The following is a 144,179-nucleotide window of genomic DNA, read 5'->3' as shown; positions in this document are numbered from 1 at the left end:
TACAAGTGATTTTCACATATGGCAGCTTTATAAACATCTGCTTATAAGACAACATGTGAAGTACAAACTGTGAGTCATATTTTAGTTCCCCCAATTTGTAAACTACTTAGTAAACATCCAGTTAGTGTGTTTTTGTTCCTGTGTACGCCTTGGCACACAAAAGCTTGCAAACAGTTTGTTCATTCTTGGCATATGTTTTATTTTTCAACACGTTCTTCTTGCCAAACAATTTGTAGATTTTGTTGCCAGCGCACCTGCAAATTGGGTACTCAGTGGCCTCTTTGGAACACTTCCTCATGTTGCTTTAAAAAGTGACATTAAAGAAGTTGTTGTCAAACCCCTGTTTAATCAGACCCATACTGCTGACTAGCATTCAAATTAATGACTCTCCGGTGCATTTCTAGCAGTGATTTATTTGCCTCAAAGCTGAAATTCCACCCTTCGTGTGACGTTACCTTAATTGTGTCCACTTCTTACATACCACTTAGTCAGTGTTTGTGCAATGTGGGTTTCGGAGTGCATTAATTTTTGTCATGCTGAATAGGGGGAAATTGTTTCCCATAAAACAGACAGCGGGCAGCATAACCTCCCTCAAACATTTCTCTCCATTGTAGTGGTACGAATGACACATACTTTGTTTTGTATTTCTCCATCACTGTTTCCTATTATGAGCCAAAGGATGCACAGTTGACTGTACTCTTTCAAGAGTTGGATCCTCTGGGTACCTATCAAAGACCCATGGGAACCTTACCGACTCCTTCAGGCTTAATTATCCTCACCATCAATATTACAACAATGTGTTGTTTTTTCAAACTCAGTACAATGATCAATAGTTCAGGCGAAAACAAATGATGCTTTCAAAAGCTTTGGGATGTTTTCTGAGTTCTTACCACAGAGGCCAACTGTGGTTATAATAGTTCATTAAGACTAAACTAAAACTAAAACTTATGCAGGCCGTCGGTCCAACACTGAGATGAAAATGTCAAAACAAAAAGGGAAGAAAAGTACAAGTCAGTTTTTGTTAAGTACGAAAAAAAAATCTTCTTTTTGCATGAAAATGTGAATAATTTAGTATTTTCTGAAACTGGTTGAAAGTCAGCTAAACAAAATATGATAAAGAAAATACTCAGCATTTTACTGTGGATGCATCCTAGTTTATTGTTATTTTTTATTAGTCAGGGACTATGTACAAAAACACTGAACTGAAAAAATGCCAGATTTATCTCCTAGATACAGTTTTTGTAGTTATGCATTTTTACACCACCACTGTGGTAGTAAATTGAATCATCAGTATGTGATTGAAGTGTAGACCTTCAGCTTTAATTAAAGGGATATACTTTGCACCCTTAAAAATAATGGACTTTTTTATACAGGTTCCCATTTTCAAGGGTTCAAAATGGCACTCAGTGTCTTCTTCTGCTGCTATAGCCCATGCTTAATGGTTCAATGTGTTGTACATTTAAAGATGCTCTTCTGCTTTCTGCTTGGTTATAATGAACAGTTCTTTAAGTTACTCTTGAGTTCCTATTAGCTCAATGCTTGGTTCATATCTTTAAATCTCTGGCAACAAGAGGACAATTTCACTCCCCCTCTTTTGTATACTTTTTTTCTCAGTAAACCTTAGATATGATGTGCAAAAATCCCAGTAAATTAAGTTTCTTACATACTCAGACCAGCCCAACTGGCACTAACAATCATACCCCATTTAAAGTCACTCAAATTTCAGCAGATCGTTTTCATCGTGTCTACATCACCAAAATTCATCGAGTTGTTTCCATGTGATTGGCTGATAAGTGTTATTGAGGAGTTGAACAGGAGTGCCTAACAAAAAGGCAAGTGAGTGTACGTTGGAACAATAATGTAAGGTTTCCATTAAACCCTGAGCTAGACCTGGACTTGCCTCATTGCAGACCATTTTGGAAACACTGTTTGAAGGACTGATTCAGTGGATTCAGAGAGCTCCTGTTTGATCATCTGCAAGCAAAGTTGATCCCAGTGAAGCCGGCCTCCTGCTGCCATGTCAAACTCAGGTAAAGTGGGCTTAGAGATCTTTGTGCCTGAAACTGTGCTGGCTTGCTAGCATTAGCAGCTTTCTACTAAGCCTACTGAATGTGTGTAACCACTGAAAGTTTTTGTTACTTCTATTTTGATATTTGAACATTTTATTTTGCTCCATTTAACCTCATATTAACAATAACCTACAATAGCAGAAAGAAGAGGGAAAAAAACAAAGAACACAAAAACATGTCGCAGTATGTGTAAAGACTAAAAAACGATGGCATTGTTCGTTCAAAGAGGAAATGTAACAGAACAATTAACAGCTTCATTTAGTCAGTAAATTAATTGTGAAATTAGTCCATTATGAAATCAAGCATGTTCTTTATCAGTTAAAGTGCTGTCAAGCAGCAAGCAGTTATACTGCACCTGCTGGTTGCGGCCATTCACCTTTTCTAATCTCATCACCTTACTAAGTGGTTACAGATTGTAGTTGAAATAAATTACACGGTTAATGATACGACCTAAGTCTGGGATTTAATATCATTAGAATTATTTCATTACCCACACTAGACAATTAAACCTTGAACCTGACACCTGTATACCGGTTTAATAAGTTCTTGCATTCCTTGCTATGTCATATCTCGTAAATACATGTAGCGTGCCGCTGTTTCATGTGTCATGTCAATATTTTGTATTCATATTTTTGTCTTTACACGGTTACAATTTAGGCAACAAAGCCAACTTAGCTTTAAGAACCTAAGTTGTTAAAATTTTAGCCCACAATCTGGGCTAAAATTTAAAACAAGAACCAGCATGCTGAAAAATTATGGCAAGGTTAGCCAGTGCACAACCAGTTCAATACCACCAATGGGTTCAAACTTTCTTTATGAACTGGATACCTATCTGCATTATTCTAACATGAGTGAAATTGGACATTGGCACTCTCATAAAATCTTTAAATTTACTCAAGTACTGTAGATCATAGTTACAAACAGACAATTCCTATATCATTGCCTTCTGTCAGACCTCTCAATGAAGCCATAATGACTTTATTGCCATACATCCAGTTAAAGCCCCTGTTACCATTAAGGCCTGAAGACCCTGCTGGCAGTCACTGTTGGGAAAGTTACTTTGAAAAAGTAATTAATTATAGTTACTAGTTACTTCTTCAAAATAAATAACTGAGTTAGTAACTTAGTTACAAGATTCTAAAAGTAATTAATTACTTGAAAACTAACTATTGCGTTACTTTGAAAAAAAAGTTTAACATTTTTTCCGGGGTATAACTGGCCATTTTTAGCTACTTTTGATTTGACCTTACTTTTACTTTTAAAAACTATTTACTTTGCTTGTTTGGTATCATCCTTTTCAGCACAACCTCACGTGTCTGAATTTACATTTATGTTTTCATGTTGGCATACTCTATTAACACAATTGATCTAAAATCAGACAAAAAAAAACATAAAATCCGAGTAGAAAAAGTTATATTTTTACTGTAACAACCACAAACATCTTTAATGAATCATATTTCATAACTTTAAATGCAAATATAAATTGTCAGTTTTAAAATCATATGAACAAGTTTTGCAAACAACAAAGTTATTTGCAGCCATTTACCCTTTTACCCCCTTTTTAATAACCATTTCAAACTATTTACACAACAATCAGCTGTTCTGCATTCAATAAGATGCCACACAAATTATTTGTGCCACCCCAAAAATTTCTGTCCACTATAAAGGAGAACATCACAGCCTGATACCTGCAGGTCTGACAGCAGCAGGTGTATCACTCCTCCTGTTTTCTACCCGGAGACAGCAGTCACCTCATTGTTCTGACACACAACACAACACTATCTACAACACTACACACTAACTACACAAGACAACACATTAACTACACAATCCAAACATGCTGAACGTCACAAATCTCTCACATCTCAAAACTCACTCTCTCTCTCTTTTTCTGCTGTCTTTCTTTCTCTCTCTCTCTCGCAATCACTCCTAAAACGTCCCCCTCTTCCTAAACAGCCAAATGTCATGTTGCCATATCACTTTTGATTGGTCGACATGGTGCATTTTTCCACCAACACGAAAGAGCTGTTGTTTGTTGGTGTTTGTTTTAAAGCTCTAGCAAGCACTCTCATAAGCAGAAAGTGCTTGCTAGCGCTGTCCTTAGACAGTAAACATGACGAAACTATTCAGGAAAAAACGCGTATATACTGTTTATCATGACTGGTTTTACATGACCTGTCAACACAATTTAGAAATTGGTATATATATATATATATATATATATATATATATATATATATATACACATATCACCTTGTTGCTTTGTCATCTTGAAGTGGTCATGTGATTGGCTTACCACGATCGTGGCTCAAGAGTTGGCAGTTCATCTTGTAATCGGAAGGTTGCCGGTTCGAAACCCAGCTCCGGCAGTCTTGGTCGTTGTATCCTTGGGCATGACACCTCACCCGTTGCTTACTGGTGGTGGTCAGAGGGCTCGGTGGCGCCAGTGTCCGGCAGCCTCACCTTTGCCAGGGCAGCTGTGGCTACAATGTAGCTTGCCATCACCGGTGTGTGAATGGGTGAATGACTGAATGTACTGTAAAGCGCTTTGGGGTCCATAGGGACTAGTAAAGCGCTATGCAAATACAGGCTATTTACCATTTTTACCATTTTGACCATTTTACCACGTCTACTTTATTCTTCCTCGGTCAAACAGCAGCACTCATGCGATTGTTTTGCCCCCTAGCTCCAGGTGTTGTACCAAAAAGTGATCGTCGGGCAGAAAGCGATTGCCGTCCACGGGAGTGGGCGCAGCTGCTTAAAGCTGTAGCGCCCAGATTACTTACGTAGTTCCGTGCAACTGATGCGGCAAGGTGCGGTAAGCTGAAGACAGCTTAAACCGTCTGTTTGTTGAAAAATAGTAACGCAACCGCACCGCATTTTCTTGTTAGTAACGGTAACGGCATTGTAACGATAGAAGTAGTAATTAGATTACTCATTACTGAAAAAAGTAACGCCGTTAGTAACGCTGTTACTTGTAATGCCATTATTCCCATCAGTGGTCACTGTGAAATTTGTAGCTAAATCCCCAGTCATGCCTAGACACCAGTCGGTGACCGATTCCAAAGACAGAGGCTTTGAAAGTTTTGTAGAAGTTGGTAAAACAACTATGACACATTCTGGTACAGTTGATGTTATATTTAAGATGCCATTGATATCAAAATTCTCCCCTCTGAGGGTCCATGGCCTGAAAAAGCTTGAGAATTCACACAGTTAGTTCGCTGATAAGGATGCCAAGAAGCATTTGTCAGGTAGATCACCTGTCGGTAAGAAATCAGAGAATTTCAATGTACTTATCCTTAGAATTTTAATCAGAATAGAGTTTTTGTCCAACCCAGTGAAAAATGATTTTGACAAATAAAAACCATCATTGAATTCAATTTACACAAGTCAGTTTTTAGTCAAGTCTGTGCTGGATGATTTGAATGCAAAATCTGTGACACAGAGGGAAGGATCAATGTGGTTATTTGGCAGAAAACAAATGGCCTGTGTCAGTATGTTCCCGCATTCAAGTGAGAGGCTTAGTTTCAGCCAAATCTATAGGTCTGCCAAATTAACACAAACCTATTGTTGTTTGCAATCATTATGATAAAAAGCAGAGTGTTCAGTGCGCTCATCCCTTAAATGTATCTAATTTTTACCTCTCACTGGCCTATTTGAGTTTCATTGTTCATCTGGCACTGCCCTCAGATTTGCTTTGCTGCAATGCTTTGATATTTACTGTGACGTCTATGCTAATACCTTTCTCCCTTGTTGGTATTTGTGTTTCGTTTTGGTGATTTCCTAGCCAGCCAATTTAAATGTCTAGTATATAGCATATACAACTTTTGTATAGCATACACATTTTTAGGCACTTTTTAGGACTAATTGATGAACTACAAGCAACAGAGCAAGTTAAATGATTTTGGTGATATGATATGAACAGTTCAGTCACAGAAAATTTGAGACCACCACCTATAGAATGTATTAGGACTACAGACTGACTTGCGTAGCTTCTGAGATTTCCATCCACTCTTTCTATCTTCTGATAATACCGCTGCTACATTCACAACAGGCCACATCAACAGTCATAGGGAAATATCCAGGTGCTCCCAAACTGCAGCCAACCAGAGTTCTGCTCAATGTATTATACATTTTCTGTGTGTGTGTGTTTTTAATGCCGATCTTTTCTGTGTCTTTGTGCAAATAAATAAATATATAAAGAAGTGGTTTAGCAACAACAACAGCTGACGCTGCACAGACAGCAGCTGCATGCCTGTTCTGCAAATTGGGTTGTGAGTTGCCGGGTTGTGGTGACAGAAAGGTTCCCATTATGTGCATTGTGTGTGTTTGTTTCATAGACGGTCTGGCGATTTCGGCGACATTCAATCAACTCACAAAATTTATGGATGCTTGCATCACGGGAGTTTATCTGGAAGTTGGGGCACACTGTGGAGATATGGAAGAAACCCAGGGGAAAAAATTAAATTTTGCCAGGTGTGCTGTTAAGAAAAAGATGAAATATTGCAATCATTTACCAACAACCTCACCTGGACGCCCATCTGATCGCAGGCTGACAAGCGAGCTGGAAACATTGTGTGTAAAAGGACTAAAGGACAGGGCCTTCACATTTGACATTTGTAGCAGGTTTCCGTGCAGATAAATACTCATATTCCATCATTTGGCCCCCTCTCTCTCGCTCTCTCTCTTTCTCGGACTGTCACATGGCTCTATCCCCCGGGGGAGACATCCACTGCCTTGAAGTCCGCTGCACCACCAATCGCAGTCTTCCAAGGCTCAGAGAATAGAACGACTGCACCCTGCTGTATCTAAATATCACTGCCACTGCTTGAGTGTGTGTATGTGTCTTAGTCACACAGATCTTGCCTTAGCATAGTGGAGCCAGCAAATGATTAATTCTTTCTCCCTGATTTTTGGCCGGTTCTCCTTATTACCATCACTAACGACATCACAGATAACGCAAACTAACGCTTCTGCTTCGCCAGCAGCCAAGATATATTTACACCAAGCTTGGTATCGAGATGCACGAGCACATATCACATGAAGCCACAATAAGGCTCGCTGACATCATCTCCAATGATCGGATCAAAACCCCAGAGAGTTGTGATACACAGACGGAGAAGGAGTGTGATGGAATAAAGGGAATCAAAAGGAGGAAGTGGAAAGGAAAGATGCAAAGCAAAATGAAACCGAATGGAAAAAGCAGAGGAGGGAAGCAGAGAGTGGAACAGAGGGAGAGGCTGAGAGTGGGGGGGGGGGGAGAGAAGCAGTCTGACTAAGCAAGACGAGCATGTTATGAAACAGCAACGGGCTGCGTAGCGACTGGCTTCTCAGATTGATTTATAAATGTGAGCTGACAGCTGAAGACGAGTGAAAACAAACTTTCTGGTTTTGCTGCCAACAGTCGTTGGAAGCTCGCAGGCATATTATTCACTGTCATGTGATGCAACTTGTAACAGTTATTCTGGCTCACACTCGATTTGTCTGAATAAAATGTTGGAAAAAAATGTAGAAAGAAAAGCGTTTGTATACATTTACATGCTCTATGTAGACATACCCACTGTTGGGTATCACAATCATGGTACAGGAAGATGGGACCATAGTGCGATGCTGTATTGTGGGTTCAGCCTTGATTTCAGAGCCCTGCTAAATGAATACATAAACATAATAAAAGAGACATTTATATTTTTTTTCAAATAACTACATGAAAATAATGTTTTCCTCCCCTTACCACCAACCTGAGCCTGTTCTGGCTGAGGTTTCTTCCTGTAAAAAGGTAGGTTTTCCTTCCCACTGTTGCCAAGAGCTGTTAATCTGATTGTTGTAATTTGGTGCAGTACTAAAGCTCTGAATAATCCATTAATATTTATGAATGTACAGCATTTATTCCATCCATTAATATTATGACATAGCTTTACTACCTTACAAACACTGAGTCGCTAAAACAAACATTCAAACGCAGTCAGTCAAGGGTCTGATGACTCTTTGTTTCTGCTTGCTGGCATGACTGCCATGTCACAGTAGACTGTGTAATTCTATGTATGCTTCCTTTTTTAATTTTAAAGGCTACCAAAGTTTTCCTTCATAATTGCTGCTAAAACTCATAAAATAATTACACTTTAAATGTGTGGGTGGCAGAGCCGAGTTTCTTAAATGGGGTGTCACAGTGGGGACCAAGAACAAGACCAGGGGCGTCGAGAAAAAGAATACAGTGTAGTAAACTGTAGAACAGGCTGGATTGTCAGGCTGTAGAACTGTTCCCAAATACAGATGGTATTTCATGAGAAGCAGTGTTGCATAAAGTTGCATAATCACTGTTTTGTGTTGAATAACTGGTTCACAAAATGGTAAAACAAGTATTTAAACTTTTTACTTACATTAAAGCCATAATGTTGTTTGTTGATCAGTGTTTCCCAGCCACTGTGCTGTGGCACATAGGTATGCCATGAGAAATGATTAGTACTCTAAGCGATCGACGTGAGTAACCGGCAGAACGATTACATTGTCTTCCACTAGAGGGCAGTACAACTACCTGCTCTACTTAAATGGGTTGCCAACAATGTTCCCTCTAATTTTTCATTTGTCTGAGCAAACACACAAACTCCTTGAGCGGCCCCTTGGACCACTGTGAGCAACAACAGACGTGTGCACTGTGGTCACGCCAGCATCGAATCCATCCAAGTTACATGGTTTATTAAATTAATCAAATTACAGCATTTACATTTGTGTTAGACTCCTTTTAATTGTGCTTTAGCCCACTTACAATGAAAATTTAAAAAAATCTTGTACATGACCTGTGTAGTATGTTCACACTATTGGAAGTAAAAATAACTTGAACTCCAATTTATAAACACAACTCTCTTTTTTTAAAATATAAAGCTCTGACTTGTATTATGAGTATGAGTCTGTGATCTGGGAGAGAGTCCTGTAACTCTGTCTGCAAAATACAGTATATAATGACCAATGTTGGGCAATTAATTATATAGTTACTTCTTCAAAAAAGTAACTGAGTTTTGCAAACAACAACCTTTTTTGCAGCTGTTCACCTAAAAATGCAGCCAAGGCGTTTTTTTAAATAAACACTTCAAACTATTTACAGAACAATCAGCTGTTCTGCATCAAATTTGATGCCACACAAATTATTTGTGCCACTCCAAAAAATAATTTCTGTCCACTATGAGATAAAGGAGAACAACAGCCTGATACCTGCAGGCCTGACAACAGGAGATGTATCACTCCTGTAACACCTGTAACATTCAGCAGTCGCCTCATTGTTCTGACACACACAACAAAACTATTGACTACACTACACACTAACTACATAAGATTTGTGCTAAACGTCGAAAATCTCTCGCTTCTCAAACCAACGCCGTCACTCCTAAAACTTCCCCCCTTCCTAAACAACTAAATGCCATGTTGCCATATCATTTTTTGATTGGTCGACATGGTGCATTTTTCAACCAATAGGAAAGGGTGGGGTTTTTTGGTTTTGTTTTTGCTCACAGGCGGAGTGTTTTCCTTATAAAACGCCGTTTTTTACCGTTTCTTCCCGCAGTAATTCAGGAAGAAAACCAATCATTGCATATATTTTTATCATAACTCTGGTTTTACGTGGCCTATCAACAACAATTTAAAAACTGGTATAAAGTTCACACTTTTTCCGTCAATCGTTCCGTCCGTCCTGCTCACATCTCCAATGGTTGTACACGTTTTCATTAACGTGGCTTCACTCCACATCAGCCACGCCGCTTTGCTAGCTAAAACACCGGTGTTAGCACATAAGGACGTTGTCATAGCCTGTCAACGACGTTGATTAGCTGCGTATATACGAATGTGAATCGCATTATTGGCTGGACTATGGGATAAGGTGGCATCGTTCTAATCCCATACGGAAGCAGCCAGTCACTTACTGACTAACACTGCAAAACAGAATTGTTAAAGTATTCATTTTAATTTCAATTCAGGTTAGATTTTTTTTTGTGTGCGCAACACAGATTTTTTGTGCGCAGAGACCGTGCCAGCAGTGCGCAATTGCGCACGCGCGCAGCTTAGAGAGAACATTGGTTGCCAACTGCCAGTAAAAGAGAAGAAGTTGAAGAAGAAATTACATAATAGTCATGCTGTGAGAAATAGATAAATATTTGAAAAGAAAAAGTAACCAGTCTGAACTGGGTCCTGGAGAAAATTCCGACCTAGATGAAGGCCCTAGCATAAGTAGTGGTCAGAAGAAAGCAAAAAAGGTATACTGGGGACACACTGAGCCAATTCCACTGTGCCTGGGGCGCGGGGAAAAAATGATCAATATGCTTTTTGTGACATTTTTGTTTGGTGGTGTGCCGTGTGATTTTTCTAATGTGAAATATGTGCAGTGGCTCCAAAAGGTTGGGAAACACTGCATTAGATTACTGGAAAATAATACTGTTGTTGAGATTTGTCAGAGATTTACAGTTAACAAACAGTCAGGTGAATAAACAACACTGAGACACTTGTTACTGATAACGTGCGGCACGGGTGAATCTCAGACAGAGAGACACACCGAACTGCAGTATTCGTTTATTTTTATAGGTTACATCGTCAATATGCAAATATAATCACATTTCCTGTTACGCAGGTCCTGATGCTGTCTGTGTGTAAGCTGTGTATGTGTGTGTGTCACAAAGTGTGTGTGCTACAAGTCAATTTCTAAGAATAAGATAATGCAAGTCAACTTCTGCGGATGTGTATTTCTGTGCTGATCTCTTGCGGTAAATGTCACAGTGTCACAGGGTCAGCTTCCTGTTTCTACAGAAAGCTGTGTCTGGTGAAATATGTGAACATAAGCATAACATAACATTTGAAGCATAATCAAATAAAACAGTAAAAAATCCTTAACAAGATTAAATTGCTGTATTAGACGAAAGCTACCCAACAGTTGGTTAGATCCATCCATCCATCCATTCGCTTCCGCTTATCCTTTTCAGGGTCGCGGGGGGCACTGGAGCCTATCCCAGCTGTCATAGGGCGAGAGGCAGGGTACACCCTGGACAGGTCGCCAGTCTGTCGCAGGGCTAACACACAGAGACAGACAACCATTCGCACTCACATTCACACCTAGTGACAATTTGGATTATCCAATTAACCTATCCCCATAAGCTGCATGTCTTTGGACGGTGGGAGGAAGCCGGAGTACCCGGAGGGAACCCACGCAAACACGGGGAGAACATGCAAACTCCACACAGAAAGACCCCGGCCTGGTGTTGGAATTGAACTCAGGACCTTCTTGCTGTGCGGCAACAGTGCTAACCACTGTGCCACCATGCTGCCTCAGTTGGTTAGATTTATAGTTTAAAATCTAAAAAAATAATGAGGAATTATTGCTTTGAAATAAATTGTATACAGTACAAAGTACACTCTTAAATATACTGGAATAAAAGTAGCATCCATGCAGTCACCAATTCTTGTTGGTCAAGTAAGATTAATAGTATTGTGATATAGCAAAATGTTATAAATAGGTTGTTTGGGATGTCCAAGCTTTAGTCACCTTGGTCAACCCTCTATGACTGAAGTGGGTTTCATAAGTCACTCATTAAGTTGAACTGTGGGAAATGTCCACTTTAAGAAAGTCATTCAAAGCTATTTCAAATAGCGATGGGATTTACGGAACCGGCTCTTTCGGCTAGGCACACTAAAAGAGCCGGCTCTTCAGGTTGTTTTGTTGCTTTAATTAATTTATTATTAACAACAATATAAAATTATAAACAAAAGGAATTACTAATGTAAAAAAAAGTGGTTTTATTTATATATGTTTATATATAAATATATACGGTGGCCCCTAGAGACAAAGCACGTACAAACTCCAAAGCACATTCCTAGAGTTAACTGAACTTCCAAAACAGCTACCTAGATCACTTAAATTACACAGTTGAAAGTATATGTGTATTGTTTGTGTATTTATACACAAGCACTCATATATATTCCAATAATTAAAAAAATTCATTTACCTGTTACTACCACACACCAAATCTGGTTGTTGGTACTTCCTGGCTTGTGTAGCCGCTAGGTAATCAGAATCAGAATCAGAATACTTTATTGATCCCTGGGGGAAATTATTTTTTGTTACAGTGCTCCATTTTAAACCAACATTAAGACAAGACAGACAATACACTAACTAAGAATAGTACAATATATACATATATATACATACATACATACATAAGTCACTCATAAATAAATAGTTGGAAAAGAAACATGTGTAGTTGTAGCAGTAACCAGTGTGTTAAGTGGATGCGTTGTACAGGGAGATGGCCACAGGCAGGAATGATTTCCTGTGTCGTTCAGTGGTGCTTTTCGGTAATCTCAGTCTCTCACTGAACGAGCTCCTGTGACTGACCAGCATGTCATGGAGTGGGTGGGAGGTGTTATCCAACATTGTCTTTATCTTGGACAGCATCCGCCTCTCCGACACCACCTTGAGGGAGTCCAGCTCCATCCCCACAACATTGCTGGCCTTACGCATTAGTTTATTAAGTCTGTTGGCATCTGCGACCCTCAGCCTGCTCCCCCAGCATGCAACAGCATAGAGGATCGCACTGGCCACAACAGACTCATAGAAAATCCTCAGCATTTTCTGGCAGATGTTGAAGGACCTCAGTCGCCTCAAAAAATAGAGACGACTCTGGCCCTTCCTGTAAAGTGCTGTGGTGTTTTTAGCCCAGTCCAGTTTATTGTCAATGTGTACTCCAAGGTATTTATAGTCCTCCACAATGTCAACACTGACCCCCTGAATTGAAACAGGGGTCAAGTGTTTCCTGGTCTTCCTGAAGTCCACGATCAGTTCCTTGGTCTTTGCCACGTTGAGCTGCAGATGATTCTGCTCACACCACGTGACAAAGGAGTCGACCACAGCCCGGTACTCTGTCTCATCATCCCTGCTGATGCATCCAACCACCGCAGAGTCATCAGAAAACTTCTGAAGATGGCAGGTCTCTGTGCAGTGGCTGAAGTCTGTGGTGTAGAGGGTGAAGAGGAAGGGGGAGAGGACAGTCCCCTGTGGTGCCAAAAAACTCAAAAACTCAAAAACTCAGGTAACAAAAGCTCAACACTGCCCCTAGCATCCTGGAGCACTTCTGTTGTGTTTTTTTTTTTTTTTTACGTGTTTTGGAGTTTGTACGTGCTTTGTCTGTAGGGGCCACCGTAAATATACTTTTATTTATTCACACCAAATAAAATGTAATAAATAAATCATATAATACAAAAACCAACTATTTACATTTCAACTTTATCTATTTAAATTTTCAGCTTTTTCCTTTTAAACCAATTTAAAGTGAAACAACACAAAACACTGCAAACCACAACACAATTAAATATAAATATGAAAAAATATGAAAACAAAAAGAAGATGCACATTCTCTGTCATAGGCCTGCATGAATAAATCCTTTATCATCTGCAACTGAAAATAGTTGTGGATGATTACTATACCTTTCTAATCTGACGTTGTCGTCACTGGCTCTCTTTCTCTCTCTTTCCCTCCCGCTCTGTTCCTGTGCTACTGCGACTGCAACTACCGCCCCTCCCCCCTCTTCCCAGCGCAAAGCACAAGGCTCGCGTGCTGAGTGAAGGGGAAAAAAAGGGGGGAGAGAGGGTGAGAGAAAGAAAGAAAAAAGGCGTCGCTCACTTCAAAGGGTCGGCTCTAAGAGCCGTTTCGTTTGCGACCAACACATCACTAATTTCAAATTTACCGTCAACTGTCAACATTCAGTTGTTTTGTACAGTTGTAGTGCAAATTTCACAAGAATTTATCCCAAATTTCTATTTTCTGAATTTTGGTCTCATCATTGAGTGCATAACTATATGTCATTAATTATTCGCAACATCTGCTTGCAGCGCACCAGGAAAAAACTTTTCCATCTCAACCAAGTTAAAAACAAAACAAAACCAAAAAAACACTATTCAGTATTCCACCCCATTTCAGTGTGGCTTTTACATGAATATCGTATTCACTGTGTTTCTTCTACTTCTAGACTTAATGTATTTTATGGAAAAAGCCCTTTTTATTGTGGTTCAAAGGTGCTTCATAAATAAACTCGCCTTGTCTTTTCTTTTCTTTTATAGCATTTCCACTTAAACTTTTTAAAAATGCACATAATAATGGGATGAAAATAACGTGAACCTTAGCACTAGTTTTAATACATACACAAACATACTTCAAATTTTGACGTCTGATCTAAAAACAAATCCAGTCGGAAAGAACAACAACAATTTGTTGCGATTTCATTAACAATTTCCTCCCCTAGTAAAGATGTAGATAACCATATGTGTTTGGTAAATAATGCTAATAACCCCAACATGAGCAGAAGGATCTTATTCAAAGCCTTATACATCCAAATGAGTTAAAAACATGAATCTAAAGTCTATAATTTTCATATATAGCTTCTATTAATTTTTAGCTTAGGAACCAAAAGTGTTATCAGTTTAAATATTATTTGATGTGATACAACCAACAAGCAAAGCCCTGTCAACATTTCGCTCACTGCAGCCAAGACATGTAACCTAAGTTTGCATGTGCTGCCAAAGAAATGTCAACTGCCTTTCCTCACCCCTCCAGCCTAAACACACTCACACACACACACACTTTCTCTCCCTGTCTCTTGCGCTACCTCGTGCTCTTCCCCCGGTTCCCCCGGGAGACTGATGCAGTGGCTGATTGTGTGGGAAGTTCCTCTGTCATCGTTAGCGAGGTTGGAAGCACTTGTCAGGAGCCGCATTAGGAGTTTCCTATGAACTCCTCTTTGCCTCTGTCAGTCATGGAGGAATTTACGGAGGGGTCAGCAGTGCACTCATCGTATCAAAGGAGTACGTCAATGAAGGTCAAAGACAGCCAAGAGGGGTCATTCTGCAGCACATGTTTGCTTGAAGCATTCTGTAACACGTTTTAAAGGAATTTCCCTTGTCAAGTACAGTGTGACGTGCAGCACAGGCAACAAATCAGCTGCCTATCTGGTACTTAGCCATTAGAGGTAAGAATTTAATGGGGGGGAAAAAATAAAAAGTAACGGCTTTGTATCAGCAAGGAATGCAAATGCTACCTCCTCACATGCCATATTGCTTTACCCACCAAAACACCTTTTTATTGGCATTTAACTTGCTGAGTGCTTATTTCAGTGCTGCTGCCATGTCAGCTTTTAATCCCAACCAGAATCTTTTGTAATACTTTAAAAGCAAGCAATGAGTAACTCTCTAAAGATGCCCTTGAGCAAGGGAACGTGCTTTAAGCTGTACAAGAGGACTGTAGCTGTGCTGTGCAGCTGTAGGGCATGAAATGCAAATTAGCATTATGCTGAACCAGCAGCAAAATGGACCTAGACAGTGCAACAGAACCATTGGAGGAAACCTTCAAGACAGTGAAAATGAGGAAAATGTGTCCTATCTGTACCTTCAATTTCAAAATTCAACACCCGTGATTGAATCTGAACAATTCTCAAATGCAAGAAGAAATAAAAACACAAGTGTGCACGAACTAACTCGAACTTTCAGCCAATTAATTTGCCCCCCTGCAAGCCATGCATCACTTGGCAACTGAAGATTAAAGAGCAATACATGGATAAATAAAAAAAAGTAGCAAGGGTAAGCATATACCTTGATATAAGGTGTTATGGTGGGAAAGGCAGTCACACTGTATATGTCACATTTCTATATTGAGATGAATCTGCACTGTACGAAAATATCTGAGAAATCCGCAGAAACTATAAAAGGTATCTATAAAATATATCTCATATTGCCTGCAGTTACCATCAGCTGCTGAGGAGGTGAGAAGCTGTGGATAGCTTTATGTCCTCTTAAAATTGTTTGATATATATTATTATGAGCCTATCTGTTATTATTATAGCATAATACAGCTTTGAGAAATACATCAATCTGAGCTTTAACCTGTGCGTTTATGAGTGCATAGCTAGTGATAACTTAAAATAAAATGCAGAAAACATTTTGACTGGATTTTATAGCCTAACTTGATTAGCTGTTTCTAGGTCCAAATTCGTCTATGGTTGCCAAAAGCAAACAATAAATATATAGGGTAAATAAATAAATTTTAAAAAAATAGGATTTTGGATAAAAATAAAGATGAAAATTGAATTACACTATAGTCCTGAGGGCTACTTGACACCTAAAGCTGTGCCAGCCCGGGGCCAGCTACAGATGCACTGTCAGCTTAACAAACGCAGCAGCACAGGAAACAGATAAAACGTTTTGGGGTGCGGTTTAGATTGTTCCCACTGAAAGTAGCACAGATTGGATAAAAGTAGCGACTCCGATACCTTACATTTTGTTTTGGACTTTTTGAAACCAAAAAATTTGAATTTCACCAAAAACTGAAGCTCAAATTTCTCGATGGGTGGCACACAGCAAGTGATATCATTAGTCAGTTTATGCTGTTGGTCCCTTTTTAATGGAACAAAAATGATCAAGGGGTCATTTCACTGATTCCACTTAGTGAAGGTGTAGCTTAGCAGCTGCCTGCATCAGCACACCTGTTAATCAACATGGCTATGCTCCTAACTCCAGCATCAAGATGGATGATTTACTAAAAAATTGGTAGGAAGAATACAGCATGCTGTTTTTATGCTTTGGGCATTTTAGCATGAGACTCACTTAAGTTGCCATTACTAGCGCTTCAGTTTTTGTTACTTTGTGGCTTTATTTTTTTTAGCCCCAGGTTGCTGCTTTGATAAATACACAATAAAGAGCTCTCTGTGAGGTGCAGCACCTGCCAGCGCCCTGTGGGCAGAGTCAAGAATCATCATATGACATAAAGGAAAAATAAAAAAATGACAAAAGTCTAGCCAAGAAATTGTCTGAGATGACCTCTTTTAGTTCTTTCAAAGAGTCATGATGTCTATACTGAAATCTTAGTTGGCCCGGATGGAATTCATTTCTTACCTGTCACAGTGTCTGGAACACAGTGAGGCAGAAATCTGTAGTGCAGGCCATCCTTTGCTTTCTTTCTTTTGTAAGAGTTTAGCTTAGGTGTGCTGCACATGTAAAGCACAAATTAAGAAGGAAAGAATGTATATAGGAGAATGACAACTGACTGAGATTTAAGGGACACAGTGCTGCAGCATGCTGAAAGGACAAGGACCTCAGCCAACTCAGCAGAGGCTTGGATCCTGAAAAAGGTTCAATATGTCATCACTTAACAAGCAGATAATGTCAATACAAGACCAACGCCAGGGCGAACATTTGGACTGAACTAGAAAGTTTCTCAAGTTTTTCATTTACAGACTGCATTTTCTTTCCTTCTTCTGCAACGAGTCAGTGACAGATAACTGGATAATTAGCATGACCAGGTATTTGATTTTCTATTGAACTCCTGTGTCAGTTGTTTAAATGTGAATGTTTGTTACATTTGCGTAAAACATTTGGACTCAAAGAGAATCATCACATCACTGCATAAAGAGCTTTTAGAATCCTGCTGTTTTCTACATGCTTAAATACTAAAAATTCAGGTATATACATAATGTGAAGGATTTATCTCCTAAATCCAGGTGTCTTCCCAACCAGTTACTTACTTCATGTGCAAATTGCTTTACATTGCTAGAGCATTCATGTTTAGCAACTTTTGTATTTTTTTCACCTTCTATCCTCCCCTCTGACAAGAATAAATATTAATAGTAACAACAATAGTTACTAATAATAATAATACTAATAATTTCTGACTTTCCAGAGTATTGTCATTCAAGTGAAAAAGCTTTTGGTTTTATCCCAAAATTTTTTCAATTTTTCACCTCAAATTTCTACATATACTACCCCGTAATAACAAAGTGAAAAAGTTTGCTAGAAGTTTTTGCAGATTTATTAAAAATAAAAGAACAAAAATATGACATGTTCATAACTATTGACATTGATGACACTCAAAACAGAGCTGAGGTGCATCTTATTTCCACTGATCATCTGTCAGATGGAGTCTACCTGTGGTAAATTCAATTGATTGGACATGATTTTGGAAGGCACTAATCTGTAGATGGTGCATGTTAGAGCGAAAACCAAGCCATGAAATCTGAGGAATTATCTGCAGACCTCTGAGACAGGATTGTATGGAGGCACAGATCTCGGGAAGGGTACAGGTTTCTGCAGTATTGACAATCCCAGTGAGAACAATGGCCTCCATCATCTATAAGTGGAAGAAGTTTGGAACCATCATTACTCTTCCTAGAGCCTGCCACCTGGACAATCTGAGTAATCAGTGTAGAAGGGCCTCAGTCAGGGAGGTGACCAAGAGCCCGGTGGTCACTCTGACAGAGCTCCAGTGTTGCTCTGTTCATAGAGGAGGACCAGAGAGAAGCCACTTCTTATTAAAAGGCACGTGACAGCCCACCTGAAGTTTGAGACCATGAGAAACAAAATTCGCTGATCTGTTGAAAGAAGGTTTGTATGCTTTGGCCTAAATGCCAAATATCACGTCTGGAGGAGACAAGGCATGACTTATCATTGGGCTGATACCATCCCAACAGTGAAGCATGGTCGTGGTAGCATCATGCTGTTGGGATCTTGTTTTGGCAGCAGAAACTGGAAGACTATTCAGGGTTGTGTAAACGAAGAATAAAGCAATGCACCAAGACATTCTTGGTGATGGTGACCTGCTCCAGAGTGCTCTAGACCTCGGACTGGGACGAAGGTTCATCATTGAACAGGACAATGACCCTAAAGACACAGCCAAGATAACACAGAGTGGATTCATGACCACTCTGTGTGAATCTCGTTGAGAGGCCTAGCCAATCTGCAGACTTGAACCCAATTAACCATCTCTGGAGAAATCTGAAAATGGCTGTACACTGATGTTTTGGACACCAGTTGTGTCCTAATGCTCTGTTAATAGCTTTCATTTGTAAGGGTTTCAAAACCTGAGCTAAATCATTGTCTTTGGGTGTACTCATAACTTATAACTATACTACTTTAATCAGCAGTTTACTTTGCCTGGTGCTTACTACCAATAACCAAAAAAAGAAATAAACTAATCAATAACAACCAATAATTGCAAGCCTTAAAAAAATAATACCTGACCCTTGTTTTTGACATGTATACCACACATACCTATATTTAGTTACTATTAGTGTAATTGCAGTTTGCACATGTTGTGTATGTGAATATATTATATGTGAACTCCTAATATATTTTTGGAGAGTATAGCCTTAGATAGTTAGAGGGCCTCTGAATGGGGGAAGTGAGTGTTTTAAAGCCAAAGCTTGTTATGCCAAGGAGATTAATGCCCTGCTATTGTCTCCGACTCTCATCAGAACACTTTTATCTGCAGAAAATGACAGAGCTTGCACTTTTCATTATGTACGTTAGCTAGCAAGCTGCGCTCCAAACCCCTCTCAGCCCCCCCGCTTTCCAATTCAAAAAAAAAAAAGGGATTGCTTATGGGGGTGAATGTGTGTGTGTGCATGTGTAAGATGGGGGTATTTGTGTGTCTGAGGCAAGGAAAGGAGGAAGAAGCATAGCTTGCATGCACATTTGGAATAAAGTTTGTGTGTGTTCCCGTGTGTGTGTGTATGTGTATCCAGGACTCATTTGTATGCCCTACTTGTCATTCTTGACTTCAGAATAAAATTTGACACAATAATTGATGTTTTATGTCTTGCAAACACGGATATGGAGAATATGGATTACTCTGGAGAGGACATTGATTGTTTAAAGTGTCTCTGAAAAATAGGATGACAACTGCAGAACCAGAGTGTGCACATGTGTCTTTGTTCTTTCCTGCAAAGTCCCTTAAGCCAAGTGGCTATTAGTGTGTTTGTGTGCACTTGTGTTAAAAGTACTGAACTATAACACTCCAGGCGTTGTTCATCCAATCAAAGCATGAAAGTGCTGCAATAAAGCTTATACACATCCAACTTTTAAACAGAGTGGGAGCTTTTGCTTACAATTAAGGTTAGACTATTAGTATTCTCTCCCATCCAAGAACATTATTCACTTAAAAGAACAGATGAGAAATAATGTACGTGTGTAGACCCTCTTTTTGGTTTGTAGCTAAAATCCGGGACTACTACCAGCAACTACCAGCTGCCTTATTTTATTTTATTCTATATAATTTAATTTTATATATTTGGGGGTTGTAATTTATTGGTAAATATTACAAAAAATAATCCAAGCTGATGATTGAATTTAGCAAAACAAACCATGGGGCAAAACAGAAAATGATGAGTCATTTTCATAAGGATTTACTCTTAAACAGAAGTAGAATGTGAAATTTCAGCTCCTTCTGTCAAAGCCCTTTTGTAAATTATGCTTTTAACAGGTGCTATGCTGATGCAGCACAGGAAAAGCTGGCCACAGACGCAAACTGAGAAACAGCCCATCAATGAAGCAATCAAGAAAAAATGGACTTTTTGATTTTTCCCATCTTTGTTATCTTAACGTCACTGTCTGCAAAGTTTTTGCAAAGCTATGTCAGAGAAATCTATTTTCCTGCATATACTGCTAATTAAAAAACAGACTATTTCTCCCTAAATCCTCAGCTACGAGGGGAGCCCCGCTCAGCGCAGCCACAAATAAATGGGGGTCATTTGCCCCAAAATGGTGCTGGTGACTTTTCTACCTTTAACCTGTAACAATAACGCTGTTTGATTGCAACTGATCTGCAGTTTCTTGTTAAACGTTAATGTTTATATCATAAATGTAATCACTTACAAACATGCTGTGACTGTTAATCTAGTTGCACCATTACTAAATTACAATAATTTAAAGAATTTACATCTTCAATATAAAAATTGAAAGAAAATAAAAATAAGTAAAGATAGATACATGATATGTGTTTTTTGCTTTTTATGCTAAAAGTTTTACAAATTTAGAAAATGAAATTTAAAAAAAATACATGGAAATGAGTTTTTACAGCTTTTCATGAATATTTAGACCAGTGGTTCCTAAATTGTCTTCCAGGAAGCAAATACCTGTGTCTCCAGGGACTGTGATATCCACATATTATTCCACTATATATTCCCCTGCAGTCAGTATCTGTATTTGTATCTACTAATTTGCAAATATGCACTTCTATACTAGAAAACTGAAAAAAAAAAAGTTTTTTGCTAAGGTGAAATTCAGGAAGTTTGTACAGATGGTGCAAAACATGACCCATCAAAGGCTTGTATTAACAGAGAGGAGGATAACAGTATGTCAGGGAGAAAACAGACAATATTCTTAAGTCAGCAAACAAAATCTGTGCCCCCCACTACTTAGAAAAAAGAAGTAAAATACCAGGTAAAACAGACCTCAGCTCAAGTGCATCACTTGTTGGGAGAAGCTACTGTGGGCCAGGCTATTTATGAGGAACTAAGAACCAAACTCTTCTCCAAAGAAAATTTGACCTGGGTTAAATTTATGTTGTTTTGGCACTTGTTGAAAAAGAAGATAATCTACCTTCAGATAATCAAAAGCCCCTTTTTTCCTGCTAATGCAACCAAAACAAGAACTGACACTGGTACGTAAGCTAGCATAAATGCTATTCAAGCAGATATGAATACAGGCACTCCTTGAAAGTTTGGCTAGGCCATTGGTGTACCTTGGGGGAAAAGTACTGTTTGTATATATCACCAAAAGACACATAATGAAACACTTTCCCCAAAATATGTGTGCAAGCAGATAAAACAAGAAAATAATCTTTTTTTTATTATGAAATGAAATGAAATGCCATTTATTTTACAACCCAGTAATTAATAACAAAGATGAGCCAACTCCTATTAAGAAGCAAATAAACGTCTGGGTTTTCAAGGTCAAAATAACAAATAAAACCCCACACTCTCTGGAAAATTAATAGTTGTAATTATCTATGTAACCAGAAGAAGAATGAGCCAAGAAACCCCTACAAAGCTTCCTAATCTAATAAAACTTCTCATACAAACACTTCTGATAACTAAGACAAGAGCACATTATCAAAAACTCTAATTCTAGGTTGGAAAAAAAAAGCAGTCTTCTGCAACTAGACAACAGGTTATGTATACACCTGGTTGAATTAGATGATTCACCAATAAACTGATAAGAGTGAGCAATTGTTAACTTAACCAGAAAATCCGTGACACAGTATGTCATCTGGCTCATAATCCAACTGTAATGTGTGAAGTATGGAAAAAAGTTATGTGTTCTTTTCATTCAATGGCTGTATTGAAGCAATGATAATTAAAATTCATTCAGAAGTCAATGAGGCTTTTGGCCAGTACTCAAGCAGGCAAGGTGATATTTGTGAAATATGACAAATGTTATCAGGTCATGCTCCAAAAAGGGGCCATAATGTGGCCCACAGTGTTTTTGAGGCAGCACAATGCGGAGTTAATAACCAACGGATGTAGTTACTATGGCTACACTGACAAATGCTGATATTCTCCGTGTCTTTCCTAGCCTTTAAAACTCAGTATTAAAATTATTTTGAGGACATTGTAGTACAGGAACAGAAAACGGCAATGAACCCATCAAGAAAATAAAAATGTCCCTACCTTTTCGAAAACAGTAGTTACTGTGTCAGACCAGGCAATTCCTACTTTATGTTTTCCAAATGTCATTGAAACATTGTGGCATTTTTGAAAGATTCTGACATTCCCCAAAAACTGCAAAATAAAGTATTTTTATAGACCATTACATTTTTTTTCTTTGATCAAAGCAGCTATTTTCATACTCTGGGATATGATGTGAATTTATATAAACGATCACTTCTGAAAGGTAAAATAAATGATAAGCCAAACTCCTTGTTGCACACTTGAAAGACTTTTTTCTTTGTACATGGATGCTGCAGAGTGTTTTGTCACTGATAATAAGGCAATAAAAAAATCTGTGTGTGCATCACTGTTAGTTGGAAGTGAGATCAAGAAGCCACATGGGGACATGAACAAAGGAAGTGCTCAGTAGTAGTCAGTCCCAACATTCATTTGATCAAAGGTTTGAGATTTAATAACAGGAAACGTACATGCTATCATGACAGTGAAGCTGCCAATCAATCTCTTTGACAGTGATCATCACTCTTCAGTTTAGGATGGTCCACTTTCCTCAGATGTGCTTTTTTTTTTTTTACTACAAGAACACAGGATCTTTGCCGTGGAGCAGTATACCTGCATTGGAATGCATTGCATTCCCATAGAGGCTGGCATTTCAGTTAATCCTGCGCCAACGCCTGGCCACTAATAGATACATTTAAGTAATTATTTAGAGATGGAGAGAAATGGAGACACTGCAGAAGAAGAGGGAGAAAGGCGGTGGGCAGGCGAGAAAGATCAGGCAGGCGTGCATCCGTCGGTTATTAGGTGTTGTTCACAAATCCTAAAGGAATGCAACAGACAGCTATCATGGAAGCAAAAAGGGAAATGGGCAAGACAGAGTGACATTATGCGGAAACTTATTGACCATCTACTGTGTGAAAAATGCAATGTGTCACTGAGAGCACAGGGAGAGTGCAACTGTGCATATCACCCACATTAGGAGTGTCAACAGTGACACACAAACAGCACCAACAGCGCCATTAGGACCATTTTGAATATCAGCAACCATAACAGGTACGGAGCCCCAGACTTGATTAGATTTTGCACTGACAGTGCATATGTCTTCCTCCAGCCTGCCAGTGACTTCGGAGAGTGAAGAAATTGAATTGGGGAGGGGAGAGAGGCGCAGTAAATTCTGTTGTTATCGACAGTGGGAGGGTCTGGATGGGAGACAAAAGATGACAGTTTCACAGTAAAACTGCTACAGTGTGATAAACATATTTAAGACCCCCATTAGTTAGATCACACTAAAATAAAATTAAATAATTCAATCTGCTTAAATATCCATTGTTGTTAATATTTAATTGATAGTTAATCTGAGTTACTTTGCAAAGTTTAAGTACCAGTGGCTACTAAGTAGTTAAATTTGGGTTTTAAACAATCTGACTAACATTACTTGAATGGCTGTCTGTTGAGAGACTGAAATAGGCAGCTTTCTATTTCCCATCACTTCATATAAATTGGCAGCACCTTTACAAAATATTTGGTCACAACTATTAAGTCAACAAATCATAAAAAGAAAGTACACCTTTAAATTCCAAAGTTTTCAGAGCCTGATAAAGGTTATCTGCTCTTAAAATTGGGAAAACACAACTGGAGAAAAACTCCAAAACACGATGTGCTATATTGCAATTGATTATCTTTTAAGAAGGCAAATAGAACCCAGGTGCTGATAATCAAATGCACTTGATTAATTGATTATCTGGATGTCTGCGCCTATATAAAAGCATGTATGTGTTAACATAATGCCAAGGAGGAAAGTCATCAGTAGTGATCTTAGAGAAACAATTTTTGCTTCCCATTAATCTGGGAGGGTTAAACCCAAGAGGTCCATCACACACCCTCCAGCCCTCAGTTAGCATCTTCAGTATTAAGGGACATGGATTTACAATTAGAAAACAGTACACCGCCTACCAGCTATCATGCACAGTGGTGATGATTTGGGTTTGTTTAGCAGGTACAAGACCTGGCAACTTGGCGTCACTGAGTCAAGCATGAGCTCATCTCTGTGTACCAAAGTCTTCTAGAGTCAAATGTGAGGCCATCTGTCCAACAGCTACAGCTCAGCTGAAACTGGGACAATGATACCTAGGTGCATTAGCAAATCTACCATAGAATGGCTGGAAAAAAAAGATAAAGGTGCTCCAATGGACCAGTCAAAGTTCAGAGCTCAACCAAGGCTGAACTGAAAAATTGTTATAAAGAAGAGCAGGCCAAGGTTCTTCCACAATGGTGTGAGAGAGGGATAAAGAACCCATTGCTTTAAATTATAATAATAATAATAGATTGGACTTATATAGCGCTTTTCAAGGAACCCAAAGCGCTTTAAAATGCCACTATTCATTCACTCTCACATTCACACACTGGTGGAGGCAAGCTACAGCTGCCCTGGGGCAGACTGACAGAAGCGAGGCTGCCATATCGCGCCATCGGCCCCTCTGGCCAACACCAGTAGGCGGGAGGGTAAAGTGTCTTGCCCAAGGACACAACGACCAGGACAGAGAGCCCAGGGATCGAACCGGCGACCTTCCGGTTACAGATACGCTTCCCAACCCCCTGAGCCACGGTCGCCCAGTCATTGCTGCTGAATGAGGTTCTAGAGATTATTAAATCATTATTTAAGATAAGAACTTAACTCTTCTGAATTATAGATGAGCTTTTATTCAGTAAATACCAGAAAATTGATTTTGTTCATCCGGACGTAGCGTTTTCAGTGGGAGAAACATTTCATGACTTCCACTCCCACACCGAGCTCCAAGTGAAGACAATCTCAAGACTGACGAAGTTTTCTTTCACTTTAACCCGTCCTAGCCATATCATTTAATGTCTAATTAATGGCCTTCATTTAAGCAAACTGACATAAGCCATCTACCATCCCACCTCTCTCCTGATATGGATTATTGTGGGTTTTTGCTGTTCCTCACATTGGAAACTAAAGCTAAAGCTCCTGTACTGAAACATAAGAATCTTTTACAATTTACTTGTTTATCACAAATAGTTTCCTAGTATTTTGTTACAAAGAAAAATGATGCTGCTTTAACATTCAGTCATTGCATGTAGGTGGGATTCTGTTCCAGCAGCTAGTAGGTCTGCTGTATTCCCTTACAGACTGATGCTTGAATAAAACACCCCAGTGCTTACCTCCAAACACGCAGTTTACTATCCAGTCATGCTGCTAATCTGTGAATAAGTGCAGAGGGAAGATGAATACAGCAGTCAATGTATCACAGTAGGCAAATGAATCCTTCTTAGCTTATTGCACAACTGAACTGGGACATACAATGTCAGCCCGTCATTTAATTCCAATTTACCATGGCTTGTCGTGGGTTATATAATAATTAATCATCTGTCCCAATTAGTCCAAAATAAACTGCTGAGTAGAGATAATAAATAGATGCATGGTATTGTGCTCACTTTACGTTTCAGTGCGTCCTACTTAGCAGCAAACACAACGAGGAATTTTCAGATTTACTTTTATTTACACATTGAGCCGTCAGGATTGGATGCGGCCCACTGACACGGCACGACGCAGCGCTGTAATCCAGGCACAGAGAAAGTGCTGAGGTTGATCAGCCTGATGGACACCGTGGGGCCTTTAATGCAGTAATGACAGGCTAATCATGAGGACGGGGAGTGATTCAAGCGGGCTGCTTGGAGTCGTCTGGATGGAACAGATTTCTAAAGTGACCAGGTTGACTTGCTGCGCCGGACCACTGCTGGTGGTCCATATGGCAGCCTGTCATTTCCTCTGTGTGTCCGGCTGGCACACGCAGAGCCATGTATACGTTTACAACCCTCCAAAAGGGAGGGATGAGATTCCTTTCCCTTCCTGCGCCGGTCAGGCTCAGGTTTAGTCTGCAATGTGATATGCAAGAAAAGGAAAAATGACAATACGAGGAAGCTAATGTGTGGCAGCGTAAAAATGAAGAAGATGCCACACTGGCTTACACTGCCAGCTGCCAGCTTGTAGGCACTATTAATAATGCTGATGAAGAAAAAGCTTCTTTCTTTTTTTTTTAAATTTAAATGGCATTGCTGTTGTAATCATCTACAGCTTCAAATTTGAATCTTTACCCTCCTTTATGTTCTTGACTGTTCATTGGATTTTTTTTTTTATTGTAATCATTAGTTTGAGTATTTCTTCGTCTTCCTCTTCTTCTTCTTCTTCTTCATGCATCTCACTGCTATTTTTATGAATTTATTCTTGGTCCCTGTTCGAGCTTCTTTCCTCTTTTGTTTTGATAAACAGTTCCACATTGTTGTTAACTTTTTCCCAGCATCTGGATTGCAGGAGAACTAAAAGACAGTCCAAAGAGTGTGATAATAAAGTACAGGTAAACTCAGTCTTTGTCAGGTTGCTGCTATTTCAGTGCTTCCCTGTTTCCAGGTTTACCTACTTTCTTGTTTCTCTGTCAGACTTCCTGAGCTCCCTGCCTGTACATATGTATATTGCCACATGCGGGTGTGCCTTTACCAACTTGACCACTAAGTGTGACATTAAAAATAAACTGCCAAATAAGTAATTTCTGACTGATTTTGTCAGTTTCCAAGCCAGTGATTGAGTTGAACATGAAAAAAAGATGCCTGTCATTTTGGATAGGAAGGCAATAACGGATTCAGTGTGTCCTCATGCTTCTTTCCCTCTGTGTCAATCACAAAAAACCACAGACAAGGTCACATCTCATGTCCCCTAAACCCTGCTTCTTTCAAATAAAATGCGATTCACAGCTTTAGCCCCTCGCTCCCACAGTATTTCAAAGCCGCCAAGGCAACTATATCTCTCCCTTGTCGCTGAATATGGCTACCTTCAGTTAAAATGATGAAGGGGAAATAGTAATTGGAGGCATACGTTTTTCCTTTGATGGTATTTTACTGATGCTTTATGTGACAAAATGTACCTAGGGGGATAAAATGCTATTCAAATGCAAACTAAGTTCTAAAACCTCTCATTTGAGCAGCATATGTGAAAATTATTCACAATAGTGAATATGGTGGGAGGATGGGAAAAGGCGAGAAAAGAGAAAAAAAGATTTCTGGTCTAATTAGAATTTCGGTTTAGTCCAATATTTTGTGAATATTAATTCCAAATATTAATTTATCTCATATTCCAGAGTGTGATTACAAAAAACAACAACAGTTCCACCACCTGTTCTCAGATTTTCATCTTCTCATTTTTCTGTTATTTCTGTACAGCCTGTTTTTTTGTTGGTTTTTTTTTTACCAGGATGCACAGCTTCAGTTTCACAGCTGCATTATTTGTTCTTTGATTCTGAACTTTGCATCCTCGCTGTAGCTTCACCAAGGTGACAAGCTCTTTGATTATGTTAACTTTTGCTGTCATCTATTGTTTAATGTCTGATACAGATTCTTTTAGTGGAGCACAGAAAATAAATGGTATGTTCTTAACTCGTTGTACAAGCTTAACCTTTTAATGCTCTAAAACATAAAGAACACATTAGTGAAAAAAAATAGTTCCAAGCTAAAATACCGGTCTTATTGTGAAACTGTAACCCTTGTGTAACACAGTAAGGGGAATTGTTGAAAAGAATATATGAAGAAAGAACCAGACAATTTTAGTGAAATAAACCATAAGGTTGACAAGCACAGGTTAAAGACACTTTACAATGGTAGAAGGGTTACTAAACTTACAAAAATTAAAAGAAAAATAAAATACATAAACTACTAAAGCAATGACTTGGCCAAGTGTTACTTTTGGTTTTCAATGTTGGGTTTCAATGCTCGGGTGCACCTTAGTAACCTGACTCCTTAACTCTTATAGAAACAAATTACACAAATCCAATGTACATTCAAATGAAAATCTCACACTCTTTTCACATGTGGAGAATGTTCTACACAACAGCTCATTATTTAAAGTCCCAAATAAAAAATGTCCAAGGGGTAAAGTCCAAAAAATTCCCAGGGTGTGAAAGAAAATAGGGATGAGAGAATGTCAGTCAGTGGTCTCATGTATAACCAGCTGTGTGTGAAAGTGTGAGTGATACAGTCCTACCACACCGCAAGGTGCAGCAGATCATCAAGTGGAAAAGAAGCGAATCTACCCATATGGAAAAGAAATAGTAAAAACTTATATGATTTACTCATGAAAGTGGCCACTTTCTCATTACTTTCATATATTGTTCTAGTGAGTATCCAAAACATACAAGTTTCATTATATAATTTTTTCAAGGGATCTTATATCTGTTTTCACTCTTGTATGCTTTTCATACAAGTTTCACACAAGACAGATACAAACTTTATAAGAGTTATATATATCTTTTCCATATGGGTCAGTCTCTCTAAGTCCAGGTGGGAAGGCTCGCCATCTATTTCACCGGAGGAATCCACCTCAGGAACAATTCAGCATACAAAAAAAAAAACCCCTGACCTGTCAACAGACAGGGTCAGAAGAGCAATTCAAATATTAATTATGCTGTTCTAGCTATAATTCACAACTTAGGATTTTGTTGAAATCACATTCAACATAAATTTGCAATTAAAATACTCAAATTTGCAAAAATAAAACATCTCTCTTACACAAACTATGCATTAAACCAAGTAAAGTCAGTGCATATACGACAGTTATTACTGAAACAATTAAGATAAATTCAGTTTCTCAACAATAAAATGCAAAACAGACTTAACTGAGACATACAATATGTGCTCACCGATCTCAGTGCATCACGGCCGAAGACAATGGTATGGTGTCTCTCGGTCAGAAAATGCGGGGCTCTAAATAACATAACAGGACATGTTGTTTTTCTCTTTAATAACTGTAATACAACATGGAGGAAAATAAACATAAGTTGCGCTTCAAGTGTTACCTAACTTCTGGAAGCGGATTGAGATGAACTTTCAGGCAGTTGATAACAACTAGAGCTAATGAAGGCTAACAGTTTAGCTCCACGCTGTCGGTCCCAGAATCGCCCGCCTAGACACCAATTACAGGCGCTCAATCCCACTTGCAGAGCGCCTGTCCATCTGCCTGAGGTTAGTAAAAGTATTTAATACGGTAGTCCTTTATTGATACCTGTGGTAATATATGCTAAACCATCCATTTATACACTGGTGCCCATGGATGTGCTATGCTAACAATGAATGCTCTCGGTGTTTACTGATAGCAAACTGTGGTACGGAGACGACTGTTTATAATATTTCTAGTGATACTCAGAAGGTCTCATCAAGTCCCGATTTAATTCGATTTATGCTGTGTGAATGTGTGTGTGAATGGGTGGATGACTGGATATGTAAAGCGCTTTGGGGTCCTTAGGGACTAGTAAAGCGCTATATAAATACAGGCCATTTACTATTTTATGCTGTTATCAGTGTTTGCAATGATAGCATGGCTGTGGTGTCATATCAATGTATGCGCTCGGTGTTTGCTGATATCAAACTGTAGCATTAGGACCACTGAGTTAACCTTTGTAGTGATACTCACTCCTTTTTATTTAGACCTGGTTTAATTCTGGGATAGTTGAATATTTGTATATAATCACCGCAGACTGTTTTAGATTATATCTAATATATATCATGTAATTATCCTTATAATTACAAAATGTTTTATGTAAGATTTATGTTTTGTAATTTGTAATTTTGTAATTTCAATAATGTATTTTGTAACTGCAGTACACATAATACTCATTTTAAACTATTTTGTCCAGGTTCCTTGCCACTGGGGACTCCTTCAGGACCATCGCGTTCAGTTTTCGAGTTGGTGTGTCCACGGTGAGCCACATCATCCCCCAGGTAGCGACGGCCATCTGGGACTGTCTAGTGGACGATTTCATGGTTGTGCCTTCAACTGAAGTCTGGCGGTCCATCACAGAGGGATTCCAGGAGCGCAGGAACTTCCCTCTGTGCTGTGGAGTTCTGGATGGGGAGCACGCCCAAAGGAACCCCATATATCATATAGGAGACACACACATTGATATACACTAAATATTTATTCCATTTCTTTTTTTGTGGTGCCCAAATTTATGCACCTGCTTGATTTTATTTAAACAATTATTGCACACTTTCTGTAAATCCAGTGAACTTTTGCATCCCACTGTATTAGTATATTTTGTTATTAGTATAATATGAAATAAATTCTACATGTGTCAAGTCGTGTGCTAACATTTGCTGTGTAGTAGAACCGAGACATTAGTCATTATAAAAATTTATTTGAAATAATATTAAAATTCTCACACAGAAATACATTAAACATAAATATATAAAATATAAGTATTTAAAGAGAGACAGGAATAAAAAGGACCCAGCTGCTCTCCAGAGCAGGAACAAGGCTGAGGAGGAAATGCTACATTGGAGACTGGTGTGGCCTCTTCAGGACTCCAGGATGGCCAGCTCCACCGCCGATGGACCGTCCTGGGACCCGTCCCTCATCTGCCTCGGAGCCGTCCTCCTCTGTGGGCCTGTAAAACAGCACAAAACACAAAGAAATGAGAAGGCTGCTACTAGATTTTAATTTCAACATTGAAAAAAAAAAAAACAATAACAGGATATAATCAGATTGGTTGTAGACATTTAGTAAAGGTGATTTACAAGGGAATCCCACCAAGTAAAAAGCTATCAGTGCTTGCTGTACATCTGATGCTACAATTACATACCTGTGGTGCAGCAGCAGGAGCTCAGGGACTGGGGAGCCAGGAGAAGCAACAGGGGATGCTCTGCTGCAGAATCAGTTGGTTCTATCAATACAGTATTAAATGTTAACAGGTTGAATATAATAATCATAAAGTAGACAGTGGTCCCTCATTTATTGCAGCAGGGGTTCTCAGAATAACTAGCCCTTCGCCACACACTTTATACACTTTTTTCCCCACACACATGAACATTGGTCACAGTTCTCACAATTGATTCTCACAGTGCAAACCTTTGTAGATTGCAAAACGTAAAAGTATTATTATGCCGCGTTTTGTCTTCATCTGCCTGCCACTTTCGTGCGCCTTTTTCCCTCGTGGTGCAGGTGTCTATTTCCAAATGAGGGTCGTAGTTATGGGTGTTTTTGTGCTGTTTTTTCTATTGGACGTGATGGTTATCAAAACCAAACGTGATTAATTTGGCACGTGCAGGCGACACGACACGGAGCAGATTTCTCAATCAGGCTGCAGAATGCAATCAGCGAAAAAGCGAAGCAGTGACGGATGAGCGGGACCACTGTGTGCTGTTTATTAATAAACAATAAAATATATTCCTAAATGACAACATGCATAAAAGCAGAACGGTATTTGTACATCAGTGGGAAAATAGCAGTGGCTTGCTAGCTTTTGTGCGGCTTCCCCGGGTCAGTGAAAACTTTAGAGAAAAGAGAAATGAATGAACTTACCAGGTTGCCCGATCTCGTCACATATCTTCCTCCAAGCTCGGTCCTTTATATTCCTGTCTCGGTACAGAAAGCAGCTGGTGTTGTACAGCTCCGGGTTGTTTGCTACAGCATTGATTAGCCTTCCCTCCATTGAAGTATGAAGGGCTTTGGCTGGATCTGCCCCTTTGACCTAGGTCACAGCCACGTCACCAGGCTCCTGATTGGTTGTCGTGGCGCGATTTGACGCTGGAGTTCCGATTTTTCCAACTCGAGCGGTAGACGCGAAACGCTCGTATGCACAAAATGCAACAGAAAAACTCACGCGCGTGGTTTTATTCGCGAGTCAAACGTGCCAGACGCGCTACACTGATGCGCGTTTCACGTGTTTTGGCGACGCAAATCTGCTTCCGAATTTTCACGGGCTTTTCCATTGACTTTACATGTAAACCTGACGCTCTATTCGTGTCCATTGTGTTCGGTGTGAACACACCGTTAGAGTCGGATCTTTGACGTGAACGACGCGAGCCGGCACCTTATCGCCAGCCGGTGGTTTTTTTTTTTTTTTTCTTTCTCTCACCCTCTCTCTCTCTCACACTTTTTTTCTGCTCCCCACTCTTCCCAGCGCTGGGAAGAGAGGGGGGAGGGGCGGTAGTTACACTCGCAGTAGCACAGGAACAGAGAGGGAGGGAAAGAGAGAGAAAGAGAGCCAGGGACGACAACATCACATTAGAAAGGTATAGTAATCATCCACAACTATTTTCAGTTGCAGATAATAAAGGATACAGAAAGTTTATTCATGCAGGCCTATATGACAGAGAATATGCATGTTCTTTTTGTTTTCATATTTTCATTTATATTTAATTGTGTTGTGGTTTGCAGTGTTTTGTGTTGTTTCACTTTAAATTAGTTTAAAAGGAAAAGCTGAAAATTTAAATAGATAAAAGTTGAAATGTGAATAGTTGGTTTTTGTATTATATGATTTATTTATTACATTTTATGTGGAGTGAATAAATAAAAATATATTTACGGTGGCCCCTAGAGACAAAGCACGTACAAACTTCAAAACATGTCCGAACTCTGAAGCACGTACAAACTCCACAACACATGAAAAACTCCAAAACACGTACAAACGCTAAAGCACGTACAAACTCCAAAACACGTACAAAAGACAACAGAAGTGCTCCAGGATGCTAGGCGCAGTGTAGTGGCTACACAAGCCAGCAAGTACCAACGACCGGATTTGGTGTGTGGTAGTAACAGGTAAATGAACATTTTTTTGAATTGTTTGAATATATATGAGTGCTTGTGTATAAATATACAAACAAAACACATATGCTTTCAATGTGTAATTTAAGTGATCTAGGTAGCTGTTTTGGAAGTTCAGTTAATGCTAGAAATGTGTTTTGGAGTTTGTACGTGCTTTGTCTCTAGGGACCACCGTATATATTTATATATAAACATATATAAATAAAACCACTTTTTTTTTTACATTAGTAATTCTTTTGTGCATAATTTTATATTGTTGTTAATAATAAATTAACTAAAGCAACAAAACAACCTAAAGAGCCGGTTCGGAGCCGAAAGAGCTGTCTCTTTTTATTGACCCGAGCCGAAAGAGCCGGTTCTCTAAAAAGAGCCAGAAATCCCATCACTATTCCACACATAGCAGCTAACACAGCGAACGTGGGTGGGAAATACAGCGGCAGCCTGCTCTCCCATTGGTCTAAGCATACTGGGACCTGTGCATTTCGATTGATTGGGCAGGCTGTCCATCTCTCCTCATATCAGTCCTTAAAGTGGTACCCTCATTGTATGTGGGTTACACTTGTGCAGCAGAAAGTGGATCTGTCACAAATGGACACAGGACCTCAGGGTTGGTCCTACACTGTGTTGTAAGCAAGGTTGTTCTAGAACATTCCAGCACATCCCATTCAGTCAGACATCTTCCTGTTAATAGGGAGTTTTTCCTTCCCACTGTCTCCAAGTAAGGTTTTCTCTCCAATATTGTAAAGTCTTTACCTTAAAAGAGACTTGAGGCAACTATTGTGATTGGGGCTTATATAAATAAAACTGAATTGAATCAAAATATTCTGCTAAGAGAGAGAATGATTTTATTGTTGTGGTTGACTGAATAAAATATTTCACTTTCCAGTAAAGGACAATATTTCTTGCTCTGCTAATAGATCAGTGTATACTGCAGAGTTTGAAAGGATGGAAAAGGACACTGTTAAAATGTACCCTGATGATAGGACAATCACTTTTTGCAATTTTCAGTATCCCTTTAACATGGCAATCCTTATTCTTTACAACATGCTTTCAGGGTGGCAAGAGATATTTTAACACCATGAGGATAGTTGACGGCATTATGCAGAGTTCTGCCCGTCTGTGTTATGCCGAGTTCACCGTGCTTGCCAAAGAGCCTTGTTATACAATCAACAATACGGTTTTCTTTGTAATGTTCAACAGTGGTAATGTTTTGGCTGTCTGTAGATTCCTAACATCTTTTTAAAGAATATTGTATTACGATAGAAACAGGAAATTACAAAATAACCCCCCCACCAAAAAAAAGGTGAAAAAAATAAATAATATACCAACGCCCTTCCTGTAAAGCGAGAACTTTTGTTTTGAACCTCAGGGCCATTGTACTCCATTGTAATCCCCATCGTCTAATATGCGGCCACCTTAATTGTCCTCACTTTTGATCGACCCACAGCTTATTTATTCCATTTTGTGAAGGAAACCAGTAGCATGCAGAGCAGTAATGACAATAATTGAAAATAGGGAAACTGATTGAATAGACAAGTTTTACACGAGCATATATTTCATGGCTTCCCGGATGAGTAGCTTGAGAAGAGCCATTGAACCCTGAAATGGGATTTCTCCACAGAACATTTGAGATACTCGTTCGACAATGTTCACATGCTGGAGTTACATCCATTGCTAAATGGAGAAATGCATTCAAATCAAATGCAAATCGCACTGAGGCAACCACTTCAGGAGTGTGTGTAACTGCACCGTGAATGCATATTTCTGGTGCTGTTGTGTAGCGGGGAAATTCATCACGTTCTTTCCCTTTTTTTGTACAATATAAACTGTATATTGGTGTCTGTGTAACATACTCCGTGAAATATTTGCTTTGCAATCTATAAAGTAGCAAATGCAGCACTTTTTATTTTTCGCCTTGGTGAAGTACTCCGATGTGGTGTTTGCCTTGGCTCGCTGCTGAACAGTTGTATCAACCGGCTCAATCAAAGAGAGCTTGCGCGAAACAAGTGTATCTAATCCACAAAGCAAATTGGTTCCACTTGAAGATGTATAGGCCCGGCAAGTCATTAATTGTTATCCCAAAGTAAGGCACAACTCACTCCCACCACCACTGGATAGCTCCACCGGGAGAGAGCTGGCCAAATTAAGATTCAGGATCTGAGCAAGTGCCCTTCGCAAGTGGAAAAAGGAATCTATCCAGTCTTTTCCTAGGTGACGCTGGATTTGGTGTGACCATGGGGACCTCCATATAAGGAAAAGCATTCAGGGCAACACTTGTGAGATTGAGCGAGGAAGAGGCTGAGGGAGAGGAGAGGAACAAGGGAGGGACAAATCCTAGAAGGGCAAAGGGGCATTTTTGAAGCAGAAGAGGGCCCGCGGGAAGGAGTGAGAAGTTCCAGGAAAAAAATAACTTTTGTTTAGTTTTGTAGCCGAGAGAATTTACACATTTACACGAATTTCCCCGGACGGATTGAAAGGACCATTTTTTGCAGAGGAAAGAAGTGGTGGGGTGGGGGGTAATGCATGCAAGCATTTATTCCTCAGTAGAGCAAAGGATGCTTCTTAAGCCTGTCTTTGTTTTTGAAAGGTTCCTGTCAAAGGGATTTTTTTTTTTTTTTTAAAAAGCTCCTATTATACCTGTACCTAAATAACATATCCAGAAGGTCTTTGTCCCTGAGCTTTCTCTTTTTTTTTTAAAGAAAAAGGTATGCCTCCCAGTTTGGAATATAAGATGCAAAGAACATAAAGGTTGTGCTGCAGCTCTTTTGTAATTTATAATACGGGCCTGAATCCAATCTGTCGCATTTATCTGCGCACTATTTTTATCACCTTTTGATCAGAGCAGCTCGGGCTTTTAAAGACGAGCAGGCGCATAAAGATTTTCGGCGAGAGAATGACACGTCTGTATCGGCAGTTGCGGATGAAAGCGATTTTTGAATATTCAGGCAAACATCTAAATGAAAGAAAGAGTGTTCAAGCAGGTTCGTTAGTGATGAAACCTGTTTGATGTTTTTGACAAGAATAGGCACGGTGCCCTGCCCAGGGCTGCCCTAACACAGCAGGCGGTAACGGGGGGGAGGGGACTACAGATGGGAGGCAAAAAGAAATAAGATGGCAGCGAGGCTTGTTTTTGTGTGCATGGCTTTGGAGTTATTCATAGAGGTTTAATGTAGTGTGATCTGACAGCAGACTCCATTACGGTGGAGTTCAGCAAAAGTAAGTAAGCCACCCTTAGTGTCATCCAGGAATGTAATTACAAAAAAAAACCAACCTATCAAGACCTGAAATATGAGCTCATGGCAAACTTCCTGAACACTCAGGTGTCAATAATTTCTCATGAAAACCATAAAAATGTCAAAAAAAAAAAAAAAAAAGTATGACAGACCTCAGTGTCACTTTCACAGCACAAGTCTAAGCTGGATTACTTAAATGTTGACTTGTGTCATTTGAAAAAAAAAAGAAAGAAAAAGGAAAGAAAAGAAAAAAGCAGTTGCGTAACACAAACAAATCAGCTGTGTGCGAGGTTGTGCGGTGCATCGTGTGGCGGCACCCCTGCACGCACCTGTGGCTTATTTGTGTCTGGGATGCAGCTCAAAAATTTGCCAGTTAATCAGACAGAAGTAATTAGGAATTGTTTGCACAGGCGGAGGACAATTGTTTGCCAGATGGAGAGCTCATACCTCCCAAAGTGTTACCTGCTCGGCATCACCGGCGCACATTTAGAAATTCCATCACAAATTAAATCTCAGTTTAGCTCGTGATATCTCATTCCTTCGACTCATCTTATCTCCTGTTCCTACTTAAGAAGTTGCCTCAGAGCGGAGATAAGGGAGCAGGGAGAGAGGAACGCTGCGATCCTGCTCTTGACAGATTAATTCATTGGGGTGGGGGGTGGGGGAGTTGTGTTCCTGCTAACGTGGCAGCTATAGGCATGTGATAATGTATGTGATAGCGTGGAAGGGAAAGATGGAAATGTGCCACAGCCCACATGTGTGCTTGTTGGATGAGTTGTGTTGAGCAAAAACAAAAACACACTAAAAGCCAAAAGACCAAGTTGACTGTTGTCATGATCGTGAGAAAAAAATGCAAATACCTGTAAAAGAGAGAAAATACAGTGTTCAGGAAAAATATTGCAATATATGTAGGCCACAGAGTTTGGTATATTAAAATCTGATGACCTCTGATTGCAGCTCAGCTGAATGTTTCTCATTTTAAACTGCTTGGGCCTAACAAAACAGCTCCCTTGCGGTTTATAATGGAGACGGAATTTATTAGTAAAATAATTTTCATTAGCACCGTATCTCAAACTGCTACTAAAACAGACAATAAAACACCAAAGACTAATACAGCCCGAAACTGCTGAACATAAGTAGTGTTTTCAGAAATGCAAATCAGTTTACTTGTTATGTTAAGTCGTACTCAGTGAAACCATCTGCCTAATGTTATAGAATTTACCCTCATTCTGTGAAATACATGACCCCTTAGGACTTGGACCGCTGCAGGGATTCTGTAGTGGACTGTGACATTGGATCCATTGGATCCTGTGGGTTGCAGGATAGGACCCTCATGGATCGTGCTTGTTCCACCCCATTACAACAAGCAGATGCTCGATTGCTATCGGAGCCAGGCTAACGACTACAACTCTTTCCTCTTTTCCTAAGAAACATTCCTAAACAGTCTTTTGGGTATATCACCTAGATGAGGCCGCAGTGATTGTTCAGTGTTTGTGGTGTCTTTTGGAATATTTTTAATGGAATTACAGAAGTCTTAAGCCACCTCTTGTCACTTTGCTTTCAAGGAGTCAGACTGTCAGTAGTAGCAGTAGCTGTCCAGGCTTTCTGAAGGTCTTATAAAGTTTTTCGTTGGACATTGTCAGCTTTTTTTGTGGAGTCACTTAACACTCCCCTTCGGCTTATTCAATGCACAACAGAAAACTCAACTAAGAACCAATTTGTAAATTGAAATTCTTGTATTTAAAAGTTGCTTGTGACAAAGATAACACAGTTTTTAAAAAATTGCATTTTTGGACCAAAAAGGTGATTACCAAAGAGCTGTTAGTTGTAAACTTCAGCCAATGGTGATCACCAAGACAGCTCAGGCTGTATTGATAAATGAAGGTGGCCATGTCAAATGTTGACTTTCAAACTTGTCAGAATTGCACAGACTTGCACAGTTTTTGCCTTATATGCTGTATTTTAATGTATGCTGAATTGCTATCATTTTACTAATGTTACTAGTTAATTAATTATGACCCCAATGATGTCATCAGTTGGGTTTAGAGATGCAAATGTCTCGAGTGATGTTTCCATTTCTCTGTAAATATAAAGGGAAACAGTAGGATTGTGTAACAAACTTATGGTTTTTATCATTCAGGATGTTACAAACATATAAAGCTGTGTTATATAAATTGTCCCCACTGTAGACGGGGGGCTGTAAAGTGGCTTCAAAAATTACAGCAACCCTGGGCAACCTGAAGCATCTTAAATAGCATATCCTATATGACATAGTGAATTGGATCTGTAAGGCATTAGCTAAGGCATCACCTTATATTATATTGAGATAAGCTGCTCTGACAGGACTGTAGCTGAACTTGACTTTGTGGCATGCCTGAACTAACGCTGTGCTTGATTTTTGTAGGGTACGCCAATGTCAATTTTATTTATAAAGCCAAAACCCACAAAGTCGCCTCAAAGGACTTTACAGTCTGTCTAAGGCTCCCTTTATCATTACTTTGATTCATGACTTTATTTAATGTAAAATATAATGCATCGTGACAGTTTTATTCTTGATTTATTACCTATATTGGAGAGTTAACTTCTGTGAAAAGAGCACCTTCATATCACAAAGTATATAAAAAAAACCACTAACTCACTGCCTGTGTGTTGAAGCCTCTTTCCATTTCGCTCTCTCTCTGCCCTCCATCCAGATATTATTGAGCTTTTTGTAATTCCTGTTTCTATGGCAACGTGAGCCAAGTCATCCTGTGGACAGTGGGGGGATGGACTAAGAGAATCAGCAGGTAAGTGTCTGAGTGTACCAGCAGTTATAAGAGTTCCTTTTTTGCCTTAAAAAGTTCTCCACTTGTCTTTCCTTCCTTACCTTTTTATTATATTTTTAACCCTGAAAAATTACAACTCATGTTCATGTTTTGTAAGTCGCTGATTATGGATCTAGACACTAAATGCTGTAGGCTAACAGAAATTCAACGTAACTTTGCTTTTTTGTAAGCATTTGATGACGCTTTCTCAATTACCAACTGGTTCCCTTATGTGCTTGTGGCAGTCCAAATATGACCCAAAAACCATCTGAAAGGCACTGATTTGGTTCTAAAAAGTGGGTCATACAGAAGAAAGAAACAACCCCCAATTTCAGATGAAATCCATGAGGCATTTCTGGCTTGGCTTAAAAGGTTAGCCATAGTTTTCCTGGATATAAAGAAAGTGAAAGTGTATTGCAAACAATGAAATATTAACAAAGGGGTTTTACAATCTTGCATTCAAGTCTAAGAAAGATACAAATATGAGTGTGAATATGAGAGCAGCTCAAGCTTGTTTTGCATAGTTTTACCTTCTCTCTGTCCTCAAATGATATGACACACTTACACATGTCTCCACAAGCTCAATTGTCCCCAGGCCATCAGCATCTCACACTGCTAGCTCCTTATTTCTAAAGGGAATAATTCATAATGAAGTTTCATTCTCCTGTGTAGAAGGGAAATATATAAGCGCATGATGTTGCATGTAACATCATGCGCTTATATATTTCCCTTCTACACATGACCCAAGATGCAGACAAAATAAGTGAATTGCAATTAAATATCATTTTAATGCTGTAAGTCTGAAATTTAATACAGATAACTTTCTTACAGTTTTGTGTAGTTATGTTACACTTTTAAAATAGTACTATGTTCAGGTTTAAGTAAAAACTGTGTATTAAATCCTTAAAAACTGAATTGTCAGTGAATCTTTTGTCCCCCTTTGACAGTTGTGACTGCATTTGCCTGAGCCTGGAGAGCCTCAAGAGCACTTCAGCAACACTAATGCAGGGTAATAACAGATCAGGGCTTAATGGCTACAGAGTGTCTTTAAATGGGAAAAAAAGACTGACTTTAATATTTTGTTGCATGTGGTGTGGTTGTGCAAAGAAAGTTCAAGTCAAGCCAGTTTATAGTTTGTCAAGATCAGTACAGTAAAAAAGTGAGTTGAAACAGGGACAGTAATAGATAGATAATAGAACCAAAAGGTAGGCAATAAAATATAAACAAATATAGCTAAAAGCAATAGTCTTTGAATGATATAAAGTTGGATAAAACATACAAGAAAATCTTAAACATCAGTGGAAACATCTTCCAGGGGAAAAAATGTACAACGCTGAAAAATATATGTTAGGTTGGTCAATCAGGAACACTATGGTCAAATGGAGTTTGACATTTGATGGAATGGATTTGTTCCAGGACCTCCCGGACCTTCCATGTTCATACATGGAAAGCTAGAGCAAAACCCAAGCACAGTAGTGACAACATACAGGGAGTGCAGAATTATTAGGCAAATGAGTATTTTGTCCACATCATCCTCTTCATGCATGTTGTCTTACTCCAAGCTGTATAGGCTCGAAAGCCTACTACCAATTAAGCATATTAGGTGATGTGCAACTCTGTAATGAGAAGGGGTGTGGTCTAATGACATCAACACCCTATATCAAGTGTGCATAATTATTAGGCAACGTCCTTTCCTTTGGCAAAATGGGTCAAAAGAAGGACTTGACAGGCTCAAAAAAGTCAAAAATAGTGAGATATCTTGCAGAGGCATGCAGCAGTCTCAAAATTGCAAAGCTTCTGAAGCGTGATCATCAAACAATCAAGTGTTTCATTCAAAATAGTCAACAGGGTTGCAAGAAGTGTGTGGAAAAACCAAGGCGCAAAATAACTGCCCATGAACTGCAGCTGTGCAGCTGCCAAGATACCACTTGCCACCAGTTTGGCCATATTTCAGAGCTGCAACATCACTGGAGTGCCCAAAAGCACAAGGTGTGCAATACTCAGAGACATGGCCAAGGTAAGAAAGGCTGAAAGACGACCACCACTGAACAAGACACACAAGCTGAAACGTCAAGACTGGGCCAAGAAATATCTCAAGACTGGTTTTTCTAAGGTTTTATGGACTGATGAAATGAGAGTGAGTCTTGATGGGCCAGATGGATGGGCCCGTGGCTGGATTGGTAAAGGGCAGAGAGCTCCAGTCCGACTCAGACGCCAGCAAGGTGGAGGTGGAGTACTGGTTTGGGCTGGTATCATCAAAGATGAGCTTGTGGGGCCTTTTCGGGTTGAGGATGGAGTCAAGCTCAACTCCCAGTCCTACTGCCAGTTTCTGGAAGACACCTTCTTCAAGCAGTGGTACAGGAAGAAGTCTGCATCCTTCAAGAAAAACATGATTTTCATGCAGGACAATGCTCCATCACACGCGTCCAAGTACTCCACAGCGTGGCTGGCAAGAAAGGGTATAAAAGAAGAAAAACTAATGACATGGCCACCTTGTTCACCTGATCTGAACCCCATTGAGAACCTGTGGTCCATCATCAAATGTGAGATTTACAAGGAGGGAAAACAGTACACCTCTCTGAACAGTGTCTGGGAGGCTGTGGTTGCTGCTGCACGCAATGTTGATGGTGAACAGATCAAAACACTGACAGAATCCATGGATGGCAGGCTTTTGAGTGTCCTTGCAAAGAAAGGTGGCTATATTGGTCGCTGATTTGTTTTTGTTTGTTTTTGAATGTCAGAAATGTATATTTGTGAATGTGGAGATGTTATATTGGTGTCACTGGTACAAAAAAATAATTGAAATGGGTATATATTTGTTTTTTGTTAAGTTGCCTAATAATTATGCACAGTAATAGTCACCTGCACACACAGATATCCCCCTAAAATAGCTAAAACTAAAAACAAACTAAAAACTACTTCCAAAAACATTCAGCTTTGATATTAATGAGTTTTTTGGGTTCATTGAGAACATGGTTGTTGTTCAATAATAAAATTATTCCTCAGAAATACAACTTGCCTAATAATTCTGCACTCCCTGTACTGATCAAAGGAGGTGCTGGAGCAGGGAGGTGGGTTGCGAAGCAGCTTGCAGATGCACAGCAATTTTAGTTAATCTGATTTATACCCCCACTAAAGCAGATCTAATTGGCTATAGGAGTTGGTCAATTAGATCTGTAGAAAGGTATGCGCTAATGTGGGCTGGTGCTGAGATGGGTTGATCTGGGGAGACTGATCCTTTGCATTTTTTCTAGAACTGAATTGAATATACCAGGGTTGACAAGCCTGCCAGATGTCAGACAGAACCTTTGCTTGTACAAGCTGTTACAAGGGCTTCCACATGGGGAGCGATTCACTCGTTATGCATCACAGATCTTCCCGGCTTAAGTTGCCTAGGTTGCTCTATGACAGATGACTGGGTAATAAATACAATCAGTGGTTTCCTCTTCTGCCTTCTAAGGTAGCTCCTCAAATTGCTGAACCTGTAACATTTCCACCCGTATAATTGAATTAATGCTCACAACAAACTCACTTGGGTGTCCACTTTTCACCACATCCGGTCACAGAACTCTCTCAGTCTACAGTCATCTCAAACCTGTTATGCATGAAAGTAATATTGGCAAGAATGTATCCCAACAACCTATCTTCTTTCCTCTGGCAGTCATCTGGAGATTACCACTCTTGCTCCTAAAAACCTTACCAGTTTTATTCCCAACTACTGAAAACCGTTCCTGTTATAATAACAGTAAATTCATCATTGGTCCCTTGTCCTGCATTTGACTCCCATGCTATTTTAAATGCTTTAAATGCTATTGACTCTCTGTGCTCACTACATGAACTGGGAAATGCTTTTTATATGGACACAAATTAAGTATACCCAACTGTGTTGGGTGGGGGTGTCAACAAAAGCCATCAACTATAGTGCTCAAATACTATGGTTCATCATGGCAACAGGTCAGTAAAGAGCAGGGCTTCAGTTTGACTTGTGCTTCTAAATGTTTTGATCAACAGAATTTAAAGACCACAATTAAACATTTAAAAACAACGTGTGCCCTCTAAAGCATTTTCTAAATTCATTATCTTACAAAGAATTGTATTTGTTGTGCAGTTTATTGTACCTACAGACCCTCCAGTAAGTCAGCTCTCCAATTCTGTTGAGTGAAACTCTATATGCATGTTACACTGTTGCTTATTAGCAACTATCTTTGTCTGAATGATGCACCAGTACAGTTTATGGATGCAGAAAACTGATTTTCCAGAGCACATTCAAAGTTGCGAGTATTTTTTTTTTTTTTGCTCGAAGAATTTCTCCATTTGACACGCCATTGCTTCGCAAATGGGGAACGCTGTTGTGCGAGTGGTCCCTGCAATGTGCTCTGCTATTTATTTGCCCTAATGTAGAGCAAGTGGTCATTTGGGATTTGTGTATGCACATTTCCATAGCGTAGTGCTGCCCGTGACTCTCACCGCTGCGTCACTAAGGTCATATTACACTGAAGGCAGATCTTTAGATAACGTCCAAATTGGAAGCAGTCGCAGCCTCGCGAGCCAGTGGGAAAGACGACATTGCTTTAATAGTGACACTAATGAACACAAACGATGCATACGACTAAGACCTTTCCTATGTGTCTCCTTGGTGCCCGTACTGTGGACACCAAAGGGCAAACCTAACAGAGGACAAGAAAGAGAAAAAGAAATAAGTGTTCCTCATTTATTATAATATAAGTGCTGGCCTTCAAACCCCCCTTTTGCCCTCTTTACTCTCTACATATCTGTATTAATGAGAAATGTAGAGAGTGCAATTATCAATTAATATTGTATGTGAGGAGTTTGGATAGAGGCTTGTAAAACGCAATGTTTGATTCCTCTTGCAAATGACTTTCATATAATTCTGCACTTTATGCAATTCCTCTATTTTGGTTGCTTAACAACAACCCCCCCCCCCCCCCCCCCCCAAAAAAAAAAGAAAATGTGGGCAGGGGGGCATCATTAATGCTGTTTGAATTTTTTATGATGTGGTGGCAATGTTTTTGTCTCAGATGAAACACAGCAGGGTTAAGTCAGGCTTAAAAGCCTAAAAAGTTAATCCAGCTTCTTGCCGATTGTAGCAGCCTCTAATTCCCTAAGTAGTTTAAAATCTACCAGCTGGCCATGACCAACGCTTCACACCCCAAAATGCCTAGACACCATAAAAAGAGCCTCCTCTTATTTAACCACAGAGATTAATCACTTTGTTTCCTCACAAGCGTGTCTTTTGCACAACTGTAAAAAAAAAAAAAATCAATGAAATTGTAACAGAGAGTCAAATTACGGAAGAGAGGTTATTCTTGACATAGTATGAGTTGACTGCGTTTTACCCTAAATCCCAGCATGATGTGTGTTTATCCTCTTATCCTCTTTATTCTTGCACCCCCACACCCACCATCTCCCTGCTCCTCCTTTAATATTGCCCTATCATTATCCTTCCCTATCATCCATTCTTATTCACCCGTCCCTATTCATTCACTACTACTTGTCTTTTTTGTCTTTACATCTAGTGCCCTAACCCTTCCCATTTTCACCCACAATCTTTTTATCCCCTCCAATCTCTCCATATATTCAAGATTTGTTTATTTTTTTTCTTGCCCTCCATTTCTGTAATCTGTAATACACCTTTCAGTGCTGTCTTTGCACTGCACATCCCCGAGATTGTTAGCAGAGCAGTAGGTGTAGGTGACCTTACTCCCTGTGGGTGTTGTGTTATTGCCAATAGGCTCCCACTTGCAGCTCACTATGCAGTGGTGTAAAATGTAAGACAGAATCTGATTTTGACTAAGATAATCAAAGTATCTCTCAAAATCACAGTCAACCATCTAGCAGGACAAAGAGCCCAATGTCACACTGTCATCATCCCGCTGAATAGCCATTTATAGTTGTAATCACTCCCATAGATATCACCAGTAGGAGCCATCCATACGTAATCTCAGGGCAGAAGGTGCATTACCATGCATTTTAATCAGTGTAATCAGTAGGAGACCTGGTTATGGAGACTATTAAGCTCAACCAAGTCATTCTGGTGTCCCACCCCCATGACCATAACTAGCTATTAGGTCACCGATGCCCAGGCTGCTGAAATTTCTTTTCTTTTCCAAACAAATTAAGTGCAAGTTGGCTAAACCTTAAAAGTGACAATATAAATGGCTTTTACTTTGAAAATACACTGAAGGAATTATATAGAGCTAAGGCCTGCCTTACAATGCCACTAACTGGTAAGTAAGGAAGGTTTAGGCTGACCTATGAGGAATGATAATTGGTTGGTTGAATTAGTCCCATCCATCCATCCATCCATCCATCTTCATCCGCTTTGTCCGAGGCCGGGTCGCGGGGGCAGCAGCCTAAGCAAAGAGGCCCAGACCTCCCTCTCCCCAGCCACCTCCTCCAGCTTATCCGGGGGAATACCAAGGCGTTCCCAGGCCAGCCGAGAGATATAATCTCTCCAGCGTGTCCTGGGTCTGCCCCGGGGCCTCCTCCCGGTGGGACATGCCTGGAACACCTCACCCAGGAGGCGCCCAGGGGGCATCCTTGTCAGATGCCCGAACCACCTCAGCTGGCTCCTTTCGATGTGGAGCAGCAGCTGCTCTACTCTGAGCCCCTCCCGGATGGCCGAACTTCTATCTCTAAGGGAGAGGCCAGCCACCCTTCGGAGGAAGCTCATTTCTGCCGCTTGTATCCGCGATCTCGTTCTTTCGGTCACATTGAATTAGTCCCTCTGAGGGTAAATCAGAGGGACAGTGGGGACAGAACTGTACAGTAAGGACCTTCTTCTCATGCTAGTTTTATTTCAAGTAAAGGCATATTTCTGTATATTGTTATTTGATTTCATTATTGTGTACATAAAAAGGGTCACCATTATTCAACAGTTTGCTTCTGACACCAGTAAATGCATCACTTCCTGTGAGTCAGAGGTTACTCATCCAGAAAGTGTTATAAGAGTTGCAGTGAAATGTTCACAACTTGAAGCAGAAAAGCTCTACCAAGGTCAAATATTGATTATTCAGAATATCTTGACCTTAAAATACAAAAAAAAAAATGTTTTGTGGACCCTTTTACCATATCTTGCAGCCTTCAGAGTTAACGCAGATGGAAACAAAAGCACTCATATATGTAAAGCATCTTAGTTTGTGTAAAATATGCTAGTTTAAAATTCACAGAAAGCTGTTGCTGTTTTTCTAATGTTGCAGTTTTACTATACAACTACCTACATGCACAGTTTTTGAAAATCTGATGAATTACTTGATTATTCAGATACTAGAGGTAGCAATAACTATTATTATTAATTATAAAAATAATGATAATATTCTTTAGATGATATTAGTGACATAACTAATCATGCTTAAAGTAGAACTAAGATTTGGTATTATTTTTTTATTATTGTTGTTGTTGTATTTGCTTCTTGCAGTAAATTATTTTTAGAGTCCACGAACGAACAGTTGCCCACATATGGGCATGTAAATATGTCAATAGGATGCCTGCTAAACAACAGTTACACTAATTAATTGGGGTTGAAAATCATAAGCGAGGTAAAGGAACAAAAGCAGGAAATGAAAAAAAAAACAACGCAAAATAAACCAAAGTAAAACCAAAGAGAAACAAAAAGATAAATAATTAACTAGCAGCATGTATTTCCCGTGCCTCTGTGGGTTCTTTCTAGGTGCTCCAGCTTCCTCCCACAGTCCAAACCATGAACTATGAACCATGAACCATACTTGCATAATATTCACTTACTGTGATATAAGAGTTATTTTTTGGACTTAAGCCTCATCTTCTTTTTTCACTAATCTGCCTCCATCTCACCCTGTCTTTAGCATCCTCCTCTGTATGTCCTTCACTACATCCAAGAACCTTCCCTGTGGTCTTCCTCTTTTCCTCCTGTCTGGCAGCTCCATACTCAACATCCTTTGTCCAGTGCACCCACAATCCAATCTCTGCACATGTCCAGACCATCTCAACCTTGCCCCTCTAACATTATCTTGAAAAAGCTCAACCTGAGCTGTCCCTCTGATGTACTTATTTCAAATCCTGTCCATCCTGGTCACTCTTAATAAAAACCTTGCCACCTTCAACTCTCCCACACCCAGCTCCGCCTTCCATCTCTTTTATTAGTCCCACCATCTCCAAACCACACATCATAGCAGGCCTCACTACTATCTTGTGAACCATCACTTTCACTCTTACTTCTGAGCGAAATCACCCATGCACACTAAGCCATCTCCTTAGTGTGCAGCTTCACATACAACTCACTATTATTGTAGGGTCTTGAGTAAAACTAAATTGAACTGAATCTTTGACTGTCATTTTCTTTGATGATCTCTTCATTTAAATATTTTCTCTTTGCCCTTTTTTCTCTGACCAGAGATTGCACCTTCTTGGACGTTTCCTTTAGCACTATATTTCCCCCAGTCATCTTGTAACTCTTCACCGCTTCAACTCTGTGCAACATTCTTACATCTTCTTTTTTTTTTTTTTTTTCATTCTTACATCTTCAACTTTCACCATTTAATCCTTTGCTCTACCTTCACTTGCTTCCTTTTCTTGGTGTCCAAAGTCATCCTAGAGAATACCATCTGATGCTGCCTAGCTACATTATCCCCTGACACCACCTTGCCTTGTTTCCTACCTCATTCAGAGATCATCATCTGTATAAAATGTAGTCCACCTACCTCCAATCTGTTACCCTATATTTTCCCTGTTCTTAAAGTAATGTGTTCACCACAGCCATTCCCATCCTCTTCGCAAAATCCACCACTATATGTCCTTGTATTTGTTTTCTTACCATCATACCTATCAAACACCTCCTCATCACATCTGTTGCCTTCACTTAGGTATCTGTTAAAGTCTGCTTCAATCACCAGTCTCTCACCCCTCCCGGGGACTCTCTAAAATTTGATCCAACTTCCCCCAGAATCCTTCTTTCTCCTCTAACATATCCAAACTCTGGGGCATTCATAGTAAAAACATTCAACATCACCCCTTAGCGTCTCTGCATCAGACCCATGATCCTGTCTTACACTGCACAGCAAATTCAAAAGTGTTAAATTTTTTGGTGTTAATAGTCTCCTTGCAAAAGTAGAGTTAATTTTACTCTAAGCAGAGTCACATTCTTTTAATGTAACTCTGAGGTGTAAAATGATAGTAGTTAAAATCGAGTGTTAAAAATGAGTGTTTCTCTGTCAAATCTGGAGGTGTTACAATGGAAACATTAACTCTTGACCTCTTAACTCTGAACTCCTAGACGGGCTATGACACCAATAGAGTGAATTCACAGACTCCGCCCCCAGCACGGCTCCAATCGAAGCTGAAGTGAAGCCGTTTCAGAACATTTTGCTCTACATATTTGAGTTGTTTGCCATGCTTGGTAAGTCATTTTTTCAAAGATTGTTTCAATTATTATTATGAGCTTTTACTTCTGTGGCTCTTTGGAGTTGAGACAAAGCTGTGTGAAAGGCATTAGCCATGTTGCTCGGTGATAGCATAATATTCTGTTTTAGCTAGCTGAAAGGTATTGTTTGCGGGCAAATACCACAGCCTTAAAAAAAAGCTTGCATGTGAATTTTCAGTCAAACCTTTGGTCAAATACACCTAAAACAATGTCTAGAATGTGAAATGTTGGTATAATGGTGCTACTTGAAGCCTGAAAACGATCGCCCATAAAAAAAAAACAAAAAACGAGCAAACAGCAGTAGCAGACGTCCTGACTGGCATAGATCCCTCCAGAGTTTTGTGCACACGGTTTAGGTAAAAATGAAAAAGGTTGAGGTTTTACATTTAGTTCAGTATTACCTGTTGCCTGTGTCTTTGTCTTTTGGGAAAATACTTTACACAAGTAATGGCTCAAAGAGGATTCCTTTTTTTTTTTTTTTTTTTACTGTGCTGCAACAATTGTTTACTGGATTATTTGTGCCATTAATTAGTATCAACTAATTTTTATTCAATCTCCGCACAGGATATGCTTGTGAAGATGGAATATGGGGGAGAGCAGAAGTGCGTTGAAGTTCCACAAAGGGATGAATGAAGGACATGCATATTGTATTGAAGAAATAAGTTATGAGAATGCTGTTATTTGCATTTACCATGTCAGACCTTTGGATAAACAAAATTCTAATGAAAGTGAGAACATGTACACTGTTACATCTTTCAGAAAATGTTTTGAAATTGTGGTGCACAGTTCAGAATAAATGTTTTTCAAAAACCATTGCATCTTTTTAGTAAATGTTTATTTCCAAAAGAAATTTCTAGAAGTTCAGAACAGTAAAATTAACGCTTTTTAGAATGAATTAGAAGATAACTCTTACGTAGTTAAACTAAAATACTCTTTGAGAGTTAATATATAAACTCTTAACACCAAGTGTTAAATTATCAACTCCAGACAGATTTGGTGTTTAACACTAAATCAGAGTTAACGTACCAACTCTCCAAAAAGAGTTAAATTAACACTCTCTGGTGTGGACCCATATAGACACTTTAATAGTGTTGAAATCAAATCCGACAGTGTTAATTTGGACATGCTGGATTTGCTGTGTGCCTTCACACTATTCATGTACTCTTCCTTCAAGATTATCCCTAATCAGTTTGACTTCCTACACAGCAAATCCAGCATGTCCAAATTAACACTGTCGGATTTGATTTCAACACTATTAAAGTGTCTATATGGGTCCACACCAGAGAGTGTTAATTTAACTCTTTTTGGAGAGTTGGTACGTTAACTCTGATTTAGTGTTAAACACCAAATCTGTCTGGAGTTGATAATTTAACATTTGGTGTTAAGAGTTTATATATTAACTCTCAAAGAGTATTTTAGTTTAACTACGTAAGAGTTATCTTCTAATTCATTCTAAAAAGCGGGAATTTTACTGTTCTGAACTTCTAGACATTTCTTTTGGAAATAAACATTTACTAAAAAGATGCAATGGTTTTTGAAAAACATTTATTCTGAACTGTGCACCACAATTTCAAAACATTTTCTGAAAGATGTAACAGTGTACATGTTCTCACTTTCATTAGAATTTTGTTTATCCAAAGGTCTGACATGGTAAATGCAAATAACAGCATTCTCATAACTTATTTCTTCAATACAATATGCATGTCCTTCATTCATCCCTTTGTGGAACTTCAACGCACTTCTGCTCTCCCCCATATTCCATCTTCACAAGCATATCCTGTGCGGAGATTGAATAAAAATTAGTTGATACTAATTAATGGCACAAATAATCCAGTAAACAATTGTTGCAGCACAGTAAAAAAAAAAAAAAAAAAAGGAATCCTCTTTGAGCCATTACTTGTGTAAAGTATTTTCCCAAAAGACAAAGACACAGGCAACAGGTAATACTGAACTAAATGTAAAACCTCAACCTTTTTCATTTTTACCTAAACCGTGTGCACAAAACTCTGGAGGGATCTATGCCAGTCAGGACGTCTGCTACTGCTGTTTGCTCGTTTTTTGTTTTTTTTTATGGGCGATCGTTTTCAGGCTTCAAGTAGCACCATTATACCAACATTTCACATTCTAGACATTGTTTTAGGTGTATTTGACCAAAGGTTTGACTGAAAATTCACATGCAAGCTTTTTTTTAAGGCTGTGGTATTTGCCCGCAAACAATACCTTTCAGCTAGCTAAAACAGAATATTATGCTATCACCGAGCAACATGGCTAATGCCTTTCACACAGCTTTGTCTCAACTCCAAAGAGCCACAGAAGTAAAAGCTCATAATAATAATTGAAACAATCTTTGAAAAAATGACTTACCAAGCATGGCAAACAACTCAAATATGTAGAGCAAAATGTTCTGAAACGGCTTCACTTCAGCTTCGATTGGAGCCGTGCTGGGGGCGGAGTCTGTGAATTCACTCTATTGGTGTCATAGCCCGTCTAGGAGTTCAGAGTTAAGAGGTCAAGAGTTAATGTTTCCATTGTAACACCTCCAGATTTGACATAGAAACACTCATTTTTAACACTCGATTTTAACTACTATCATTTTACACCTCAGAGTTACATTAAAAGAATGTGACTCTGCTTAGAGTAAAATTAACTCTACTTTTGCAAGGAGACTATTAACACCAAAACATTTAACACTTTTGAATTTGCTGTGTATCAGCACTGTGGTGCAAGAGTTTGAATTCACCTTCACTGCTGCTCTTGCTTGGCCTGCTGCACACAATATCTACCTTTCTTCTCTCCATCAAATCGGACATCTTTTGATTAGTCATAGTGTCTACATTTAAAGTGCCTATTTTATTTAACAAACCTTTGCCTTTCTTCTTCCATTGTCTTCAGAGTAGCACACTTTTCACAGGCACCCTGTTGCCCAACAGCAGTGAAGGCGATCGTTGTTAACCCACGGGATGGCTCATGTAACCCCATAGCTTGGTTACTTGAGTCTCTTAATAAATACATTATTAAACTGAAAATCCTTTTCAAATCCATCCCTATAGTTATTGCAAACCATTCTTTACCATGCAACAACACTAAGATGACACTGTTGGGGCATTAAACTGAGTTGAACTTAAAACTGATTGTTTTTTATTTTTATTCTTGGTGGAAAAGAGACAAATGCAACATTTTATAGTTAGAAAATAATACTGTAGTTTTAAAACTTGTAAAATTGAATTTTTAAATGTTTCTAAAATACATAAAAAACAGAGAAATTAAGTGTACAAACCAATATATCAGCTGAAGATTCATTTTAAAAATAATGGCAATAATTTCACTCAAAATCAAATCCAACTGGGCTATTCAGTTAATCTACACACATTAGGATAGGGTAATGTAGAAACACTGTAGTGACCAGAGACTATTGAATGTCAGTGAAATTCAGCAACTTGAAGGCGAGGGACTTCCTTGGGTCGGCCACTAATTTGACTTCTACCTCTGGCTCAGTCCATCCTTTCTTGAATCAGTGGTTTCCTTTCTGTGACTGATGCTTTCAGATTATGTTGCTTGTGCATTGATACATGCCCACCCACGATGCAACCCAAACTCCTGATCCCCCCGCTTCACTCTATCTTCTAATGTGCAATAAGCAAAGGATCTGTTCCCTTTTTTTACACAAATCATCCTGTGTTCGGTGTGCCGCCATTGTACCCGAAATAGTTGTTGTTGTTCTCCTCAGCATCCGATTGTCAGGGCTTTGAATCATATCTCAGTTCCTCCAAAAACAGAAGGCACAGCAGTGTCTTAAAGCACCCGCACCCCTCCACCCCCACCCACAATTCAAACATCAAGCAGGCAGCAGTGTCCTACTTTTTTTTTCAAAAAGGGAAAACTTGGAAAAGCGACATGAAAATCCAAACAGCTTCCCAAGAGAAAGAACAAGAAGGATAAGAAGAAGGAGTCAGATCCCATACACAGATACACACAGATGTGCACATGCATGTGCAAACACAGCAGTCCCCCCCTTCAGGAGAGTTGCTTTTATTATTATTATTATTAAATCCCACAGTCCTTATGATTCACAGTGTGTGAGAGCAGGGGTTGGTGGCAGGCCTACGATTTTATGCACATAGAGAAATGAAAAAAACAAACAAACAAACAAAATGAAACAAATGTAAGTGCACAAACTAGAAAGCAACCCTCAGAGACAATCAACATCTCTGGTAATTCTGATATTGCTGCTGATTTGGCTCTTATAATAAACAATACACCAGATGTGCAGAATGTCCCAATTCTGCAGTTTGTAAATGTTGAGTTCTTGAAACGATAGTAAGTATAAATTCAAGCTTGTACTTTTATTAAATGGTTTTTTTATTAATCTTGAATAAATGTAAGATTATAAAATAAGTATTTTACAATTACATATTGCGATACATATTGCACTATGTGACTACAATATATACTGTAGTCACATTGACACTTATACTGTATTACAGGCAATGGATCCAACCTCCACTGAAGTGTCATGTAGTGCCGAAAAAATATCCCCTTAAGGCTGGCCAAAAAAGCCACTACTAAACACAGGTACAGTAACTCCCAGCCTGGTATTAAAAAACAACCAAAAAGGATTGTTCTCTAAACAAAAATCGATAGTTACACCTTACCAAAAAATAAAAAATAAAATAAAACAGTTAAGTACTCATTTTTTTAATATAAATCATTCATTTGGATAATGCTGAGGTGGACTGAGTAGTGATAGTAGTGATTAGCAGTTATGCACATGTTCCAATCCTGGTGTTTGTGAGTATAACATGCTAATCAAACTTCTGTCAGTCCAAATAATGATAACGTCTGGGCCTAAATCATAACAGGGTGCAGCCCAAAATGCTGACACTGTCAGGGTCCTGGGTCTGAGCAACCCAGGATCCCTGAGCAGTTATGAATTATATTATTATTATTATATGTATTTTGGTGTTGCTGCTGCTCTTCTCCATGCTTGTAGATGTGAGTGTGTGTGTGTGTGTGTGTCTGCGGGTATGCTTGGAGGATGGAGCTCAGCCACCTGCAGGCCTGAGGGGTGTGGCCCTGCGGAAGGACTGGCCACACCCGAAGTCACACACCTGCTGCTGATCAGGCCTCGTCGGGGGAGCTACTTAGGAGAGAGTTGGAGCTCCCACCGACGCGGGATCATTTCCTTGAGACTCCACGTTAGTCGTCCCATTGAATTGAGTTAATGTGTGTAAGTGTATGCCCGCGGTTATTTGTGTCCTGACGGCTGCGTCTATTGTTTCCCGCAGGAGGAGCGTGGAAGGCACGAAGAGCAGCGAGCACCGGGCGGTGCTGACACGGGAGCGGAGAGCACAGAGACACGAACTATTCACGCAGAGACACGACACGGGAGTCTGGGAGAACACGGGGATTTATTGTTGTTTTTGTTCCACTCTGTAAATAAGCACACTGTTTATACATAGAGCACCGCGCCTGGGTCCTCCTTTCCCCACATCCCCACGGTCTGCCAGCCAGACCGTGACAGAATGATCCCGCCACTTATGGACCCAGTGGTCTCCGAGGAGAGGCTCAGGAGGGAAATTATGGACAAAGTGTACCGCATGTGTGAATTATGGTGGGAGAAGCCTGCGGAAGGTTTGCGTCATGCCGTGGAGAGGCGGCTGCAGGAGATGCTTTTTAAATTCCCCTGGCTGGTGGACTCCCTTAATGCGGTGGTCCTGGACTTCCTACTTTCCACCCTCCACCTCCACTCTCCTCCTCAGGCTGCCCACCAGCTCGGACAGCTGGTGGATTCACTGCCTGAGACGCCGGCCCCGACGCCGACACGGAAACGACGTTCGCGCCGCCAGCGTTCCTCACCGCAGCTAAATCCACAGACATCTCAACAGCCGGCTGTGGTGAGTCATATGGACAATTCATCGTCACTCACCTCAACTGTTTACTCTGGGGCTATGTTTATACGGTCAGCTGCCCAGCCGGTAGCCAAAGCGCAGCCCGCGGCCCAGCTGGTCGCTGTACCTCAGCCTATCGCCCGGCTAGTGATCCAGCCGTCACCTGCTGAATCATGCCCCGCGACATCTACCTCACCGCTTACCGTTTCATCCTGTTCACCATCCACATCACACGCTCAGCCATCTTCTCCACCAGCAGCAGCCTCCATTCCACTGCCCACTCCAGCGGCCTTGTCCGGAGAGAGCGACCTCACCCGCGTCCAACGCCTGATGGACTGGGTAACTCACACCACCAACACAAGGGCAAGAGTGGTGGGGTTAAACGCCATCGAGGCAATCCTGGAGGGAAACCCCTACCTCGGCCAGCTCAAGGGAGTTTCCGCCTGCCTTTGCACCCTGCGTAAAGCCCGGGGGGTAGTGCAAGCTCGGGAAACCTCAGACTTCGTCCAGCTGCAGCAGGAGCTCAGCATGCCCGAGCAGGAGCTCAGCGAGCAGGAGGAGCCCGCACCGTCAGCTGAGGCGCTCAGCGAGCCGGAGGAGCTCAGCATGCCCGAGCAGGAGCTCAGCGAGCCGGAGGAGCCCGCACCGCCAGCTGAGGAGCTCAGCGAGCCGGAGGAGCTCGGCATGCCCGAGCAGGAGCTCAGTGAGCCGGAGGAGCCCGCATCGCCAGCTGTGGAGCTCAGCATGCCCGAGCAGGAGCTCGGCGAGCCGGAGGAGCCCGCTCTGCCAGCTGAGGAGCTCAGCGAGCCGGAGGAGGAGCTCTCGCTGCCGGCCGAGGAGGAGCTCTCGCTGCCAGCCGAGGAGGTCAGCGGACCGGAGGGACCTCCACGTCTAGCGCGGCCTCCTCGCCGTCCACGTCCGGTGCGTCCACGTCAGCGATCGGCGCGTCATGGACCTGTTGCCACGCCTCGCTGTTGCTCACCGGAGCAGCGACGTTGCCATCGGACCCGTGGCAGGCCGCCGGAGGGGCAGCGCCGCCGCCACCGGACCCGTGGCAGGCCACCGGAACCGTTCCACCGCCACCGGACCCGTGGCAGGCCGCCGGAGGAGCAGCGCCGCCGCCACCGGACCCGTGGCAGGCCACCAGAACCGTTCCGCCGCCACCGGACCCGTGACAGGCCACCAGAACCGTTCTGCCGCCACCGGACCCGTGGCAGGCCACCGGAACCGTTCCACCGCCACCGGACCCGTGGCAGGCCGCCGGAGGAGCAGCGCCGCCGCCACCGGACCCGTGGCAGGCCACCAGAACCGTTCCGCCGCCACCGGACCCGTGGCAGGCCACCAGAACCGTTCTGCCGCCACCGGACCCGTGGCTGGCCGTCCGCCGGAGCTGCTACGTCGCCGCCGTTGGGCTCGAGGTAGGCCCCCTGAACTAACTATCTAACAGACTCCAATTCGTGCATGTAAATGGAGAGTCCTCTTCACACACTGAGGTTAATTATGGAGTTCCACAGGGTTCAGTGCTAGGACCAATTCTGTTTACATTATACATGCTTCCCTTAGGCAGTATCATTAGAAGACATAGCATACATTTTCACTGCTATGCAGATGACACCCAGCTCTATCTGTCCATGAAGCCAGATAACACACACCAATTAGTTAAACTGCAGGAATGTCTTAAAGACATAAATACCTGGATGGCCGCTAACTTTCTGCTTCTTAATTCAGATAAAACTGAGGTTATTGTACTCGGCCCTGAAAATCTTAGAAATATGGTATCTAATCAGATTCTTACTCTGGATGGCATTACCTTGGCCTCCAGTAACGCTGTGAGGAACCTTGGAGTCATTTTTGACCAGGACATGTCCTTCAACGCACATATTAAACAAATATGTAAGACTGCTTTCTTCCATTTGCGCAACATCTCTAAAATTAGAAATATCCTGTCTCAGAGTGACGCTGAAAAACTAGTTCATGCATTTATTACTTCCAGGCTGGACTACTGTAATTCATTATTATCAGGATGTCCAAAAAACTCACTGAAAAGCCTTCAGCTAATCCAAAATGCTGCAGCAAGAGTCCTGACAGGGACTAGAAAGAGAGAGCATATTTCTCCTGTTTTGGCTTCCCTTCATTGGCTTCCTGTTAAATCCAGAATTGAATTCAAAATCCTGCTCCTCACATACAAGGTCTTAAATAATCAGGCCCCATCTTATCTTAATGACCTTGTAGTACCATATCACCCTATTAGAGCGCTCCGCTCTCGCTCTGCAGGCCTACTTGTTGTTCCTAGAGTATTTAAAAGTAGAATGGGAGGGAGAGCCTTCAGTTTTCAGGCCCCTCTTCTGTGGAACCAGCTTCCAGTTTGGATTCGGGAGACAGACACTATCTCTACTTTTAAGATTAGGCTTAAAACTTTCCTTTTTTCTAAAGCATATAGTTAGGGCTGGACCAGGTGACCCTGAATCCTCCCTTTGTTATGCTGCAATAGATGTAGGCTGCCGGGGGATTCCCATGATGCATTGAGTTTTTCCTTTCCAGTCACCTTTCTCACTCACTATGTATTAATAGACCTCTCTGCATTGAATCATATCTGTTATTAACCTCTGTCTCTCTTCCACAGCATGTCTTTATCCTGTCTTCCTTCTCTCACCCCAACCGGTCGCAGCAGATGGCCGCCCCTCCCTGAGCCTGGTTCTGCCGGAGGTTTCTTCCTGTTAAAAGGGAGTTTTTCCTTCCCACTGTCGCCAAAGTGCTTGCTCATAGGGGGTCATATGATTGTTGGGTTTTTCTCTGTATCTATGAAGCGCCTTGAGGCGACTTTTGTTGTGATTTGGCGCTATATAAATAAAATTGAATTGAATTGAATTGAACTCTCTTGTTGTGTTGATGGGCCGCCTGTGACTGTTTGTGGCGTCTTTTCATTTTCTTTTTGCACCGCTGCGGGATGCGCGGTCTGACTCTGAGACTGTGGACTGGGTCGGTTTGTTGTTTTGTTGTTTTTGCTTGTTTTGGTTCTGGCCCTCCGTCCTGGTTCCCCCAGCCGCCCGCCCTGGGTTGGTTGTGCTGTTTTTTGTTTTGGTTTTGGGGTCGTCGGGAGCCGACCCTTAGAGGGGGGGTACTGTCAGGGTCCTGGGTCTGAGCAACCCAGGATCCCTGAGCAGTTATGAATTATATTATTATTATTATATGTATTTTGGTGTTGCTGCTGCTCTTCTCCATGCTTGTAGATGTGAGTGTGTGTGTGTGTGTGTCTGCGGGTATGCTTGGAGGATGGAGCTCAGCCACCTGCAGGCCTGAGGGGTGTGGCCCTGCGGAAGGACTGGCCACACCCGAAGTCACACACCTGCTGCTGATCAGGCCTCGTCGGGGGAGCTACTTAGGAGAGAGTTGGAGCTCCCACCGACGCGGGATCATTTCCTTGAGACTCCACGTTAGTCGTCCCATTGAATTGAGTTAATGTGTGTAAGTGTATGCCCGCGGTTATTTGTGTCCTGACGGCTGCGTCTATTGTTTCCCGCAGGAGGAGCGTGGAAGGCACGAAGAGCAGCGAGCACCGGGGGGTGCTGACACGGGAGCAGAGAGCACAGAGACACGAACTATTCACGCAGAGACACGACACGGGAGTCTAGGAGAACACGGGGATTTATTGTTGTTTTTGTTCCACTCTGTAAATAAACACACTGTTTATACATAGAGCACCGCGCCTGGGTCCTCCTTTCCCCACATCCCCACGGTCTGCCAGCCAGACCGTGACAGACACTGAGGCTTCATATTGTGCAGTCCAGTAATTCTTGGATAATGTCCTAGTTGAAACTAATATACAGTACACTGTAAAATACGTAAGACCATTATTCAATCCCAGCTCTGTGTTCTACAAAATACATTTCATATTTTTTGTAGGTTTTTTTTTTTATTATTATCTGGTCTGATTCTATAGTGGCAATACTCTTTCAAAGCCGTTTGTACACTTGTTGTACATTGTTTACTTAGACTATATTGCAAGCTATACATAATATAGTATATAACTACAGTATTTAAAGGCAGTAACATTGAATGTCAAATAAAAGTTGCACATCTTACTTAAAGCCTAGTGAGTCATACTATGCTCCTGTGGTGTTGCTTCACTTGAGCTGGCTTGTGGGAGTTGAACCTGTTATCCTGTGGAGCACCCAACCACTTGCTCACTGTTTATGCATTTTCTGTGTGTTTCTGTTGGTTCTGGTTAATACACCAGCCCTATTTTTTTTTCATGTTTATCGTCAATCCTTCCTCCTGGCAACCAGATCTTCATTCTTGCTATTGTGCAGCCAATAAAAAGGTCGGTGGCTTTCTCCTAAAAATGTCATGGTTACACTGCAAACACGGTCTGGTTTGGAGTCTGTATTTGTAATGATTGATCAAGATGTTCTACTCTCATAAGAAGGCTATATATGCATGTGACATGTCTAACCTTCATCTGACTTACAATTGTACTGTGCAAAGACTACTGACTGAACTAATGTAAGAAACTGTAAAGTAATTAAACTTTTTTTCTTCTCACATCACATCACATTACTGCATTTTAAAATGTTGTTACTCACAGTTAGCTTGCATATTGTGTGTGTGTGTGTGTGTGTGTGTGTGTGTGTGTGTGTGTGTGTGTGTGTGTTTTAAAAGCTATACATTTCTTTCATACAAATTGCAGTCAGTATCCCACAATTCACACTGGAACCTAAATACCTACCTATCATCATTTCATTTACTCTGAATAAATTGCATTCATTGTTCAAACTTCTTATAGAACAAAATCAAGGACTCTTACACTCATAAATTCATGGAAAGCCTTATGAAGTATCAGAAATGCTCTCGAATTAAGCCTGAGGTGGAAGTCGTCAAGCAAATATGTGAATTTCTGCATTTTAAAATTGTTCTCCCAAATCTTCGCCATCGTGGGATAGAAAACATTAGTTTTAAGTAAGTAATTTAATTTTGTTTTGTTTACTTTCTCCAGAAAATCTGGTGATAGGGTTGAGATGAGGGTGAGGTTTAGATCTCAGAGGGTAAGCGGTATCTCATGCATGATTTAATGCACAGGCATTACATTAAGTATTGCAGTGACTAAAGCACTTCAGTCATCATGACTCATACGTCGGCAGATCATGGCACAGAGCAGAGATGTCAGTGAATGTGTATTCTGTTGATTTCCAAGTGTTACCATCGTGATCAGATAAGATTTGAGGACTTCATGTGAGGAAGCACCAGGTTAGGTAGACCTGTGACCTGGTTCGACTTCAATACCAATAAATGATTGAAGGTAGTAAAAAATTAAATGTTATGAGCGTCGAAAGAGTCGGCAATATTAAACAAACATAATTTACAAGCTATGCATTTCTTACTAAAAGGTCTTGCTTATCTAAACTAAATACGGAATTTCTCAACATTCTTCAGAGGCATTTCTTTTTGTACTTTGTTTTTGTTAATTTATATAAATAATATGTTCTGCAACGTCATAGACGTTTCTGCACATAAATAAAGATAACAAGAAGTACTCAGAGAGTGCAAATCTCAACCGAGGCAAATCACTGTCTGTGCAGGATTTACTTTTAAGGTAACAGTATTGTATTTTGCTGATATTCATTTTGTTTTCTTTGTTCTTTGTAAGCTTTATTTAATAATTTTGTACTGCAGAAAAAAACAGCACATTTTGGGGTCAACTTAAAAGTAAGGCGCGTTATATTATAAGGTAAAGACTAGAGCAGGGCGATATGACCAAAAATATTTATCACGATATACATTTGAACATTTGCGATAACAATATAACTGACGATATAATTGACACTAGACAAAATGCTTTACAACTCCACAACTTTATTAGTGCAAAAAACCCCATTAATGTATTTTAACTTAAACAAGCATCTGTTTTTATGTGCATTAAAGTTATATAAAAATGTAACAGTGCAAATTCCTTGCTGACAGTTTAACCAAAAGGCATTTCCAGTGGAAATTGGCCGACATATCCTCAGCATAACCATGTATAATAGCCACAAAACTTAAAAAGAGGTTATACATACACAATACGGTAATATTATGTTGAAGCACGGTAGCCGTAATGCTCCGACAATCCATCAAGCGGTGCGGGTTCGTAGCTTAGCAAAGTCGTACTAAAACATTTGACAGATTTTCGAGCGCCGTGTACCACATAAAATTGTTTCGAGGTCAGTAAACACAACCAGAATTCATACATAAGGCACACGGGATTATAAGGGGCACTGTCGATTTTCAGAAAAATCAAAGGATTGATTTTAAGTGTGCCGTATTTTCCAAACAATACGGTAATAACGACGGCCCGCTAGCATGCTCTACCAAAAATAGTGCTTTGTTGTGTATCTGACGTACGAAAGCTAAACCAGTGCCACACCACTGAAGTTGCAGCATTTTTACAAACCAATTCTGGTTCATCCGTTTCATTTAACGATTCGCTTTCGCTCTTCTCATTCTGCGTCACCGCCATGTGCGCATGTAAACATAGGCACTGCGCATGCGCGTTTTACCCATATTCTATCACGATATTTCATTTTCCTATCGTTGCCCAAAATTACAACAGTATTACCGTGAACGGTATGATATAGCCCAGCCCTAGTAAAGACCCTACAATAAAACAAAGAAAACAGAGAAAGTTCATCAATCCACTTTATTCTGCTTATCCAGGCCCAGGTCACGGCCGCAGCAGCCTGAACAGCAGACCTCCCTCTCCTGAACCACCTCCTCTAGCTTGTCCAGGGGAATGCCACAGCATTCCCAGATCAGCCAAGAGATATCATCTCTCTAGAATGTTCTGGGATTGCCCAGGGGCCTCCTCCTGGTAGAACATGCCAGGAACACTTCACCCAGGAGGCACCCAGCACGTGTCCTTGTCTGATGCCCAAATCACCTTAACTGACTCATTTTGATGTGGAGGAGTAGCTACTCTACTCAGGACCTCTCCTAAATGGCCAAGTGCCTCACCCTATCTTTAAGGTAGAGGCCACAGACCTTTGGGAGTTGATTGTATCCACAATCTCATTCTTTTGGTCACTACCCAGACCTCATGATTTAGGTGAGGGTAAGGACGTAGGTCGACCGGTAAATCAAGAGCTTCGCTTTTGCACTCAGCTCTTTTCATCACAACGGACCGGTACAGTGTCCGCATCACTTCAGCTGAAGAACCAATCTGTGTGCTGATCTCCCGCTCCCCTTTCCCCTCGCTTAAACTTTGCCGACAGTTCGGAAGACAAAACTCCCTTTTAACAGGAAGAAACCTCTGGCAGAACCAGACTCAGGGAGGGGCAGCAATCTGCTACGATCGGTTGCAGTTATGGGAGAAAGACAAGATGATCAGAGGTCAAATCCAATAACAGGTCTAATGTGACACGATAGTTGGATGTAAACTATATTATTATATGTAGCAAACCTATATATCATTCCCTTTATGCCTATATATCATCAATGGCTATGGTAGTAATAACTCTATAGACCATTATTATAACTGTGACCTTCAGATCAATCGACTTAAAAAAGAAGTCAAACCTTAAATGTAACATTTTTTTTTACATTTTTACACAGGACTTTCTCTATGCTGACAAGACAACACACTTGTATACTAAAGTTTCTAAGTTGCTCATTCATTTGTCCATGAACAAAATGAATTGTGTTTACGCTAAACTGTGACCACCACACTAGAGCCAATTACAGCATATGATTTGGCTAAGCTTGGTGTATCTTTGTCTGTCTTTGAAAATGACCAAGAGACTGTACCCAATACATATTTTCATCTATTAAAATCACAACGAGAGAACCAAAAGTTACTACTGGCAGGTTGTGTGATTAAAACCTGAAAAACTGGAATGATGGAAATATCTGTAAGATGTCACACAAAGTACAGCTTTAGGGTTCAGGATCCCAGTCAGTAGGGTGTTTGGTGTTAGTTTGAAGTTTTCATGTTGGTTTTTAAGTGCAATAAGAAAAGATAAATAGAAAGTTAGTCCTTTGATGCTTTTTCTTTGCACACATGATGATATGCCTTGAATCTTTGAATTTAAGTGGACTTGAAAATGACTCAAATTACATATCTAAATTTGGTGAAAAATCCGTAATGTTATTCAGTGCATTTCTTTAAAATGTATTTAGTGTTCAAATAAGAAATAAAAAAATAAAAGGATAATAACTGCCGTTCAGCTGCTGAAAGCATCCTTTGTTTTCTTTGCAGTCTCAAGGTGAAGAACACTGAAGAAACTCCTAGTTATAATAGACCAAAGTGGCTCACTTTTTGGTGGCACAAATGTACTCTACGAACTGCGTGACAATCAGCCTGAACCTTAATGGTAAATCAATACCTCACACCTACTTGAGTGGTACTCTCTATTTTTCCTCCTCAATGCATTTTGTCTTTCTTGTACAAATGAGTGATCTTTCAAAATCTGAAGATGGCCCCCGAGGAGGCAAACTCAACAACAACTTCATTTCCCCCCCGGGAGCACTGATGATCTTTGAAGGCACAAACACATACAATCAGGAGCAGATGACAGTATGATTGATACTGCAGATGCACCAATGTTTATTGTTGTCCAATAAATTCACCTGCCATGGAGCTGTAAACATTGCGGTATGGTGATATTACAGTGAAGACAGAGTAACTCATTTGATTGCACTTGATTTGAACTGGAATTTTGTGAACAGACATTGATGGATAAAAGAAAAGACCCCTTTTTTTAGTACGGAAGAGTAAATAAAACCAATAATGTGTGTGAGAGCTGAAAGAATGTCATCTTTGTCAACTGCAATTTAAAAGTGACATTCAAACTTGTTAAACCAATTAGCACATTCAACCCTGCCTGAGGCAAATGACACGACCGGATGACAAAGCCACGGAGAGAAAAGAGCTAATGGCCGCGACTGTTCAAACGCCCCACGCCTCTCATGTCAGTGAGCTCAATGTATACAGAAAACTAAAACAGGCAATTATCTGTTTCCAAGGACAAACTGTGCAGCAATCAATCAAATGTTTTCTGAAAGTTAGCGTGCTGGTTGCAGAAAATTGTAGGGTCTGATTAGCTTAGATCTCAGGTGATTACACAGTCCAGTAGTCCGAGCACTAACCAGTGATATTCACTGTGGTTCAGTGAACTTTAAATGACTCCTCTAGCGCTGTCACAGTCATGCCCTTTTAAATAGAGCACAGTAATAGCTTGTGTAACAGTCCTCCTTCATGGCGCCCATTCATCTACATTAGCACAAAATAATTTTCTTTCATTTTTCTTTTTTTTTTTGTTTTTGAATGAAAAAATCAAGAAGTAAATTAGACCAATATTAGTGACCATTTTCTCTACATATTCTTGGTGCTTTAATTAAAGATGAAGGGTGCTCCACAGTCTAGAACTCCTCTATGGACCTTCTGATTCTCCACAGTGGTGGATTGCCCTGGCAAAATAACATCTTTCCTATGCATGTGTGGAGTTAACAGCATTGATTAGCACAGCACTGAGTAAACAACAAAAGCTTCACTCTCCATCCCTGGTCACAGCTCTTCTTCTCCACCTTAGTGAAATCGGAGAAAGAAACTTTCTCAAGTGCTGTGTGAAGAAGTTTAAGTTGCTTTTAGCGGTGTAGTGGTGACTAAGTGACTGTATGTTCCCTCCCTTAGGGCTAACCACAGCTGTGTGCACTCTTTCTTTAATGTGACCTGAATTTCCTGGATTTGCTCATACAAACTCTTTTGTATGCACTCACTAAACTTGTCACGGTTTGCTCCACATACAAAAGAGGTGAGACTATGGGTAAGTTTTACTAAAATTAAAATCCCCAAATGGTGCTGATAGTTATGATTAGTTTTAAAGAAGATAAGATACAAGTCGATGGATTTCTCCAACATCAAATCCACTGAGAAAAATGTACATGATCTTGGTGCCCTTAATGTAAGCTAAAACCCTGCTGCATGAAAACTACATTTTCAAGGCTGTCTTGAGATAGTCAGCATCCTCAGCATATGCATAATGTTAACTTAACAACCTCAAGACACAAGTGAATATATTGTTCATCAAAGCTCATAAGTACTAAAAAGCCCTTAGCAATATGAAAAGTATCTCCAGTGAATGAGCTTCTGGAGTCATACTGACTCTGGATTGGGTTTGAGAATAAGTTCTAAAGATATCATTTGTTTCCTACCATTTTCCCCATAATGTTCTGTGTAAACTATTCACAGGAGGAATTGGATTTAACTAATGCTGACTTTTGATATTACTTCATACTACTGGATTTCCATTTTGAATGTGAACCCACTGATGGTTTAGCAAAGTACACTCCCCACTACTTTATGGGATACATTTTGAAAAACTACTTGTTAATGCAAATATCTAATCACACTGCAAATTATCTGGTGCTTGCCATGATTTAAAATCTTATTTTTAGACAGGCCAGATTATTTGCCTTGTTTTAAAAAGGATTTACTTGTTTCTAAGTCTGGATTTTAGATAATAAACTTAAATCGAGAATAACCATATAATTGTGTCTATATTAGTACAGAAATCCAGAAATGGGAAGAATAACTCTTAAAATAGCCTACATTAGGTCTCTCACCAGATGTCTCTCAAAATATCACTTGTTTCAAGATAGAGTGACAAACTCAATTTGCTTGATTTAGGAAATTCACACAAGGCATCTGTTGAAAATATTATTTATTCAAAATCATGTCTGACTTCAAAGTTGTACATATAAGGGGAAAAAATTAACCACAATTTATGATACAAATCACATTTGAAAGACAGCTGTTTGTCCCAGCATGCCAGCATTATGTGGTACAACATTGACATTGGTTTAGGGAACATTTAATGACTGTCAACTTATATCATCACAAACTACACTAAGCCAATACTTGGTGCAACCCTAATCTTAAGGGTGATTTCTATGGGAAATAATATCAGAAAGACTGTATTTGATTGGAACAAACACACTGTCCTTAAAACTAATAGAAAAGTATGAAGTGTAATCAATGAGCTCATGGGCTAATTCTGTAGCTTGAGCAACAATGGGCACAGTTACTTCATATGCCAATAAGTCTTCATTTAAATTCAAAGTTTCATAGCGTTGGTACTCAAAAGCAATAAAAGATGAGTCAATCAAAAAGATATCCTTTATCAGTCCAAACACAGGGAAAGTGCCATCCACATCTGCAATAATCATGGACTTCCCAGCAATGTATTTATTGCCATTTAGAACATACCATTTCACTGAGACAACAGACTGCATGACATCTATTCCAAAAAATTCTTTAATTTTTTTCCTAACATATTCATTATTTTTAACAGCTGATACTGGCCCGGATTCCTTTTCTTTCGCAAAAATAGGATGTTCAGTGCCTATTTCATTTTGACAACACTCAAGAAATTGATTGTGGTTTGCTAGGGATTTACAAACATTTTTAAAATTTAACTTAGAAGCCCACTGTTTAAAATAGGAGTGCTTTGCCTCAAAGCGCATGCACATACTCCTTATTAAAGGTCCAAGGGATAAGATTTGACTGGGAAGATGCAACATATAATGTTGCTTAGGTATTATATTGGCTTCGGGAAAAAGTTGCTTGAACTGATACAGGTGTTCTTCAATCATATTTCTCAGTTGCAATACAGTTTGTAAAGAAATAATGGGAGCAAGAACTATTTGAACTATCATAATTAACTTTCTAATAAATACAACATACTCACTCTCCACACCATACAAAAGAAAAAGTAATATTTTTAAAAGAATTAGCATCTGTCCACAAGACTGTTTCAATTTGTTGTCGTTAGCCGCTAAAGTGCCAAAGCTAATAGGACATGGTTTATCCCGTATTTCAAGAGGTGAGTAAGGAAAATTTTGAATGTCTGAATTAAACTTGTCTAATTCCAATTGTCCTGAGAGAATTAGGTGTTTTAATACAAATTTAACTTCCATTGATGCAACACCTTCAAAAATAACATGCATTATGTCCTGTGGAGTTTGTTTGATCAGGTCAAATGCAGGAACATCAACTAGTCTGCTTCTTCTATTAATTCCATAAGTAGTTTTGAGGGACGCTTTCAATAAATCTGTGCTTGCTTTATCTATTTCAAAACACTGCCTGATATGTTTCTCCAGAGTTCTTTGAACAAACTTCTTCTCCTCAAAAACACTTTGCATATCATCAAAGTTGCATTCACAGTGTCTACATTTGCTATAAGCAAAACCAATCCCTTCTTTAAAGCCAGCAATCTCATGCTGGGCTAGCGTGTCTCCGCAAATGGCTATAACAGCACCAAACAATTCAATTTCACCATTTGACATTTCAATCCTTACACCATTGTAAAGCAGTGATAGATCTTGAAGTATTCTTTTCAGTACAACATCAATACCCCACTGAGAAATGTCACTTGCTTTAGCAATAGCAAGAAGTCGTATTGCAGCTAACTTTGACCTAAATTTTGGATCAATATTTCCTAAAGTATAATAAAACATGACCAATTTGTTTGCAGAAGCATGGGACCCTAAGGGGTTACATATTTCAATTTCATCTGTGTACAGTATTAATTGCAATGCATTTGGCCTCTGAGAAAACAAGGGGTGAGATGTAAAGAGGGATCCGTCTCTAAAATCATAGAAGAATCCCTCTCTGCTTCTTTGTGGTGCAGTGTTCAACATGGTAAAGATTCTCTCATTAGTCATTAACTGCTTTAGACTTTCAATTAATGGTACATAGTAAAAACTTTTGTTCCTTAAGGACATGACCCTTGAAAGACCTTGCTTTACCCAACATATCTTCTGGGATACTACTACTTCCTCGGCGTTGACTGGACAGAACATTTCCCCTATGGCTCTACACTGTCCATATGCAATGGTGGAGAAAGGATCCATGAATTTATCAAATGTAGCCAAAGCCTCATCTTGAAGCTGAGTGGTTCCCTCGGCATTATCTTCAAACACTGTCTTCATTCTTTCCTTGAGCGTATCCAAAAGAACAGCCTGATACTGTTGCACTCCTGAGATGATATGTTTGACCGTTCTCTGTGAAAACATTTGAAACAAAAGTAACTTATTCTGCATTTATATTAAAAAAAAAATATTCTGAATTCCATTATGAACAAGTAAGACATTGCCTTATGTAATGTATTGATCCATTAAGACTATAACATACCTGTGATAAGTGGCACTGTTCTTGAACACTGATAGCAAAAGCTGCAGCAGATCTGGTAATATCGTGTCTGGTAAAGGATGTTTTAGCAACAGCTTCTTCCTTTAGAGCAGAAAAACAAAGTTAGTCCAAACTCCTGGCCAATTATAGAAATTCTTACATAACAGGTATAATCAGTTACACCTAATGATTGGTCCATTAAAAAACAAAGTGCATGACAGTGATTAGTGTTACAGTTGTGAATATTCAATATAATATAAGATAATATAATATTCATTCTTTGGAATAAAGAAAAAAAATGGAAAAGAAATCAAAGACAAAGAAACAATAAAAAAGGGGTTGTCCATTGTTTTGATGAGGCTAGGGATTGGATTCATGAGAATGAGATTTTATCTTTTTAAATAATGAATTTTTGTTCGCACTTAGATATTAGTTTCTTTACATGTTTGTTGTATTTATTAAATTATTTATGTATTTTTAAATCACGTAATTTAGATTTGCACTTAGAATTTATGTTAGTATTAGTATATGGATATATTTTATTGTATGCATTTATTAATTTATTTAATTTTCAAAAAAAAATCATTCTTATCCATGTTTTGACAGTATTTCTAGCCAACAGATTTTTTTACAGTGCTTCCAAATACTCTGTGTCTTACCTGAAACTGTAATTCCTACGAGATACCCAAATTGCTGTCACATTGAACGATTTAAACGCGCTGAGAGTGTCTTTGATGCAAACTTCACCAGGAGACATGCCAGCCGCAGAGTGTGTGCCTTCTCCGGCTGCAGCATAGCCTGTACTATCTACACTGAACTGCTATTCTGTTTATTTGTTTTTCATTTCATCCTGCAGGATGAAATTGTGATTTAAAATCCAACCATGGTGGAAATCGCTTGTAACAGATTGAAGAACAATATCTAGCGGTATAATATCGCGAGATCTCGTTAAATTTCTCTTGATTAAAAATGGAGAAAAGGATTAAAAGTAATATAGGACCAAATACGAGGAGTTAGACATAGCTAAATTTGTCATCAGAAGCCACACTACATTTTATTTAGTTTAACACTTACCGTGATCGGGCTGTCAACAACCTGAGGCTCCTGCACTTCAGGCCAAGATCCACCAGTTGATATTTCCACGGTGCTGGTTGTTGTTGCAGTACTACAGTTGGCAAAGACTGAAACACCAAAATTTTCCGATCCTAAAGAGTGGGATGTTGGGGGGATCCTCCATCCTCTTGGTGGGCTTCCATTCGTCAAATACAGAGGGTGCGTCCGTTTAATGTGGCGAAAGAATGAGTTAAAAACTCTGAAATCTTGTTCACAGCCATCTATTCCACAGTAAACCCAAAAATCCTGCCTTCGACCATGAGCTGCATTTATGTGGCTAAGGAGCACCTTCAGAGTTAAAGAAACAAAGATAAAACAGATCATACATCTCCAGAGCGCCATGGTGAACTGTTTTCGCGCAGTAGCAATGCAGCTTTACTTTACCGCTCTCCACTGAAGGCCACAGATGAGAGTGTGGGACCATGGGAAAGGTAGGCAATTTTAAAAATATATGCATCCTTAATTATCCAATTTTTCAGGTTTAAATTACATCAGTTATATTTATTTTTAGGCAATAAGTGTTTAAGACTGAATTTATATTTTTATTTTCTTTTTTTTTTACTTAAAAAAATTTAAATATAAATAATTTTCTGCAAGCGCATTCTCAGTTCCTGTCGTGACGTTACTTTCACGCGGGACAAACTCTTTTCCCCTGCTTTGTTAACCATCAGGACCGTTAGGAAGATCAAAATTATTTATCTAAACAAAGTGAACAGTAATTTAAGGTTGGTAACATTAAGTTGATTTGAAAAATACTATGGTACAACGGTGTTATTAAGATAAAGTCGTGTTTTGTGAGGGCTGCTAGTTAGCAATCTAGCTAATGTGTTAACTTTAGCTAAATGTTCTTATTTAAGCCGTAGGATATTTCCAGGTACTGTGAGTGGAGGCTTTGGAACCGAACTAGAGAACTGCTGTCACGGCATGGACAACTTTGACGATGCCATACTGTCTGTGTTGCAGGGTAAGTCTTATTTTTCAGTTATTTTGGTACGTTAGCTAAGCAGCCTTAGCATCTGTTAGCATCATTTCTGAAACTTGGAGCTAGGATTGCACTCTACTCTGAACTTTATCCACATTATAGCCTTGAGCTGTCTTTGCCAAAATAGACTTGGAACATCATTCTTGAAGACAGCCAAAAATAGTTTTATTGCATTCCCAAATATTTGATAAACTGTTTTAAGTTTGACATTTTATCCTGTTAATATTACTTATTGCTAAAATACATTTATTGACAAAAAAAATGACCTCAATATGTAATAAGCCACGCCCAGGAAAAGAGAAATAAATATCACTTTTGAAGTTGTTTTTCTCTTTTACAGCTGCGAATATTGATGAGGAAACTTTGAGGAGCTTTACCCGGGATGACCTAAAGGATCTTTTTCCGGGCCATGAAAATTTCTTCCGTAGAAAGAAGATTTGGGATTTTATCAGCCAAAAGGTAAATACACATTATACCACTAAGAAGATGATTACTGTCCATATTGTCTAGCATTAATTTGCCTAATTGTGTATTTTTGTTTATATCCCACAACTGTTATAGTTTAAGAGTACTGACCAAGATGCCAACACTTTCCATCGAAGCGAGAGTAACCCCTTCGGCTTTGATGTGTCACAATGTCAGCCTCAAACTTCCACTCCCATTTCCTACACTGCTGACAAAAAAATGAAAATGCCAGACCCACCAGAGTATGTGGTGTATACAGATTCAGAGTTGGACATGGTGCGCAGTCAGTACTTTGCATTGCTCCACAGTGGAAAGGAAAAGGACTGTAGGATGTCGAAGGAGCTATGTTGCAGACTTGTAAGGAACACCGTCACCAGCATGGTTGCAATCCTCCGTGCTAGTCCCATGGGGAAAGAAGTAACATACCCCTCCAAACTCGAAATGAGAGCAATGTCGCAGAAGATTGTCGACTATTACCCCATGTTACGTGATGCTGACACACACATGCCATACGTAAGTCATTCTTTACTCACTACAATATCTAAAATTGAGCGAGATAAAAAAAAGAATGTACAAATATATATTATTTTACCACAGCTGACCATCTACACCAAACTGTACAAACGACTCCAAAATATGAAGTCTCCAAGGAAGAGGCAGGGCTCCATGCCACAACGAGGCAGGCCCAGGAAGACTCTTTTCAGCTCAGATGACACAGACAACGGGACTGAAGGTGACCTAAGTGGTGAAGCAAGTGGTTCAAGTGACTATACCATACTTCTTGAGAGCAATGATGACCTCAGTGAGGATAACTCAAATGCAGGTGTGTACTTTGGTCTGCTGTACTAATGACTTTTGGACATCTAAAACTTCAAAGAGACCACCTGCCCTCAGTTTTCTGTTCAGAGTGCATCACAAGATTTATACAGTGTTGAGTATTTTCCTTAACTTTCTAGCTATTCCCTGTTATTACATTCTGTTCATCTTCTGTTTTTTCCTCAGAGAAAGAATCCCAATTGCCGCTACCCTCCACTGTACCAACTACGTCAAACAATACTACCCTGGCTTTACCACTATTATCCAAGTCAGCCTCATGCTCTGCACCCAGGGCTGATATAGGTCCTTCAACTGCACCTCCAGATGATGTTGTTGGTAAGTCCACCATCACCCTTATCTACCTCTGTCTGACTGTGGTTCCTCTTACAGCTCTTTCCAAAATATGGTTGCAGCAATGAACCCCGTTCTAAGTGTTTATTCCATAAATCATAGTGGTTTGGCATTAACTCGAGTTGGTGTGTAAAATCAACATATGATAGATCCCTCATTCCAGTTTGCCAGTTAGCCATAGTAAGTATTTTAACACTTTGTGTTGTAATGGGTGTTACTCAGTGCTGATTATTTACACATGTAAATCCTCATGCTGGTCACATCTATCATGCCTTATCACAGTGTTTCTGTCATAGATCAAATTACCTAAAATATTTTTATCCATCAGCTCATAATCACTGTTCACACTGATGTGAACGATATACACAGTAAACAACCTTTACCTTATTTTCACCACAGTTTTATTCACGGGCATCTTAAACTGTCGTTTTAATATTTGATTCTGTTCAAACTAACAATTAACATAAATCCATGATCATTATAAGAAAAGGACACAAAGGGAAATGATCAGGACATATAGGGTCAGTTCATTACTCAAACATATTTAACCTAAACATTAATTCTCAGAAATATTATACTTAAAAACAACCATGCAACTAGAAATGACTGATTAGAAAAATCTGAATTTTGTGAAGTCTAGTTACACCATGTCTTACAATTGCTCTTTGCTTTCCCTAGCAGACCATGACAGCCTGAAGATGCAGGCAAGACATTACAAAACCTTGAGCAACATGTACAGGAAACCCAATGCAAAACCCAACCAAAGTGACGTTGCTCAAATTTTGGACCTGGAGTTTGAGGCCAGACGAACTTTTATTGACGCAGATATTACAAGGGAAGAAGACAGGCCCAGAAAAATATTTGAAGCATACCCGTGCTTCAAAGACATACAAAATGTAAGTTCAACTACCTTCAGTTAAATTCCTTGCTTTCTCTGGATAGGTTTAGTTAGTTCTTGACTAACTGAGCACAACTTTGTCATAGGCGATGGATGAACTGCGTCGCATCATTGGTGGCTCCAACTGCAAATACATAGATCAAATGAAGGGTCGATGGGCAGAGTTTTGTTCGAAAGTGCAGTTCTATGGCATTTGGAAGAAGGTCCTGAAACCTCCTCTCCCCTTGGATGTACGTGGAGGTAAGTGGCCTTTTCATACATTAAATCCACACATCAGATATGTTCGGATTGCTTTGTTGAGATACTTTTCTCTGTTCACAGTGGATTTTACTGTCACTCTCTTCAATGCACTTCCATCTCTTTTTCCTTCAAAAACTACACCACCAAAGCGGCTGGGAAGTGCCAGTGAGGCTCTCCTTCATATCCTCAAGGTGAGAACAGCTGCAATACCAGCCACTGTAACTTGTACTCCATTTACTTGTATTGTTATTATTAATATTATTATTTTGCTTTTCCTGCTTAATAAGAGTAGGTCGAAGTTCAATTCAGCAGGGATTAAATTACTCCTTATTCAGGATTTCTTAATTGTTATTCAAAACCTACTCCAGAGAGGCAGCACAGAGCAAAAGCACATTGCAGTTAGGATACAAGTAGAAGCAGTAAAATGATATATTTAAAAAGGCCTTCAAAAACTAGAATATGTAACAAAGTTAAAAGAAATTGTTTTAAAAAACAAATGAGAAAAAAAAGCACAAATAGACATGATAAAAATGCTGCAAATTAGAGAAAATTCATGCTCAGAATTAATACATTTCCAAAATTTCATATTTATGTAAGTCAGATATTTTATATTTATTTCTTCTATTCCAACAGTAAATCAGTTGGAGCATTCTAAACTCTTGATATTGCTATTTGTGTCTTAAGCTGTTTGGATGCACAGCAACCCTTTCATTTAAAATCTTGAAGAATTTGTCCTTTTTTTGTGCTTCTTCTAGCCAGGTGAAGATGCAATGCTATACCTGGAGAAGCGGCCTCTCTCCTCCCCAGTGCTGCTTTTTGATGGAACAACCAGCATTGTTGCTGTAGGAAACATACCAGTGACCACTCTCTCCTTGGAGGATTTCTGGGAAGGAATGTTGGTGTTGATGGCATATTACTACACCTTGCACTTAACATACCCAAAATGTGTTGCAACGGTCCTCTCTGTCATACAAACTGAGGTAATCACTGATGCCATCCATGATCAAGATGCCACTAGTGCATATAAGAAAGCAATAGCTGAGTGGAAGTCGTTCTTTGAAAAATAGGTGAATACCAAGCAGGATTTTATCAGGTCATTTGCAGTTTGTTTAGTTTTGTAGTACGTTTGTACAACTTTGTTCCTAATTTGCCTAGCAATGTCCTGAGAAACGGCTTTACTTAAGATGCTTTACAAATGAAAGTTGTTGTTTTTTTTTCTTAGTGACACTTTACCTGAGGCATGTAAAGTTTTAAGTCAGTAATGCCATTATTTATAACATTGTGAGACTATGTGACTGTCACAAAAGTTTAAGGCCAAAACTGTAATTTTTTTTCTGTGTTTAGGCCTTTTAAAGGGTTGATTTAGACTTTTAGGGATTGTGCAGCAGCCCTATTTTGTTTTAAAAAAAGGATTTTGTTCTCATGAGAGAAATAAATGTTGGCATATCACTCTTGTCCTGGTTGTGATTTCAGTAGAAGCCAAGGAGTAGGAAAAAGGTCTGTTTTAAGGTTTTTTTGCCTGGATTTAATATTGATTCGGCTCTATTTTAAGATAAGCCAACCTGAATCAAGAAACAAATTAATCATATTTCACTAATATTGAGTAGTTTTTCATAGTATTAGAACTATTTTTCTCGTTGCAGTGCATTCATTTGCTGCAAGTAAGAATTCAAAACATAAAAAAAGACTGTAATTTAGCATATTTAACTAATATTTGGGACTTGATATCAAGTAATTTTATCTTAAATTGAGCTCTTTAAAGCTTATTTTAACCCTCTTCAATTCTCAAATGTGTTCTTTTATTTCTGGATTAAAAAATCTTATTTCAAGATTTCTTATTAAGTAAAATAAACTTGCTGCATGGACAGATAATTTCACTTGTTTTCAGTGCTTTTTGTATCAAATGTAGTATTTTTTTCCTAAATATAGACTAGCCATTTTTGCAGTGCAGCCAATCAGATGGCACCAACCAAATGCATTTAAACACGAAGACATGGTCAAGACAATCTGATGAAAGGAAACCGGGCATGAAAGATGATTGTAAATGACTTTGAACAGCTTGTTTTGTTGCTGGTGACTGACAGGCTGAGGTCAGGGAGAATGGCCAGACTCCTATGAGTTGATAGGAATGCAACTGTGACTCAAATAGCTACTCGCTACAAAAAAGGCATGCAGAAGAGAATGAACCTTGAAGAAGACAGGTTAATAATGTGGGAGATATTGGCTTACTTTAGGTCTCTTAGTACCATATCACCTTCACTATTTAACTGGCCTCTATAGTTACCTGATGGCAGTCCAATAGAGGACCTTTGGGACCTGGTTAAACAGGAGATTCACATCATAGCTGTACAGCTGACACATCTGAAGTAACTGTCCAACCCCATAATAAAAGGTTTGTACCTAGTGTGGCGAGTGACTATATGCTGAGTCTGAGATAACATTGTGACAAAAAGATGTTTTCTTTTTATCTCAGTTTTCGGTTTTGTTTCTATTGCACTAAATCAGTGGTCCTCAACTCCCGGGCCATGGACCGGTCTCGTTTAGTACCAAGCTGCAAGAGTTGAGGCTCGGGCGTGAAATTCATGGTTTTCAGGCGTTTTATCGGTTTTTAGCATTATTTTTTTTTAATCGTTTTTATCGTTAACTCGGTTTCCCTGGGTCTTTTCCCATGTGTTAGGAATAAATCTTCTTTGTTTGGTACTAGTTTTATTTTGCTGTATTTTTCCGCGACACCTTAAAGACTGGTCTGTGAAAATATTGTCAGACATAAACCGGTCCATGGCGCAAAACAGGTTGGGGACCGCTGCTCTAAATCACAACAACATCCGCTTTATATTGTAGGGCAAAAATACAACAACCCGACCTAGCTAGTTCACCATAGTAACTTATGCCAACCAACCTGGTCCTGACTTCTTCTTGTTTTCAAAGATAGTTTATATATATTAAGTACTACTGTTACCTGGTAGAATGTATGTGCCTCTGCTGAGAGCAGGTGGCAGCAGTCTACCATGGCAAATAAACCTATTTGAAAAGTACAAATCTGAAAACTTGAGTGTGCATAGCAATGTTGACATGCTAGTTTCACCTGGCAAAGAATAACACAATAACTAAGAGTGAGCACTGAACGGTATTTTTGACTGACTAACACAAAGAAAACCTGGCTATGTCAAACTCGACACTACACTCTTCAGGAGCCCCCATTAAAGAGTTGTCCAATAAGTCTGTCCTCTAATGCTGCACATCAGTGCTATAAGCTCCCGCACATATAGTAAGCTATCGCACATTTCCATTGGGACTTCGGAGAAAGTCTTCATCTGCCAAACATGTGGTCATCATCAAGGCTAAGGACCATTTATTACATTTCATGAAGATGTGTTAATCTACTGGAGAATCATTTTCACCTTTTCAGTAATGAGTCATGAGATAGTCAAGAAGGCTTGACTAATTTGCACCAGATAATAGATTTTATCCATTTTAGCCCCTCATTTTGGTAGTGCTCCCTGACAGAATGAAGGACGAGAGAAAGGATGGAAGGAAACAGGAAAGGAATCAGTTAATTCATTAATCAGTTCGTGAGTCAGTGAAATCCCACTTCACAAAGAAGTCCTAGCACTTAGATGAAGGGAGCTGAATTTCAAACAGCATGCAGCTAATTGGATGGAAGAAATTGTTTTGTTGCTCAGACGAGGTACTATAAATGACACTGTCTGACAACGATTCATTTCAGAAATGCTGTTTTTGTGTCACAATTTGCATATTTAATTTTAACGTTCAGCAGAACAAACAGGGGTGCAGCGAACATTAGCACTAATGTAGCAAAGACAGATGACATCCATGGTGGTTAGCACTGTTCTACCTGTCTCTGGCAAGCTTTCTCCATTTCTTGTCATTTAGACATGCCTGAGTTTACCTTTTTTTCTCAGCCATCTCTTTTATCATTCACTCTTTTGAGTGTCCACATGATACATAACAACATTATATCCATTAACCAGTTGCGAGTGAGAGTACCAACATAATCCTTGCAGAGTAAATCAAAAAAAAAAAAGGGGGGGGGGGGGGGGAGAGAGAGAGAGAGAGAGAGAGAGAGAGAGAGAGAGAGAAAGAAACTCACTCTTTTCAACAGTCTCCTTTCTTGCTCACTATGTTCTCATTAATTTTCCCAAAGAGTCCTGTCAGCTTGCATAGTACATTATCCATTCATCAACACGTCATACTCAGGCAGCGTCACATATTGGCAAAAAGAAAAGGTCAAACAACAAAATTTTGTGTTTGCAACTTAAAGTGTGCCATTCAGCATTTTAATTAACAAGCCTGGGCTGATGAAAAATGAATGAGTTGGAAGTAGTAAAAAAATTTTAAAAATTCAAAAAAGGCTTTGTATAGCCTTGAGGAGAACAGCACGGAGACATAATGATAATGTTCCAAGTCCCCATGTACAATGAATGGGTACCAAGGCAGAATGGATGAATGACATGGCAAACATTCTGTGCAAAGCTTGGCAAATGGTAGACCTTATAACTAGATGTCACATGAGATGAATGATGTTCCACCTCTTTGATCCAACATTTTGACTTTTTTTTTGCTTCAAAGATTTAAAAACTCAATTAGGACTGCACTCTTTTGAAAATAAATAAATAAGAATGTCATAAATGTACATAATCCCATGAATGTATGATGAAACACACTGAAAACTTGGACAGCTCAGCGTGATGTAATATGGAAGGTCACAATGAAACTGACATGCACTGCCTTTTCTTTATATTCACCTTTACAAAAGAGAAATACTCTGAAATAGGGCCCATCTATTGTTACATTGTATAGCAGCAAATTCACAAATCTATTCAGACATTTGGAGAGTCCCTACCCATATTACAAAAAAATGTGGCGTGTGCTGTGGAAATTGTGATGACTCATGCAGAAGTAATCTTTTAGGAGACTCAGATGAATAGTGTGAAATATAGATACAGTTATTATGGAACAACTTGATATGAGGCAAAAAGAGAGATGAGAACATAATATAACAGGTATTGTAAGGATTTCTTAAGCTTATCTGTCTACAGAGTTTTCTTTATATCTTTTGCTAGATAAGAGAACTCAAATGCACTATAAAGAAGCAGCTAGGTTGTCCTTGAGGCCCTTTGTAGAGGCAATACAGATGTCACCAAACAGAAGACAGTCACGTCAACATGCTTCAAAATGCTTGAAAGGGATTGAGCGTTTTAGATCTCAACAAAATAGTGAAACTATACCAAATACAAGGAGTGATCCAAAAGTTCTGGAAAAGGTGACTTTTTGTGGAACTGGAGGCTTTTAGCACTACTGCTTTTTTTTTTTTTAGATGGCTGCTTAAAGGTTGAGTGGCTCGCATTTCAATATGGATCTAAAAGGATGGATGTGTTTTGATTTCAACAATCTTTGATTTCAAAAATGCCAGTTGTGATACCATTGATTACCTTGACAGTGGTATCATTAATTGGCGAGTATGACCATAATGTTGTGGAGCTTCCAAGGAAGAACCTTTAAAGAAAAATTTGACAAAAACTGTAGCATCCATCATTGTGTACCAATAACTGAAAATGCATGGATTTTTATCCACACCCGATCAGGCTTTATTCATTCACATCACTTACTTTGACTGTCAGATTGTCTACCTCCACATAAGTTTTAGGCTTGCTGTCTTGCCACCTTGAATGAGGTCCAGCAAGCATCATAGAGGTACAAGTACAATAAGACAGAATAGTACCTGTGTGATCTAAAAATAGCAGTTATGATTAAAGCTATCCAGACATACTTGTTGAGGTGGCCTTGAAGGAGAAACTGTCCAATTTTAAATCAGGTGTAGTTTTTGATTGTTATGAGACAATTCCCAGCACTTTTTGATCACACTTCTTTCCTTACGTTATTATTATTTTTTTTAATCAAAGATGGCTTATAAATGCCGAGAAGAATGTGGAACACTTAACGTCTTAGTCACACAGACCTAGAGACAACTTGATAATCCCATTGCAACTAGAGGTTGCTAGGAAAAGATGTGTATTCCCAGGTGGTAGTTGGAGGTTGCTGTCTTGGTGAAATCATTCATAAAGTCATCCCTTTGTGGCTGTCAGAATACCACGATCCACGTACTTTACATGGAAGACTGCCAGCAACTTTCAGCAGCCATTCACAACTAGGGATGGGTATTGATAAGATTTTCACGACTCCGATTCCATTTTTGATTCTGTTTAACCATTCAATTTTTTATCCATCCATCCATCTATCTTCATCCGCTTTATCCGAGGCCGGGTCGCGGGGGCAGCGGCCTAAGCAGATTCAATTAAATTCTTTATCGATTCTCTTATCGATTCTTTTTTGCCCAGGAAAAAAAATTGTAAATGTAAAACAATAAAATAAATATTCTTCTGTAGCAATAACAAAGTATAACATAAATTATTCTGTAGCAATTACACAAGAATATCCAGTAATGTCCCTGCCTACAATTAAACACATTCACTTACTGAAAATCGGGGGCATCTGCTGTGGCAAATGGGTGCAAGCCTTTTACCACAGACTTAGTCACTGCTCGGTGACATTCGTCTATCCTGGCCTGAAAGGAGACGCTACCGGTAGACTGCAGCGAGAAGTGCCAGCATCTGAGCCAGCCAGACTCTGTCTGTCTCTCTCATCATGGTCACATAAATGCACAGTAATGGCAGGTTTTGTAATAAGGCAGATTGCGCTAACATAATATGCACTGTTAGTTGATGATTTACCTGCCGCATTAACGGGAGAGGACGTGCAAACGTTACCGCTGCTGCTGGGTTGAGATTCACGAGTCCGAAACGGAATTAAAAACACGACATTCGTTTAAGGTTATCGTGTGTTTTGTGAGCAAATGCTTTTGCATATTCATAGTGTTTCCTCCCTTAAATGAAATATCTACTTTGAAAGTATTGCAAGTTGCCCTGTTGTCATCCGTTCTCGTAAAGTATAACCAAACTTTTGAGCGTTTGAGCCGCCATGTTTCGTCCCAGGTAAATGACGCTCCGCAACGTGGTGACGTCATTCGGGGCGACTGGAATCGATAAGGGAATTGTTTGCAAAAATGACAAACAATTCCAAGGAATTGAAACAGTGGGAACCGGTTCTCAACACTGAAGCTGTGTCCCAAAACGTCGGCTGCATCCTTCGGAGGACCCGGCCTTCGCGGTCTACGTGAAATGGGACGGTCTAGCCTTCAGATTTGCGTCACCAGCTGTTCCCGCCCTTACCACTTTCTCCCCCTCTGTGAAATAATGGATATCGTTGAAACTCTCTGTATTTTTCTCTTATTTTTGTTAATCGAAGAGTTACAACAAATCAGCCGTCGCAGACGACTGATTTATCTCCGACTAAGAGATAAATCAAGAGTTTTTTTCCCCATCGTTTATGTGTGTATTTGAAATCTGTTTACTAGCTAAATAAAACTCTGATGTAGAAGTGATTTTATTCACTCTTTTATCAGTTAACCAGTGAATTTTACTTAAGTATGATAATCAAAATAAAGTTTTGACACGTTTTTTTTAAAGAACAAGCGCAACATTCATATGACAAGAATAAAACATTTTCCTTATTTTCCTTCACCAGGTGAGACCACAGTACTGCCGGCTTAACAGGATTAAGGAGTGTTCCAGTCCTGGACAGGTTTTTTAATAATGAGGACACTAGGCCTGATTTTCATCTGAGCAGGGAGTCTATGAAAGTGCTGCTGAACCTCCTTAACCAGGATCGGCCACATGGTTGGGGTGCCACTATTGAGGTCCTTGTGTTTCTTTTCTGGCTGGCAAGTGGAGCATCCTACAGAGTTGTTTCCAGAGTGTTTGCTATTCCTCGCTCCACTGTTCACCACATCGTTCACAGGGTCACAGAGGAGGTGGTGGCTATTCACCATCAGGTTATCCATCTCCCTCGGACTCCTGAAGACCTAGATGTCCTGTCTCATGGGTTTGCAGGGCTAGCAAGACACAGAGCCTTTTTAAAGGCTGCTGGTGCAATTGACGGCTGCCATGTCCGCATCAAGCCTCCCAGCGGCCCTGATGGTCAGTGCTACAGAAACAGGAAATTGTTCCCATCCATACTCCTGCAGGCAGTTTGTGACCATCAGGGCCGCTTCATCGATACATATGTGGGCTGGCCTGGGTCAGTGCATGACTCCAGGGTGCTATGCAACAGCCCACTGTACCGGCAGGCCATTTACCCTCCTCCAGGGCATTTCATCTTAGCAGATGGAGGGTACCCATGTCTCCAGCATCCACTTCTCCTCATCACTCCGTACAAGAGGCCAGTTCAAGGTGTGGGAGCCCAGCGCTTCAACTCTCATCACTCCAGGGCACGCTCTATTATAGAGAGTGCTTTTGGAATGATGAAGACGAGGTTCCGGGCCATCTTCCTTCAAGCGCTGGAGGTGCACCACACCTTTGTACCATATGTAAGTCATTACAATATAGTGCCATTCTTTTTCAAATAATTATAATGATATAATGGGAACTTTAGTGTATGTACATTTATAAACACCTTATTTGTTTCTTTTAAAAAAAACAAAAAACATCTGTTTCAGGTCATGACAGCATGTGCTGTCCTATACAACATCTGCCTTGGTGCTGGTGACGCTATGGACCCGGAGGATGCACCTGAGGATGATGTGCAACATGAGATAAGATGTACCACAACGTAAGGAGTGCTCTGACACGTTGATAAATATGTATTGGAGGCAGTCAGTGGTGCTCCCTGGCGTGACCAGCTATCTGCTGAGGTGTCTGCCCTGGAGGAGCTACCTCAAGACCATGGTCGTGTCCAAATTCATGGGCTGCATCCTCCTGAGGCTGCATTTGTAGACCAATTACGTCACAGCGACGCGCCAAAGGCTGTCCAAATTCGTAGACTCCTCCGAATGCAGCCGACAAATGCGTCCTCCTTTTCCCCGAATTTGAAGGATGGGTCGGGTGTGTCCTTCGTGGCCCACCATATCCCAGAATTCATAGCGTGGCCCAGTCAAACTCCAGTTTCCAACAATGGCGGCCGCTACTAAGTTTTAAAATTACTCACTTTTACACTTTTAACATATTTTCAGGCGAGAAAGTAGCTGTGTAAACATCAAATATCTGCTCGGTTTATCAAGATATCGCATATTTGCAAAAGTGCTTCAACATTTTCGGAGACGTCTGCTACCCACCAGCTCGATAGCGAGCCAGGAGCTCGAGGGTTACTGATGCGGCCGAGGACGGCACAACTCCCGGCACATCATTTTCAGATCACCGCGTTCTTTCGCTACTCAGGTTAAACGAAATATATAAGTCACTTAGACAACCTAAATGTTATTGTTGGGCTTTTTTCAGTGTTTTGTTTGTTCGTGAGTAAATCGGTTTGGCTGAGATTAAAGTTATTAGATTAGATAAAATAAAACCTTATTAATTCCCCGGGTGGGTTCCTCCTTGGTTTTTACACAGCTGACTAAACGTGTCATGATCCTGGGTCCTTTTGACCCAGCGTTTTGTGTTTTCTCTTCGAGATTTTGGTTCTGTTCTCCTCTAATTGGTGTTTACCCTGTTCCCCCCCGTGTGTTCCTGTTTTATTGTGAAGGTCTGCGTCTTATGTGAGTGTTTTCAGTTTGCCTCCCTGGTCTCGTCATGTTAATCACTCCCAGCTGTGTCTCCCACCTGTGTGTAATCTCCCTGTGTTCTGAGTGTATTTAAGTTGTATTTTCTGTCTTAGTAATCGCTGGTTCGTCTGTGTTGTTTCCCCTCGGTCTCCCTGCGTCTTCCCGTATGTATTTCCCCGGACCTCCCTGCATCCTCGTTTCTGGTTTGTGTTATTAGTTCTACCCAGTTTAGGTTTTCCTGTTTCATGGTACCCACACCATTGCTTTTTGTATTTTCGGTTGTCAAATAAACACTCATCTGCACCAGAGCTGCCGCATTTTGGGTCCTATTTCATATTCCACACGGCTTGCCCCGGCAAACCGTGACAAAACGTCAAATAGAAAACTGATTAAACAGAAGTATGAGACGGTCGAGAATTTACACCAGTGTCCTGTTATATTTTAGATAGCAAGGAGCAGACGGCTGAGTTTATTAAACTCCACCGAGACAGCGGTGACGCTAATCAGAAGGCTAAACCGTCCAATTACTTCCGGCCTACCCGACCTTCTGAGGACCCGACCCACGTAGACCGCGAAGGCCGGGTCCTCAGGAGGATGCAGCCCATGAATTTGGACACGACCAATGAATATTTTTAAACAGGCAAGTATTCTGTTAGTAGAGCATTTTTTAGATATTACTTGTTAGATCTTTATTAACAGGATTGTTTGCATCTTTCTGAATACATCTTAGTGACATGGCAGCCGTCAGTTACATCAGCCCTACAAACCTAAGTGACAGATGATGCGGTGGACAGTGGAAACGAGCATCCCTAGACCTTATGGAGATCACCCTGTATGATGTTCCATTTACTGGCTGGAAATACAAACCAAGGTCTTGCTTGTGGCACCTCCTCCATCTCTCTGGTCCTGGTCCAGCACATTCAGCAGCACATTCAGCAGCACTGCCCGAGACTTCCTTCCTGCCCAGCCAAAGATCAGACCTGGTTAAAAGTACCTGTGCTTACTGGGACACTCAGGTTAATCCTAACTGTAATAATAATTCGTAAGAATTCATGTTTTTTGTTGTTTTTTCTATTGTTACTTTTTTCAGACATTTTAATTAATTGTGTTGATAAAATTTATGTTGTACATAGTTTCTTTTTTTTTTTTTAAAAAAAGGAAAAACAATGCAAATAAAGGTGAAGCATTTACAGAAATTTAATCCTTTTTTTTTTCAACAAGTTTCTCAAGCAAACCAAACAGTCTGTCCATTCTATCTTTTGCCTCCTGTGCTCTTCTTTCCTCCATTTCCCTCTGCAATCTCATGTCCTCTCTGATTAATCCAAAAACTCATCCCTGTCCTTCTTTCTTTTTGCCCCTCTTTGCTCCACCTGGCCCTCATCTTCCTGCTCTTCCTCATCCAACACTTGGTTGCCCACTGCTGAACTGGGCCCTGGAGTGTCCTCATGGATGGAAGCAATTAGCACTGGAGGCTTGGTAGAAGGCCTCCGTCCTAACACTTCATCCATGAGGGCAAACCAGGGCCATGTAGCAGCAGTGGGCTTCCCACTCACTCCCTCGCCTGACCCTGGATACTTGAAGTCCTAAGGGCAAAGGAAATAAAAAGTGGCAGTTGACAAAAAAAGCAACAGTACAGGTTTACATGAATAAGTTTTTAACTTGCTAAAAAAAAAACATATTTGAATACAGCTGTACATACTTTGTATTTCTTTTTTTAAATTGTCCCATTTTTCGCCTGCAAAGGGGTGACTTTACCCTGCAGGCCCATCTTCTCAAGAATGGCCTTAACAGACAGAAAATAATAGAGCATATCAATCTTCTTAATTCCTGAACAGTATACATAGCAAAATGTACACACTTCCGACTAAAAGACAGATTAAGCTCTCTCCCTTATACCTAACAGATTAAAAGCGGCATATTGTTGCTGTACCTCCAACCCACAGTGGCTGAGTTTTTGGCACCGGTAAACAGTTGCTCATTGTCGCTCCGGAGTAATCGGCCTTCAAATGCGGCCTCTGGAGGATGCAGCCGACGTTTTGGGACACAGCTTGACTGTAGAAAACATGAACAACGCGACAGCTTCCTAAAAATGAAGCCAAAACGTCTCTATCGCCCCCTGCTGTCTGGCTGCAGTATAGGTCATAAACCCCGCCTCCTCCATGTTAGCGGATGGGACTGAAATAAATTAATTCTCCTTAGATAATTTTTTTCCAAAGATCCTTTCTTTTGTTATCAATAGTTCTCATCATGCTGATTGATGTCCAAGGGGTCTCCTTTCCCATAAGTTTGATTCTGATTCCTACCGCGGTGGTGTTAAATTGGGGTGAAACGTAACAGCTTTGACTGGCAGCTGCAGTCATGGAGAAACTTGCGTATCTCTGTTCGGGAATGGCAGATAGAGCGTAGGCTCTGAGAGGAGGGCCAGCGTTTACGTTACGAAAACACGACCGAGTGTTTTAACCTGACAGCCTGAGGTGTTCTTCAGTAAACTGGACTACTCGACTGAAGGACCCGAGGCCCCGCTGCACTTTTTCGGTAAGTTAAACGTGTTTGTAAGCTAATCCGTAACTACCGTCCTTAGCTAGGTCCTGAGACCTAGCTAGTAGTGATGGGCAGATGAAGCCCCATGAAGCACTGAAGCTTTTCATCCAATTGGTTCACCCCAACGCGAAGCTTCAAGAAGCTTCATTTGCTCTAGCAGGACACCTACTGGACGTAAAAATAATAGCTGGCATGAATTTGAAGAGTGTGGCATTTTGCACACAGCCTGTAAATGTCAACAACAAAAGGAGTGTGTAAAACATGTATATTGTAGTGATGGCAGTATACTGTGTATATTTATAGTGGCAGTATGGGAAATGATTATTTGGAAATGCTTGAAATGGAAATGATCATTTACTGTGAGGTGAGGTGTGGTTGGGGTGTGGACAGTAGTTGTGCTTTTGTAACGTTGAGGTATGGACAGCTACACACTGAGGCTTTGAGCCTCAGTCCTGCCTGTTCACATTTTATTCTGTAAAAACTAAATTTTCACTGCTTTTATGACCTTTTTAGTGGGGAGAACATAGCTAGGATTTAATGATTTAACAAATCTTTTGAATCCTTTGTCCTCCACAATGCTAAATGGCTGGGAGTCCTCAATCACCATGCTGACCAGGTCTTCATCTATTTGAGATTGTTCTCCTGAGGAAAGACAATAAAGATAAAGCACAAATATAAATATCACACACGTAACTTATAACAGTTGTATAATATTGTTATATCATTTAGTAACATTACTGCATCCTATATTATCATTGCATTTGATGGCTCACCTGGTCTTGCTCCACAATCGGTGTTCCCCTTATTCTCATGCAAAGCTCTGTAGTGCCTAAGCGTGGATGAGGTGTTGTTGTTATATCCCAGCTCCCTGGCACATAGCAAACACTTCACCTTGTACAAAAGTCAAGACAGCTCAACATAAATTGTATTGCACCATCAGTATCATGAAAATACATCTTCTGTAGAAATTTACATACCTTGTTGGGAGGAATAAGATCAAAATGTTCCCACACAGGGGAGGACATCCTCCTCTTCTTAGCTGGCTCCATTCTCTCCTGACTTTCTCTCCTCACTCTCATAAACCTCCAAACGGTCTCCAAACTCTCACTAACCGCAACTCTCCATCAAACACCCACATTTTTGAATGAAGTCTGAGGGGTTTATATCGCTGTCATATCTCGCGGCAAAGTTCGAACCACTTCATGAACCAGTCACGTGGTACAGCCGGGCAGCGAGGCTTCGGACGTCATCATTTTCAGCTCCTCCCATAAATGAAGCAAGCCTCGATACGCGCTTCGCGGAAACGCCCCCTCCATTACTCGACACACGCTCCGAAGCCTCGATACAGAACGTCCCATCACTACTAGCTAGCTAAAATGAGCACTCGGCTGTCAGGGTTCATTTAGCTAATCTGTGCAGGTGAATGAATTTGCTAAAGAAATCAAGAGAAACGCCCCAGGCTACTCAGTCACTAATTACTGTTACTGTACTTTTATTACAAGTATTATGCTGTAAAAGCAACAGGCTACACCCTGCTTCAGCTCCCGTGCAGAGCTGAATATTAAATATGTGCAAACAACAGCATGTTTTCAGTCTCTTGCCACATCTGTAAAGGCAGTAACTTTTTTTTAAAAAAAAAAAAAGCTTGTACCTTGTAGATCCTCATTAATCAGGAACTATGGATTAAAGTACTGTAGTGTACTGTAATACTGAAAAAAATGTAAGAGAAGAACTTCAGATCCTGAGTGTGTGAGGACAGAAGAATCAGCTTTATTTCAATTTTGAGGGATAAAATTTATATCTGAGTTTGATGGTTCTGTTCTCTTTGTGATTACAGGAGCTGCCCTCAGATTCAGACCTCAGCACCACCCAGTGACAGCAGACAGATCATCCAACATGTTCACATGTTAACTGCAAAATGAACTGATGAAAATAGTGCAAAGGTTAAAGTACAACACGTGCTGCAGTGAAAGCTGCAGCTTTATTGATAAAGTTAAAGACAAAAAAGCAAAAGCATTAATCACCCATGTAACTGTGTCACTATATATCAGCATTAACAGGACCTCAGTTTGATGTTTCACAAAGCTGCTGATCTCAGACCTGCACAGCTTCCGTTTTAAACACTTGATGTAAATGGTAAATGGTAAATGGCCTGTATTTGTATAGCGCTTTTCTAGTCCCTAAGGACCCCAAAGCGCTTTACACAACCTGTCATCCACCCATTCACACACACATTCACACACTGGTGATGGCAAGCTACAATGTAGCCACAGCCACCCTGGGGCGCACTGACAGAGGCGATGTACTCAGCTGCATGAAGAGCACATGAGATTTTCTCTAACACAATTAAATAAAACCTGATGAAGGTCAAAGGTCATCACTTGTATGCTGAACTACAAACTTGTCATCTGGAATTATTTCACAGTTTTTGCACATAGTGGGTTATTTACCATAAAGTGATTCAGAGTTATTCATACCAGAGTAACCAGAGAGGATCATATATTTTTAAATAAATATATAACTTTCTACAGGACTGAATATAATATCTTTATGTAAAGGTCTGGAGCCTCTGGGGAGTATCCGAGTATTTATAACATTACACAAACCAAAGGTCTCCATCACAGTGTTCATGAAATGCTGGGTTTATCCATCTCCTGGGGCGGGCCTACGGAGGAGTGCTGAAGATTTCCCTGTGAGGGAGCTGCTGGTGAAGATCATGAGTCCTGCTTGATCAATGTGATGAGCTTCAGTGTTCCTGGTGTTTCTTAAATGATGCCTCTTTCAGTGGGTCAACAGAACTTCTGGCACAGGACAGCTGTGATGAAAGAAAGGGAAGAAGTTTCTCCAAACCTCTGGACCCAGAAACCCAGCTTGGTCCTGATGGTCTCCTTCACAAGTTTCTCTCCAGGGTGAATGTAGCTGTTGATATAATATGGACTTTATTATTAAATGAAAAGAACAAATTAGACTACACTACTGAAACGTTCTGCTGATGTTTTTAAAGTTTCCATGTTACCAGGATGTAGAGGGCTCTGAAGATTTAAACAGTTTTAGATCCATTACACTCACAGTCTTATGTTAAAATCTCAAAGGACAGCATTATATTTTTGATATTAACAGTAATTCTGGGCCTCTGTAGAGTGTGCAGATGAACTCATCGCTGTCTAAAAATGGATAAAAAAAAACATAAGTGCTGAATCCTTCAATAACAGAGACTATTAGAGTATTCGGTGTATAGCATCGCTAACTAGCTAGCAACAAGCCTCCAACACTGTGTGTATGCTAGCGGCTAATCTAACTAACGAATTAACAACAGTGATTTTAGAACTATAAGATGATAGGTGTGTCTTTTTTTATAACAGTGACATGGTTGTATTTACCTTAATTTAACGAGTCGTCAGTCGCGGTAAACCAGCAAAAAAACTCGAGCAGCCAGGCTATGTAAAAAGTGTAGGGGGGTGTGTTTGCGGTTACGTCCAGCGGGTGTGTGGGCGGGAGTGTTACACAGTCACTCCACCTCAAGTCACTACTGCGCAGACTCTGGCTCCAAATTTGGAAGATGGCAGCCTCCACAAGCGGGATATTTTGGCTTTATTTTTGCACAATGGGAGGAGGCGGTGTCGCGTCGTCCATCTTTTCTACAGTCAATGGTTCTCAACAAGAACTGGGTTTCGATACCCATCCCTATTCACAACCAATGCGCACTTCCCCCCTAGTGGCCAGTGGTCTCTGGGCCTATGAGACTGAGGCCTAACATGATCACTAATCAGTTAAAACATGGGTATTCATTACTTTTAAGACTTGGACAAATATAGACAGTGTATGGTATATTATGGAAAATGCTATTTCAACAGAAAGAAAAGATAAGAGAAAAAAAAGTACTAACTGAACACATAGAGAACATTTCAGCCAGCAATTACCTGTACTGACAGGTACATTCACATGTCACCCAAAGTGGAAGGGCATGGCGTTTATTTTCATGCTTTGCACAAACCATCCTGTATAGAGAATTTATTGCAAGAAGACACAGAGTAACACCTCTTGACTTGTTCTTTTCAACTTTGCTCCTCACTGAGGACAGCTCATTGTGGAGTGGGTGGAAAGTGTTGTCTGCGGTGGTGCATAGCTCTGTCTTGAGTGTCACATCACCCCAGTGACACTTTGCACAAGTTCTCACTGTGCTGCTGAATAAAAATGATGCATATACATCCACTCTCATGGGGAAGGTAGTATTCATGGGTTTCTGGACTCCCTATTTTATTATTATTTTTGGGTCAGGGCTTGAGCCTGTCCCAACTTGTACTTGGGTCTTGGCAGACAGCAGGTAAAAACCTCCGAATGACAAGCTGTCTGTCATATGGTTTACCAGAGATTTCCATGTCTGCAAGACTCCTGATATATATCTTTAAGTTAGAGGAAGTCTCTCTATCGCTCAGCTTCTCGGGGAGGAACTAGAAATGAGCAATTGGTCATTTTTAGAAAAAAGACGACTGTGTGAGATAAATTGTCTGAGCAGAGTTGTTTATGATACACTTGTTTACAACAATGAAACAGAAAAATTGAGAGAGATGTCAGTAAATGTACAGTGTCTTGTCAAACAGTATTTAGAATTGATCAGAATGTGAATACACAAAATTTTGAAATTCAGTGTCTCAAGGAAGTTGAAAAGCCAAAGTATTTTTGTCAAATATGGATAAAGTGACCAGAGGTTCAAAGTCCTTTAATCTTCTGGTAATATAGAAAAGCAGTTTATACCACTTTTCTCAACAAAAGTATTCATGGGAGGTGTGTGGGAGGGATAGTTTGCTGAAAGAAGACCTGTTTGCTGCTAAGAAAAGCAAATTCTCTTCTCAAAAAAGATAACTCAGTTCCGACTCAGAGTCCAGAGAGAAATCTTAGTAATGGAGAATACAGGTATTTCACCGATAACGATACAGTGTGCTGTCGCAGTGGTGACACGCAGACTGAAAGGCACTCACAGTGTACAAATGATCGGATGACTGTTTCACTTGAAATAAGAAATGACAAGAATCAAGATCTGACTCGAGCTGCAACAACAGCTTTGAGATTTACAGTCCACTCACGGGCTGTAAATCTGAAGCAAGGCTTTGCTGGAAAGCAATGCCTGACAAAGATGGTCACACAGCTGTCGGGTGTCTTTGTGTGAGCCTATGATTTGTTTCTGTCTTCACAGATCTGAAAAAAAAGTTGAATAATTTATTAAGAAATAATTTCACTATTTTTTTTAAATATGCAGACATTGTCCATTCAGAACAAGTCTTATCCTATCATGCACACAAACAGTGTATAACAGACTGGCATAGCCATAGCCATGACTGTGTTGGCGTTTTGTGTTCCATATTAATGGGATATAACAATATCCACCCAATAAAGAATTATTTTGATGAGCAAAGTCAAAATTATTTTGTTTACCAGACTGCTGTAAGTCAGGGGTTTGAACATGGGAGTCTTTGTGAGCCAGTCTCAAGTGGTCGTACAATTAACTGCAGTTTTAAACCCCCGGGCTTTCCATGTGGCGGAATATACAAAATGATGATTGGTCACAATAACAGACATCCCATAGTCTAGTTGCATAACTGTCTAATTAATTCACCACCCCGTCATACATATGTCACTCATCCTTTGCCCCATGCACTACTCATTTTGTATACATCATCAACATCAAATAGCTGCCATTGATCTGGAGCTTGCTCTCCATACAGACTCGCAACTGTGCATGGACTATAAGCTATAAGCAAACTGACAATGGACACCACAAAGACTCTCATAACCAACAACACTGTCCACTGCGACCGTGATTCTGCATACATGTATGAATATATCCTTTTAAAGGTGAAGACCAACCAGTACACTGAAGAACAAGCTTTAGTTTCAGTTTCACCCCTTAACACATGCATACACACTAATTTTCTAAAAGTAGGGCATAACGAAGACCATATTCTTTAATTCATCAAGTGTTTGTGCTAATGGAGGTGAGGAGGCTCTGCTTGATATAGATCATTGCTTGGGGGATATGTGCAATAAAATCTGGGCAGAGGGTTAACTGGATATATTATGGCCTTACGATGTAAGGCGAATGCTGGGGGACTGCGCTGGGGAAAAAAAATATGAAAGCGCTTATAGAGTTCAGCTTTTCTCAACTCGCTTTCTGTTGAACTACATTTGGCTGGGCTGGCTGTTAACCTTTAGTCAATGATATAATTTGGGTAAGTGGTGTGTCTTTTAATTGCAGGCCTTAATTTTAGAATAGCACTCAGTAATTGAAGGCATAAAACTGTCCTCAGGTGGCTTTGGCCAGCTATAAAAGCACAGCATGCACGCAGTAACAGGGCAGCAGTTTAAGAACCGGTGCCAGTTTTGTGGATTTTATCTACTGTAACATGAAGCCGATGAAGCTTAATGTGAGAATTCAGTCAGTCAAACTTGACATTCTCCAATTTTGATCAGTAAACTCTGGCGCAAAGAAGATGCTGACCTTGGTATACAGTGCACTTTTCTTCCATTACAAAATGAGCTAAAAAAAAAAGGAAGTGAATCAAAGCACGAGTGAAGGAATGCAGCAGATAATTTAAAATCTCATTCTAGAGTTTCCACTGCAACAAGTGTAGCTTATGCTAAACATGTAAACATGGAGCAGCATAATGATGCATGTTATTATTCACATTATTATGATGTCTTCACGCTGTCAGATACTTTTTTAATGGGCTTAGAGTGAGAAAACGCCGACTGCAGGTAAATATGACCCAGAATTTTCTGTCTCCGGGGACGACTGAAGCTATTCAAGCTAGCAGCAAAAGCAATATATTTTTATATATAAATGCAAAATGCATTTTTATGCTTCTGTTTTAATACAACACTGTTTTAAAATGTAATGTACTTTTGGCTGATCACTTATCGTAAACGTGGTAAGTGGTGACCCTCTGTGACTTTATTTCCAAAATAAAACAGGCACCAAAGCCCACTTCTGTTGAAAGGGTCATTTTTGTTGGTATTTCTATCCAAAAGCTCCCGAATATATAATTAATCTTATTTACGACTTGCAACCCTGGGAATGCAAGCTTAAGAGGAACATTTCTGGTCAGCATTACACCATCTTTCTGTTTTACCCCAGGCTCTCTAAGATGATGAGATACAGAATAATTCATCCAACTGTTGAATTTTTAATTAAAAATTCTCACCCCATATGTTATATGCCAAATAGCACTTCATTACATAAAACCTGGTCTTTAGAGCAGTTTTGGTCAGCAGTGGAAAGTTCAGGGTGTTTTTTTTCTTGTTTCTCACTCTTTTTTCTTTTCTTCATTACACTTTTTAAATGAGGTAGTGGAGGTGGGCTGATGCGCAGCCCTTTGTCCTAATACAGATGATATTACGTATTTTTTCTTCAGTAAATGTCACAATACTACCAAAGTTGTATTAGAAATGTTTTAGCATCATTATATGCTTAAAGTAGTTCAACTAAAAGACTCATATACATGATATTAATGGATCATAGTTATCGATTCACTGACTCACTTTCTATGTTGCAGCTGGAGATGACTTTAATTACTTTCACTGCTTTAATTGCTTTTAGATAGTTTTATCTATTACAGTGCAATAAGGAATGTATTACAAACTTATCCAATAACTAAATATATGACATGCAATGTAAAGTACAAGTTTCATAATTAAATTGAAGTGGAGCAGAAGTAGAAAGTAGAATAACATTGAGATACTTAAAGCACATTAAAAGAATACATAGTAGACTAAAGTACTTTATTTAAGAGAAAAACATTAGCTTCATCCAATATAATAATTATTACACCCACCCCAGTGAAGCACCTAATTGATCGCAATGTGATGGAATTAACTGAATTCAGTCTGGTTATAAGTAGAGCTGGACCGATCCAATATTACGTATCGGTATCGGTCCGATACTGACCTAAATTACTGGATCGGATATCGGAGAAAAATAAAAAATGTAATCCAATCCATTAAATATCACGAAAGCACCTCACAAAACTTGCAACACGCCGTAGCTCGCGTCAGAACGTTAGCACGTCGGAGCAGTATGAATCACGTGATAGAGCGGCTGTGGCATGCGGGACCTGTCGGTGGTCTGGATAGCATTTGGAACTTTGCTAGCAACCCGGCATTTCATCTCCGACAAAGTTATCCCCGAGAGAAGTAAAGCAAGTGTGTAAGTCCATCTCTGAATGTTTGTAAAGCATTCCTGCGTTAAGCTTAACAAACGATATATGGAGCGACTGCCTCTTCTTGCTGCTACTTCAATCATGAAACTGCTTAATGATCAGCTGATCGGCTTTTCTGTCGCGAGTCCGTCTCTCATGTTTGTTTTTGGCCCACTTTGCACCAGAAAGAGGAAACCAGCGGCTGAACAACAGCAGCACGTTTAAGCTTGATCAGCTGTTGTTAGAATTTATTTAATATTAATTTCTACACCAGGATCTTTTTCTACGTAGCTGACGCTGGTAACTGTGCAGGGGCGGATCTAGCAAAGTTTAGCCAGGGGGGCCGATAGGGCATTAACAGGGAAAAGGGGGCACAAAGACATACTTTTCTTTCTTATTCCCATTTAAAATGTCTAGCTTTTAATAAATAATTATCTGACACCCAAAGTTTTAATTTGATGTAAAATGAATAGAAGTCAATTACTGTATATAGTGACTATTAAGTCTAATATACCCTAGTAAGCTATAGTACTTTTTCCTTTGGGAAGATACCATCTGTGCAGTCTGCAATTTTGTTGAAGAAAGATGTTGAATCTATTTAATATTTCTTGAAAAATAATTGATTTCTGTGCATTTTTTTTCACACTGCATCAAATTAAGGTTGATTACGTCGATTAAGCATCATGAGGTGGAGCGTGAGGGGTGGTTCCCTATTTTTTATTTATTTATTTTTGTTGTTGCTGGGAGTTGGAACCCTATTAGTTAGGTTGCTTAATATTTAGTACTCTTTAAAATACCAGAATAGGGAGGATGGTGTAGGTTTAAGTTTATTAGATTGATCAGTATTGCTGAACTATGAAATTTTTTTTTTTTGCATACAGGTATAACAGAATAGCTTTAGTGTAGTTGTTGTTTTAAACTTGAGTATGAACTTATAGAAAATGCAGCAAGATATTTAAAAAACAGTTTTGTTGATTATAAAACACTATATCGGATTCATATCGGTATCGGCAGATATCCAAATTTATGATATCGGTATCGGACATAAAAAAGTGGTATTGTGCCATCTCTAGTTATAAGTATAAATATGGTTTATTCTGTGGAGTGGAGGCATTAATGGACAATATCTCAAAGTACAAGAGTTGGGAAATGGCAGGATACTGAACTACTGTGTAAGGTATAGTCCATTAAATATTTATACACACAATTTTGTGGTGCCTATCAAATTTTCATGTGGTTGTCTATACCTGCAGGATATGTAACATTAAACACCCTTAGATTGCCTGTGAAATTAATTAACCCACTTTTTTATTCTCATTTCTTTTTTGTTTTATTTTCAGAAATTCCTTACTATGTTGATAATGCATCCCACAACACAGAATTTTTTTTTTTTCATGTCTTTGATAGCAGAAAAAAAAATCAGTGGGATGCCTGATCCCCCTTCCCCCCTGTAGGAGCAAAATGTGCTCTGTCTCTATAGTTTATTCATTTAATCCTTTAATTAAATCCTTAGCTGTATATTGTGTATTTTGTGTATGACACTAATTAGCACTTAGCGCATGCTAAACTAATATGGACAATATTGTTAGATCATATATGCACTCAGCACGTTCAACACTGAGCTCACGTTAGCATTTTAGCACATAAACCAAAGCACTGCTAAGCGTGAGTGCAACCTCACAGAGCTGCTAGCAAGACTGTAGACTGTTGCCTTCCACACAACAGCCCTTTGATGCTAAAATGAGTGCACTAATGGTGATAAGTTATGCACAGCTAATGAAAAGCATGTCTAAGATTTCTAAATCTAAGCGTGATTGCAATGCACAACCCAGTCAACCCCTCGAGCACAAATATTGTTATCCTGTCTGTAAATAAGGTAAGTAGGCAAATTGTACAACACATGTCTATGGATCACACACACTAAATTAATAACTGTCTGGTGAGAGGTTTAGTATGTTGTAATATATTTGGCAGGACCAGTAATTATAAAACTAGGCCATATTGCAATGGGAGATAATTAACGTTAGCACGTCCCTGGGAGGTTTTTGTGGAGTGGGGGAGGCTTTGACACAGCCTATTCAATTATGTCCTTCCCTGTGGGTCCGGAAACCCAGAATATAGAATATCTAAATTAGGCACATGACAAATCTTTTACTAAGTCAGATGGAGCAGGTCACAAATGGCAAGGTGGCAGGCAACTTGTGGAAGCAAATTGAGTTTGAAGTTAGGTGTAGGCAGGCACAGGGTTATGAGAAAGCTTTCAGTGATATAAAAAGGTGAGAAATATACCCATCTGCTTTTTCATGTTCTGTGTTATTAAAAGGCCTCTGTTCTTCAGCAGAAGAGCACAATTTTACCAATTACGATTTACTGGAAAACATATATTTTATATCTTTCTCATTATCAGGTTTCCATTAACTGAGGATGAGGAAATGTATAAAAATGCAACGAAACTGGCTTCAGGATGCACAAGATCTATTAATGAGATGCCAGGAACACCTCAAAATTGCCTATTGATTTCTATATTGCATATGTAGAACAAATTGCATTGGAAATCCCTACAATGTCATGTTCGTAATTTTTCTGGAATGGCCTTCCAAATGATGTTCATGATTTAATGGGATTTAATAAGGATGCATTTATATGCAAAATACTAGCTGTAAACCAGAGATACTGGTGCTCTAAAAATTCTGAATGAACTTTGCAAGGGATCAGCTACAGAGTGTGTCCTCCCTCTGTCCTGAATCTAGCACATACTAGACAAAGAAATAGGTCACTCGTATCAACGCGGGAATTCATGAAGTCACATTTGACCCTCAATGCGTAGCCCTTTCAACACCTGCACAATGGGTAGCCTCCTAAAAATAATACACATGCCAGCAGAGACAAAGGGAAATGGAAGAGTGGCTTGGTAATTAAAGGCAATGGTGGCAGATTACAAATAATGGTATAACCTATATGAAGGTTATATACTTATGTCATAGCATAGTAACAGTATATCTAGAGAATCTAGAACAAACATCTATAACGTTACTGGAGTTACTTAACATTGTTCTTTTAGACGATATTAACTTATTTGAAGTTTTTGTGATGGCAATCAGAACAAGTAAGAAAACGGGCCAGGATCTGTTGACTGCAAAGGCCATAAGAAAGACATTTTCGTTCAAGAACTTCTCATGCCAAAAGAGAGATTAGAAATCTATTATCGTAGGATAAAAGTTTATTCTTGGAACATATTGGTTTGTAGTAACTTTACTCTCAGAATTGAATTGAGTGTTGTCACTTCACGACTGCAGGATAAACTAGCTCTTGTGTATCGTGAATGCAAAAGCCCAACAAGGGACAAGGGTTGGAAATTAGCAATAGCTGTAAACTCTATGTGCAGCACATTCGTTTCAAGCTGCATAATGGAATTATGTTAAACTGCATTGTCCCCTTTAAATAAATAAACATGACATAAATAATAAGAATGAATTAGTGGACCCAATACATGCCATAACATTATCATTAATGCCCTCCCAACAGCCTAACTGACTCAAACCAGATCTGTTTACTATAGTGGACAAGGGTTCACGTTATTGACAGTACACCATCTTGTTCCTAAGTACTCTCACTTCTACAATAATATCTTACACTCATGAAGGTCTGAAATTTCATGCCACTAAAATCACAACATTGCTTGGACGTTGGAGGGGATCAATCCAAATAACGAAAGTATCAATATCAACGCTGGCATTGGCATTGGATCTATACTAGTGTGGCAGGATTGATACTTCAGTATGTAGCCCACTTAATTGTGTTAAGTAATGTTTCTTTTCATTTTTTTTAATAAAATAAATTCACCTCAAACATGCACATGAAAAATGTCTGAACCTTTATGTATTGACTATTACGTCTATTTTATTCATAGCCTTTCGCACATTTAAACCAGCAGTCCCCAACCTTTTTTGCAGTTTACGTCCAACAATATTTTCATGGACAAGCCTTTAAGGTGTTGTGGATAAATACAACAAAATAAAACCAGTAGCGGTACCCAAAACAAGAAGATTTATTCATAACACACGGGAAAATACCCTGGGAAACCAAGTTAACGCTAAAAACAATTTTTAAAAAATAACGCTAAAAACAGATAAAAACACTGAAAACCATAAATTTCACAACCGAGCCTCAACTCTCGCGGCCCGGTACCAAATGACGCCAGGACTGGTACCGGTCCATGGCCGGGGGGTTGGGGGACCCCTGATTTAAACAACAGAAGTTGATGCAAAGTGCTTTAGAGACAGACACGTTTGCAAGTCTCCAAAATGTGTTCAGAATTTGCAAAATGATGAGGATTCATCTTATAAATCATTAAACACTGCACTGCATTAGTATTGGTATTGGCAGTATCGGCCCTGTATTTACTTGGTATTGGATCAATAACACCATTTGCAGTATTGCACACCACTAATATTTTATCCAACCACAATCAAATGTTTTCATAGTAAATCTCAACAGAATACTTACAGGACCTATAACGAAAAGCAAGACCAACGTTTCACACGCTTGTGTGATCCTTGGGTCTGTGGTACCCATTTACTGTAAGCAAGGTGATATTCTTTCATTAATTAATTTAATTGATCATTTTTTCAACTCACTAGGGTTGTATCATTTTCTGCAAAATGGATGATTTTATTATTGAGTGCACACCGTGCACTCCGAAATACATTTATTGCCCAGATTTATTGGAGCTTAGGGTAGTACAAGTGCAGGGCTCATTGGTGAAAACAAGTAAACATGAGAGAAAAAAGCTTCCAGTCTATGTTGTTTTTCTCCTATCTGGGCCAGCCTCACTGTTAGAACCGTTAGAGTGTGTGTGTCTTTGAGAGCTGAATATTCATTTCAGACTGAACATGACCCTAATCACCTCTTTATAGGCATTATTAAACTGAGATGCATTACCATTCCCTACATGCACCCGGTATCTACCAATACCCCTCGAAATGCTTCAAGTCCCCCACACAGCTCAGTAACAACTGACAAAAAAGAGAGCCGGTGTTAAAGGTACAATTCCCAGCTTCTCTTTTATGGGATCAGAACGATGCCACCTTGAAATGAAACTGAAAAAAAATATTGTAAGTGAAACAAAAAAATTACAATTTCAATTAATTGTTTTTCACTATCAATTTTAATTTCACTTTCAATACAAGATTTTTCAGTACATTTATTTCAGTTACAATATGTTTTTTCAGTTTCATTTCAAGGTGGCATCGTTCTGATCCCATAAAAAAGTCGCAGACAAACCCTCCTGGCTTGAGTTCAGAGAGACCATAAATCCACCTTAAGAGCCACGTCTATGAAAGGAGGACAATGCTCTGGGATTTTCCTGAGGATCAAAACAGATGCATGATGGCAGTGTGGGAATTAATTTGCATATCAAAATAGGAAGACACCTGATTATTCTTGTTCATATAGCTAAGAGAGCATTGTAAATTTGACATAAATCAGTGAGCACAGCATGCTACCTCAGCACTGGGTCAGCCACTGAGCTTCTTTTTTTTTTTAAAGGCTGTAAAAGAGCTTTTTCCTAGTGTAGGAAATGAACCTCTCATAACCCGTACCCTGAAGTGCTTTTTGAGGTACTTTCTCATGTCTCCACTGTATTTTACAACCTCAGGCAGTGTAGATCTGAGTAAGTAAGTGTATACACGCCAATGTAAGAGGTGGCAGGTGTGTATTTTCCCATTTCATATGCCCATTTGAGGATATCACTGAGGGAAAAAAAATCACTCACCATAGAAATGCTGAACCCTCCAATAAGAAGTAAGGACCTGGAAACATAGCATGACCTGAATTTTCAGTTACACCAACATCACTGAGAAATTGTGTTTTGCTTGATCGCCTCCTGGAAGTCACCTTCAGCATCTAGGGAACGGGATACAAAAAAGTAGAACCGATGTTGAGGATCCCAGAGGTTGAAAAGCCATCAAATTTGGAAGCTAATAAGCTTGAAACACTGAATCTGTAAGAGCTCTTCGCTTCATTCCTGAATAATAAATTAAAGAATTTGGGATTTAGATTAATGAGGGGGAAAGTAAGGCCTTTTTTCAGCTCAAACAGTACTCCCTGAGATGAAATAATTATGAAAACCCGAAAAGTCCAAGATGTAACAGGGCGTTTGTGTGAGTCTCTCATTATGCTACAAACAAAACGTCTCAATGCAGAGTTTTCTGGGATCACAATATCTGTTTGTCGCAATTTTACCCGACTGGTAGAGCTGTCAGCTCCAAATGAGGAATAATGCACTCCTGTTCCCCAGAAATATTGCAGCGTCCTGGCTGATGCCTCCACCACCTCTTCAATTGTTTCTAAATAATTGGGAGCCTCTCTCAGAACTGACAATGGAAATTATGAGTTCATCTCTTGTCTCCACTAGCTAATGATGCGGCAATGGATGTTCATTTATAGCGAGGTGTTCAAACACACAAGAATACAGAACACCTCTTCAGTAAAGCTGAAGGGTGTTTCTCTGTAATTTCACATGGCTTAGCTAATTTTGACGTTAAAGGAAAGAGCAGATGCCACATTCAAATTTCGGAGATTTCACAATCTGAATGTGTGCGTCACCTTCAAAGGACATAACATCAACCTGAATAGAAAATATTGCTTAAAAATCTACAGCTGACAAAGCACATTTGATCTGTCAGACAAATATGTGGAAATAATGATGACAACAGGATTATTTAGTAAAAGGAAACCATATTAAAACTGTAATATTGGCTCACATCCTGTAGAGAGGTCACATTTGCCTGCAAGCTCCTCCAACACAGGAGCAGGAGCAGAGCAACAAAACTGGCACACAGGTTTGTCTTCTGCCCCTGAAGGTTCTCATCTAATATCCTCAAGTTGCCTGGCAACCACATACTAATAGGCCAAACTTACCCATTTTTAATGTTCATGCATCTGCAATGCCTTATAAAAGCATAGTAACACTTTGACTTCTCTACAGTAACGTCTAATTTACACAAAACTTGAAAGCGTTCAAATCAATAAGAATGTGCTCTTTCAGTATTTAATTGACTAATTAAAGGTTACCTTGACCTGCCTCATTTTGTACAATTTGGTAGTACGACAAGTACAAGTACAGCTTAGCTCAGTTTGAGTTAATTTGATGGCCCTTTAGCAGAATGCATACAGGTTTTGGACACAACCACTTAGCAGCAGTTTCTTCACATTTTCTTCATAGCTAGTTTTGGAAGGCTTTGAAATTACTGTTAAACACAATGATTTGCAACAAGTACCTCTAAGGAGCTGACACATTATCCAGGCAACAGATGTACAGAAAAGCAGCCATATATGAAATGGATTGCAGTTAATGTATTCTGTTATGTTTGGTAAGGCTTATTCTGCCTCCTCTGACAGCTGAGTATCTATACATCTATCCTTAAAATGATGATAAAAACATAATGTGCATGCCTAAGGTGCAAGCCCACCCCTGGGTGCAGCAATTCTATCCTCCACTGACAATAAAGGGAAGATGAACTGCGTCTACTCTGTGGCAGCACCCAGGGTGATTTTCCTCAGATAAAGGCACATTTTCTGGTTCAGATCTGGTTCACAACACAATGATATGAAGCTTATTTCAGTGCAAAGCTCAGAGCAGTATTGTGTGATTCTACAGATCTGGTCCTCTATTCATCACCAACAGGGCAGCTTGCAGTTTTTATCTCTTGACATCACCCACATGGAGTGTCAGTTCTAATCTGAGGACCCGACTGAACTTCTATATAAATGTCTCACTTCTTTATTTAGGGTCTATTTTACCGGGGTCAGAGGACCACTGGGAGAAAATGCCACTCATGCAATCAAGAAGTTACCCTCCTTCTCATGTCTTCTCCTCTTTAGATTGCAACTCACAAATCCTTTACTTGTCAGCACTAGCAACAGCTTACCAACCCTTCATGCCACTTCAAAAAGCAGATATCTTTTGAAGTTGGCATGCAGTGGCAATTCAGAGCCAAAGAGCTAGTTTATCCTGCAGTCGTGAAGTGTCACATCTGCAGCACACGGCTGTTTGATTAAGCTAATGTCATTGATTATGACAACACGCAGAGTGATTTAGAGAGAGAAAAAAATGCAGTGAGTGCTACACATGAAAAGCGTTTTTAACATTTTTCTCAGTGCATTGCTTTTGATTCCTGCTGCACATTAGTCTTTTTACCCTCTTACTGTCCACCAGGTCACTGGTGACCCATTGTTTTATTTTAGCCAAATGCAAATTTTCACTTAGCTCTCCTTTCCATATGTTTTTGCACTGCAGTTTGTCTGTTAAAAGCTTTTCTATCTGCCTTTCACCTCTTTGGAATAGAGGTGGTTTTAAACAGTATCTATCACTCAACCCTTAATGTAAAATGGGTTGCCAGTTATCTGGTGTTAAGAGGTAAAACAGTATGTTAGTTGATTGCTAAATATGAAATTGTGTCGGGAGATAATTCCCCCCAGTTTGCGAGTGATCTGCAGTATCATGCATTTTTGCATTTGGTTGATTTAAACACCAAGAACTGAAAAGTCTGTCAGAACACTAAAACACTGCCTTCTGAATCCAACTGTGCCCCAGTCTTCCAAACCCCATGCTGCAAATTAGACCGATGGGAAATGAATGAATGAGGTGACAGAAAACACGTGGGCAGGCCGTTTCAGAGCTAGTGTGCTTTTTTTTTTTTTTTTTGCAGGAGGAAGGAGGAGGGCGAGCGGCCCTGACTGCCTCCCTTTGTGTGACAGCTCTCCGCTCACTCTCTCCTCTGAGCCATATTCCGCTCTGCTTTAGGCGTGCGTGCACGCTCACCATGCACGTGTGCTCACATCAGCTGGATCTCCTTTTTTTGTTTTTTTGTGGTTGTAGAATTGCACAGCTACACACACATACAGGGGACGTGACAGGCGACTGAGACAGCTCAGGGCCCCAGCAGGAGACACAGAGGCGGTGTGCCAAGTCATAGCCTCTCCTCTGTTCCACCTCAGTAGTATGCCTTTAGAAGGCATCGATGACACTCTGCTCACTATAGATTATATATGAGTAGCTATGTGATACTAGCAAATGAGTGCATTATTTTCCTGTCAGCACCTCATACCTGATGATCACATCAATGCCCTCAATCAACATGTGATTTAAATGAGCATAAATACATGCACTGTATTGTATCTACATCCAGTGGAAATTACATGCACGCACAGCCATAGAAAGGGTCCAGCACATACACACACACACACAAACAACTGCCTTTACACCGTGTATTTGCACATATTGTATGTGTAAATTGGTTTTGAAGGCAGATGTAATTGTGTTGGCAGAAACACCTCAATGTTTTTTTTTAAAAAAAACCCAAAAACACAATTTAACTCCAAATGTCAAACACGCAGTGAGGTGATTGATATCAATTTTTCCTCTGTGTATGCTGGATGTGTTTAGTCGCATAATGTGGGTTATGTTGATTTCAGAAAAGTGTTCTTTTTTAAATTATCTAATGACGATACCAATAAATTAAAATTCCACTTTAAAGTCATGTAAATGCAGTAAAGTGACTAAATCTGAGCAAATCTGTCATTGCCCACTGATTTGTAGAGCTGACAGCTGGTTAGGTGTGACACAATCCAGCCATTGCTCAACTAAATTCATGAATTTACATTAATCTTACTGATTAAACAATGTTGTTAGCTTTATCTAAGTTTTATGTTAAGTTAAGTTCTCCAATTATCTGCATGATGGATGGATATATAAAGATACTCAAACGTGCCTTTTTTCTGGCTTCAGTTTGTATGTGGGGAGAGGAAAGTAGTGGAGCAGTCTACAAATTTTGATGAGCATAGCTCTGAACATTAACTTTATTTTTATTGTGCTAAAGGACCAGAAAGTAAAGTGTAAATTGTGCCCTGAAGAGACACGGCCATCCCCTGCTGCTAACATGATATGGACTGTTTGCAATCATCTGTGAAGACAGCATGCTAACACAAAGCCGGTAGACAAGAACCAACACTCTTATTAAAGCTGTCGATCCCCAACCAAGCAGCCAATGCGTTATTTTTAGCACGTAACAAAACCAGTTTCTACAGTTGAGCTCATTTTAAATACTTTATATTCTTTTTAATCTTCAGTAATGCATCATAGCTTATAAATTCACATATTTGCAAGTAAAAACCAAAACTCAGCTTTCAATGAACTAGGAAAAAGCAGAGCTATATTATGATTTTATTAAATATCATATAACATATACTCTTAACATCTATGAGGGGAATCACAAAAACTAGTGGTGTATGAGAAAAACAGATGATTAAGCTTAACAAGCTCGAGGCTTTGTTAAACGGCATACGGACGAGCCCTTGTGAACGACACATGCTCCAGATTAACAGTGGGTAACGAGTCAAGCAGAGTTAATCCTGCTTCCAGTGACAATAGTCAAATGTGGCCACATCTAATGTGCCACAGTTGACTATAGTAGTAATGTAAAGCAGTCATTTAAAGAATGGATGCAATTTAAAGGATGTACTGTATGCAAACACTCACCCAGGGGTGTCACAATATATATCACTATTGATTATGGTTATGCATATACATATAATCATAATGTAAATCATGTTTTTTTTGTGCAATTATGAGTCTTTCATCATGTTGCTATTCTCATATTTTTATATTGTCATTTTTATGTACACATTAAACCAGGGATGTCAAACTCATTTTACACAGACCACTTTCATCTTAACTTCCTTTTGTGCCAGTGTAAAGACATTTGCAAATTTAAACCCTGTTATATATTTTAACATAAGAAAAAAGAAATGTGTTTTCAACATAACATGACAGGTTTTCGGAAATGATAAAGAATGCTGTTGTAGCAGAAAGAAGTCTGTTAGCACAACACTTTGGGCTTAAATTGTAAGAAATAAATGTAAAATTACCCAATTCTTTAGTCATTTTGCTGTTGTTGTTTTTTTTCTTTGTTTTTTTTTTTTTTTTTTTTTTACTGTGAACCAACTGTAAAAGTCAGAAGTTTCTATAGTGGGGAAAACAGGAAATTCTATTTCTTATCTATTTTAAGTATGCCTGCAGTAGGAAAAGCCATGAAACTTGTGGAAATATATTTAGAAGTCAAAATGTTAAGGCTTTCCTTCACATTTTCTAAAGCCAGCCAGTGGGACAAAGACATCAGTTCAAGTCCCCAACATGCCATTTAGGATGAATGTCTGTTTTATTGCTTGTGTCTCCTCAAGATCGACATTAAATGATCATATTTGATCATTTTAGTGAGTCACTTTTATTAATTTGACACTTTTGAGACCAACTTGAGGCCTGTTGTAAGTTTCCAGAAAGTATTTTACATAAGAGGCGAAGGCCTTCACGACAGACTATTTTTTATTACTGTTTTAAATGGTTAAACCCATACCAGAAAACCCCAGCCAATCTCAGCATGAAGTCAACAATAGGGTAATAGGAAGGCTGACCCTGCTGGATTGAAATGACCCGCGCAGCAAATGTATCTGAGCAAAACCTCATACTCTATTTTCACCGTTAATGTTGTCCTGGTGCGAGAGCTCACCCCATTGTTGAAATGGGGTTTATGGAAAGAGCTGCACTTTTTTCTACTTTGTGGCCACTGCAGTAGTCTAGACGACTACAGTTCTGTCACAGGAATTGGACCTGAAAGGATAACATAAAAAAAAATCACATATATTAGAGTTCGCATTCAGTATGCAAGACTTTAAGTATACAGAAAATGTGTTTCAGTGATAAATAACTGCTAACAGTCAATCCTCCACACGGCATCTTTAATAGCTCATGTTGGCAAATTATTCATTGTTTTAATCTTTCTGATATTTTAATCAGCCATAACTAATTTGTTTTGTTGCATTTTGTAATGGTTTTGTTTTGATAAAGATTCAATTTAGAAAGTTTAATTCACCATATTTTATTTTTTTTTCTATATTGTCTCTAAACACAGTGAAAACAAATGAGAGATACCCAATAAGACTCCCTGTAAATGCAAAGTAAATAATGCACACAAGACATGCTTTTCTAAAAAATACATTAGCCCAATACCAGACATACAGTTACAAAAAAAATTAATAAATTACAAAACCAGATAACAATATAATTTACATTAAATATCTGTATACACATACATAATTGCTAACAGCGATACACAATACATGTATCGTATAAAGAACATGAACAATTCTCCAACTATTTTCATTTTAAGTTTATAAAAACAGAGACAGCAGGGGAAAAAATAAAAACCTTTCCATCTTAGTTTATTATTATTTTATTGTAATGCCAGTTTTCACCTTGACACAAAGTGGCCCATCCATATTCCAAAGTTAAACTCTGCTTTTATTCCTGTGAATACCATTTTCTCGAGCTCAGTAATACTTCAAAATCACTTTTGAAGTGCTCCATATTTAAGCATTAATTGTGTGTAGCTTTAAATATGAATGTTGTCTACATTATAACAATCATGATATTCAAGTATTTTAGTTTCACGGCATCTTTTTTAAATCTCCAGAAACTGTAGTTCGAGGGCAACTTTAGAAAATCTGAAATTGAAATTTCGATGGATGTAAAAAGAAAAAATAAGGCTCCTTCCTTACAATATCAAAACAATTTGCACTCCTTCTTCTACTGAAATAATCAACATTCTGGCCACTTTTAAATGTCCTATTTTGATAAGCATTTTCTTAATAGTTCATAGAAGCAGTGGTATAAAGCACTGTTTCTGAGGAGCTGGGCTCAGCCTCTTAGTTCCAGAGAAAGGAACTCTTAATGCTTTAGCATACCACTGTATTTTGGAAACAATTTCATGCTCCTTAACTTTGTGGGAGCAGTTTGGGAATGGCGCCTCCCTGTTTCAAAATGACTGTGCACCAGTGCACAAAGCAAGGTCCATAAAGACGTGGATGAGTGGGTTTGGTGTGGAAGAACTTGACTGGCCTGCACAGAGTCCTGACCTCAACCCAGTAGAACACTTATGGGATAAATTAGAGAGGAGAGTACGAGCCAGGCCCTCTTGTCCAACAGCAGTGTCTGACGTCACAAATCTGCTTCCGGAAGAATGGTAAAAAATTCCCATAAAAACTTCTAAACCTTCCCAGAAGAGTGGAAGCTGTTATAGGTGCAAAGGGCGGATGTCATCCTTTTAAACCCTATGGATTAAAAATGGGGTGTCACTTAAGTTCATGTGCATGTGAAGGCAGATGAGCTAATACTTTTGGCAGTATAGTGTACCTATGAAATCTGTGAATCTGAATCCATGAAACTGTTACCATCTCAATCTTGTTACTCAAATGTTGTCTCCAACTAGGCCAACCTGAGCTGTCCCTCTGATGTACTCATATCTGTCCATCCTGGTCACTCCAAATGAAAATCTTTTTCAACTCTGCCACCTCCAGGTGCCTCCTGTTTTTTTGTTAGTGCCACCATCTCCAAACCATAGCTCACAGCAGGTCTCACCCCCATCTTCTAAACCTGTCTTTTTTATCTTGCTGTCCCCACCCAGTCCACCCTGCCTTCACCCTCTTTTCCACCTCTCATGTGCTGTCCGTTGCTTAGGATGGCTTTCCCCGGGTATTTAAACTCGTCCACCTTCTTCTTTACCTTTCCATCTGTCTCCCTCTCATTCCCACACATTTTTTGCTTCTGCTGACTTTCATTCATATTGTCTCCTGAGCATACCTCCACCTCTCCAGGCTCTCTTTCACCTGCTACCCTATTTTCACTACAGATATGTATTTTTTATTACATCTCAGAAACAAGCTGTATGATTTTACACAATATCCTATATATGTCTGGACAACCTTTGTTTTTCATTTCAATGTAAAATCTTAATATTGTAAAGCTAATTATTATTATTAGTAGTAAAACAGTAATAGTAATAGTATAATTTTTAATTGAACTTACTCTGTTCACTACATTTTTACAGGAATGCCACATCCAACATTTTACCAGTACGCTGGAGATAACCCTTGGTCTCAGCCTATGTATTAGAAATCTGGTTGAGCCTGAGCTCACCTTTTATAGTGTCCAGTTTCTACTGAGGGTGGGGATCCGTTGCTTTCCTGTAATTTAAAGAAATTACAAGACATATCAGTCAACAGAACAGATAGCTTTTTATTGAGCTTGCAGAATTTTTTGGTATTCTTAAGTGCACAAGAACCAGAGCACAGCACATTTGCTCTGACTGGTGTATTTATGATCTCTTTCCAGGCTGAATTGGAATTTTATCAAATAAATGGCATACTGGAGGGAGAAAGAAATAGTCTTGCTTATTATCTCTATTTTATGAGTTATTGTGAAGATATAAGTGAAATCAAAATAGTACTGTGCACATGAGTTGCGCTAAGAGCTGCCTGAAGGAGGTTTGGCAAATAATGTATTGGTTTTTAAAGGAATCAAATGAGTCTCTACTGAAGTCTGCCTCGGATTAGGAGGACATTTGTACACCTCCTTAGGGAGGTCCTTACACTCATTAATCAGCTGTGGATCTAAAGTTAAAAATGTGCCAGCGTTTTAAGATTGTTGCTTCATCCTTCCCTAGTATTGCTGCCAGCATTTGGGACCATTGTCTGGGGGCTGTTTTGCCCTTTTCGAAGCACTCATCAGGGTCATTTGAGTGAATCTGGCTGTTCTGTTCCATCCATCTGGGTAGCCCCTTTGTCAGAATTTGTATTCCATCTCATCAGCTTGTTTTTTTTAAGTCTACTCTTTTGTGCACATTCATCTAATGTGACTCAACTGACTAATTTCAGCCTAGCTCCTGTTCAAGGACAATGGGTGTAAAGAATGGTGCATGCATTCGTCAGTTTCCTTCCTAAAGAGGTGGCGACCACTGTGCTGCCTACCTATTTTCATAAAAAAGTAGAAGAAAAAGACGTTTTCCCTGGCTATTCATCAAATGTATGTCCATGTGTTTCTAATATAATACTGGGATATTCTCAATAGGAAGTTAAAAGCAATTTTATGACATGATGGTTTTTTAAAAAGGCTAAATCCTCAATGATCCAAGACATCACTGAGGCATCTTTACTCTTTACAAGTTTGGAAAAGGAAGAAAATGTACATCAGGTAATTGCTATTAGGCAGCACTTAACTAAACATTTCTGTTCACTTTTGGTGATTCACATCTGGGTCAAAGATTCACCGTCACTTACTTTTTAGTTCATTCTTGTTTATTGAAGCTAGAAGATTGCATGGCCATTTATATTCAACAAGTGATGCCACATCCTTTGTGTTTTCCTGTCTCCAGTTCAGTCATTTCTACATCCTCTTGTCCTGAACTGTTACATTCAGTTGAGAACTAAGTTTATGTCCTAAGTCTGCATGTATATCAACACACTGTACATGTGCGACAGGTAAAAGCTTTCGTCATATACTTAACAAAGCTCAAATAAGTGGGTTCAAGAAGAGCCAGCGTAAATCACTTTAATCGTCTTAATGCTAGCAAAGGAATATATGCAGTCCCCTTTAGTGAACTAATGTGTCATGATCCTGGGTCTGCTGACCCAGCGTTTTGTGTTTAGTTTATGTAGCCTTCAGGTTTCCTAAGTTCATCGTTTTCATGCCTAGGTGTTTCTAGTTATTTTCCCCTCGTGTTTCCACCATGTTAAGTCTCCCCTGCTTTTCATGTATTTCATGTCTGTGGCTTATGTTGTCAAGTTCAGGTTGTCATGTCTATGTCTCACTCTGTTTCCTGTTTTATTGTGAAGAGGTCTGGCGTTTCTGTGTTCATCGTGTTCAGTTTTACTCTCCCACTGTGACGTCATTATGTTCATGTGTGCCAGCTGTTTCCCCAGGTGTTGCCACTTCCCTCATTATCTTCCTGTGTCCATTTAGTCTGTGTGTTCTCAGTCATTCTTTGTCAGGTCGTCCGTTGTATTCACCCGTTGTACCCTATGTCTCCGCTCCAGGTATCCCTGTCAGTTTGTTATGTTTAGAGTTTTCTATGTTTTGTTTTAGTTCACCCAGTTTAGGTCATTGTTTAGTTTTCATCGATTCCCTATTATTTTGTACCCTCATTTCTTTCCTTAATAAACGGCTTGTTTTGTTATTCACATCTCATTTCGGTCTGCGCTTGAGTCCTTCCCTGCAACATACGGTCTGCCCTAGCCAGACCGTGACATAATGCTGTTAAATGGTGTGGAAAAAATAGATGCTTCAACGTAGTGTGAATACAGACTTAGTACAGCACCAGTGAGCTCAAACACTGCCTGTAGGGTAAACTAATGAATAGGGATGGGTATCGTTTAGGTTTAATCCGATACCGGTGCCAAAACGGTACTTTTGAAACGGTGCCGGTGCTTAAACGGTGCACGAAACAGTGCTTAAAGAATAAAGAACACAAACTTTGTCCAAAAACCTCTTGTGTTTTTATTTTTCCCAGTAATTTTTTTAAGCAAAATTATAACAAAGTTAGCCCTTTCTGTCAATAAAACATAACGTCTTTGGTTGGAACCAGTGCTTAAACAATTGAAAACAAACTTTGTCATGAAACCTGTGATGTTTAGCAGTTTTTTTGCAAGAAGATAATCATATTAGCCTTTTCTGGAGCTATACGGCATCGCTCTTGGCTGATGGCATGCCCAGCACAAGAGAAAACTCTTTCAGAAGGCGTTGATGAGGCTGGGACACACAAGTATTTTTCTGATAGGGCAGATAAATTGGGGAGTGTATCCCTCTTACTCCACCACCAGGCCACGGGGTCTTGTCCAGAGGTAATTCCTGGCAGTTTTTTGTATATTTGAAGCTCCTTCTGTACCTGCTCTGTGATTGAGGGGACTCTACCCGCTTGAGAAGCAGCCTGTTGAAGCTCTCTGTCTTCATCCTCAAACAGCTTTTCTAAGGGTGACTTTTGGACCTTACTTAGCTGAAAAACAACAAAAAAAGATGTGTGAGATTTGCAAAATAAATAAAGATCACTTTTAGAATGTAGTGGTTGTGTTAGAAAAAATCTGAAATTACATATTTTTCTGGCTTGTCCATGTCAGCATCATCCACCTCGCTGTGTGCTTTGGGGTCCTCAGTGGGAGGCTATGGACACACAGATAGTAAAAGAGCATTCCTTCAACATAGAAACTACATCATGATGCAAAGGGACAAGATTGTACACACACAATGAAAATACCTGCGCAACTGCTGCTGCTTCTCCAACCTGTCCCAGATGTCAGTAGCTGCCTCACCATCTAGCCTGCCTTTAAAACGTGGGTCCATCATCGTGGCCTCCTTCAGAAATTTCTGAAGGTTTTTATCCTTTAAGTAAAACAAGATATAACATAGGACCTGATACTGAAAAAAGGTAACCCTATTTTTCATGCGCATTGACATTGTCTGCAAATACCTGATATCTTTTCTGCAGACTACCCCAGACTTTCTCTTTTATTGAAGAGGTGAAAACACTGTCTTCATCACATCGTCTGAAATGTGCCTCCAGCTTGGCCAGGATGGGGATGATTGGGCTGCATGTGGGTGACTTGTCACTTGAGACACACATGGTTGACGTGTACAGGACTTGCATGCACTTAATAAACTCCTCTGCCTTGATTAAATCAGTGTGCGTGAACCTTTCTAGTCTGTTGAAAAATATTCACAATGTTAAAGGTAACTGACGTAATTTAGCTCTTGCAAGTGATGCTCATGTCCTTCTCCATAGGCTTCCTCAGCCGTTGATCCAGAGCAGCTACCTGGATTGCATCAAACTGCTCCATAAATCTCTCCACCATTAGGAAGAGAGAATTCCAGCGCGTCTTAACGTCAAGAATTACATTATGCTCTGGCAAATCTAAAGCACAGATAGACACAAACATATTTTAAATTACTATAAAAAAGGTAATATGAATAACAATACATCTTGATATGTAACTGCATGCGCTACTTACCCAGGATTCGCTGCTTTTCTCTGAGCACAGTTTTGCTCAAGGATGAACGTTTGAGCCACACCACAACTGAACGGATTTTGGCACACCAGCTGGAAACTGCAGGAATGTCATACACGTTTTGTGCGGCCAGGTTGAGGGTATGAGCAAAGCATCCCACTTTTAAAAAGTCCAATTTTTTCAAAGCAACATCCATGTTGCAGGCATTATCTACAGTGGCAGCAATTATTTTCCCTCCCAAGTGAAATTGCTCCACAACGCTTGATATTTCTTTAGCGACAACTGGACCTGTTTGTGACTCATAAACTGCTTCAGTGCTGAGCACATTCTGCTTCATTTTGCCTTTGTAGATGTAGTGAACAGTCACTGTGAGGAAATGGTCCTGAGCAATACTGGTCCATCCATCACAGGTGATAGCGACCTTGTTAACCTGTGCCAAATTGAATTTTCAGTCCATTTCTTGGTATTTGGTATAAGGTTGACATTTTCTAACCATTTCCCATCCTTAAAAACTGCTTCTTGACAGCCACCCTTCCACTAAGACTACCTGTGAGAAGGCAAACATTAGATGGATCAACTCAAGAACCATCTCTCAGGTCCTTTGTGAGGTATTTGCTGGAATTTTTTGCCATTTCTTAAGGACATGACTTTCAGATACTGTCCATCTGCTAAAGACCTGCCAGTTCTTCGTTTGTCCTTCACATGTCCAACTCTCCCAAAATTTTTGAAGGAAAAACACTGTACATCATGACGAGATATTCCAAGTTTTCAGGTAATAGCTCTTTGGGAATCACCTCGTTGGCACAAAACTACTATTTTATGGATGGATTGGCTTTGGCGTGTTTTGGAGATCTAGCTAAAGAAATGGCAATAAAGTACGTTTTGTTTCGGGTTTTTTTCTGTGACAGGCTGCTAACAGCAAATTGTCTAAAGATATTATTTAAATATGTTTATTTGCTAAGTTGCCTTTATGAGTAAATTCCTATGTGTAGTCTGCTTCAGTGACTTGTCTTAAGCGGCTTAATAAACAATAAAAAATCTGGAAATTGTCAGATAAAAGGCTTAGACTAAAAACTTGTGAAAAAAGCAGCTAATATCCGCAGAAAAACTTTGAAAGACCAGGAATCCTGAAGAAGTATCGCTTTAAAAATTGCCCTTCAAAAATTACAATACATTCTCACTCCTTTGAAGCAAAATATAAAGAAGTTTGGTGTAACTTAAGACTTTTGGACACTACTGTAGAGTTCAAAGAAACAAAACTTAATGAACCAGCTGATCTTAATGCATGCCTAAGGCTTTAACCTGTCACCATACATCACTGATTTGACTTATCGCTTCATGTCTGTTGCAGTGGCTTTTTCAGACATGTAATTTTCTTTTAATAAGGAACTAATGTTGAACTAATGATTTGTTCAGTCACATATGTCATTAAGTACGGTCAGTTCAGTTTGACTGATATGCTCCAAAAATCTTGACATTTACTTGGTAGAAAAATAGGAGCTCCCCTATACATTAGTCATTTTATTTTATTTTTCTTAAATAAAAATGTGAAAGCTAATCTTTCCGTCTGCATTTGAGCAAGGACTGAGAAACATGGGTATAAGATAACGCAGATTAGCAGTTTTTGCTGTCAAAAAAAGACCAAATATTAAGAAATAATTCTACATATTATCTGTTTTTAACAAGTAAAAAAAATAAAACTGCAAGTTCATAACATCTGCTACTTTCACTGCAGACGTCATTATATTACCGTCAACTGGCTGGACAAACATTCTGTGTCCTCCTAGAGACACACAAGCATGGGGGGTTTTAAAACCTTAAGAAGAGGAGATATAAATAACCTTCTCCTTCAAAGGCAGCATGATTACAGTCTCGCTCTTTAAACCCTCACCCCTTGGGGTCCTAATCAAGAGGATGAAATAGCCTTGAACCTATAGTGATGTATGGCTACAGTCCTCGGTCCAATCAATCGATTGAGATTCTGCAGTTTTATACTTGTGATTGTGAACAATAACAACAATAAAATCTCTCACTCTCTCTTTATTTGTTTTTGTTTTTTTACTTTACCCACTTCAATCGATACCGCTTCTTCCCCCCCTTGATGCCGCCGCTCCATTTTTTGTTTTTTAGGAACCAAAATGGAACATTCCCCCAAAACACTTTTTCTTCTTGCACTCTCTCAGCAAGTACTATAGTACTCTGTGCTTTTCTCTTCTTTTTTTGTGTATGTTACCCTTCAAGTCTCATTGAAGTTAAACGTGTAATTGTTTCTCTTTTCAATTCAAATCTGCATTTACTCATTTGGTTTCTGCTCTAAAATAAGATCTGCTATTTGAATCAAGTGACATCCTCACATAGTCATTTATATGCCTAAAAATATATTTTAAATTATTCATGAACTCTAAATAAAGACATAAGAATGAGGGAGAAACTTTAAATTTATTTTGAGAAAGACAGGAGGCACAGGGCAGACAGTTTTTCAATATCAGAAATACCATCTTCCGCTCATTAAAAACTAACACCCAGCCTGAGTCATCAAGTTGAAGACTGAACTCAAAACTACACAGCCTTCATCATTGGCAGGCAGTGAGTTTTTATATTCTTGCACGTTTTTTACCATTTGCCAGGTTTCATTTTAAACAAGAGAAATCAAACACATTTTAGTTTCAGAGCCACATACACAATTCGATCTTAAATAAGCCAAACCACTAAAACTGTAGATGAAGTACACTGGGAAAATGTTCACATTTAGTAAATTATCCATTTAGAAAATTTATCTTAACAAAATTAGGTGCAACAACACATGACAGTTTTTTACGATGAAATACCAAATGTAGAAAAAACCCACCAGAATTGATACTTACACAATTGATGCGGGCTTTGTTTTGCAATTAGAGATAATTTCTGTTGGTTAAAAAAAGGACATTTTTCTATGAACTAAGGACACACAGTAGAAATATATGGAAATCCGTAAAATTAGAAAAATTACTGCCAGCTCATGACTACCACTTCTACCATTTTAAAAAGTTTTCTTTCATTAGAAAACAGAAAATGTTCTGTTAATTTACAGAAAGTGTCCTGCTTTCCACTAAAGACCAACAGTAAAAATAAAAAATGGCAAAACAACAAAAACAAACAAACAGCAATAACAAAACAAGCAGGAAATCTGTACAATGAAATATTGGAACCAAAGTTTCATAAAAGAAAGAATATCTGTTTTAAATAGAATATTTTTTCAGTAGAATACTAATAGTATGGGGTAGTGTCTTTGTCATGACAAAGGCCCTATAACTAATCTTGATTCATGAAATTAACAGTTCGCATTCTGATGATGCGATCCAGCGGGCCTGATTGGACCTTTTGGCGACCTGGTTCTGGCTCTCACACCATGTGTTTAACACACCTTTTTTTAAAACACCACTGTTTACAGTGTGACAGGGATTGTTTCACGCTCATTTCAATGAGAATGGTGTAAGTGTTTGTGGTACAGTGCGGAGGAGGAGGCAGGAAGAAAAGAGAAAAAAAGGGGACACCAGCATTAGCACCGAAGAGATGAGGGTATTGTTTTTCCCCCTAAATATACAGAATTCAGCTTCCTGTGCTGAACGCAGACACTCAGAAAGAGGAAAAAAGAGAGAGAATGACATAACCAGGCCTTAGAGAGGCTTTTTTTCCTCTCCTAGTGTTACAAGCATTTAATGCCCTCTTGCTGTCAGTGGGTAAACTACAGTGACTGCACACGTGACCACAGACATTATTGCTCTATTATATGGAGGAGTAATTTGGTGGCTACTCTAAACAGGCATCTAGTTGAGTATTTGAGAATAAATTACTTAATCTTGTGGATATGTTTGCTTTTTTGATGGTGATGCATCCTGAGACAGGATTAAGGATCTTCTTCATTTAGCAATTTCAATTTTTTTGACACATCTCCTTTTATGGAGGGATACCTAGCCATGTCTTAGCCAATAAAACGTATTCACACACAGAGCTTCACAGTTTAAAATGCCTTTTTTAAATATATATTTTAATTGTATTGTTTGAACATGTGATATAAAGGGTGCCCCTTAATATATATTATTGTTACTTATTATAAAAGTCTATTGACCTCATTTTCCAGTAGAAATCCTTTTTGTGTGACTTCCTTATTCATTTCATCAAATTCCTTTTGACATATTCTGTTCAAGCTTTAAAAAAGTGAAACTGAAAAAAAACAAACAATAATGTAATTGCGAGTCACCCTGTGTCAAAAATCGCTTCACAGTTGCTTCCAGTGCAATTTATTTATAGTCATTTTTCTGCTTTAGTCCCTTAAATATTACATTTGCATAATGTAGTGCTCTCAAAAGTTGTTGCAACAGAATAAAATTAAATGTTGTCCTCATAGCATGCTCTCTGCTCCCATAATGTAATGCCTCACCTTTGACGTTGTGAAAATTACAAATGTGTTGCACAGCACCTGTCAGCGGTGTAAAGCAATGAAAAATCATAATTGTAGTTTGGTTTATTACCCAGTTTGGAAATTCTCATTGTCAAAGACAGACAATAAAAGACATTACAATGACTAAAATTAATTTAGCAATGGTGTGGTCTGAATAGAGATTGAAAATATGACGTCATTTCCAGGGTAAAACCGCAAAGGCTTGTAGGTATGAGTGGCAAGTGGTAGTAGCGCACGTAGGCTTTCACATGAAAACAGTCACACAGCAATAAAAAGAAACACAAAGAATGGCAAGAAGCTGTTGTATTATTAACTGCAATAGCTGGTCACATGACAGCCACGGGAAGCTGACGGGTAAAGAGATCAGTTTTTATCAGATTACGTCGTGGAAGAAAAATTGTTCGAGCCATGTTTCCGAAGTAACAAAGAGCTGACGGATGGCCTGGATTGCAGCCATTCAAAGACCAAATATAACGTCCCAGAACACTCCAGCTCACAGGTTAGTCTGCTCCAAGCATTTACACAAAGGTCAGTCTTCTGTTGTAGTTATTACGTAATTTACCATAACATAATTGTTGATGTAGGTTACAAATAAGTCTTATATTGATTTGAATTTAATTCGTTGCGCTATGCTGCTTTGTTCACTGTGGCTTTGCGGGCCAATGTTTGTTGTGTTTTGTAGGAAAACCAGCCTACAAAATGCTGGAATGCGATCCAGACTGGACACCCTCTATCAACCTGGGTCACACCGAGTTTAAAGCTGCTACCACAGCGAGATTTGATCGGTTAAGAGAGAGAGCCATATCAAAACAGCCACGAAAAGTCCCGCATATATGTGCCCAAGTGTTGTATTGAAGCAATCAAGTGATGAATACAGTGGGGCAAAAAAGTATTTAGTCAGCCACCGATTGTGCAAGTTCCCCCACTGTAACTGTTTTCCAGTATGATGTTTTGAAATGTTTTGGGGGTTTTTTGCATTGTTGATTTGTTTTTCACCGAAGCAGCTAATAAAGCATAATGGAATATAATTTTGCCTCTTTCTTGTAAGCTTCTTTTATAAAATGAAACAATAATGCCAGTTATAAATAAAGACAATAAATTGAGTGAATTATGAAACACTTATTTTATTTCTATTAGATCTGAAAATGTTGTGTAATACTACAACCTGAAAAGACAAATAGATTGTGTTGGCCTGTACAGGAGATAAAGAAAAAAAATGTAATAACAGCTGTGAAATGGAATAGTCCAAATCACCAAAGTAAACTGGACCTGGGCTTGTTGCAGGGATCTGAAGTTACTAAACATTTTGTGAGTGTATGCACTCACACTGATGCAGGGCGGGACTTGGCCCAGGCATTTTGACTAGAGACCAGCCCACCAGGTATTACAGGAAAAGCCATAAAGCCTTTGAATGAAAGCAGACGCTGTTGTGACAATACACCTTATTGTTGGTATATGTATGATTTCTATACATTTTACATCAGATTAAAACTTTGGTTGTAAGATTCAGATAATTATTTAATAAAAGCGAGACATTTTAAATGAGAATAAGAAAGAAAAGTATTTCTTTGTGCCCCCCTCTCCCAGTTAATGCCCCACCTGCCCCCTGACAAAACTTTTCTAGACCCGCCCCTGCACAGTTACCAGCTGTCAGATACTTAGCAAAGAATCCTGGTGTTATTTCTCAGAAACAGTTTATAACTTATTTATTCTGAAGCCTGTTGTGGTTGTTGTTTTTTAATATCAACTGAAAAATAACACCATCAGCATTTAGATTGGTTACCTATAAATCTTTCCTTGAGTCCTGGCACAAGCTTTCCACCAGGTTGGAATTTTCCTGCTAAATCTGATTTTCTTTTTATGAAAACAGGAAGTATGTCAGCACACCATTAGGCAAATGGTTAGCCTTTTCATAAATTAATATGACAGCAGCTTTCTCTGCATAAAATTTTTCTCTATATAAACATGTACACAAAACAGAAATGTGTCCATAGGATTTGCCTTACCAAATGCTGGCTGCAGTGCCCAATTAGCTATAGCCATATAGCTGCTTGCTGCTAATGGCTAGCCACCGTTAGTCACCAACAGTTTGCTGTTACAGATTTGTCTTCAGAGATACTGGTGGATATCTTTAGTTAGCTGGCATAATGGATAACAAACAGCTTTGGACACGTGACTAGCCCAAAGAAAAGAACTGCTATATCACAGGAATCAAGGAAAGCATTGAGAAAGGCAGAGAAGACAGGATAAAGCAGGAGTTAGCCTGAGAGAAGCATTTACACAATGGAGAGAGCTTCAGGATTTAAGGGGCTTCAAAGCAGACAGCCAGCTGGCACTGAGTAACAAAACCTGTGTGCCTGTTATCTAACTTAGTATTTTCATATGATCCTAGCTTATAACCGACATGTCATTTTGTGTTGTTTTATAAGCCACCAGTGCCAATAAATATCATCAAGAAACAAGAAACAGCCATACAGATAAACAGATAAACACTGACCTGTGATTTATGTTTCTCGGAAAAGAAATAGTGGGCATCCAATTAATGTGAATATGTGTATTTGCAACCCCAATAGATACTACTTGGTATGCATAGTTACTTTATAAAGAGCACATTAGGGATACTCCACCCTCATCTTTTTAAAACATCAGAATATAATATTCTCCTGAGAACCAGCCTATTCATTTATGTTCTCTGTATTTAACATTCATTTTTGGTCTATATCTTGTGACTTATTTGAGCTACTAAAATGATGTACTAAATAGAGGACATCTTGGGCTTTCCACTGTTATATCTCATGTGTTTGGGTGGCCACTTTTAGCTCCTAAGATGCAGGAAATCAGAAAAAAGGTTCAATGAGACGATTATTTTTTCCTCATTTCTATGTAAAATAAGTGCATATAGCACTTAACTTTTAAAAATACCTTTAGATTGTGAACATAGGTTTAAATTCAGTATGCCTATATATAGGCTTTGAGCTTTTAATGCGAAACCAACCCATTTTTCTGCCTTACACCATTAAATGATGTATTATCCAGTACCTGGAAAACTAACGGCATTACTGCCATACTCATCTCTACTTTCCATTTAGTACCACTTAGTTAATTCCGGTGTGCTACATTTCCATCTAGGTCACATAAAAGTTAAAAGTTTGATAAAAGCATGCTGTGTATTGAGCCTTACAGTAATCTAATGTGGTTTAATTTCGCTATACTGGCATGATTGTACCAATATGGACTATCAAATTGAAGTCACAAGTCACTGTCTCAGTAGTAATTTTACATGTGACTCATCTGCAAATCATATAAGAAGCCATGTAGACACAGAAAGTATCATGGAGGAAATTAAGTTAATAAAAATGGCATTTTGGTTTCCTCAAGGCCCTGTCTGTAATAAGTGACTCATAATGCTACATGGTCGGCTTTGTAAAGAATAGGATCCAGGAGCTTGATCGCACGCTGTCCCTGCTGATAAGGCTGTGAGATGCAGTGTGCAGCCTCTGTAAAGACTGGTGTCGTGTTTACCCTGTGAATGGCCACGTGTGCTAGTTGTAGCTGATTTCGTGGTGGTGAACTCTGGTTGATAGTTATGGTGTAGTTTGTTTTTTTGTACTGTACTGTACTATGTGTGATCAGAGATTCTAAAATAACATCTGCATCCTAAACATAGTTTCCTTCAGGCAGAGGGATTGAATGACTCACGCAAGACAAGGTGTAACCAATCCCTCTCCCCCCGCTACTTCTCTCACCAAAGCTTAGGATCATTTGCTCCGCATCTCACCACAGTGTCGATGATTTTTCAATTTTCATTTTCCTTCTGGGTTTTTCCTGAAATATACAGAGACTTCTGCCCTGAGTAATGGCTCTTTTTTTTTTTTTCGACTGTCGAGGTGGCTTCTAGATACAATTTACAACCTCTGCTATCTTCGGAAAGCACTATGGCATACACAGGTGTCAATAGCTGTATCAAAAATGGTGACAGGGAAGGCTCTAACAAAACACATAGTCAAGGTTTTGATGCTGAGAGACAGTGAGAAGAAAAAAAAGTGCTAGATCACACTGTGTGTGTTTTTTTTTTTTCTTTTGACTGCAAATGTTTTGAAGCAAATGCATTAAGGAACAGACCTGAATTTTACATTTTTTAAATATTTAAACTAAGTTTTACACCATTCTCCAGTCTAAGCTTCTCTAGTTGTTGGTATCAATAATTTACTGTGTAATTTCTTACAAAAATGACCTGCGGGCCTCCAGGTGTCATTACAAACATTTCGTGGTATGTATTTTATCACCGCTGTTAATTTTATGAGGGCCGTTAAGTTAAGTGGAGGCGCATGCTGCCAGCAATCGTGCTCCTTGAATCAGCAGTTTACTAAAAATAACCTACACCTTCCCTAAAAAGAAACAGGGTTACTTCAACCCCCCCAACCACCAGGCTTTGAGAATGCCAGTCATGCCGGGAGTTTTTTTGGAATGACACATCTCGGGCCTGAATTGAAATGCAGCGATCATCGTCTGTATCGATGTTTCGCACTAAACTTCCTTCACTGACTCCATTTAAAGGGGCAATGAGTGAGATTTATACGGCCCCATAACACAAAATGACCATAACATATCAACGGTAGAGTTATTGATCAATGCCAGTGACCCAAAAAATACTTAAGCAGGTGTTTGGGGTTTCCTGGCTTTCCAGACTCACTGTCCTGGACAATTTGGAAACAGCTAAGCACTGGGAGACATTAGCAAAAAGGCAGCGTTAGTACAAAAGTTTGAATAAGTTTTGAGATATGGATTTTTGGTGGGTTTTGTTTCAGTGTTACAGTCAATGTAGGCCACCTACCTCACACAATAGAGTCGGTAGCGCTAATTAACCTTTGATCATCTGGTGAAACTCTTGGAAAAAGGCAGACAATAGAGAACTCCAGAGCAAGACTTGCACAGATGTGTTTTTTGTACGCTGTACTGCCTTATTAGTGCGAGTGGATGAACACGCAGGAAATAGGAAAAACTATTTTAATGGGCACTCAGAGTTTATTAGAACACGTCTAAAAAAGCTGGAACAGTATGAAAAATGTGCCCCCCCCCCCTTTCTTTTTTACCGAAAAATGATTTGATGCCAGCAGCACAAAATGTTTGTTTGGAATAATCACAATTCCTCGCTGACCTGTAAAAAATTTGGGACACCGGTGATAGTCTTAAAGTGTCCGACGTGTCAATCTTTGACGCAAGGTGGAGATAGAGAAGCAGTGGTAAGATAAAAGACACTTTTATCTAAAGTGAATTAAAAGAAACAAGCTGCTCAAAAACAAAAAGAAATTCCACAAAACAAAATACAGAAGACCAGAGGGACATGACTTGACAGCCCAACAAAGAAAGAAGACAAACCAACTAAATACACACTAGAGAAAGAAGGGTAATAAGGTGCAGGCAAACTCAATCAGACGTCAAAGGGGGCGGGAAGATAACAAAGGAGGGAAATAAAAATCGCAGAGATCCACAAGTGAAAACAGACTTCTAAATACAAGAGAAGAGGCATAAATTCACAATGAGAAACAGAGGCAACACAGGGGATGACACAACTGAAAAAAAAAAGTTAAGGTTTACAAAACGAAAGCACACATAACTCGAAACCAAGGATTGTGAAGTACTAAAACAAATCTGAAAAAAGCGATACAACTTTTCTGAAATACTCCAAAAAAATTTCTTTGAGGGGGGGGGGGTATTTTGCAGGGCATGATATTTGCTTTGTGCAGAGGATGTGGTTCTTCTGGCTTCATCCACAGATTGGTGCTGCATCTATAGTGCAGCACCAATCTGCACTGGTCTGTTGTGGTAAAGACGGTGTAAACCAGGAAGGCATTTACATCCCTACTCTTGCCTATAGCCAAGAGTTTGGGTATAAACCAGAAGAATCGCAGACACAAGTTCAGATATAAGCTCCTAACAAAGGTTATAGGAACTCAGTCTTAAAGATGGGTTTAGGAATTCAGTCATCAGGATGAACTCAGAACAGAGCAGCTGTTACTTTGCAAGTTGAAATGGTTATCTTGCCAGGTAAAGACACCAGAACAGACTGCAGAGACTGTGTCTTGGTTGGCTTTGGTGCATCTTACAGGTTCCAAAGGAGCTAGAGGGCCTGACCAGAGAGAGGAGAGTCTGAAAATCCCCGCTCAGACTTCTGCCTTTAAAATGGATGGATAGGTGTAAAGACAATGGCTTTCTTGGAGATAGTCCCCCATCGCTAAAACCACTTCCTCTACCAGAAACTCCAGAAAACCTAATATGATTGTCTGTACACTCTGCCAGTCACTTTAGATTAAGGTGACATGCACCATTTAACCCCTTCCTCTTGATATAAGGATTAAACATGCCAATCCCTTGCCAGCAGTACTTTTTCACTGAATGAATTTGGCCGGCGTTTGCTCATAGCTCTCAGAAATGCTGAGCATTAACACATGCCTCTGGCACATGATCAATAAAGCTTCATGGGTAGACAGGAGTGAACACATAAACAGGAAGTCAAATTTTCCATCACTGAAACTATTAGGTCAACGCCAAGATCTTAATTGATCTGTCACCCTTGCATCCCCACTTTGCCATGAAGGTTATGTGGCATCCATGTGCACGAAAGGAAATGCCAGACACACGTGTGTGATAATACATGCGAACTTGTTGAATACTTGTGCTCTACTGTACCACTGTACCTCCTAATTTCCCTTCACTTTATTTACCTCACTCGACAGCTGACATCGTTTTATATTAGAGAAAAATACCTACTGGGAGACTAAACCAAACAGTTAATAAAATGCATGATATGAATGATATGAAAAAAAATGCAAAGCAACCAGAGTGTGTGTATGTATATATATATATATATATATATATATATATATATATATATATATATATATATATATATATATATATATATATATATATATATATATATATATATATATGAAGAGTTGACCTTTTGCAGAGAGGAGATTTCTGCAGCACTCAGATGGCAAGAATTCAACTGCAGGTTCACAGTGTAGCGCTCAGCAGCCATCTCCTCCCCAGCGGTGCCATTAATAATGGGAGGCAATCTGCCTCACTGAGACGTGGGAAATGTAGTCATCTGTAGCACAGTGGTGTGACCGGCTAAATGCTGCTAATTGATATGGACAGCAGGAGCCTCTCAGTGTGTGGGATTAGAAGATGGCAGGGCGGAGAGAGCCCAACTTGTTTTCTGGCTGTGATGAGTCCCTCTGAATATGAACCAAAAAAAAAAAAAAGGCAGAGAGAGTTCCAAAATAAATCTCTTTTTCTACTTTTCTTTTACTGTCTTTTTCCCCTTTTCACAGACAAATATATTCAGAGTTAAGAGACACATTTGTATTCGAGCAAGCCTATCTATTTTTACCCGCTGTCCAATGATTGATGTATCCTTTCAGCATGTACACCCTTGCTATCCACAGGGATGAATAAACCACAGATGAGCAGCAATCTGCAGGGAGTGTACGCACACACACACACGCACTCGCAGCTAAAACACACATACAGATGTCCACATAGGCAGGGACACAAATGGACTAAGAGGAACGCATACGCTCAATATAAAGACTCAAAATATGTAATGTGTTCAGTCTTTGAGTGCACTTCTTAGTCCTTTCCATCATTCACTCTGTTGTATCTGTCACAGATGCTGACTCTTTTGGCACTTTTTGTGCATGTGTCTGCACGTGAGCGAACGCTCCCGCTTTCATCTCCTCGCCCTGTGAATCGGCGCACGACGGCGCCACGTCTATTCATCTGACATGCTTTGCGGAACGCAATGGATACGAGACGGACAGCCGTGACCGACGAGATGCATGTCCCCTCAAAGAGAGGGGCCGTGCTCTAACAAGCTAATAGAGCCAAGTTTGTGAGTGGTAGAGGGCCGCCGGCAGCAATAATGGTCACGAGTGAGTTATGGAGTTGATGTGCCCTCGTCTAAGTTGCTGAGTAAAAGATGCAAACAGGGGAAATAAATGCGCAGTTGCACAAAGATACGGGGTCATGCGCTGGATGCAGAGCATACGGACTGACATAAGGCCTCAGTCTGTTTCAGGTCTCAATGACAGACCTAACTGTGATCCCTTTAACTCGCGGACAGGCAATTTATAAGATATTCACCTTGGGAGACTATTTATATATGAACAAGCACCAGAGAATAGACTACTTACTCCAGGGGGCAATGCAGCATGATTGACTTGGCTTTTCCACTGAGTGTTCTGGAGATCTACCAGTGCCCTCTTGTGTCTGAAATCCAATCCCACAGCTTGAGGAGCTTCTACAGAAGAAAAAAAAGACTGATGTTTATTTGGGGTTTTACTCAAGAGAGGTGAGCAAATTAAGCGACTTCTTAAGAGCGAGCTTTTGAGCGAATCTATAAAGTCTCAGGTGATATTAGATAGATGAAGGGAAATCCGTTTCAAGTGGTACATTGACCCACGGGAGTCACTTTGCAAATCTGTAGCAACCGAACCAGCGGCGCACCCTTCAGATCCCCAGTGTGTTTGTGTCAGTATTGCGTAGCGCTTCAACACAGAAGGAGGTGGATGGAGTTCAATCTGGGTTAAAAAGGCAAAGGAGTGAGGGCTTCTGGTGACTCAGCAAGGCGACTCACGGTGGCTGCTCATAAATGAATAGGCACAAATTGGACCGCATCGACCTCGGTTTCATTTACAGAAGCTTTAACGTTCTGATGTCTAATCTATCACAGGGTTAGAGTTAGATCTAACCCTAACCCTTTGTGTTCTGGGGAAAGTAGCTGATTGCCAGTACGTGGAAGAACAAAGCATATCCTAACAGCATGTAGTTAGGAGTGAGGGGTTAGTGTTAAGGTACTCGTCCTCACTGATATTGACTTAGGGCCTTGCAGGGTTAACATCTTTCTTTCGAGAGTTCTTGACCATTAACTGTGATAATTGTACCTCGGTGTTTGCTTTAGTTTCCCTGCTTTTAGAATTGTTGTGCTTGAAAAAAAGCATTTATTTAAGACAGCTCTCTGGAAAAATATCAAGCAAATAATGTTAAGAGACAAGTAATTATTTCATCCCAGACAGATAATTTTCAGATTGTTTGGCAGTTTGAAGGAAAGTGAGGCATTAAAGATGACTGCAAGGTCAATCAATGGTTTGTTGAAATCATGTACGTCTGTATAAACAGAGTTTGCTATGGTTTATGTTCAGGAATAAAAATGTTCCATTGTCATTGCCTGCGCCTGTCTACAGTATTAATTCAACACTGTCTATCCTAGAGACTCACATTATTTTTGCCTTGTTATCCAAGTATAAAATGAGGTTATTTCATTGCTATTTAATGTTATTCAGTGAACTGTTTGAATGTGGTTCAGAATGTGAATTGTCTCATCTGTCATATCTGAACTGGACTGATATTTTGATTTCATGCAAACAAGAGCATAAAATCCTGCAACACATTAGTAATTGCTTTCCAACATTTGCCCTCCGTCCAAACTAAAAGCATGTTATGGCATTTGTGTGCATAGAATGTCCCCTGTTTACAGTTATAGATACAGGATACACTGACTGGTGTGAAAAAGTATTTCCACATTTCTGTTTGTGTGCACTTCTCACACTTACATGTTTCAGATCGTCGAGGAAACTTTAATATTCGAGAAAAATAACTCGATTAAATACAAAACACACTTTTTAAATTATGCTTATGTCAAAAAATCTCACACTGGCCTGCCCCTGGCAAAAGTAAAGAAGTCCTTACTAAATCATTATAAATGATGCCAAACCTGTGGAATCAAGAAATCACTTTAACAGAGCCTGTTTGACACATCATTAACAGAGTGGAGAAAACTGACATCTATCAGATTGGAAAGACTTGACAGTCATTATCCACAAATGCAGAAAACTTCAATGGCAGTGAATCTTCCAAAATTACTGCCAAAAACTACTCCAAGAACATATCAAAGAGTCATCGATTCATCCAGGAGGTCACAAAATAATGCAGAACAACATCTAAAGGACAACAGGGCTCACTTGTCTCAGTTGAAGTCAGAGTTCATGAGTCAACATTAAGAAAGAGACTGGGTAAAAATGGCATCCATTGGAGAGTTTGTGTGCTTTTTGGTCACCAGTGATTATGGCCTTCAAATACTCGTTTCGCATTTACCAAAAAACGTCTTGATCATCCCCAAGACTTTTATAAAATATATTCTGTGAACTCATGAGAAAAAAATCTGAACCTTTTGGAAGGTTTGACCCCCATTACATCTGGTGTAAAACTAACACACCATTTGATAAACAGAAGATCATAGCAATAGACAAACATAGTGGTGGTACTGTGATGGTCTGGGGCTTCTTTGCTGCTTCAGGACGACTACCAGAAAATCCTGAAGGAGAACATTTGGCCATCAGTTCATAACCTGGAATACTGTTATGCAGCAGGGCAATGATCCAGAATTCCTCAGCAAGTCCACCTGCCTCAAAAACTTAACAAATTAAAAAAATAAGGTTTTGGAATTGCAAAAAAAAGTCTTGGCCAAATTCAGACTTTTTCACAACACTGTAGATAAGACAGATGTAGCCACCTAGCATCAGCCAGTGGTTAGAAACCTGTTTTCATGCCCTGTTTTGGCTGTTGCCACCTATTTTAGCCAGAAGTATCCCTATTTTGGAAAAACAAGTGGAACTCTAACTGATCAGTTAAAGCTAACTTGTTTGGTTCTAGCTAGTTGGGTTAGTAAGCTGCAAGCAAAAACTGTATAGGTACCTTTGCTACCAATTAAACCAATGTCAGTTTTTACAGATATAGTATAAAATGGGTGCACAGATTTACAAAAGCCACCAACAGCAGAAAAAAATCTGAAAGGTTCAGTTTACTGATGACTGTGCTGGGATATAGCTTGACAATTGAAGGCCTTAATAATCGATAACTTGAAACCTAAAAGGCATTTAAACTCGTGACTTTTGAAAAAAAAATGTTCTTGAAGCTCAATCACCCTGCCCTTCTTTTGATTAAATTGCTAGCTCACTACATATCGTTGGAATCTCAGCCCAACTATTTATTTATTTTTCTTGAGACTCCATTTGCTTGAATCACCTTAGTTTCTCTCTCCCATGTTTAAGAAAGTGTAGCCTACTCTAAATGACTCAATGTAAAATGCTTAAATAAGCAGAAGGATTGATGTTAGGCATTTTCCCCAGTAAATAAGAATCAGAATAATAATAAAACCACAATACTGATGTTAACACCTCCTTAACAACAATATTTACCGTGTGCAACAGTGTGTAACCAGAGTTCACTGTACTATAATTACTAGAAATATTTATTATGAAGCAGTATGAAGCCTATAATATAAAGCTGTTGACAGAAGAAATGCAAACAGCCACATCCCTGCCAATTATAACATATTTGTCTCACCCACTCTATATAATAATACCAAGAGTCAAATCACATCCAGCATAACTGTTGACAGACTAAGACGTCACCACAGCATAATTAGCTTTGAGGTGGTGGCTGAAAGTAAACAGATAAACTAATGGAAAGATACACAGCAGCTATAAAGAGCTCATTTCTGACTGATCAGGGTAAAACGGGTGACTCCAATGCTCCCCTCAAACAGAGGTTTCACATTATGTTTTGCTTGCTGGGTAATTAGGTGCCAGATTGTGTGTGTGTGTGTGTGTGTGTTTGAAGTATACAAAGCTTGTCTCCATGTGGATAGCCTTGTCTTCTGTGCATGGTTCTGCATGTGTTAAGCTCCATGCTCATCTGTCAGCTTATATGTACCTGTGTGTGTGTGCGTACTTTTGGGCAAATCACCTTCATTATAAATGTGTCTCATTACAGTAATGAGACGATTTCATTATCACTTAAACGACCTTGTCCCTGGTGCTAAACAAGGCCGGCTGTTACAAACCCAGTGGGCTTCTTGAGTTGAAACGCAGCAGGGCGCCAGGCAGGAGGGCGGCTAGGCAGGTGCTGCGAGCTTTAATTTGAACGGAGAGATCTAATTGAGGTGCATGAATGCATGCGCATGTAAGTATGGGTGCATTTAACTGTCATGTTAAAGTTTTTCTGAACAATAAAGAGCAATTGTGAAGCACTATGGTGGCCTTAATGTGCAAAACACAACAAAAAGAATAAGAAATCTTAAAAGCCGACAAATATTTTATTTACTTATTTTAATATGTTTTTAGACTGTTTTCTGAAATAGTGTTAAATACTATTAAACCCCCTAAAATACTAATATTTTAGGGGGTTTTCTTTATTTGTTTTTCTTATCTTTGCACCAGTAAGATACCCTATAAATAAATCTCTTCAATAAATTAAATGATTAATTAGTGCTGATCAGAGAAAAGGGTTAACTTAAACTGTAGCCATGTTCTATATTTACATGTTTCTTAATGAGTAGAGCCAAAAAAAACTGGGAACGTAAGTGGTACCCATTGACTATAGCACAGACAGCTAAATGTTATGCCGGGTTTGTTTACTGTTGTTTTTATGTTGCCATGGTCTTTTTAAATGGTTTTTGTGTTTGTTTGTTTTTTTGCTTAGTCAATGTGGTTTCTGAAATGTCATCATTTAGTGTTGTTTTTTTTTTTTAATTTGTGTAATTTTTCTGTATTTGGCACCTCCAGGACACCATACTATGATGTTCTTTAGGAATATTTAGATTAGCTCAGTAAGTTACAGTAGATGAAACTATTACATCTAGAAAAATTTGCTTCTCGTGTTTTCTATCATTTTTCCAAAGTTCTCATATTCCAAAGAGAATAGAAAGTAGGTGGTTGGTGGTGGTGGGGCTGGCTACAGTAACAACAACTGAAACATAATGTTTTATAAAATGTTGTAAGGCTTTTAATTGGGTTTTTTTGTGTGTTTTGTTTTTGGTGTCGTGTGTGCCTTTTCAGTTATATTTTTTTTGTTGTATTTTGTTTAAACTATTTTTTTCAGCACCTTTGGGACCCCATACTTTTCTGTAGGCTAAGTTACATAAAACCTGAGAGAAAAAAAGTTAACATCCCTTCACTGACTTCTTTATTTTATTCCTTTTTCATTACTAATGCAATAAAATGAAGGAAAGTGCGTTTACCTTGACAGCTGTAGCACAAATAGCTAATTAATGTGTAAAGAGTCTGTCCAGGACTCGGAACACCATGGTTTAAAAAATTTTTAAACTCCTTAAACAAGTCATGACTTTGAGTTTTACAACTTTTATTATAAAATACTGCAGTCTTTGTAGTAGCCAGGTATAAAAAAAAAACCCTATTTATAAAATCATATAAATACATGCACACCGTGGACATACACTTTCTCTTTCCTATGCTCTACCTGGCTCCCACTAAGATCTCCTCTCATCCTTGCTAAGCACTCAATCTGTTTGGTGAGTGACCTTTAGTTGTTGGAGAGCTTATCTCCTGCTTTTAAAGCACCCTGCACCCCTGAACTAATCCTTGGAGCCAAACACTGCCGCCCTAATCCCCACTCCCCGAGGTCCTCATTCACTATTTGCTTTCACTCTAATTGTCTTCAAAGCACTCCAAGACTCATTCAGGTTTGTTTCCCTATCTGTCCGTGTGGGTGTGTTGTATATAAGTAAATTTACTTATCTATGGGTGTATCCTGGCATCATTACCTCATTTGTGTATATCTGTTTTCCAGGTACTAAAAGCTTGGTCCCAGTCATGCTATGTGTGGATCTTGTCTATCCGTGTGTGTGTGTGTACATGTCTTTATGCATTTGACCGGTGACCACGAAGCCATCAGGGTGCATTTAGGAGGATTGTCACTGTGTAGGAAGGGATCAAGACCAGAGTCAGAACCAAAGCTGCACAGGCACAAGCCCAGAATCAGCATTCAGCAGGTTAGTGGTGTGTGTCTGTGTGTGTGTGTGTGCGTGTGTGCGTGTGTGTGTGTGTGTGTGCGTGTGTGCCTCAAACCCAAGGGTAACAGTTCCTGGTCACAGTCTGTGGATGAAAGTAATTGCCAGTGGAGGGCAACCTGCAGCTGAGGCCCAGAGATGGTGTGTTGGTGTATGTGTGAATGGAATAGAGCTTTCGTGGAAGCAGAAATGCACAATCATGCAGTGCTTGAATTAGACCACGAACCTGTGTATAGTTCATCCTTACTGCACAGCCAATAATGAACTCAAATATATTTCTGTTTTCAGCATCGAGTTTGATTGCTCACCTTTCAGAAATGCAACACACCTTTGCTGCTGCTACAGTTGGAGTAAAGTTTCTACTCTTGGTAAATGGTAAATGCCATCACAGTGCAGTACTGACAGTTAGACTGACAAGGTCAAAGTGGGCGTGGTGGTTGGTTGGTGGTGGTTTCACGGCTGACTTCATCTCTTCCGTGGACGCCCTGAACATTCCACTTGAAGTCTCTTTTGGTCTTATATTTTAGGGCAAAAATAAAAGGAGTGAGAAAGATTTAAGCTAATATTTTTACAGTAAAAAAACATAGGAATAGGAAAAATAAATATAATATAATAAAAATGAGCAAAATTACATACAAAATAATTGGTTTTCTTACACATATCATTACATTTGTTGTTGTTTTCCGAGCTCAGTAAGCTATAATTAGCAGTGAAATGCAGGCTCCATGCACTTTTTTTTATTTCTTTATTTTTTATGCTCCTCAACACAAAGCAAACAATTCTATTATATTTACTGCAAACATCTGAAAAGTAATTTTAACAGTCCAGACCAGGTTTGACCTCATGCAGAAAAGTATAATGAAACATAGATATATTTATCACAGTATATTGTGATATCAAGAGGAATGAGTGAATACACGTTACATCACGCTCTAAGTTCAAACTAACTTTCATAAACTCTCTCCTGTGTCAGGTCTCTAGTGCACAAATATAATATTTTCCCTTATCTACAAGCAGCTCAGCTCCTTGAGGCTTATCGAAGAACCAAAATACCAGGCACCAGCCAGCAGATAGAAGTTATATGGAAGCTAGTAAATAGTGATAGTGTGCTAAATTGAGGGGCTAAACCTAAGAAATTCCATTACAGGTGTACAATACAAGTGATTGATAACGTTACTTTATTTACATTTTTGTAATCAGGTTTTGGTTTATTTGGGGAATATACGGTTTTCTATTGGCAAATTGGATCCCATTTATGCCTAGATGACAAAACTGTGTTACTTTTGTCACGATACTCATCACACCTAAATGACAGAATTGGTCAATTGGCAGTGATTTCCTACACGTAAGATTTTAGCTGCGTAGCGCTAGTGCTAATAATTTAGTTCAGTTTTATTTATATAGCACAAACTCACAACAGCAATTGCCTCAAGGTGCTTTATGTTACAATCATACAAAGAAGACACCAACAATCACATGACACCCTCCAAGCAAGGACTTGGCAACCGTGGGAAGGAAAAACTCCCTGTTAATAGGAAGAAACCAGGCTCAGGGAAGGGCAGCCATCTGCCATGACTGTTGGGGTGTGAGAGGAAGAGATCATTCACCTTTATAAATGTTCTCTGTGTCTGTCATGTAAAATAATTAACAATAGTTCTAAAAACCCTTAAATGAGGACATAATCAATACAAACTGGAACTTTACACTACACTACAACCTTCCCTTTATTTGGACCATTTTGATATATAAACAAATATCCTTCTATACAGTGTGCATATATAAACTCAGATTACAGAGTGTTACAGTCAGGGCAGCAACTTTATAACATAAGTTATGTGAGTTATGTAAACTGATGTCAATTCCTACTGCATTAGCATGGTTATTATTATTATTATTTTATTGTATTATAAAGACCCTACAATAATACAAAGAAACCCACAAAATCAAAAGTGGGAAGCAAAAAGTCCCTTTTAACAGGAAGAAACATCCGACAGAACCAGTCTCAGGGAGGAGCGGCCATCTGCTGCGACCAGCAGGGTGTGAGGGAGATGAGATGAAAAGAGGATTGACTTTCAACCAGGAGATTTGAGCTTGTCTGCTGTGCAGACCGCTGAAGAAACCCAGTATGTTATAGACATGGCGGTCCACCGTGTCCATGTCACACTTGTATTGCTAGCAGGTGGGGGGTGGTTGGTAGTGAACAAACATACGACGTACATGTTTGTTGATGTGTAAATGTAAATGTGTTGATAATGTCTGTTTAAACACTTTCCCGTGATTTTTTTCATGTTGGCTTGAATAAAATATTTCCTTCTGCTGTTACTGCAACTTACTCCACTTTGACACTAATTTTAACCATATGCAATCAAAATAATCAATAGTATGCTTTATGTAGACAATACCACAATTCCAGAAAAATTCTTACATCTAATGTAGTTCAGATTTTCTCTCTCCCACTCAGCCCTCTCGACTATGTACCTTATTATCAGTCCTCAATTCATGTTCCACTGTCTATGGAACTGGCAGCTGGCACATCTGGAAAGGCTCTATTAGTGCTGATAGGTTTTAGAATAACATAGGTTTTAGCTCCCATTCAGATTTATTCCAGACAAACAATGATGAAACTGCTAAGTTTTATTCCAACAGCATGGTTTTTATAGTCAAGTAATCAAAAGTTCCCACATGTTATAGGAAAAGATGATGCTGCACAGTAGTAAACATGGCTTTATTATAATTTTTTTAAGATACAGTGCTTCCAGAAAATTTAAAACGACCTATTTTTCTATGCTCTATTGTGAATAAAGTATTGCTTTATGAGATTTGAAAATCAATATATTCTGTTTTTATTTACATTGTATAGTTTGTGCACTTCTAGTTATCACAGTAAAGTCAGTAGTAACATGCTGAATAAAACACTGTTGGTGGTTGAGGACCCTAAAGGCTGGATAAATGTCAGTTTCGTTAGCATAGACAGTCACTGAATGCACCACGAATGCTGTTTGCAGTTTTGTTTAAACCTTTCTTTTGGTGTTACTGCTATTGTCTGAACCCTGAAGCCAAGAAGTAGCAGCAGTGCCAGTAGAGTGACTGTGCATGCAAAAAAAAAGAAAAGTCCTGCAGTAAAATGACTGAGCTTGTATTCAAGAGGCCATTACAGACATCAGCAAAGGTCAGGGGTGCTTGTGGAATTTAATTATTTACATTTTGTCATGATTATAGTTTTTCCAGGTTCTGCGAGAGAGACACAAGGACAGTCATAAAAATGTTTTGGGGTGAAAAATGAGCTGCTGCTTTTAATCCACAAAGCAGCGGTGCAAAGCACTGCAGGGTGTGCATAATGCACAGTATCCAAATGAAAAACTGAAATGCATGCACACACATAGCATCGCTACCAAAATATATTGCTTCTGCCAGGACCCACTGCGCTCCTTTTATGTGTTCTTTTTAGTATGTCATCTTTTATATTAAGGTATGCATGCTCTCTTTATCAAACTCCATTTCTCAATAAATATTTCTCTTTTTCTGAGGGGACTGCTTAATGCAATCCATGTAACTTAGCAGTAAGAATTCTGTGCTTTAGAAACGACATGATTTCATAACGTGACAGGACCTCTTTGACTCAAGTGCTGTTATGTGAAATGACCAGCAGAGGGCCACAAAACCCAATAATTGGCAACTCTCATCTCAGATCCCTCCCAGACCATTGGGTCTACTGAAGTTTAATTTGGGCTTTTGGGAAACACTGAAAATGAAATTTCTTCCCTCTGAAATGTTCCAGAATCTCAAGACAAAAACACATACCAGCTCATTTTGTCAAAAAATCGCATTCCCCTCATTTTATACCGTCTGAGGTTTGAATCCAGCCATGGGTATCCCGATATATTTCCAATTCTAACCATGTTATACTTTGTGCATCCATGTTTCAGCAATTAATAAAAACACTGCCGCTCACTTTCACCGTCTGCTGCTGAGACCCCTGAACTAAAATGGCCACCAATTACACGTTGACCCAAACTGTCTCTGTGTTGCTTCAGCAGAACATGGGCAGGAATTCAGGACAAGAGCAGACACACACACACACACGCAGAAAGAGACCGAGAGAGCGAGTGTAGAGGGGCAGACATGCAGAGCGACAGGCACCGCGAGCGAAATAAAACAGAAAATCAGAGAGCAATAGACCGAGGGACCATGTGGCAGAAGGCTAGCGCCCCGAGGCTCTTCCAATCTCTCCCAGAGCTACTTCATCAGCAAAACAAGCTGTCCTCTTTCACCAGAACTTACGTCAGCCGCATTCACGGGTCACGACGGGTTCACGGTTTGCTGTGTTACCTGAAAGTGTCTCACAGATCACCAGTCAATAAACGCGAGATGAAGAGTTCTGGACACAAAAAGCGGAGGTGCACCCCGACCCGATCACAAGAGTGCCAGTCCCTTTGTTGAAAACACAAAAGCAGTGTTAGGTTTTAATTAAAAGCTGTCCCAGGTGAACAATAGGCAGGATATTGCCCAGGTAGTCATCTTTTGTTGCAGTTTGTTTGGGGGAGGAGCTGGCGAGGAGGAGGGAGGGGGGTGCACATGAGGATGACTAAAGTAGTGTCAAATGAACATCTCTGGAGAGCAAAACAGGTGTTCAAAGGATGGAAAATTATGAGACCAATGTTATCAGGATCTTTCATATTGCACTCATGACTCAGGCAGGACAGGTAAGAGAGGCATGATGCTAAGGGGAAGGGCACTGGATGACAAATGAGATTGGATTGCTAATAAGATTTTTCTTTTTTTTCTTTTTTTGGCTCAATAATAGATCAATGGGATTCAGGCAGCATGAGTAATGCATGTGGGAGACGAGTTTTCTTGTCTTCCACTCAAGGACAGAAGGTTTCCATGCACAGTGTATTTTATGATGAGGGTGTAGTTGATGTAATTTAAAATGGTTAAACAGATCTAATGGTGGAATGTCGGAGTATGTCGGCTTCATTTAAATTAATCAAATTGTTAGTGCGTGAAGGTTAAAGGGATGTCAAAAACACATCTTATTTGTACCCTGCTGCTGTTTTCAGAAGCTCCACTCACTCCTCCTTCAAATAGATTATGATTTGCTATCATAGCAGGATAGCAAGGACCCCATTAGGCCCCACTGTTGCATTCCCATGTAAATACCATTTTCCTTGTTAAAAAATAAAACAGCTTGGAAGGGATCAAACTGCACAATTGATATGTATCACGGAGATCCTTGTAATTAGTCCTAAATAGCTTACAATCACCTGTTAGCTAGCTAACCAAATGTCACAGAAATGCTAGCTTCCTTTGTGATATACGCTTGCTATAAATTTTAGACTGCAGCAAAGTGCAAACACAAAACTGGAGCAGAGACCTCTTAGAACAGCTGTTAATATAGTTAACCTAATAGCAAGCCCTGTTATTTGTCAGATAAATTGCACCTTACACTGCGTATATACAGAGTTGTGTTCTCAAAATTGAGATACTTCTTTGCAACAGTATAGATATAAACACTGCTGTCTTTCTTTGTCTGATTTTTAACAGCAGCAAAGAACTAAACAGTAATTATGACTGTTAGCCTAGCTGCCATATATGTTAACATTAGCTGTGTAACTTTTAGCAAATACCTAACCACCACATTAGCCATCTAGTAAGTTATTACTAAGTAGCAGCTAGTGGCTTTGGCTAATTAATGAAATAATAATGTTATTGAAGGAGCTAGGCAGCAAATAGTATCAGTCCTGCTCTTCTGTAATGTTAATAGACAGTATTAATTTAACTGTATAACACTATTACTTATGTCTGAAAAGTGCCATGTTGCTTGTAAAATAATACATTCTTATTTTTTTCATTTCCCCTGTCGTATCAAAAATGGCATTGGGTACCAATGTTGGGTACTTGTATCACAATGCTAGTATCGTGACCTTGTCAGCACCCTACTCAAACTGGTTGTTCCAAAACTAAGCAACGCTAACAGAAAGTATATGACTCTATGTTAAAATATCTCTGCAATGTAAAGATATCTACTGAAGTTGATCCAGGGTCACGCTGTAAATTTGTGTAATAAGCCTTTTGAAGACTTGAGGGCAGGGCTTAAAAGATAAGCAGCATACATCCAAAAATATCCCAACACATTTATGAGTGAAAAGCAGACCCCAGGTGTTCAGAGGTTTTGACTAATTATATTAAAAAAAAAAATTGAATGGGTAATTAAGCTATATCGTGCAAAACCTCAGTGACAAACCAGTGGGTGATGTAATTTGATTTAGCTACATCCATGTTTTATACCATATATAGTGATCAATATAGAAACTCTAGGTTTTGAACTATAGTGTTGATTTTTTAAGGCAAATAAGAAGGATGTTGTGGCAAAAAAAAAAAAAAAAAGCTTCACATGACGTTCGTAGAGGAAATGATGCAACCTGGGTTTCTGTCCTTTCCTGTCAGATCTTTATATTCACCAAGGTAGCCATTGGAACCTGTTTTCTTACACTCTGTCATACATTTGAAGTGTGTCGCCCAAAGGGGAATGGGACCAAATCCAACACCTGCCATGTTTCCTGTCCTGGTATGCCTTTGCATCTGGCTGCCATGCATTCACCTTTGCTCTCTTGTCACAAATGGTGTAAAACTAAAAACTGAAAACAGAGCACCACACATACTCTGAACATATCAAAGTCTTGTCAGAATTAATGATTAAAACTGTCTGAAAGTATATGCTGAAATGAAAGGTTTACACTTGAGCCATGACTTGTAAATCCACCATGCTAGGCTTCCAAACCATCTGCGACATTTAGCATAAGAAGATACAGCGGGAGCTATGATAAAAGTACGAACAACAAAGAGGCTTGAAAATTAACCAAGTGGTTAATTCCTGTTGTGCTCAAAGCAGTTGAGGTTCAATGGCTTGCAGCGCTGCTCTATTATGTCTTTGAAATTCTTTTCTTTTGGACGTGACTCAAGCAAACAATTACAGTATGCAGCAAAGTGTCTCATTATAGACTGTAAGTCATGCTAAACACTTGAAGAGGTAGAAAACAAACTCGTCAGCAACGGTTTAACAATCGCATGCTGAAGGGTGAGGCATGCTTTTTTCAAAAATACATGCTGTGGAACGTAGCAAGTATCGGATGTGGTGAGCATAGTAAACTACTTGGGTCATATCTTAATTAGTGATCTTTGTGACGATGATGATGATGTGAAACAAAAGTGCTATAAGCTGTACATGCAAGCTAATATCTTGGCACATAAATTTTACATGTGCACATTTTTCAAGCCTATTGTACCTCTTTTTACACGCATCATTTGTGGTGCAATTACAGTGAAGCCATAATTTAAAAAAAAACTGCAGGTGGCTTTTCATGATGCATTTAGAATTCCAAGATGGACACCTGCAAGTCAAATGTTTGTGACGAGTAATTTTCCAACTTTTTATGCGAATGCAAATTTATGTGCCATTCGAATGAGTCGAAAATTTCAATTGCAAGAGTTTTGACAGTTACGGTGTTATGGTATACACAAAGTATGCGTCAAGCTTTCATAAACATCGGAACAAGTATCTGTATATTCTGTGATAGTTTTGCTTTTTGATGTTTTTCTTCTTTTGTATGATATGGACTAATCTTGTCTGAAACAAAAGTTTATTTCTTTTTTTGCCTTATCGTGTCAATAAAGCTGATTCACCATCAGTGTTAACATACCTTTAATGACTCTATGCAACTCAATTAAATGTTAGCCAACACAAACCCTTGAACTATTGAGATGCTGCAGGGCAAAACTGACTTTTTTATTTTTAGCTTTCATTCACAACATTCTAGTCCGCCATTGCATAACACCACAAAGACAGGTTGGACTGCCAGAGTATAGCAATCAAACATCCTACAAGCCTGGACCTGAGACACATTAGCATGCTCTCCTCTACACGGCACAACATCGTACTTGTTTTTTCAAAAAGGCAGGGTTTGGAACTCGGCAGTATTAGTTTTCGTGACACTGCTAAGTCATTATGCTAACATAAGGCAAAAGTAGCTGAACGGGCACTCAGGTGATGAAAGGGCCTGTCATCAGACAGCTTAAACGCCAGCCTGTGTAAATATAAACCAAGTTTCACAACTTGGCCTCAACTCCATTCTGTTTTCATTTTGATTGATGACCTGTTTATTATGTAATTCATGTAAATATCACTCCAGTTGTTTATGTCCAAACGAAGTCACATTGATTCTTGATTTATCTTCCTTTCTGTCTCTACAATAAGTTTCCATCATCCAACAAGTCTAACCACTAATGAAAAAGTACATGTCTTGCTTTGGTTAGAGGACCATGAACATGAAAGGATACTTTTTAAGGGGATAAGAGCAAAACTCTCAATGTGTTTGTGGGTTCATTGGGCACTCCACGCTCTAATGCTTCAAGCGAACAACAGCTGAGTGATAAGAGACAACCAGCAATATCCAAAGTATAAAGAATGACTTCTTGTCTGGACTGAGGCACCTCATTTCTATTGCACTTCCCCCCCCCGGGAATCACAGTACAGGATCTTTAACATCAGGACAAGACCATAATAGCGTTTGAGATTATCAAAAGGACTCTTGGCTTTGGGAAGATTCCGGTCGAGTAGTTCTGACAAAGTAGCAATCAGGCTGATAACAAGGACACTTCCGTCGGACTAGCGGCTCTGCAAGTACTCTTGTGGTTAGTCAGAGGGGTACTCTGGGGCACTCAGTTGCCTCACTGATTAAATATGCAACTGTCACCTTAGGGCCTAGGTAACAGTTCAGGCTGTGTAATGAAAATAGGATTGCTTCTGCATCCACAATAAATTATATTTAGCCTCTGTTCTCTCCACGAGGAGAGCAGTCGCAAGACCTGTTGAAGGAACAGAGCAGGCTTAGCTAACTCGCTGCAAGTGTTTTCAATATTGACTTCCTGTTGCCAGTGAAGATTGGCAGTAATGACAACACTATGCAAGCTAGATAAAGACTAACTTATCTTCTGCTTTGCATTACATGCAGCTAGCAAAACTATTTCCAGTGGATCTTCTGTGAACTACAAACCTTTCGTAACCATGTGCAAGTCAGTCATCACATTGTTTAATCACACAGAACTTATACTTCAAGCATAGAAGAAAAACTACAAACTTCTGTTTGACTACAGGGAGTAGGCCAAACCTGAAGATTATTTTACTGAGTGTAAATATCACCAGGATATTTAAGAAGTGGAAGTGTGGATCAAGATAATGCACAATAGGTAATACTGTCAGAGAGGCTGGAATATGATTATTTCTGTACAAATTTTCTTGGGAAAAAGTATCTGTTTTAATCAAAGGAGAGTGCACAAGACTCTCGAACATAAAAAAGTCCCATTTGTATTTTCTGAAACTTTTAAAATGGATGTTTTGAGCTCCAACAGCATGCGATGTTTACTGACCCTAATCCCACACAGCTCTCGCCTGCAGACTTTCGCTTACATGACCAGTTTTTCACGATTGAAAGCTTGAGGTGAACTACGAAAAAGAGTCGATGGGATTCTGAAGTTTTGGGTTGGAAGGCCTGTTTCTGATGGGTCTCCTTTTTGACAGGAGAAATGGCAAGGAGCAAGACTAAATTTACCCAGTCTGGGCCTGGCAAGACTTTTTTTTCCCCCCTCCTTTTCCTGATGCAGAGCATGTGAGACATCTCAGACTGCAGCACACAATTTGTGCAGCAGAGGACTGTGGGTGGGCCAGCTCCTTGGGCCAAAGCAAAAACACACACAGATGCAAGAGGATCTTCATTATTTGTGGAGAGATTCTCGTTGCAGATAAGCAAAAGCCACTCTGTCTTTGGAATCTCGTCACGCGGCGGGGTTTTTTTTTTTTACTCTTGGCTTCTTGGGTACTGTGGGCCTTCTCTGAGGATGACTAACAGTGACATCAGAAGTACTAAAAGGTATATCCTGCTACAAAATAGATATGCCTTTAAGTCCAAACAAAGCCATGAATTCATCAACCATATAATATGAGTTTTCTACATTGCAGCAGAAAATATGACCTTGATAGAAAAGAGGTGGGTGGAGGGTAGAGAAAACAAACAGCTGCCGAATACATTGATGATAATTTTGCATTTTGTTACAGAGCTATTATGAAAAAATTATGTAAATTACAAAAAGTGCTGCTCAGCAAAGGAAGGTTTTTCAGAAGACACTCAAGTTTCAGAAAATAGCTCGAGAAAGCTGTGAATTAAGAGCTCTTAAATTATGCAGAAGGACAGTTGTAGCTAAGAAGTGAACACAGCCAAATATTCACTAAATAACTGAATCCCCTTAAAAAAAAAACAACCAAAAAAAACCCGCCACATGTTTATTTAGTTTTCAGCCACATTTTCAACCCACGTCCGATGTGAGGCGAGTCAGATGAAGTCTTGCTTTGCCTTTGGCTAATGCCACCATGCCCTCAAATATCTCCGGGCTGTCTTTCGGCTCACATTCTCTGCTGCTCCATCAGACTAGTGGGAGGTATGTAATTGCATTGATACTATGTTGGATGTGTCCCCCGTCAATGTGGTAGCAGAGACGTAACGGAGACGTAGCTTTGCACTTATTGCTGATGGAGAGCTCGGGGGAGGTGAGGACACAGGAGCCCGCTGTGGATGACAACTATGATGAAGATAGGACAGATGTTTTGCCAGCAGACGCTTCCTTTGCCAGTGCCATCCCAGTTTTCTGTTTGTAAGTTTTTAAAGGATTGTTTCCAGTACACAAGCTGATACACCAGAGTCTGGAGCTCCTTCTACAGCGGGGAAATCTTGGGCAACCCATGTGTGGCGGGGCGTGGCCTGCGATGTCGTGCAGGTGCGTCCGCCCCCTCTGCACTGCACCGCAGGCCACGCCCCGCCACACCGTGGTAAAAACAAACTTTAAAGAAAACCAGTGTTTGGAGAGGGAGAGAAGAACCCTGAAATGGAATTAATTCAGCTGGTGCAACAGTGTTTACAGACAGAAAACACTACTGTACTACCGACTAATTGCCTTCTGTACACTGCTACACACCAAGGAAGTCTGATTGTATAGACGTCTATGTGAAGACAGCCCTCTGCTTCTTTTACTGTGTAACCTCAGTAAACACTTTCCTAATGGGCTTATGAGCTTGATCACTAGATCTAGGTTTTGTTCCAAGTCTTACTGAATAAAGCATGACATTCGTTTTGGCATTAAGTTATGGTACAGAAGGACAAAGCAGAGTATGCTACCTTGTGACTGACAAGTCAGTACCTTAAGAAGATGCAGTGTCCCTCAGCCATATCTACATCACACTCACGACATCTTGTTTTGAAAATTCTAAGATGGCAACAATGAGTCAATTGATGACATCATGGTGGCTGCATCCATCTTTTTTATACAGTCTATGAGCTGCTTGGCAGATTTCAGCAGCAGAAAGGAACTGAAGTATTTTCAGCACCATACTGAAGTGCCATTTACTTTAATTATATTCAAGAGAAGACAGACATCACAGCCAAACTGGCCAACTCGCATCCAAACTAACTATCACTAGCACCACAGTTAAAGTGTTTCACTTATTTTGAGCACTTATTGTTTATAACCTCAAACAAACCCCAACAGCAACACACACAAACTAATGAAATAAGAATTACACCACTGAGTTCAAATGTGAAATTTGTAACACAAGCACGAGGTGTTGTTTGCATTGTAAACTTGGCTTAGTGAATAGTACCGTTGAGTAAATGTATTCATGCACATGTTCTCTCCCTCAGCCTTCTCACATTTCAGTGGAAGTTAGGTGGAAGTTTCGTAAAGAGCATTAATTTTACTCAATGGGGTTTTACATAAAGCGTGCCACCGACTGATGCCCCATCTGCTTGATGGGGCTCGTATTTAATTTGATTATGAACAAAAAGTACCTCATTCTGTGATCAAACAACAGATCAGTGAAACAGAAGTAAATAATTCAACACACAGTGCCCTTGTTTAAATGACAGCTCTGTCAGCACCTAGTCTGGTGTTCCAGTCTCAGTCCACTAATACAAATAAAGATACGCATCTTATCGCGGTTTTTGTTGGATATTATTGCCCATATAATACAGCAGTGGAACTACTTAGGAAGAGTAAAAAAGGAGGTTCTTGGTACAGACACATAGTGGCTTTGTGGCTTAAATTAAAGGTACAGTATTATGATTTACGTATTTTTCCTGTCACTTATGCTATTACAATGATGGATCCTCATATTAAATGCAGTCAGTGTTTTAATTAGAAATAGACATAGAAGAAATCTCTGTGAGCCATAAACTCAGGTTTTAGACTGCTCTAATTTGTTGTGTTTTTTTTTTTCATTTTTGGTTCTGTATGACATCACTGACAGGGGATGTTCCTAATATGGTAATATGGTCAACACAGTGATGCAGCTCTGGCTGTAAGTGCTGAAGCCCCACCAACCCAACTTTCTGTTCAAGGGATTTTATTTTCTATTTTTAAAGAGAGTTGGGCTATAAAAGAAAACATAAATGGTTTATATTAGGGCTGTCAACATTAACGCATCATCATGATTAACGCAATTAAATTTTTTTTAACACATTTAATCCATCTGGAGCACAGAGTGGACAAACTTTGGACAAACTGCCCGAAATGCATTGACAGAGACATTTCAGGTATTTAGAGTCATTCTGCGCTCCAGATGGGTTAGTTGCATTAAAAATTTTAATAGTGTTAATCGCGATGACAGATTAATCTGCATTAACATTGACAGCCCTGTTTATATCAGACTGAGGGCAGAATAAGATGCTGTACAACTGAAAATCATACAAAGGTGCACCAACAGATTTCAGCAATAAAAAAAATGGAGATGAAAACATAATCAGTTAGTAAAAGATGGATGCAGCCATCATGACATCACCTCTTGGTGCTGGACATTTTGAAGCCTCAAATTTAGTCTTCTGGACTCCAGTGCCAACCGCTGGTTGGAGTGCTAAGTTATCAGCTAATGCTAATATAGGAGTCCAGTCCATAGACACATATGTCTGCTAATCAGCTCTAAATAATGTGCTTATTTATTTTTTAAAGTACTTATGTGCTTGAAATAGGACCATGCACAATATTAACATTAGTCTTGACATTTGATAGAATTTCACTCATTAAAACTGGAGCATAGACCTTTTGAAATGTGCTGTACGTAAAGCAGTTCTAATGAAAAATACTTTGAATAGACATTTACACTGGAATTGCTGTACATGCAGTAGTTCCAATGAACTCCAATGAACTCCAATCGGCACAAACAGATCGGTTTAGTGAGCTGTATTAATGCACTTGAGTGGCTGTCCACTGTAGATAGATACATGCATAGATAGATCTATTTATCTACATTCACATGGCTATAGATATGTACATATGACAATAAAAATAGAAACCAGTGCTATCCAGAGGACCAGAATGAAAACTCAACAAAACAAAAAAGCCAGGTGACTTATTTACACGCTCATATTCATATATTTTTTGGTTTGTTTTTATATTTTTTCAGCGAGAAACAGATTTTCATTGGTTCTGTGTTATAATTTCCACAATATTAATCTCTTGACTGTAATGCTGTAATATGTATTATTGGTTCTTACAGCCAGTTTATTAACCATATAGCGTCCTCTCAGTGCTGTTTTTGTCTCACTTGTGATAAATTCTGAATATTTGGGGGGAATGTATGTTGTCATTAAATTTAAGGTCATTAACTTGAAATGTTTACTATACATTTACTACTATATATTTATTATGAAGTGGGTGGTGGGGGCACTGTCCAAAATGTCAAGAAAAGGTTTTGTATCAGGTTCTAAACAAGCTTTGTAATGGTCTAAATTTAAGAATTTGATTTTAAGTGAGCGTAAATGATTTTTGCTTTGTTTTTTTGTAGCAGGGCTCTGTGAACAGGACACAGAATATTTACTCTACCAGAATGAAATATTAGGCTGGGGAATTATTTGGAGAGTGACTTTGCATTTTAAGATACACCGTACTCTCTTGTTGTCACTGCCATTAGCGCACTGTTTAATGTTAATTTTGTTTTTGTCTAAATGTGTGAATGTGCTTGCAAGGTATCATTAAGTTGTGTAAATGAATCACACTTTTTTTTCTTCCTGTTTTACATCTCATGATTAAACTCTACATTACAAGTTCTTGGGTAATTTTTTTAAAGGTTGTAATTTGTCACTCCTGCATCTTTGATTCTCTGACCAGGTCCTTTGAGATGATCTGTCTGGGATGGGTCACCGATGAGGTCAAGCAATAGATGACTGCTCCAGTCTGTGATGTTCCAGATGGGAGTAAAATTTTCTCTAATTCCGTGACAAACCCACTTGGCTTTATGCAGCAGATAGACACAACCGATTGCATTGGGGCGGGGGGCAGCCCATCTGAAAGTGATCAGCGAGTAAGCTGCAGAGAATTACAACCCTGGGTTTGATGCAGATGATCAGTTGGCATTCCAAGGTTATTTTCAGCGGTTTTGATCTGTCTGATTCTTTTTTCATCACACAGGAGCATGATCTGGAATAATAATGATCTTACACCCTATTAGTTCTTGCACCACAGGGAGGTTAAAGGTCAAGCCCAGCCACAACTCATCTGGAAGTGGTAGCACTTCAGTGTCGTGTTCAAGGGCACACACACACACACACACACACACAACACACACACACACATAAAGACCAGCTTGCAGTTTGCTGTGTGATGAAAGGTGTGTTAGTTTGCCACTGTGCAGATCCCCTCTCTCTCTCTCTCTCTCTCTCACACACACACACACACACACACACACACACACACACACAGGAAATTATTTTCTTCTCTCACAAATAAGAATCAACACTATTATGTCAAAAATGCTATACTTGACTTATGTGATTACAAGACCTTTGCATATTTTTATGCTACTATTTTAGTTGCCTTATATGGCTGATATAGGCATTCTTTGGTCTTGGTGCTGCAGCCAGGCTATTTAAAGCCTATCAGTGTAAGAGTTTTTTTTTCTCGGTCTATTGTGAGAATCTCCAAGAGGAGGAGCTCTGTATAGCCGTTTCAGTGCTTTCCCAGTTGCATAAAACTGCCCGATATAGAGACACTAAAGTACCGGAAGTTGCATGATATCCCTTCGT

General features: G+C 39.5%; 4 protein-coding genes and 1 pseudogene across 8 annotated transcripts; 2 read left to right on the top strand and 3 right to left on the bottom strand.

Annotated features, from left to right (window-relative positions):
• The first annotated feature begins 54,109 nt into the window (after positions 1-54,109).
• LOC147302373 (uncharacterized) lies at positions 54,110-58,057 on the top strand. The gene is made up of 7 exons (XM_086282815.1): positions 54,110-54,565; positions 54,635-55,494; positions 55,537-55,617; positions 55,696-55,791; positions 55,832-55,906; positions 57,348-57,911; positions 58,002-58,057. Exons 1-6 carry the CDS (start codon positions 54,113-54,115, stop codon positions 57,436-57,438), a joined length of 1,656 nt encoding a protein of 551 aa, XP_086138941.1. The 5' UTR covers positions 54,110-54,112; the 3' UTR covers positions 57,439-57,911; positions 58,002-58,057.
• A 7,207-nt stretch (positions 58,058-65,264) lies between these two features.
• LOC147302372 (uncharacterized) lies at positions 65,265-70,294 on the bottom strand. The gene is made up of 3 exons (XM_086282810.1): positions 68,712-70,294; positions 67,641-67,739; positions 65,265-67,510 (listed from the first exon to the last, which is right to left on the bottom strand). The coding sequence occupies exons 1-3, from the start codon at positions 69,090-69,092 to the stop codon at positions 65,384-65,386; spliced, it is 2,607 nt and encodes an 868-aa protein (XP_086138936.1). The 5' UTR covers positions 69,093-70,294; the 3' UTR covers positions 65,265-65,383.
• Positions 68,723-73,951, top strand: LOC147302371 (uncharacterized). Of its 5 annotated transcripts, XM_086282809.1 has the most exons (10): positions 69,357-69,475; positions 69,608-69,714; positions 70,073-70,191; positions 70,294-70,710; positions 70,795-71,020; positions 71,200-71,349; positions 72,043-72,260; positions 72,349-72,502; positions 72,584-72,693; positions 73,258-73,951. In XM_086282809.1, the coding sequence occupies exons 2-10, from the start codon at positions 69,675-69,677 to the stop codon at positions 73,567-73,569; spliced, it is 1,746 nt and encodes a 581-aa protein (XP_086138935.1). In that variant the 5' UTR covers positions 69,357-69,475; positions 69,608-69,674; the 3' UTR covers positions 73,570-73,951. The 5 variants fall into 5 exon arrangements, with proteins under 5 accessions (XP_086138933.1, XP_086138932.1, XP_086138934.1 ...); XM_086282807.1 differs by having other exon boundaries at positions 68,723-69,475; positions 69,625-69,714; positions 72,349-72,693; XM_086282806.1 differs by having other exon boundaries at positions 68,723-69,475; positions 72,349-72,693.
• A 9,084-nt stretch (positions 73,952-83,035) lies between these two features.
• Positions 83,036-83,928, bottom strand: LOC147302370 (uncharacterized; annotated as a pseudogene).
• A 25,959-nt stretch (positions 83,929-109,887) lies between these two features.
• On the bottom strand, positions 109,888-111,329 carry LOC147302369 (zinc finger BED domain-containing protein 4-like). The gene is made up of 6 exons (XM_086283578.1): positions 111,288-111,329; positions 110,744-111,170; positions 110,504-110,646; positions 110,206-110,439; positions 110,048-110,117; positions 109,888-109,898 (listed from the first exon to the last, which is right to left on the bottom strand). Exons 1-6 carry the CDS (start codon positions 111,327-111,329, stop codon positions 109,888-109,890), a joined length of 927 nt encoding a protein of 308 aa, XP_086139704.1.
• Between the last annotated feature and the right edge of the window lie 32,850 nt (positions 111,330-144,179).

The sequence above is a fragment of the Aulonocara sp. 'chitande type north' Nkhata Bay genome, linkage group LG23 (assembly GCF_057382095.1).
Source record: "Aulonocara sp. 'chitande type north' Nkhata Bay isolate Kocher_YH1m ecotype deep benthic linkage group LG23, A_spYH_male_GT1.1, whole genome shotgun sequence".
In the NCBI taxonomy this organism is placed as follows: domain Eukaryota; kingdom Metazoa; phylum Chordata; class Actinopteri; order Cichliformes; family Cichlidae; genus Aulonocara; species Aulonocara sp. 'chitande type north' Nkhata Bay.
The sequence above is the reverse complement of the archived record's forward strand: the minus strand, read 5'-3'. Positions and strand labels throughout refer to the sequence as shown.

Excerpts from the sequence above, each read along its gene's own strand:
- LOC147302373 (XM_086282815.1), top strand. The coding sequence starts at position 54,113 with ATGATCCCGCCACTTATGGACCCAGTGGTCTCCGAGGAGAGGCTCAGG. Across the intron at positions 55,495-55,536 it reads TGCCATCGGACCCGTGGCAG|GCCACCGGAACCGTTCCACC; the intron begins GCCGCCGGAGGG and ends GACCCGTGGCAG. Across the intron at positions 55,792-55,831 it reads GGCAGGCCACCAGAACCGTT|TGCCGCCACCGGACCCGTGG; the intron begins CCGCCGCCACCG and ends CCAGAACCGTTC.
- LOC147302372 (XM_086282810.1), bottom strand. The coding sequence starts at position 69,092 with ATGGCGCTCTGGAGATGTATGATCTGTTTTATCTTTGTTTCTTTAACT. Across the intron at positions 67,740-68,711 it reads TTGTTGACAGCCCGATCACG|GAAGAAGCTGTTGCTAAAAC; the intron begins GTAAGTGTTAAA and ends TCTGCTCTAAAG. Across the intron at positions 67,511-67,640 it reads AACAGTGCCACTTATCACAG|AGAACGGTCAAACATATCAT; the intron begins GTATGTTATAGT and ends ATGTTTTCACAG.
- LOC147302371 (XM_086282807.1), top strand. The coding sequence starts at position 69,675 with ATGGACAACTTTGACGATGCCATACTGTCTGTGTTGCAGG. Across the intron at positions 70,711-70,794 it reads CTGACACACACATGCCATAC|CTGACCATCTACACCAAACT; the intron begins GTAAGTCATTCT and ends ATTTTACCACAG. Across the intron at positions 72,694-73,257 it reads CTCTCCTTCATATCCTCAAG|CCAGGTGAAGATGCAATGCT; the intron begins GTGAGAACAGCT and ends TGCTTCTTCTAG.
- LOC147302369 (XM_086283578.1), bottom strand. The coding sequence starts at position 111,329 with ATGGTTCTTGAGTTGATCCATCTAATGTTTGCCTTCTCACAG. Across the intron at positions 111,171-111,287 it reads TAATGTTTGCCTTCTCACAG|GTTAACAAGGTCGCTATCAC; the intron begins GTAGTCTTAGTG and ends AATTTGGCACAG. Across the intron at positions 110,118-110,205 it reads GTCTGCAGAAAAGATATCAG|GATAAAAACCTTCAGAAATT; the intron begins GTATTTGCAGAC and ends TTTTACTTAAAG.